This window comes from Haemaphysalis longicornis, unplaced genomic scaffold (assembly GCF_048455015.1).
Source record: "Haemaphysalis longicornis isolate Haplotype H1 unplaced genomic scaffold, Haemaphysalis longicornis Haplotype H1 scaffold_2, whole genome shotgun sequence".
NCBI lineage: Eukaryota > Metazoa > Arthropoda > Arachnida > Ixodida > Ixodidae > Haemaphysalis > Haemaphysalis longicornis.
The window spans coordinates 48,810,290-48,954,468 of record NW_027526295.1 but is presented as its reverse complement, the minus strand read 5'-3'; the positions used below and the strand labels follow the sequence as shown (position 1 = coordinate 48,954,468).

At 48.2% G+C, this 144,179-nt stretch overlaps 1 protein-coding gene, 1 long non-coding RNA gene and 1 pseudogene across 2 annotated transcripts; 1 reads left to right on the top strand and 2 right to left on the bottom strand.

Moving 5' to 3' along the window:
- Window positions 1-20,915: 20,915 nt before the first annotated feature.
- Window positions 20,916-25,133, bottom strand: LOC144167094 (uncharacterized). The gene is made up of 3 exons (XR_013321843.1): window positions 24,971-25,133; window positions 23,453-23,533; window positions 20,916-21,013 (listed from the first exon to the last, which is right to left on the bottom strand). It is a non-coding gene; the product is annotated as an uncharacterized LOC144167094 (long non-coding RNA).
- Window positions 25,134-60,073: 34,940 nt separating this feature from the next.
- Window positions 60,074-92,875, top strand: LOC144167947 (uncharacterized). The gene is made up of 2 exons (XM_077697065.1): window positions 60,074-60,328; window positions 92,251-92,875. Exons 1-2 carry the CDS (start codon window positions 60,074-60,076, stop codon window positions 92,785-92,787), a joined length of 792 nt encoding a protein of 263 aa, XP_077553191.1. The 3' UTR covers window positions 92,788-92,875.
- An 11,861-nt stretch (window positions 92,876-104,736) lies between these two features.
- LOC144167945 (uncharacterized) lies at window positions 104,737-118,610 on the bottom strand (annotated as a pseudogene).
- Between the last annotated feature and the right edge of the window lie 25,569 nt (window positions 118,611-144,179).

The following is a 144,179-nucleotide window of genomic DNA, read 5'->3' as shown; positions in this document are numbered from 1 at the left end:
CAACATGTTGTCGCGGCCAAACGGCGCCTGTGTTCACCCTTCTGGCTTGTGAGTTCAGACGGTCGGCCATTCGCAGTCCGCTCAGCCGGCCCGCCGTGTGGATGCGCTCTGCTTAGGATCGGACCGCGGCGGACCGTGACGTCTCATCACGTGACCGATTGGACGGCGGACTCGGTCCGTTGTGTGTTCGGGACGCAGGGAAAGGCGTCAGGGTGGCGCGTCGCTTCTTTATTTCTCTCCAGGGATGCTATCACGGTGCCAGGAAAGGAACTGAGGGCAACAGGCAATGGGATGCCTCTCATTGGTCGATGGCGTGGGTTAACCGAGGTCAGCAAAACAAACAAACAAAAAAGCGGATTTTTTGCCGCCTTGTGCCACCGGTTGCACACTCTTTCTTTGTACTTTCACGCTCGCGCTCCCGGTGCCGGCGCGCCAACGAGGCGGCTCAGCGAAGAGGGAAAAAAAAATCGCCCTTCAGATGCATTTCTGACTCCGTGCTCTGGTGTTTATTTTTTTTTCTTAGTTTCATGACGTACAGTTCCCGTAATAGCTCGAAAGCGCGGCAACGTTTAGTCGTTGTGTGCTCCATTGTACATATAAATAATGCACTGTCGACGCCCGTAGCGTCAGAAAGCGCACGGCTGTTAGCCAAGCTTGTATGGCTACGGTTCCGTGTATAATTCATGTCTGTAAATAAGAACTCCCGAGACTCCATGTGTCTTCGAAGCGCGCGGGGTTGTAGCCTGAGACTTTCACTTTCATATCACTTTCGTATTTATGTCTGGGTTCAAATATCCCTGTTTTATTTTTGTTGAACAAAGCTGATAAATAGGAAGCATGGTACCAGCTTTAGTAGCGAGGGAATATTTTGCCAATATGAAGCCCTCGATTAACGATTCTTTTAACTTTTGGCCGAGCGGCTGAATGGCGGGGCAGTTGGCCAGTTGTAGAGAGGGCACATTATGTACATAAAGCTATTTAACGGTGACCCCAGTAGCTCCCATGTATACAGCGGGGCGTGATATTAAGTTGCAATAATAAATTATCTTTATGACAGACACAGACAGACAGACTGACAGGCCAACATTGTCCCGCTCAAGTGGCCAAAGAAAGGCTATCGTCTTTAAAACCAGCTGGAAAGAGACGCTGCCGCCACTGTTCCGCATTCAGCGAACATTGCGCAACCGTACCCCTCGCAAGCGCCGCCAGCCCGCAATGTAACAGATAAACAGAAAGACGAAAACCGGCTACCGCGCGAAAAGCCAAAGAGGGAAGTCCCGCCGCGAGAAAGGGACAGGACAGGGGCGCTACGCGTCGTTGTGTCTATTTCCGTTAACAGCACGGCCAAAACCCCCACGGGTCTGACCTTAATCAATAATTTTTGTGTGCGTGTGTGTGCGGTTAACCAGAGCGCCCGACACAAATTTGCTGCACCTGGCGACACGCCGACGGTGGGCCAGATTCGCGCCTCGGTCAAACAGCTCGCGGCAGACGTGCCGCGACTTGGCGGCACACAGCGCCGCCGAGTCTACTCTCCTTTTCCCATCGAGACGGCCGCACCAAATCATGCCTGGGACGACCGGCCCGAAAAAGACATGCAGCAAGTAGACCCTGGAGACGGCGCCGCTGAGTAGCCTTCCCTTTCTTGTCGTGGCTCGGCTGACGCAATTCCTTCGCTTTCAAACTGCGGCCAGTGATAGTCCTGATTGGAAAGATTCGAACTGCACGCGGCTGCGGCGGCACCCCGGGGGATAAAACCAGCCCTGAAGCAACGGCTGTGCAGCGGCATTTCATTGGAGGCATTTCACTGACACCAATTTTCGGCGTTAATATTATTGCACAGTTCACTTCCTTCACTCAACAGAATACCCTGGGTGAAATATGAGCGGCCTGCGACGCGAAGAATATAATTTAATTGGATCTCATTTATTGCGCCGACGGAGCAGCGCGCGGAGCGGCACTCAGCAAATGGACATCAGCGTGACATCATCCAAGGAGAGCCAAAAGAAGTGACGCGGCAGCGCTCGTCAAAAGCTCGTGACGTCACTTCATGCGCGCGGCCCCACGAGCGGCGAGCGGGCGCAACACCCTCTCAAGCGGGCTCCGGTGACGTCCGCACAAAGCGGTGAGGTCAGGCAGGGAGTCTGTCATATGCGCCGTTCGGGATGAAAGCGCGGGAATTTGAAACAAACGATTTTCAGGCCGTTCAATGTAATTAACTATCGCGCGCTGAAGTATTTGAAGTGCTGTTTCAGGTTCGCCAGGCCATTAAGCATCGATAAAAGCAATCAAAGTGTAACATAAAATTTTCGTGTCAGTGCTCCTTTAAGCGACAATCCCAGCGTCTGGCGTTGGCGTTCACACTTCAAAACGATTCCTTCACGAGGCCTTCCACAGTGCGAGCTTAAACTCGACACTAGCTGCTAGCGAGGGGTGTGCGCCCGCCTGTAAACAGTAGTGAAGGGTAGGGGAATAACAACCACCGAAATTCATCATCATCGTCAGCGTCGTCATTACACGGTGGCATAAACGAGAAGCGGCGAATGGGGTTGCCACTCGAAAGTAAAGCCATTCGAAAGCAAAACGCTCCTCCAGCGGCAAGATGCCAGAGCTCTGCAACAAAATATGTGAGGCTAAACAAGGCGTCTCACGCGTTCAACTGGATATTATGATGTCCGATTTACAACTCACAAACGTACTTAGGTGTACCCGGATATTTTATTTCCATTGCTGGGGCAAATTCCACCGCCGCGGTTGCACGGTGGGGCTGTATGCTCACTTGTAAATGGCACTACACGAGACCATATTACTAGCGAACCTGAGCAAAATGTTTCAAAACGGGAACCTAATAAAACCATATGAGCGCACGTACATCAGCCAAATTGTCGCTTCAATACACAGCGAAATGGTGCGGACAATTTCGGTGAGACAAACGTTACAAGCCACGTAGTCGGTTTGACGCGAGTTACGTAAACTAACTGCGACTGTTGAAATGAGCGGTTCGGTTCACAAAACGACTACACAGCGCGACATGCGTCTACGGAAACTTCTGAAAACCGAAAAAGAGGGATTTCAGTACGCCTAATGCGTCCATTGTTAGCAGCCTCCACCACCTCTCCCCTAAAACAACTGGAAGGGAGCACGCGCAATGAAGCCGCCATGCGTTCACAGGCCGCGTCAACAAAAATAACTGCGGCAGTCAACAAGTGCCGTAGAAGAGCAACTGCGGCCGCGTTTCCCGCCGGGCCCTCACCCCCTCGTTTTTCCCTCTTCACCGTGACCCCTTTGCAAGCGACCGCCGCGAAACGCTTACAGCGCCAAACATGGACCGGGAAAGGGGGGAGGTGCAGTTTTCGTTGTCTAATTTTGACATCCTTGACAGTTAAGCTGCACAGCGGCACTGCTAATGTTTGCGACTCGTACACGCGCGTCCAAACTTGAGCTCATGATAAAACTTGTTTGCAGTACTGTACTCACGAGTGCACATAATCAAGAGTGCAAGCGCTCGCAAAACCAGTATTCATGAGTATTGTACTCATGAGTACTGTGTACTCATGAGTACTATGTACTCATGAGTACTGTGTATTCATGAGTACTGTGTACTCATGAATACTGTGTACTCATGAGTACTATGTACTCATGAGTACTATGTACTCATGAGTACTGTGTACTCATGAGTAATGTGTACTCATGAGTACTCATACTCATTAGTACTCAAACTCGTGAGTACTCGTACTCATGAATGCTGTACTCATGAGTACTCATACTCATGAGTAGTGTACTCATGAGTACTGTACTCTCGAGTAGTTGACTTACCCCTGTACTCACTCGTCATCATACTTTTTTTTTCTGGGTGTGTACTCACTCATCATCGTACTCACTCGTGAGTTTGAGTACAAATGAGTACAAATGAGTGTACTCACGAGTGAGTACGCCGACCTATGGCCACTTTACTCATTGCACCCTTCATTTGTTTGCAATCTGACCGGCCTTGTCGTGTGCCATGTTCTCTTTCTGTGGCTATGGCTAAGCCTCTTGATTCGGGTGGAGGCTGCACCACCTAGCCACTTTTATTATTTGATGAGGTAGGAATACGCAGATGCTAATTCGAAATTTCAGCAGTGAAAATGTTGCAGACAATAGAAACCATTTTGCTATTACTTTTGCGCCCTATTTCACTGAATATACCGTTTTGGGGACGTAGCGCCACATTTTTAAGTTTTTTGGAATTCCGCGAAAACACTTTAATTCCGCGATTTTTCGCGGAATTGCGGAATCGCGGAAAGCTAGGGGCTCTACATATGAGCCAGCTGATCATTGCAAGGATTAGAAACAATACATTAACGGGAATCAATGACGTGTAGTCATGTTTCTTGTAAGCCTCAATGTTTCTGCCGTCTATAAAATCCGGATGTTCAAAGTGGGAACACGTGAAGAAAGTAGCAAACAAGAGAAAAATGTCTGCCTCGATGTCATGAGGGCGGGTATTCAAACTTCCAGTGCGTCATTAGTCTCTGCAGCCTTGCTTGCCGTCAGTCCTCCCAGATGGCGCTACCATAGCCGTGGCCGTTCTGCGCCATTGCTTTGACCGTGTTTGGTCCCGGCCTGCTTTTGTTACAGTAGAAAGTAATCGTTTCGTGAAACATGGACTTTGCTCAACAAACAGGGTCACGTAAGAAAAAGTCGTTTACACCAATCAGCCAGTGTCGTGTAAGAGGGCTCCAAAGTGGCGGTCTTCTGTGCAGCTAAAATGAGCATAGTGCGCCCAGTACCAACAGCAGTGCGCATGCGTACTTCTTTGTTTACATGTACTATTCTCGTACCTTTCATGCTTTACCCCGCCATTCTTACTGCTGCAAAATGAATATGCCTTACATTAGAGCGCAAACAGCTCCTTTGCCAAGCTTATAAGTGCTGCCTAATTTGCATTTGCTTTTGCAGGCCTCGGCCAATCGCAGAACTGGCACATATGACATCATCGGTTCTGTTGTGGTAAATGAGCTGGCGGGTCGCATGGCCATTCCCCTTTTTTCCTAATTGGGTAGCTTGCTTGAGCGAAGTGTGCGTTAAGTGTGGCGTCAGTATGATTCTAACGAGGAAATCTTTCGAATGAACCAAACTTGTGTTTTGTCCGCATGGCCTCTTTAAATAAGGGGTCAAAAAGACCAAATACAAGCTCGGCTAAATAAATAGACTGCCTCGCCCCGATAACAATGACGCCAATTCTGTTCCAAACTTGAAAGGAATAGTAATCGAGATACAATTAGAGAAGTGAGATGAAGTGGCAGCTCCTCGGCCACTTCCCAGCCATTTCCCCAAGACGTCACCCAATCTGGTTTGTACGACTGGCGGCCACCAACCAAGGAATGCCAAGGAATGCAACTGGGAGACTGAAGTGGGGACTCTAGCGTCCTTTCATCACGTCACTTGAACGAATGAACGAATACTAGTTGCTAACACACTGATGAGTGCTTGCATGCTGGCCCTCATTACGTCCCTGTAGCGCAGAATGTGATAGTTTTTCAATGTTTCTCGTGTGTTCCACTGAAAGAGCACACTGGTCTTCAAAACTTTTTTTTTTGCTATCCACTTATTTTGATCAAGCTACATGGGCTTGTTCAGTTTTTTTAGCTAGATGTCCAGTTAGTTTTGATGTGATGTAATTAGTGTACGAGTTAATTAAAAACCTTCCATAATTGTTCCTGAGAACTTTACACAAAAACTGTTCGACATGAGATTACCTGCCAATCATGAATAGACACCAGAAATTGAGGAGAATGAATTGTTTGAAGCAGTTATTTTTTGTTTGTTTTGCAATCCCATACAAGTTTACATACATTCCAACTTTTACGTTTGAAGTACTCCTGCTAACCAATTAAAAATAACACTAACTAAACAACTACTGAAACACAAAATTCAAAATCTGCCTCCCTTATTGGATGGTTTCAACAATCAGCTTCACAGTGCAAAAGAAATTATCTTCCTAGCTGCTTTAGATGCCAAGATGTGCCTCTCGAGAATTTCCTATCACTGCGATACCACTTGTGGGAAGTGGGGAACTACGAAAAAATTGTTAATTTTCTCGTTGAAATTGGGCCTCTATGGTTTTTATAAGTACCTGGACGAAATTTTCAGAGTAAGAATTGTGCAAATCAAGAGAAAAGAAGTGATACCTAAAAAATGCTTTTTTGTGCTGCAATTTTTCCGTCCAAAAGACCCATGTGCCCCCTTAATTAAAAAAAAAAAAAGTCTGCCATAGCTGGAGTGAGTTTCCAAAGGCTAGTTCTTTCAAGCTGTGTGATGTTGTACCTTGTTTACACGGCCCCCTTAATTAAGGGAAAAGCTTTTAGTCTTTTGTGACGAAACACAATCCGTGAGCACATTGCTGTACGCGATGGCTCATGGCTGTGTACCGCTGTGCAAGTGCAGCAGTTGGATGGCAAAGGGAATTTCCTTTCAGCAGTTACCCGTCACTTTGGTACGTGGGCAGTGGCGAAAAAAGAAGATATATCTCGAAGATGACCACATCTCTCACTGAGGCATAGACGGGGTGGGGCTGTGACACCACACTTTGCCATTTGTTCAGCTTGCAGCCACCCCAAAAAGCTGTTACAAGTGTGGCTCACATGCTTCTGAAAGAGCCACACGCATTAAAGAAGCTCACAATTCTAATGCTACTTTCACTAATGAAAAAAAACCTCTGCTTTCATGCAAAAATGACAAGGCTCCACACCCGAAATGGCCTGGTTGGGGCTGCTAGTAAACAAATTCCCGAGGCCCTTCTTGACCAACTTTGCAGGTGGACCGACAGAGTTTCCCGCAAAATGAAAATTTGTGTAAACACAAAGCCGAAGAAGAGACATTGCGAAAGTTTTACTAAACGGAAATTCTCAGATATAATATGTGCTAGTTGAGCAGATGGGTATAATAGCGGTGCAGTTTATTTGCGCACATTTGTGTTTGCATGGCTAAGCGCTGGAACTGAACCGACCAGTACGTTCTAGGTACCGTACCAATCGGTACTGAATGGCACGACTGCTACGTTTCACGCCAGCAGTCGCCGCTCACACTTTGAGCCAAGCAGAGCTGGTGAACGTGAGGTTTGAATTTCCCGCACTTTGATGGCACACGCCATCCCTAACCACCTACTTCGCAGCATGCTGAATCCTGTAGGAGCTGGCTAGCTGGCTGCGTAGGACGGTTGTTATCCATAAGGGTGATCGTTCGAAGAAACAAAGCTTGGTAACATGCACTCTCGCCAACTACGTAAACAGAATGAACAGGTATGGTTAAGAAATGGGTGGAAGAAAAAAAAAAGCTGTATTCTTCAGTGTTAGGCTGGCGAAAAACACTGGGCATGTATTATGGTTTGCGTACAATCGGTTATTTCAAACCTCGTTATAACGAAATTGAAGGGGCGCCGCGATTTGCTCGTTATAGCCAATATTTCGCTATAGCCGTAGCCGACATTCACTGCAAATATTATGCATTGTAGTTACCTAAAACAAAAAGCGGGCGAAATAGCATCTTGCTGCACGGCGATAGTTAGTAAAGTAAACACATTCCGGAGGTAAAAAGGAAAAGTCACGAACCTACTTTATTGCAGTTCAAAACTCGTATTTCAAACAGACTTGTCTATGAAGAAGTCCGTAATTGGACATTGATAATTGAACTGTGAGGGGTGACGCGGGCCAGCGAGGGCCCGAGACACGACCAAGGCACTCGAAGGCAGAAAACTAGCTTTATTAGCGAGGCAAGACGCCTCGAGGAGCCTCTCAAGCTACTACCGCCGGCCGCGCGCCGCACACTCGCTCCCCTCGGCTTCGTGCTCGCTTTCGATGTGGCCGGCAGGTGTTGCCGTAGTCTGTGCGCTTGCGGCGCTGGCTTCTGATGTGTCGGGCAGGTGTCGCTAGTAGTTGGTGCGCTGGCTCACAGAACATTGATGCACCTTCCCGATGCGAGCGATGGCTCCCTCAGCTGCGGCCGCTACGTTCACGCCATCTTTGCCGCCCTCGTGCGCGCCGAAGTAGCGACGCAGTACATCCACCGCATCTAGTCCCTCCGACGCCGTCCTTAGCGCTTCTTTTCAAGCCATGTGCAACAGCGCTGAGGATGGACTCTCGGTTGCTCACGATGGTAGACAGCGTACTCGTCCACACGTCAAAGTCTCTTGCCACCTTACCACGGAGTGCACCTTACCTTCCTTCGTGCCCGATGCGACGGCTTTTATCATAGCCGTCTTCTGTTCAAGAGTGATAGTCTTTCGCTTTTGCTTCCTGCCTGTCGCACTGGCATTGTCGGAATCACGCCGGCAGTACGATAAAAGATAAGGCTGAAGACTGCCAAAACCCACGCACACACAACTACGCAGCGACGTCGGTGATACGAACAAGAGAAGGGAACGGGAGGAGAGGAAGGCGACGCAACCGCGCGCGCCGTGTGCATTGGGGTTCTTCTCGGGCTCACCGCGGATAGTCCGCGGATTCCCCGAAGCCATAGGGATACGTGGGAAAATCGAACGTCGGACTGCTTCTCGGGGAGCCCGCGGTGAGTCCGACACTGTAAATCGAAGGGCCCCATTGTCTGCATGGCGTGCGCAGCGAGAGGAGGGTGGGGGCTTTGCGGGCGCAGCGTACGCACGGTGCACCAGCCAGCTTCGCGCGCGTGGCGGGAGTTTTGAACTGCTAATACAGTTGCCGCGTCACACACTGTCTCAAATCCGCGTTGCGCACTGTTGTAAAATTAGCTCAAAATTTGATTTCTCAACGAAATTTGTTCTTTATATCCCGTAACGGGGAAATTTTACCTCGTTAAAACGAGGTTTTAAATACATTGGTTTCTATGGGGACTTTCAAGGGGAATTACGATTTGCTCGTTATATCCATTATTTCGTTATAGCCCGTCTCATTATAACGAGGTTTAACTGTAATTATTCCAGCACATCTCTATTTTTTTTTAGGTGTAAGGCTTTGGAACAGAGTAGGGCATGTATTATGAATAACTGCATAATCAGTTATTTCAGGTATTTGATTGAGTACTTGCCTATTTGGCATTTGCTTCAAGCACGACATCGCAGGCGTCACAATGTTCACTCCGCGCCTAATCTTTCAGATTCTGACGTGCTGCTTATCGCCCGGTCCGTGCCCTTTCCTGCACCTCCCCACTGAGCCCGCAACCCTGGGCCTTCGCGAGGCAGGTGACTGCCTCGCCGGATGGCCCGCGGACCTTCGGACACCCTCAAGAAACCCAGAACCAGCCTGGATTCCACTCCTGGCCTGGCAACCCCTGCACTCAACGACGTCGTCGACTCAGCACTTCGAGAAAAGGCTACATAAGGCGCCCCCATCGGACAGCCACTCGGGGCACGACATCGCAGGCGTCACAATGTTCACTCTGCGCCTAATCTTTCAGATTCTGACGTGCTGCTTATCGCCCGGTCTGTGCCCTTTCCTGCACCTCCCCACTGAGCCCGCAACCCTGGGCCTTCGCGAGGCAGGTGACTGCCTCGCCGGATGGCCCGCGGACCTTCGGACACCCTCAAGAAACCCAGAACCAGCCTGGATTCCACTCCTGGCCTGGCAACCCCTGCACTCAACGACGTCATCGACTCAGCACTTCGAGAAAAGGCTACATAAGGCGCCCCCATCGGACAGCCACTCGGGGCACGACATCGCAGGCGTCACAATGTTCACTCCGCGCCTAATCTTTCAGATTCTGACGTGCTGCTTATCGCCCGGTCCGTGCCCTTTCCTGCACCTCCCCACTCAGCCCGCAACCCTGGGCCTTCGCGAGGCAGGTGACTGCCTCGCCGGATGGCCCGCGGACCTTCGGACACGCTCAAGAAACCCAGAACCAGCCTGGATTCCACTCCTGGCCTGGCAACCCCTGCACTCAACGACGTCATCGACTCAGCACTTCGAGAAAAGGCTACATAAGGCGCCCCCATCGGACAGCCACTCGGGGCACGACATCGCAGGCGTCACAATGTTCACTCCGCGCCTAATCTTTCAGATTCTGACGTGCTGCTTATCGCCCGGTCCGTGCCCTTTCCTGCACCTCCCCACTCAGCCCGCAACCCTGGGCCTTCGCGAGGCAGGTGACTGCCTCGCCGGATGGCCCGCGGACCTTCGGACACGCTCAAGAAACCCAGAACCAGCCTGGATTCCACTCCTGGCCTGGCAACCCCTGCACTCAACGACGTCATCGACTCAGCACTTCGAGAAAAGGCTACATAAGGCGCCCCCATCGGACAGCCACTCGGGGCACGACATCGCAGGCGTCACAATGTTCACTCCGCGCCTAATCTTTCAGATTCTGACGTGCTGCTTATCGCCCGGTCCGTGCCCTTTCCTGCACCTCCCCACTCAGCCCGCAACCCTGGGCCTTCGCGAGGCAGGTGACTGCCTCGCCGGATGGCCCGCGGACCTTCGGACACCCTCAAGAAACCCAGAACCAGCCTGGATTCCACTCCTGGCCTGGCAACCCCTGCACTCAACGACGTCATCGACTCAGCACTTCGAGAAAAGGCTACATAAGGCGCCCCCATCGGACAGCCACTCGGGGCACGACATCGCAGGCGTCACAATGTTCACTCCGCGCCTAATCTTTCAGATTCTGACGTGCTGCTTATCGCCCGGTCCGTGCCCTTTCTTGCACCTCCCCACTGAGCCCGCAACCCTGGGCCTTCGCGAGGCAGGTGACTGCCTCGCCGGATGGCCCGCGGACCTTCGGACACCCTCAAGAAACCCAGAACCAGCCTGGATTCCACTCCTGGCCTGGCAACCCCTGCACTCAACGACGTCATCGACTCAGCACTTCGAGAAAAGGCTACATAAGGCGCCCCCATCGGACAGCCACTCGGGGCACGACATCGCAGGCGTCACAATGTTCACTCCGCGCCTAATCTTTCAGATTCTGACGTGCTGCTTATCGCCCGGTCCGTGCCCTTTCTTGCACCTCCCCACTGAGCCCGCAACCCTGGGCCTTCGCGAGGCAGGTGACTGCCTCGCCGGATGGCCCACGGACCTTCGGACACCCTCAAGAAACCCAGAACCAGCCTGGATTCCACTCCTGGCCTGGCAACCCCTGCACTCAACGACGTCATCGACTCAGCACTTCGAGAAAAGGCTACATAAGGCGCACCCATCGGACAGCCACTCGGGGCACGACATCGCAGGCGTCACAATGTTCACTCCGCGTCTAATCTTTCAGATTCTGACGTGCTGCTTATCGCCCGGTCCGTGCCCTTTCCTGCACCTCCCCACTGAGCCCGCAACCCTGGGCCTTCGCGAGGCAGGTGACTGCCTCGCCGTATGGCCCGCGGACCTTCGGACACGCTCAAGAAACCCAGAACCAGCCTGGATTCCACTCCTGGCCTGGCAACCCCTGCACTCAACGACGTCATCGACTCAGCACTTTGAGAAAAGGCTACATAAGGCGCCCCCATCGGACAGCCACTCGGGGCACGACATCGCAGGCGTCACAATGTTCACTCCGCGCCTAATCTTTCAGATTCTGACGTGCTGCTTATCGCCCGGTCCGTGCCGTTTCCTGCACCTCCCCACTCAGCCCGCAACCCTGGGCCTTCGCGAGGCAGGTGACTGCCTCGCCGGATGGCCCGCGGACCTTCGGACACCCTCAAGAAACCCAGAACCAGCCTGGATTCCACTCCTGGCCTGGCAACCCCTGCACTCAACGACGTCATCGACTCAGCACTTCGAGAAAAGGCTACATAAGGCGCACCCATCGGACAGCCACTCGGGGCACGACATCGCAGGCGTCACAATGTTCACTCCGCGCCTAATCTTTCAGGTTAGTTACCTCCGCCATGCAACCGAGTACCGGTGCAACAACCGTTTTCTTGTCGCGGTGTCGTGCCCCTACGACCCTGATTTGTGCCGTGCTATTCGCCTGTGTAAGAGTACTGTTGCCTTTGCCTACGGCACGCTGTGTCACCTGTTATTGATTATTTCCGGCGATGTTGAGCAAAACCCCGCTCCCACAAAAGAAATTCTGGCAGCCATAAACAAACTGGAGCAAAGCCAAATTAGTATTCGTACCGAGCTAAATGAGCTAAAAAACACCCAACTTGCACACAGCAAAATGCTCACAGAGATTAATAACCGACTAGCTGCACTTGAAATCACGTACCCAAAAACCAATTCTGATCCAGTTGTGAGCGAGGCAAATCAAATCAAGCATGATATCGAGGTCCTGAAAGCTGTTAATAACGATACAAACAACCGCATGCGCAGGAACAATCTACTCTTTCTTGGCCTCGATGACACAGAAAAAGAAACATGGGAGGAATCTGAAACAAAAAATATGAAACTATGCTCCGAAACTTTGAAACTACAACTGGACACAAACGCCATCGAACGCGCGCACCGCTTAGGCAAATTTGGGAACGACAAAAAGAGGCCTATCATAGTAAAACTAACCCATTTCAAAACCAAAGAGAGTATTCTTGCTTGCGGCCGTAAACTAATAGGAACCGACTATGCTATAAGAGAAGATTTCGCTCCGGCTACTCGCCAGGCGCGCTCTAAGTTAATACAATTTGTACGCCCGCAGAAATGTGCCTTCAAACTTTCGTTAGACAAACTGCATGTTGGTAACAAGACATATTACTACGATGCTGCAACTGATACGGTTCTAGAGTGCGCGAATAGTTCCACATTTGCACCTACTCCTCCCGACGCACGTGAGAGTAGCCAATCAGATGCCAAATGACGCAGTTTAAATAACCAGTGCCGTCCAAAAAATCACCCGTCCTTCATTTTTCAATGCCAACATTGGTTTCACAAGCATCAGAAGTGTTGTTCCCAAAAGATATCACTTACACGGTTTCATCACAGACATCGACGCAGACATAATCCTTTTCACAGAAACTTGGCTAACAAACGACATTGAAGACTCCGAAGTTTTGCCTTGTAACCCGAACTTCACGCTATACCGTAATGACCGCAAGGATAGAAGAGGAGGAGGCGTTCTTGTCGCAATCAATAACAACCTCTCGTCTTCACTCATCTGCCATGATCCTAACCTAGAACTAACATGGGTCTGTGTACATAACTGTTCGGTGAAATCAGTGTTTGGTATTTGCTACAGACCGCCAGACAGTCATCCAGTATTTTGTGATTACCTGCGCAGTTCTCTTATAAACATAAAAGATAAATTTCCTGACGCATCTATATTTCTTTTCGGTGATTTCAACTATCCTCATATCAATTGGACTCTTCTTTCAGCGCCTAATCAATCGTTTTTAAGCGAATCCAAACAATTTCTGGAATTGGTACTTGATTTCAACCTCTATCAAGCAATAACCACACCCACTCGAGGAGATAACAGACTAGATCTGTTGCTGACCAGTTCCCCTGATGACGTATCGAGTGTCACAGTCATCCCCGGAATTAGCGACCACAATCTTCTTCATATATCCCTCTCAATTCCACTGAAAAAAAAGCACCCACAATCAAGACAATAACTGACTACAACAGGGGAAATTTTGAGTTAATTAACGAGGAACTTGCTCGCTTTTACGAGAACTTTGAAAAATCTTACAGAACGCGCTCTGTTAATTCAAATTGGGAACTTTATAGTGCGTTACTGAGCTTAAAAAATAAATATATTCCTACAATAATTGTGAAGTCCGACTCCAATAACCCATGGTTTAATAAAAACCTAAAATTAGGGATGGGCGAATATTCGGTATTGTCGAATATTCGATCGAATAGCTCTCTATTCGTTATTCGCTTCGATCCGAATGCAGGTATTCGATATTTTCGAATTATTCGATGCTCCCGAATGGGCAGCTAAAAGCCAAGCTTTTCGGCCAAGCTTTCCGAGAGTTACCCCAGGCTTGGCTCAAGACCCACTGACGCGGACATTTCTATTATCAGTGCCGGCACTGCCGAGTTGCTGCCTTGCCTAGAGGTTCGACGAAGCTATCGGCCGCCAGCACACTTTAGGTTAAAAAAAAAAGGCAGCACTGAAACGACACCGCTCTGAACATAGCGGCACCAAGCCAGCAGACTTGTACAGGCCGCCATTTTGAATAGGTATGCCGCCATTTTGAATAGGCTCGCACAGTGCGGCAGTACGCCGCACTAAGCGAGCCTATTCAAAATGGCGGCCAGCCACTTGCGCTTTGCTTGGCTACGGCCGAGGATACTAGTGGCTACAATACTTCTTTTTTTAGCGGAGCTTCTAGGCGGCGCTTAACTCTGCGAGTTTCTAGGCGGCGCTTAAACTTGTGAATGAGCAGCCGGCGGAAACTGCTGCACCTAGAGCATGTGGTGCAACAGGCATTTCTTCATGAAAACTTGTGAATACAGCAAAGGAAAGCTGTGTGTAAGATTTTGCAATAAATGTTCAACTGGTAATAGTTTTACACAATGCTGTGTCTACGTGAGTTCTAATTATTAGAAAAAATTGTGTACATTAGTCAGGTCACAAGTTGCTCATTTGTCTTTGTGATTTGCAATGTGTACTATTCGAACTATTCGATTCGAAATTATTCGATCAAATCACTATTCGCTTCGAATTCGCTTCGAACCTCAAAATCTATATTCGCCCATCCCTACCTAAAATCATTGCTCAAACGAAAAAAACGTCTCTATAGAATAGCGAAAAGCAAGAATAGCCCAGAAGCATGGAACCGTCACCGCATGTGTGAAATTGAATACAAAAAGGCAGTTATTGCAGCCAAGGATAAATTTTTTTCTGCCGACCTGATTACAATCCTTCAATCAAACCCAAATAAATTCTGGCGCGTAATTTCTGCAAAGCCGCAAACTAGCCATATAAATCTTGTTAACTCTGATGATGAACCGATAAGCCCCGAGGAAACAGCTGCCGCTCTAAATAACTTCTTCACATCTGTGTTTAACATACCCAATACCTCCGCTGTTGCACCTATACCGGACTTCTCTTCTCAGACCATGCCTGAAATACAAGTACACCTCGATGGCGTATGCAAGCTAATCCACTCCCTTAAAATATCATCCTCGGCTGGCTGCGATGACATCAATTCAAAATTACTTAAAAACACTATAGCAATATCTAGCAAATTTTTGTACCTTATATTTAACAGGGGTGAGACAGCTGAACCAGACTTGGGAGCAGTTTTTTGGAGCAGCGAAATCTCAATTTTGGAGCAGAAGAACCTTGATTTGGAGCAGAATGATGACATTTATTACGTCACCTTAGGAGCCTAAACATCAAATTTTTGGAAAACTCGGGGGGGGGGGGGGGGAGTGCACTTTTTAATGGGTTTTGAACGTACATAACACTGAAACAGCCTTTCAATGAAGTTTTTTCTACTAGAGTATCACAAGCCACGAACTGCACTACCTTTTTACAAGCCATTTATAAATTCTTAGGCTCTATGCATAGATAACATGGAGTGCCGATGAAAACATCAAATCGAAAAACTAAGCAATCGTAAGGCATTTTCATTATGTGAATGCTGAAATTATTGCTTTTGTAATCCCAGACTCGGCTTTACACACAATTGTAGAGGCAAGGCAAAAGTTGCGCAAAGCGTGGTGACGATCTTCGCGCCCCACCATCCCTCCCATTTCAATCCCCAAGGTGCGCATTCACTGCGATTGCAATTTGAATAACGTTGGTATGTTTAGCCACCTCCCTCTTGGCATTAAAGTTCACTTCAGATAAATAAACCATTATTACAAGCGTGCAATAATAGCCCGTCCCGCTATCGGCCACTGCTTGAACATTTTGCGGCGATGTAGCCTGCGCCGCCACTTCTGAAGTGTCGATCGTCTCATTTCCGCCACGCGCAAGCTCGCTGTCAAAGGCAGCAATAACTCAGCGTTTTATTATAACACCGCAATGAGTCCGAAATTTCACTTCAAGCACGCAACGCGCCTCTCACTCGAGGCCGAAACATGGTGAATTCACAGGCCCCACGTTGTTTTTGATGAACTCCCGTTCTTCGAGTCACGCAACTTCCCTCAACAGATCAAACGATTAAATGAAAACCCAGCCACCCCCATAACCAAAACAACAGTAGAAATCGGCGAAGAGCACTCTGCCTGAACCACGAGCAACTGTTTTCACCACACCAAGATGGCGGCACCCAGTAATGTCGTTCTGGAGATACGGCGTCTTTTCTCGGCTGAGTACACATGCGTATTTTTTCTACAGGACTTTGCAATTGTTTTCCACGGGAAATTATGCCGTCAGTAAGCATTTTTCCCCACTGAAACTGGCGGGAGCGTTAAAATCCTTGGCTCTCAGACTGTTTTGGAGCAGTTTGGCGCAATTTTTGCAATTTTCAAGCTTTTGGAGCAGCCTGGCGCAGGAAAGCAGATTTGTATCAAAAGTGTGCAATATGCGCAGCTGTCTCACCCCTGATTTAACCAATCTTTAAACGCAGGAACCTTGCCAGATGATTGGAAGAAAGCTAAAATAGTCCCAATTTTTAAAGCGGGAAGGCGCGAAAGCCCTGCGAATTACCGCCCGATTAGCTTAACCAGTGTTCCATCTAAAATCCTAGAGCATATCATAGCATCAAATCTTATGGCCTACCTAGAATCAGTTTTTTCTACCCTTTACAACACGGTTTTCGAAAATATCTTTCCTGCGAAACTCAACTAGCTGAATTCACATATGACCTACTGCGGCAAATGGACGATCACATTCAAATTGATGCAATAATCTTATATTTCTCCAAGGCCTTTGATCGCGTATCCCACAACCACCTGCTCACCGAATTAGCCGCTCTTGGTATCCCCCCAAACCTTATAAAATGGCTCGAACATTTCTTAACTGGACGCGTGCAGTTTACCTTTGCTAACAATTTCCAATCAACCTTTACCAGTGTCACTTCTGGTGTACCCCAAGGTGCCGGCTTATCGCCTTTATTATTTCTTATTTACGTAAATGACCTTCCCAGTAACATAAAAACACAGCTGCGCCTGTTCGCAGATGACTGCGTTCTTTATAACTCCCTTCATTCTTCAAACGACGCAATCACCCTACAACATGACCTTGACACCACCACTTCATGGTGCGAAAAATGGCATATGCCTCTAAACCTCACTAAATGCAAAGTTCTGTCCTTTATGCGTAAACACAATACCACACACGAAACCTACTGCATTAACTCTGTTCCAATTGACCGCACGTGCACTCACAAATATCTAGGAGTTCATCTGACGTCATCGCTGTCTTGGGTGAAACATATTGAAACCATTCGTTCAGAAGCTTCGCGCACATTAGGCTACTTACGACGTAACTTGCGATCTGCATCTCCTGACATAAAGAAACTCGCATATCTAACATACGTGCGACCAAAACTCGAGTACGCATCATCCATCTGGCATCCCTCACAAGCTTATCTCGCCGATGATTTGGAAGCCGTTCAAAACCGCGCAGCTCGTTTCATTACGTCACAATATTCAAGACACATCAGCGTAACCGCACTAAAACAAACTTTGTCACTCGCATCGCTCGCTTCACGTCGCATAACTTCTCGTGTCTGCCTCCTTCACACTTTCTTTTACTTCAGCAGATCGGGACATCCTCTCCTAAAATGCCCATTAAGAACATCATCTCGCCTGTCCCATACGCACCCTCTGATGACCATAAAATGCCGGACGGTGGCGATGAGCAGCTCATTTTTCCCCCATGCCATAACAGTTTGGAATGCGCTACCAGATAACATTGTTACTTGCAGAGACCACAAAATATTTCGTGATAAACTAACCCGTTTTCAAAATACAAATGATACGTCCTAACAGCACATTTACCTCTCGCATTTATAGTTGTGTCTTTACTGTGCTCGCAGAATTTATCGCCTATAAAGTATTTTCATGTTTTGCTATGCGTGTTCTTTTCGTTTTTTCTTTTTTTATTTCTTGTAATCAGTGTGTACCTTCATTTTGTTGCCTTGCTATGAAACTTCCAACTTCGATGTACGCCCCCCCCTTATGTAATGCCTTCGGGCCCTTAAGGTTGAATAAATGAAATGAAATGAAATGAAATTTCCCACCAAGTAGTCCACCTCCAACTTGTCGGGTTTCTCGAACAGTAAAATTGAAGCTTTCACAGTTCAAAGTCTTTTATTTGTACAAATAAGACCACGAATCACAAATAACATTATACAGTTTACCTTGCTCGAAGGCATGCACATCCTCTACTTTCTCCTCAAGGCTGAGACATTACGGAGGCTTTTTTGCACGACATCGCAGCTATGCGGAGAAGCCAAATGAGCCAAAAGAGAAATATATTCAAAATAATAAACCCTTTTGCAAAAGTGTCCCACAACTTGAAAGCGTGATATACCTTGGGCTCCAGTGTTGACTCTGCTGAACAGATCCATTCTATTATTAAATCTTCCCTCTCCTTTTTCAGCTCAGCCAGCTCAGTTGAACTGGCACAGTGTTTGTTCACTGATGGAGCATTTTTAAGTGCGAATGCACTTTATAAGCGACCCTGAATTCCGGCGACCGCCGTCCTTCCACATAGCAACAGCTGCGGGTGCGCGCGCTCCTCGTCTTCCTTGGCAACGGGGGGAGATGGGCGCGCGCTGCCTGGCCGCTGACATGGCACGTACCCACGTGGGGGATTGGCCAGGAATCTCCTCGTCTTCCTTGGCAACGGGGGGAGATGGGCGCGCGCTGCCTGGCCACTGACATGGCACATACCCACGTGGGGGATTGGCCAGGAATCAGGCGTGAGAAGGGCTAATGCACCCGCTTAAAGGAGTACTGACACGAAATTTCAAAGCTGAGATCCGCTCTAGCAATCAAGTACAACGACAACACAAATAGGTGTCTGTGAATAAATGCATCTTTCTTTCCTTGTAGTTGTGTGTGTGTGTGTGTGTGATCTCTCTTTCGCGAACATTACCGAACCGCGCAAATTCAACTCGTGCATTCGCACTTTCACATTCTTCCCCTCGGGGAAATGCGGGGAAATTTTTTATTGAAGGAAAGCTCCGTTCAGTCCATGCGGAAGCATTGGCGTACATTCTGCATGGTGGCACTGGTGCCAGCGATTCCCTACGAGGACACAGAGTGTGTCCCTGTCATTTTTCGTTCTCACTGTAGGGCCCAGATAGCAGCTTACCCCGAACTAGCCACCATGCTTTAAAAAACCACACCGTCTTCCAGAGATGCTTGCCCGTCCAGAACGGCTGGGGCGAGTCAGTGAGGACGGACTGGCAGTCCAAAGGGAAGCCTCGATGATTGCCAGTCAGCACCAACACAGATCACGACGCGAGCCTCTTGGTGCATCCATGCTCACAGCTAGCAATTTAGAGGAAATGCCAGACCCCTGGGTCGCCTTGCTCAAACAAACAGCTTACTGGTAGCCTTATCGGCAGTCAAGTCTAGTTTACAGACTACGATAAGTCTGTGTGTTAGATTCACACTAGTGCGCTTCCCCAAAAGTGCAGAGGCTAGGCTTAAGAGCAGTCTTTATGAAGACTATAGGGACAACATGTAACTAGCTGTGCATGGAAGGTGCCTCTAGGGAAGAGCAGGGAATGCGTTGCAGAACTGCCTGTTGGTGTCGCCATCGTCCGCCAAGCGTTTGTTTCTAAGCATGATCGAAACAGTTCAGGAAACATGGCTCATCAGGCCATTTATTTGGGCCTTGTCGCGAATTTGTTAGAATAATTCACCACCCTTGATAGGCCACCTCAACAACAGGCCCACAGATGCTGTTGTGAGTCATAAAGATTGCCTGCTATGTGGCGTCCGCCTGAGAAACCCGCTGGACTGACAGTAAAAGGAGCTGCAGTGTGTGTACAATTACTCTAGAGGAGGCCAGAATGACGGTTTGCTGTCGGAGCAAAATCTCGCGACGTTGCAAACTCATTGGGCTTTCTGTCTCGCCGTGAATTAGACAGTTGTGAACAGGCTTCGGGTCATCGTCACAGACTTGGACGCGATGAGCACTCCAGCCGCTGGCTGCCAGCTTCGTTACAACGTGGTTGCAAGCACCCACTCTTTCTAACCTACTGGCAGAAATACTACACCACAAATTCCATCGACTGCACCACTGCACCCACGACATGCATAAAGCGTGGGACAGCATGTAATTCCCACTGCCAGGTTGGCAGCTGTTGATATCACGCCTGCTTGTACGAGCACACCCCCCTCAGTGGTCAAGCAAACTGCACAACTAGAGCACAAACCCAAACAGCTGAGTGACATAACCGCCACCCTCGAGAACAGCGAAGGATCCTTTCTCATCGAAAATGCGATTCCATTTAACGCTCACGGGCGGAGGGATTTTGGACTCAACTTTTCGCTGTAATGTATACTTTCGTTATCACAGCAAGCTCCATTCTGAATGCGTAATTGTTGTTCCTAAGTTAATGAGCGTGGTTTTATGACAAACTTTTGCTCCGTCCTTTCCGTGCACCCTTTTTGACGCTGCTGCACTGATGGCTGATGCAATCTCCCACTCCCTCCAGCACAGTGCGCCCCTTTCGGAAAGGAGTGGAGGGCCAACTCTCCCATGCCGCACGCAGCGGAGACTTCAAGTCATCATAAGCATGGATCGTAGGTCTGCGAACCAGACTGCTCAGGGCTTGCTACTTTGGAGTCTTAGCGCATTCTTAAGAGTCTCATTTGCTGTCTTATATGTTTCCGGAAAGCGTCTAGTAGTCGCCTAGGAAAGGTTCGACCGCGAAACAGTCTGACCACAAGATGAGACTCTCACCCAGTCGGTCTTATTGGGCTTGGAGCAAGCAGGCCCTGGTCTTTTCTCACGCGACTTGACAGCTTCTTCCAAAGCTAGAGCAACAGTTAGAATGTCATTTTCTTTTTATCGTTTTGTTCTTCCATCTCGTCCTTACAAATAAAAGGAATCGTCACTGATCCATGCAAAAGCAGCTCTACAGAAGAGGCAAAAGACAAAGGACGGCTGTTCCCTCACCAGGCCTGGAAGAAGAGGGAGGAGAGGTTGCAGGAACTCCCTGGGCCGTGGACAAAGTGCTCCAGCAGGCCTGCCTTCTCCCGCGACAGTTCTCCTCCTGCATCACATTGTAGTAGTCCGTGGACCACAATCAACCCGACCACACAGTTGCACTGAGCAGGGCTTTACTTTTACAACGCTTTGGAGATTAAGTGCAAGTGTGGCAAAGTTGGAAGAGCTTCCTTGAAGACCTAGTACCGTATTTGCACGATTGTAGGTCAACCCTTCTTTCAAGTTTGACAATCCAGTGTTTGGGGGTCGACTTAGAATCGAAATCAAACTTCGCGCCGCTTGTAACCGCAAGAGAAATGAGAAACCAGGGGTGCTATGAGCTGGGGAAAGTGTAACACCCTCGTTTCCGTGGTTATTGTCGAAGCGTAGCGTGTTAATTTACCATTGCATACATTCTGGTGACAATAAAGGTGATGCCGACTTCGAAAGTTGGCGTTTCCGCTCTGTGCCCTTAGTCCACCGTACCTAGAGCGGCTAACCTTCCACCAGCGCATTCAGAATTGTGCTGAACATGATATGATTGTTCCAACGTCAGCACCGTGCATTGATTAAAGGGATTCAGTAATACTCATTTTGCTTATCAGAGACAAACAAAACGCTTCTTAAATGCGAGCAACGTACTCACAATTCAAAGGAAATCGCAAGCGGCCGCTTCTTTCAGCCACCAGATTGTTTTTTTTTTTTATATCGCGCAGCAGTGGCCACTGCCGATAGCTTCGATGGTTGTCATCTCGCAGTGAATTTGTTCTCCTGATTGGCAATATAGTTTCCCACTCAACCCACAATCCATGGTTATTCCGTGTGCTTATACAAAAGCTCTTATTTTTTAACGTCTACTGCGCGCTCCACGAGCGCACGGCTCTTGTGAGAGCATCAATCATTGATGGAAGAGCCGCCATATGGGGGGTATTAGTAGTTGAGGAAAGAGCTTCTCTTTGTGATACAATTTTCTAGGCAGCCGCATTGCCCCGTGCTTGCGTCACTTCCGTGTTGTGCTGAATCCTCCCGTCTGTCATGACTGCCCTGGGCCCAAAGAACTCTTTCGGCGCTCATTCACAGCAGCGTTCAAACGAGCTGCTTTCTATGCTCACTTTTTTTTTTTTTATTAGATGCATTTTGGGGGGAAGGGGGGGGGGGGGGGGGTCAACCCACATTCGAGTTGACTTACAATCGTGTAAATACGGCACCAGTCGATGTGAAATCACGGAGCGAAGAGCAACACCTTTGGCAAAGCAGAGGACGTACCAATCTTTGCCCATCTTCATCACAACTGCTGTGCTTCAAGGGGGGACGTGGGTCTCAAAACAACTTCGTTTAATTTTTAAGTAAGCTCTGTAAAACTTGTCAGCAAGCTCTCTGCTTTTTTCCCACTGGTTTCAGATATGCCATTATTTGTTGAGCCAATCAATTAGTCCCCGAGATAATTAAGGATAATTAGCCATTTTTGCAGGAACAACAGACAAAACAGTGTTGGTCATAAAACTGCAATTTTTATAGTTTCGAATACTATGAACCCTGGTGAACGCAATAAGACAAGCAGCTTTTTGATGCACCACTTAGAACTAATTTTACAGCTCATTAAACTTTGGTGGCACCAGTGGCAGGGAACCATTTCCAGTGCCCATTTCAAACCCCAAAGTTTAATGAGGTGTAAAATTAGTTTCAAGCAATGCATCAAAAAGCTGCTTGTCTTATTGCATTCACCAGGGTTCGTAGTATTCGAAGCTATAAAAATTACAGTTTTATGTTTTGTCTACTGTTTGACCAAAGATGGCTAACTATTTCTAATTACCTTCAGAACTAATTGACCAATCGAAAGAAATAATGGCATATTTTAAATCAGTGGGAGGAAAGCTGCAAGGCTGACCAGTTTCATAAAATTTACTCGAAAATTAAAACAATTTGTTTTGCCCCCCCCCCCCCCCCCCCCTTAAAGGAGCCATGAAGACAAATTACAGCATCCTTCAGTTTGAAAGAGCCAGCCATTGGTCACTCCCTCAGCTCAATGAGAGCCTTGCAAGACGCTTTGTTAACTCAAAAAAAGCAAAAAATATTCAAAACCTTTCGTAGTCTACGCCACAGCAATACGCAGGAGTGACGAAATACAGGCCCACTCCAAAGCCACAGTTATCATTCAGTGTGTTCACTGCCTGCTGGCATCCCAGTGATACGGTCAAACACACTGGAGGCCCCACTGCAATCGCCCATTCACGCTTCTTGGTGGTGGTGGTTTTGGTGTGGGCAGCCACCAGTCCCAGAAACAGGATTCCATCCCACCGTAGAGAACTCACCCGCAAGCTGCTAGGGAGTCGCCACTGCTTTGCATGTATTCCTTAACACGTCAATTACTCGTCTGAAGTGTGCAGTAGAAACTGGTACCACTGTTATCGAGACAAGGCGGTCCTTTTAACGAGCCAACCTTGCATTTTGTCTTCATGGCCACTTTGGGTACACAGGTGGCTCCATTGCAGAGGGCACCACTCACCGGCAAAGCTTCCCACCAGGAAGCACGCGGCCCCTGGCAGACAGAGAACGCGTCCTGGTTGCAGTACCCTTCCACCACGGGCTGCACAGAGCAGTCACCGTCATTTGTGAGAGCGCAGACAACCAAACGTTGCTGCCAGGAAAAAAGCATGCCGGACGCTTCTCAATGCACAACGTGTTCAGGCCTCGCAATTTGAAGCCTCGGCGCATGCGTACACGTGCAGCTGGAGGTGGTGACAGAAGCAAAGCACGGCAGTTCCTTGCTATCGGTCAATACTACCGACTGTCCTCAGCATCTCGAAAGGAGACGTTTCAGCAAAATGGCCCAAAAAGTATCACACTTTCCCGTCAGGCAAAAAACGGTGTCTAGAAAGGCAGCACAAAAGACCCAGCAACCAGTTCCTAAGCTACCACAGCCAATAAGGATGTGACCGCAATGTCGGGATGCACGATGCGTGCCTGCAGTTTGAGGCGACCACAAAGCACAGAGAGCAGAAGTCAGCGCTGACCTAGTTCATAGCACCTTGGCCAGCCCTTCTTGTGGCTCAGTGGAATGAGGACAGAGTGCAGTTACGCGTGGGATGTTGCACACTTCATCAGAAGACGCTGCATCCAAGGCAATTTCAAGGAACTTCCAGGGCTGCCTGCCTTTACCCCTATCGCACACTGCACTGACCTGAAATGACCAATGCAGTTTCGGAGAAGGATTGAAACGTAAATCAATGAATCGCACTGAAACACGTGATCGATCGATCAATCCATCAATCGATCAATCAATCAATCAATCAATCAATCAATCAATCAATCACTCTTGTTTGACAACTGCATTTCATACAGGTGATGCACTCGAATGCAGCGCAAACACACCTCCATACCAGGATTCTGTTCGTGCTTATGTTAGACTGCAGTGACTGTTTAAACACAATGAAGAAAACACATTCACAAGACAAGTGGCAACTACCAACCGATTTGTTCGCACAAAGTACTGATGATTATAAGAAGGTGGGGTTGGGAGTGGAAAGACCACATCTAAATAAATTTTTGCTCCCACGTATCATTCGTTATGCCATGTTGTTTTCAATATGCTTTGTCTCTCCCTGGAACAATCCAATACAGGGTGCACTGATGCAATCATCAGCTTCACTGCAAACGTAGTAAGCTTTGGTAATCTCTCTCTTCATGCTCTCTGTGCTGTCTGCCAACAGGCACACATTATCAAACCGAAGGACACATCTGCATTGTTGGCAGTGGTCCACGAGCACTCTGTGTGCTTGCGATCGCTCGCATGCATGGCAGTGATTTCTTGATCTTCCATTTTACCATACGTGCTGGCCCCCATCTAAGCACTGCTGAACAGCTTTCTATGCCCGAGCAGAGTGGTGAAGCTACCGGCCCAAGTGAAGGGCACGAATCTGCACCCCTAAGTACTCTGCCGACTCCAGGGAGCACACAGGCCTCAAGCACGCACGTCTTCACAGTAGAGCAATTCTGGAAATGTGACACCTTGTCTTCTAAACACCTGGGGCCGAAGGGTTGCCTGATCCCCAGGGCCTTTTCAGCTGGAGGCGCCTCAGGGGGTCGAGGGGTCCACTCGCCGAGGGCAACAAGGGTTGCAAGGGGCAGGGCAGCCCCTGGTGGCCAGGGGGGGTGAGGTCATGTTGGCCTGGCACAATGGCACCTCTGCAGGTCCTCGTACTTGAACTGCACACACCGAGGCGAAGGGTCAAGGGTCACGACCCGCAGCACTCCTTCCTGTGCACCGACTGGAGGAAGTGATCCAGTGGAACAGGATGTTCAAATTTTGGGGGTTGGACGCACTGAAAAGCGGCCGCTACAGCCGGGATCGAACCCTCATTCTTGGACTCTGCGGCCAGCACTAAGCAATGGTGCTGGGTCCACTGAAACCAAAGGCACAACTGCACGCACAAGGCAATAGAGATGACCTTCCCTCGACCCCTGGAACAAGGGGGACTTCCTGTTCACCTGCTTCTCTCACTTGTCCCTTTAGGTCACCTCATTACACGTAGAGGGGTTTGTTTTAGCTGCTCTGGTGCCAGGTATATGCCAGACGCTCACAGGAACAACCGAAAAAAAAAAAAAAAACAGTCGTGTAAATACTAGGAATTTTGAAGAGATGACGGATAGTGCATGCTACCCGACTCAATACGAAGCAACGTTTCAGCAGTTAAAGTATTTCATTTGATGTTTGTTGTTTTTTCATCACTCATAATTTACAAGTATTCCAGAAACAAAAGTTGATTTTGCTGCGCGGCAAGCGTATTTTTAAAGGGACACTGAAGTGTAGTAGCAAGTTGCCTTACATCGGTACATTAAATTGTTCTGAATACAAATATCGCACTCACCGCAGCATCAGTCGCTTATTGACATAGAAAATGCCAAAAGCCTGAAAACAGGTGTAGACTTTCCCGCACTGCACCTTGTGACATTGCAAAATGCGAAGGGACATTTGGGATCGGTGGAGCTCGCTTATTAAGCGTTGTCTGGAACAGGCACGAACGTCCGATGGTCGGGTGCTTTTGAAGACGCACGAACCACAGCAAGCACACACAGCAAAATATGATGCCACAGCCCAGGCGGCAGTCTGCGTTTCAGTCTGTGTTTCGATTTCATGGAACCGTTTCGCTTTGTGTGCAAGCGCAGTCAAAATATGCATGCACGTGAGCGAACGCTGGGGACCACTGCACCTACTGACCGACCACTAGCGCATGTATGCATGAAACGGCCAGCGTCAGAAAAAGGACCAGAGATTAGATGAATGTGAAATTGTTCGTCCAACAGCGAACGTAGTTTCCCCAACTGCTCCCAGGTGGCACCACATCCTGGACGGTCATGTGGAAATCTTTGCCGACATCTCCACTCTCCCGCCAATGAAGAGCGGGAACTTGGTGGCCACTTTTGCTATATGCCGCCACCAGAGTGTCGGAACGAAGTGTTTTTCGTTTCGTTCTTTGTTTCCTTCCATACAGAAAAGTTCCGTTTCATTTTAGTTCCGGAACGAAAAATATAACGGTTCGTAATGGTTCATAACGGTTTGTGTTTGCACGGAAAAAAAAATGAGAACAAAATTTAAAAAGAAAAACAAAAAGCGATGTTTATTGATTTTTTGTAACAACTAAAGTGGTTAAAGAGCACTCACAACTGCGAAGCACTTCTTCAGACACATCTTATGGCACTCAACATTACCTCAGTAGCTGAACGTCCTCAAGTGTCACAACTGCACACAAAAATTCAGGCACTTTTTCAGACCCATCTTATTGCACTGAACACGACCTCAGAAGCTGCACGTCCTCAAATGTCACTCACAAGTGCACACAAAAACTGAAGCACTTCTTCAGACACATCTTATGGCACTGAATATGATCTCAGAAGCACCTCAAGTGTGCTTGGTGAAAGGTGAGACCTCTGGTCAGATAAAATAAAACTTTAGCGACGAGAATGCCCGCTCCACGCTGGCTTCGGTGGCTGGAACACCAAGGGCTACCTGCGCTAGGGTTGCCGTTCTCTGCGCTCTTCCCAAAATGCCAATACATTTGCAGTTCTCGGAAGGCGCGGTTCCTCTTCTAGCCTCTCATTCAATCAACCTCAAAGCATCTGCACAACAGCGCACGTACTCGAACGCACTTTGTACTTGAACCGAAAACCGAAACATTTTTTTTCAGTTTCACTCCGGAATGAAATTATAAATAGCGTTTCGTTTTCGTGTTCATTCCGGCCAAAAATATTGTTTTTTTCGTTTTTCGTTTCCGGTTTTCAATTCGTTCCAACACCCTGGCTGCCATGCCAAGATGGCAATAAACAGACCCTTCAGGGTGGGCTGCTATGAAAGCGAAAACCATTGAAGACAGGCTTTCAGGAAAATGGCACAGATCGAGTACTAATAGCAGACTCAGCTGACCCTGGCCGCTTTGTGATGACCTCGGAAACGTCACGACAAAAATGGAAGGGCAATGGCACAGAGAAGTGCCAGCTCTAATTATTTCTTTCTCAGCAAACAAGGCATCGTTGGTTGTCAGAAACAAAAGCTGAGAGGGCTATGCAACACGTGATCTTTCAGCTGAAACAAAAAGTTACTCAGCCGTTAGTGCCTCTTTAATTAGCTTTGCCGTATGCACCACACCCGTCAGTTCACTTTTCCGCATGGCACCACAGCTATGCAGGAAAGCTTACCACACATGAGCCTTTCACAGACCACGCACGTGTGCATTACCTAAGGCACGTAACACGCTGTTTGCGCATGGAATTTGTAACAAAAAAGAAAGTTTAATTTCAATTTGTAGCCTAAGTGAAATGCCACAAATCAGTGCCCGTTCACTGTGCTTGCAACAGGATATCAGCTGCCCCGCAATGCCCAGCAAGTGCCCTCCTTTTTTACGACAACATCCGCACAGTTTTTTATTCCACTGCTCTGCCATCTTGTCACAAGGTTCTTTTTCTGAGTGACATTTCACCAGCGAGGTTATTGTTTAATCAGCGAAGGTGTTCAGTCAACTGAGTACAATTTCCACTTTGGTGGAACCAGTACGGCTAAATTCGACGCCCAGTACTGGCATCTTGAGAAAGTCTTTTATTTTCCGATTCTGTCTTAATAGGTATCCACATGTGCCTGCAATCATGGCAAGAAAAAAAAAGAATCTCCCCGAGATCTTACAACTGCAACATACGACACCCAAGCAGGGCCACTCACCAAAAGCTGCTCATTGCAGGAGTACTTCCAGAGCGGTGTCACCACCATGGCCAACCTGCAACAACACGGGCGCAACAATGTCAGGGCACAGAACACACTGACCGGCACAACTTCCCAGGCCGTCCGCACAACGGCTGGGGAGAACGTTGGTGTCACCCCAACCAATTTCATTGTTACTCTTTGCTTAAGATGGCCACTTTGATAAGATAGGCCAGCCAGTGTCTTTTTGAACGAGTGTCAAGGCCTAATCGGGGTCACATAGAAATCCTCACATGCCTCCCGTTCCTACACCACACAGCATGCACGAACAGTCACGCGTTCAATTGTTTGCATGCCACTGTTGTGTTATGATAGTACGTACGTTCCTGATCATTTGGACACATAACCAGGAATGCCCCAAGGTTCAACTTTCGGACTTACATTAGTAATACTCCATGCTGAACCCAGTCACCATTTCGGATGGGCCCTTTCAAAAATGACTGCACGGTGTTTATAATCCCAAATGAGACCTGCAATGCTATTAGTTCTTTACGTGCATTACCTAATGCATGGGGTGCAAGACTAAAAGGGTCTAAAACCAAGTGCATCACATTTACCCAAAAAGAAACACATATTGAGTTTTACGCAAACTTCAGCAACATAAGCTTGCAGAATAGTACTATCCAGCTAAAGTAGCGTGCTGCCGAACTTTCAGCTAACCCATATTTCACTAGGTTAGTTGGAAAGCCCTGTGCAAAGCTGTTGTTGGGCCAGCACTGATATCAGTCTTCTGTTTACAGCCATTCAAATAAATTGCCAGGCAGTGCTGTGAATTCGTAAAACTTTAGACTTGTCCGTAAACAGTTCGCAAAAACTGAGTTTTCTCAGAAAATGCGCTCATGTCGAGAAATAAGTTTTTTTGGGGGGGCTATATGTATGTGTTCTTGTTTGCTTGCTTTTAAGTCAGAAGGTTAATTTTCCACGCATCATGCACTTGACTGCTCTCTCAGGAACCTGCCAGCTCAAATTTGTTTAAACTGAGTCAATTATGCTGCCCATGTTGTTTCATGTAAGCCCACCTGTAAGCACATACGGAGGGTCCACGAAAAGCACCCAGGGATACATGAGGGGCCTGAGGAGCCTGTGTTAGAAACCCTTGAAAAGAACCCTTGCACTAGGCCAAGAGGGGGCAGGGTAGCGACCTGGCTACTTCTTTATGCGTTCATAATTTTCAAGTTTATTAGAAATGGCCTGGAAACATCAGCGGAGCATGTCAAAACCCTGCAGTATGTGGCCGACACCCAGAGCAATATCCTACCTGGCTCGAGCTTTTCCTGAAAACATTTTATTCGTTTCGACTCTGCTGTTGACGGCGCTTAACGTTTGTCCCCTTGCTCTAACGACGCTGCCAATGGTAGCCGTTACTCAGTTCCAAGATATTAGGTTAAGATTTTTTTTTTACTCATTTTACAACTCCGCACCATCTGATATAGGATTCGCGAGGCCTCTTTTATTCGTCATTTCGGAATGCTCAAAACTGCCCGAAAGCAGTTCTGTATTTTATTTCGCCGTGGAATTTCTATCGCGAGAGGAGTTTTGGGCGGCCAAGGAACTCCTCAAAACTGACAGGCACATAAGACCAGTAGAAAGCGCTGATATTTGATTACACCCCTAATAAAACCACTTTTTCGAGTGTTAAGGAGCGCGTCTGGGCCTCGTCGATGCCCAGCGCGCTCTGTGTCTCACTTGTCGTATTTGCTGTCGTCATCGAAGCGGCACTTTTGGCGCAGCTACAGACGGCGGGCCTCGGCCTTCTCTCGCTCGTCGTCGGCTGTTCGGAGCGGCTGGGCCTGCTTGGCGGGCGGTTCGCGGGGAGGCACCGAGGCGGCAGGGGTCCTCGATCACGGGAAAAAAGCACCTCAGCGCGTGCGAGCGCATCGTCGCACTGGCGCTCACCTTCGGGGTGCTGCGCGAAGCCAGCGCACGGTCGTCCACGCGTGCGTCCTTACGAACGAACAATGCGATGATTTGAACATGCCTTGCTCGTTCAAGGGGCTCATACAAACCAGAGACAGCACATTACCTAGGGTGGTATTCTAGGGACGACAACATCAATGTTGTACCAGTTGCACTCCTGATACCAAGCACAACATCCGAAAACGCGCCAAGAAAGCACATGGACAGCTGGTTGATGATGATAATGAAATAAACTTTGTGGTCGGCTATGCGTACACATTATTTCACACAAACAATAAAGTAGTCATCTCTGCAATTTACCATCTGACAGTCCGCGGACTTCCAGAGAAGCAACGTTACTAGTAACGTTGCAGAGAAGGGCCCTAACCAACGCTAAAATACTTAATTTTTGTAGAAATAACATTAGCTCGCAGAACGTCCATAGCGCTACAGTTAATTGCAACGTTTTTTTTTATCTAATAACGTTAGCTCATAGAAAGATTTTTTTTTTCGAACCACCTCGACATCTCTATGACCTCGACCCTCCGTTGTGAAATCGCTGAGGGGCGCTGCAACTCGCGCGTGTGTCGTCTGCTCGAGAGCTGCGGCGAAGCAGACGACGAGCAGACGACGAGAAGCCGTTGTGAGAAGGCGATGCCTTGCATTGCGTTTCGTTCGTTTTCGACGCTTATGTTTATGAGTACCTATGGTATCCTGCCACTGGGAGATGTGATTTAATATTTCCGTATGTTTAAATAAAAAACTCAAGATAGAATAACAGAGACTTTCCATCCTGTGTTCGTTCCATGCAACTTACTGCTAGCGTGATGCAGAGCTCTTTGATGTAAGTAGCTGTGAACGTGATGGCCAAAATAAATCCTCGCCGGTTTACAAAAGGTGTCACTGAACTGACTGCGCGCTTGCAGAATGCTCCTAGTTATCGATATTGCTTTTCCTCTTAATTTGCCATCTGTGTATCCTTTTCTCAACAAGGTATTTCCAAAGGCCGCAACTCACAGCGTATACTAGTAATCGCCCTTCCGTCTAGATTGAAGTCAATATTTAAGGTCTTGTCGAATGGCGACAATAACGTCCAGCAAGCAAACAGAAAAGTAGTCATGGGAAATCACTACAACTTATACGGTACGCTAAATACCAAGGCCACGCTAAGCAGTGGATGCCTGTTATTTATTTATTTATTTATTTATTTATTTATTTATTTATTTATTTAGCGGCGAAGAAGGCAGTCAACAAAGTAACGTGCACAGTGGAATGTCGACGAATCGAAAGCCCGCGGCGTTTGTTTGTCACGCGCTTATCTGTTGGTGTCTCGTTGCTGGAAACAAAACACTGTCGACGAAGCCAAAACAGTCTATGAAAGGGACCGAAAAGCGTATCACGTTTTCCCTCTCAAGCTTTCCGATACAGCGTACGAAAGAACAAGGATACGAGCTCTTCACATGGAAGCCAAGATAAGATAACCGAGCGCGGCGACCTCCTAGCAACAAATATCAGTAAACAAATAAGAATATCGTTCGCGGCAGTATGCGCATAAAATGTGCTAACTCGCTCAAAAGTGTTCAGCATAGCCGAAGGCGCAAAGCACCTTATATGGGGGGGGGGAGGGGGAGGTGGGGGGCGGGGGGAATTTAGCAGAGCCGGCGCTGCTAGCACCCGAGAGGGGACAAGAATCCGAACCCGGGCAATGAGGGTTCTCGTTTTTCAAGGGGTCTTGACCCTTATTTATTGCCCTAAATAGTATTATTTTTTATTGCCAAATATAAAGTTTTATATCATCCGTCAAATAATTGTTTGGCGTGATTTAAAAACTTATAAGTGTTGCTCCCTGCAACAGGAGTTCTCTGGGGAACGCCTGTGCTCCATACATTTTTTCCATCGCAAAAGGGACCCTCACTCTCCTTTGGTTTTTTCCCCGCATGACACCCTTACCTTCTAGTAAAGACAGGGCCGGCACCAAAGTAGTCTAAGAACGTTGGCCGGCACAGTCAAGGCGGTTTTCAGTGTTGCCAAGAGAAGAAATCGCCCGCTAAACGTTTATGTGAATACCAGCTATAAGGGGTTGACAGGTGGCGTGCGTGTTCTTGTACGGGAAGACACCAGCCAAAACATCACTCCGAAAGCCATTCTACGTGCACGTGCAAAGGACGCAAAAACAGAACTCCACGAGCCGTTCAAGACGGGGCACAAAACATTAGCTCTAATTGCGAAAAATTTCCGTTCTACTCCGAATTGCCTGCTCACGTTACACTTGGAAACAGAGGCATACACAGCTTGGTTGTAAAAATAATAGAAAGCTCATCAAATGAAAATGAAAAGAAATCATTAAAAAAATGGCTCCAATCCACGCTGTGAAGGTGGTTGGAATACAAAGCTTTAAACGACACCCACAACAATTGCCCATGCGACATCACTTCAACTCACACACGTAGCTCTACAAACAGTAAAACCAGACATTCTGCCAGCCGTTACCTGGAATTCGCGGGGGCGGCGTCCCGAACGCAGCAGCAGCGTCGGCCACGGCCGGGCTAGAGCGGCGGACGCCGCCGCTGTAGCCCGGCCGTGAGTCGGGGGAAAGAAAACGGAGAGGGGCGTCTTTCGAAGGGTGGAACAGAGGAACCTAGCCATTCTGAATTGCTAGCATGGGGCTACACCACTGCGCGACACAAGCGCGGACACTGAAACAATTCGGCATATGTGAGCTTCGCGATTCCAATTTCTACTGATTTATACTAGTTAATTTAGTAATTTTGATAATTGTGAGAAAGCTGAGGGAACTTTTATATAACCACTATTTATAAGGACCAGTTGCTACTTTCGCCTTTTCTAAAACCTCTTAAATCCCAACCGAATTGGTAATCACCAAATTAGAAAAAGGAACCCCATTCGTGGCAAGCAGTGCGCAAAAGGTAGCGTTTCTCTAGCGGCCAGATGTCTGTGTGTGGTCTCTACATTTTGTTTTCCCGCCCTGCAAACCAATCATTAACGTATGTTTGCCGTACGACCACTTAATTCCGTCGGGTGCGGGTTACCCAGGAGGTGCTGTCGTGCAAGATAATCAAGCCTTGCGAAGGCACCGCGCAATTGACGCGAAGCTGCACTAAAATAGGCCCAAAACAACCGCGGCTAAAGCAGACGACGCAGTCGCACGGCCGCCGCCTGCGAGCAGGCACTCCCAAGCGGGAAACGCTGCATGGGTAAATTCGCGGCGCAATCTCTAGTGTGCTCCGAGGGTGGTACTGGGTGGTACTCGGCGTCTCGGCGTCGGAGGTTATAGCGGCCGGCATCCACCAGCTGCTGGTCCGTTGTACGAACTCGAGCGAGCTGGTGGGCCTCGTCCGCACGCTGAAGGTATCCTTGGACGTCGCGGTTGAGGTCGTCGTCTTCTAGATGCGGAAGCATGGCGTCAAGCATCGTAGTCGGCAGTCTTCCGTACACAAGCTCGAACGGTGTCACTTGCGTAGTTTTCTGGACAGCCGTGTTGTACGTAAACGTGACAGATGGGAGCACTTCGTCCCAGGTCTTATAGCGCCTTCCATTGGGCGAGCAGGAGCACTTCTAACTGCACTCAAAGTGCTCTCGCGAGGTCTGGCGTCTCCCAGTGGTCGGGCAGGAGCAGGGGCGTTGTGTTTCATTGGTCGAAGAGGAGCACTTTTTTGGCGCCGAGAACAGCCGAGAGCAGCTCTCGGTACTCCGTCGCCAGCGGCGGAGTAACAGGGAACGCCGAGGAAGTCACATGACCTCTTTTACGTCACTTCTGGTTTTATCCCCGGGGTGGCGGAGGAAAAATGGCGGAATCTAGCAGCCACGATAGTCGTTCAGTGCGTACGGCAGCAGGTAAGCGCCGCCGTCTGGTCGAGGAATTGCTGCTACTTTAACACTCGTCGCCTACTTTATCATTCGTCACCGTGAGGAAGGCAGACACAAAACCACCGGCACGTATCTGGCAAAACTGGCGCGGAATAACTGCGTGCGGACAACGCGAGCGCGCGAAATGCTCCGGGAAACAAGCGCGGGAACAGTTTGGTCACATGACCCTTGACGCCGCGCCCTCCCTCTCTTTTATCTGCTCCCGGAGCAGCGCGAATGTTTCATTCGCGGAACGAAAGCACAGGTCCCCGTTACTCCGGTGTGCTGCTCTGGCTGCTCGCTGCATATGCTCCTGTTCGCCCAATGGATTGAACGTACATGGACAGCATATCCGCAATCGTCTTCTTCAAATGTTCCGTTAGTCCGTTCGTTTGGGGGTGGTGCGCCGTCGTTCTTTGGTGATCCGTGTGGCTGTAGCGTAAGATTCCTTGCATCAGCTCCGCAGTAAATGCCGTTCCATGGTCCGTGATTAGGACTTCAGGGGTGCCGTGTCGCAGCACAACTTGGTTTATGAAGAACTTCGCGACTTCTTGTGCAGTCCCCCTCGGAAGAGCGGCGGTCTCTGCGTAGCGCGTCATGCAGTCTGTCGCTACGACGATCTGCTCTCAGATCGTGACATAGGAAACGGCTTTACAAGGTCCATTTCAATCTGCTGGAAGGGCCTCGATGGGACGGCGATCGGCTGCAGAAGTCCGGCGGGTCTCGTCGGCGGCGTTTTTCGTCGCTGCCAGTCACGGCAGCTCCGGACGTAGTGGGTGACGTCGGATGTGAGGCGGGGCCAATAGTACTTCGCCTTGATTTTTCCAATTGTGCGAGCTGTGCCAAGATGTCCGGAAGACGGGTCGTCGTGGCACGCTTCCGATATTTCGTCGACGATCTGCCGGGATGACAAGAAGATAATTCGTTCTCGTTCCGGGGCTGAAATTCTTCTTCACGAGGACAGAGTTTTTGAGGCTGAATGCAGGTAAGTTGCGTTTGAAGGTTCTGGCACGGCGACGTTGCGTCCTTCGAGGTAGTCGATCATGATGCGCAGGTCGGGGTTGGCACACTGCTGGGTGGCTAGGTCGCTCTCTGTCCCGACTCCGAAGAACGCACTGTCTTTATACGAGTCTTGTGGTGGTGGGTCGACGGGAGTGCGCGACAGGCAATCGACGTTGGGGTGTTTCCTGCCGGATTTATAGACGATTGTAACGTCGAACTCTTGCAGGCGCAAGCTCCACCGCCCAAGACGCCCAGAGGGGCCCTTCAAATTGGCGAGCCAACACAGCGCATGGTGGTCTGTCACAACCTTCAATGGTCTACTATACACGTATGGGCGAAATTTTTAAATTGCCCATATAATAGCGAGACACTCTTTCTCGGAGGCTGAGTAGTTTTTTTTCCTCCTTCGACCGACCACGGCTGGCATAGGCGATTACTTTCTCGCAACTGCTTTGCTTTTGGACGAGGGCGGCACCCAAGGCTACACCACTGGCGTCCGTGTGCATTTCCGTTTCGGCGTTTTCGTTGAAATGAGCGAGCACGGGCGGGTTTTGCAGGCGTTGTTGCAGCTCGCAGAATGGTTTTAAATAGACGATAGTCTTTCTGGGGCTACTTAAACCCAGAAATTTTTGTATGTCTGTATGTATGTATGTATGTTTGTGTTTATTGGCGCAAGGGTAACTAGGACCAAAGAGCGCCAAAACTATATTAAGTGGTCCGTCAATAGTCAGGTTTGAGCTTAAAATATGTATGAAATGAGTATGATATATCCTAAAATACTGTATATATGGGTGTAGAGGGCCCGTAGACTAAAAAATGGAGATGTTCATAATGGCGGATGAAAGGGATTATGAATGGAACGCGACTGTAGCTCGAGCCGAAGAGCACGCTACGGCAGCGGGCCCCTCGTGCGAACAATGAAAACATGAAGGCTTTGCTCAATGCTTGTAGGCTCTGAGGTCACGCACTGTACGAAATGAGCTTTAAAAACTTCACATCTGCAAAATAACTTAAAAGGGACTTGTTTTTGAACATAGGTTCATCTCCTAAGAACAGTGAGGGGTGTAGCGGAATGTTGAAAGTATAGATTTTAGGGAAATGCCGTTTTCTGGCCTCATTGCAGGATGCGCACTCAATTAACACATGGAGGACGGAGAGCCGGTCCCCACACTTATCACAAACCGGTGGGGGTGTGCCATTTAAAAGGTATGCGTGCGTAGCGTAAGTGTGGCCGATGCGTAGTCTGCAAATCGATACTTCAATGAATCTGTTTTGTTTTTCTGTTGTGTATCTTCCTAGGTGGGGTTTTATTGAGTGGAGCTTTTTTTTTTTTGAAAGTGAAAGTTTATTTTATAAAAAGAATATATACATAATATTATACAGACAAGGGTCCCATAGTCGACAGACTGTAAGGGGACCCTTGATGATGAATACACAAACAAATGTTTGAAAGCAGCAAATGGGCGTATCATCTCATCATAATAGTAAAAAGACAAGTGAAGTTAATCTATAATCTACATGCACTGAACAGTAAGCCTAATATATATAAACAAAAAGTTATACAATGTGAAGTAACGTAAAAGAAATAACGGCACAAGCAAACAGGAATGTAACTCATAAATACGAACAAAAGCAGGATTGTAATTAAACCAGAAGAAACTCTCTAAGATTGTTTTTAAAGCATGTAATAGAAGACGACGATTTAACCGCAACAGGCAAATTATTCCACAATGTGATAGCTGCGAAACAAGATGTTTTCTTACCGTAATTAGTTCGAACAGGTGGTAACAAGAAATTATTATTACTTGAAAATCTGGTGAAGGTTTTGCTTCGTAAACTAACAAGATCAATGAAATCATAAGAATGGTAAGAGTGCAATAATTTGTAAAAAAATACTCCCAGGTTATAGTGAAATACTGCATTAATTGATAGTATGTTATTCTGACGTAGAAGGCCTGAAGCAGAAGAACGACATGAACTGAACGTTATAATCCGAATACACTGATTTTTAATATGTTGAACCGATGAAACGTGTGAAGATTACGCGTTGCCCCATGAAACAATGCCATAATGGAAATGACTGAACAAAAGCAAAATATAAAGACAACAAAGCATGATGAGGAAAAAAGCGCCGAGCTTTGATCAAAGCACGTATGCCAAAAGCTGTTTTTTGCTTAAGATTGGAAAAGTGCGATTTATATGTAAGGTTAGGGTCGAGATGAATGCCAAGGAATGTAACGCGGTCACATGGTGCAATTAAATGAGGCCCAAGTTTTAGTTCAGGAAAAATAGTGATAGTTTTCTGATGGGACCTGAATACCATAAATTTAGTTTTTTCCGGGTTAATAATTAGGTAATTGTCACGGCACCAGTTTATAACGTTGTTAAGCACTGCATTCAAGTTAGAGGTAAGGCAAATTATTGATTTATTAGATAATGATATTGTAGTATCATCCGCATAGAAAACGCAATGAGAGGGATTAATGCAATCGGGAAGGTCGTTAATATATAAAATAAAAAGTAAAGGACCTAAGATTGATCCCTGGGGAACACCTTGATTAAATGTTCTCGTTTCAGAGAAAGTATCAGCAACATATACAGTGTATTTTCTGTTTAGTAAGTAACTTTTCAAAAAGGATAATGCCGGTCCGGTTATGCCATACGTTTCTAGTTTATTAAACAAGATTTCGTGATTAATGGTATCAAATGCTTTAGTAAAGTCTAAAAAAACAGACCCCACAAAATTTCCAGAGTCAATAGATTTCTTAATAAAGTCAGTTAACGAAAGCAAAGCTAGGTTAGTGGAACGTCCAGACCGAAAACCGAATTGACAAGGGTTTAGTATATTAAACTTAGTTAGGTAGCTATTAAGACGTTTGGAAAACAGCTGTTCAATTAGTTTACTCAGACAGGAGAGAATGGAAATGGGGCGGTAGTTAGATAGTAATAATCGATCACCTTTTTTGAAAATGGGTATCACTTTTGCTTTTTTTAAAGAAGATGGGAACGTTCCAGACCTAAATACAAGATTTATGGTATGGGTAAGTGTATTTACGATTAAATCGACAACTAACTTCAAATGACGAATAGAAATGTTATCTAGGCCTGGGCTCCTGTTTTTTAGTGTACCAAGCGTAGACCGGACTTCTTCTGGTGTAACCGGGAATAAAAAGAAAGATTGGCTAGCACGGCGCATACCATGTTGCGCATTCACAGACTGAAGGGTGTTATTGTAGACAGAGGAAAAATAATCGCAAAAAGCATCGGCAATGTCAGTAGGTTTATTTAGGTTTGCTCCATTGTAGGTAATTTTTTGTATTGAGGCATTAACTGTAGTCGTGTTAAGAAAGGTATTAAATAGATTCCATTGTTTTTTTGGGTTATTTTCGTGTTTAGCAAATTCATTCACATAATAACGTTTTTTTTGCCTGTTTTAAAAGAATGTTTAAGAGCGAGCAGTATTTTTTGTAACGCTTAGATAAATTGGAATTAAAGGGCTGCCTTTTGGTTTTCTTGTAGAGATTATCTTTCTTTCGCATGCTTTCTAAAAGTCCATTAGTAATCCAAGGATTATTCGGGTAGCTGAATCGTTTTTTACATTTAACAGTAGTAGTGCTAGATGACACAGCTCTTAAAAACGCCGAAGAAAAGTGCTGCAGTGCTAGTTCTGCATCATCCATAGAGTTAATGGTACGCCAGTCAGTCGCCCTGATAGCTTCTATAAATTTTACCGAATCAAATACGGATGTGAAATTAGAACTGCATTTTTCAGGTACGTCCGCGTCAAAAATAAGCAAAATAGGAAAATGATCGGTGATATCTGAGTCAAGAACGGCTGGAAAAGGTTGGGGTGATAGGTTAGATAGTGCATGGTCTAATAAAGTGCAGGGAGCATTGCGCACGCATCTGGTGGGTGAATGTATCAGTGATTCGAATCCAAACCCAGTAAAGCAATCCGTGTAAGCTGTAGACGAGTTAGATTCGGTGTCAAGTAAGTTAATGTTTATGTCACCAACTAACAGAACGTCCTTATTTTCGAATGCTAGCTGGTTAACAATAGTATCAAGGTTAAGCAGGAATTCAGTGAGAGAGGACGAAGGGGAACGATAGATGCAACCAATGACGAACTTTTTATTGTTATGGGGAAGTAGTGACCTATCCGTTTCTATCCACACCGATTCGCAATGATTAGTAGTGAAGGACAGATCATGTCTACGTGTGTACGAGATATTAGGCGATATGAAAACTGCTGTTCCTCCATGGCTATCTGAAGCTCGATGACAATACTCTGATTGATATGATGGAAAACTGTGCATATTGCTGTCAGAATCAGAAAGCCAAGTTTCTGATATGCATATGAACGAGAAAGAATGGTTCAGTGAAGCTATGAAACTATTGATTGTGTCGAGGTTCTTCTTTAGGCTTCGTGCATTAAAATGGATTAAAGACCGCTTGTTGTTAGAAAGACGGTTTTTTGCATCATCGGGTGACAGCAAAGCCATTGGTTGCAGTTTGCCAGCAGTAGCTAAAAAAGCTACAAGCCTGAGGATTATGAGAAAACCCTCAAGTCCCTCTCTGTGTCAATGCGAAAGACCTTGCTGTCCTCGGTTTTTCGGGCCTTTATGCGACAGTTGTCCGTCCATAGGAATTGCCAGTGGTGCTCTTTCCTAAGAGATAGGGCCTTGGAAAAAAGCTTCTTGTTTTCAAAAGTCAGATGCTCGTTAACGAAGACAGGCACATCGGTGTTTCCAGAAAAACCAATGTTGCTAGTGCACAGCCTTGCCTTGCGCGCCTTCCGGAGGAAGTCATTCTTTTTTTCACGCGAGCAAAAACGAACGATTATGTTTTTTTCATTCTTATTTTTCGACATTGTTGGGACGCGATGCACGACGTCAATGTCCGTTACCTCAACAGGGCACTCAATGGCGTTTGCCATGGTCTGTAAGATCTCATGGCAGTTTTCACCTTCCGTCACAGGAACGCCCTTGATCTCAATGTTGTTCAGTCTCGAGTATGTTCTAGTTCGCCCACCCTTTTCTCGAGAGCAGCGTTGCGTGCCGAAAGCTCGTTATTTGACGCAATCAGCTCCGCCTGTTTCGCCTTCATCAAGTCATATTCCGTACTTAGGAAGTCAACAGTCTCAGATAGCTTAACGTGTTCGCCGAGTCCCAGGTTTTCTAACTTCGTCTTAAACTTTTCGGCAAGCGCATCTAGCATACCCTCTAGCTTATCATCAAGCAACGCCTCAAGGGACGCAATCTTCTGAGCTAGCTCAGCATTAGTAGGCATTGCACCACCAAAAAATGAGCACCAAAACGCCACAAACGCTGGGCAGCAACAGTCGCGGCAAAACAATAACCAACAGTTGGAATTTTTACGCAACCAACCTGCAAAATAGGGCAGATGCGACTTAGGAAGCGTGTCTCGTCGCCGCCACTGCTGCTGCCAAATGAAGCCGGGTTGCCGTGGGTGCTCCTTTAAGACTCCGCTTGGGGGTGACGAGAGCCGCGCAGGTGCAGCAGGCTGCAGGCAGCGCAGGCTCAGAGGGTCTGTTAAGCCAACGCTCAGACGCACACGTGCAGGGCAGCGGCGCAGGCGCACGTGGATTTGACCACGTAGGCAGGTGATGCAGCAGGAACCCGAAGATGGTAACCGGCAAACAGGCTGCAAAATAGGGCAGATGCGACTTAGGAAGCGTGTCTCGTCGCCGCCACTGCTGCTGCCAAAAAAAACCTATCTTCTTCCTAGGTGGGGTTTTATTGAGTGGAGCTTGTTTTCTGTGTGTGTGTCCCACGTGTCCTGCCAGCGTTTACGGATTCCCCTTCGGATCACTGGCTTCAGATCGAGGTAAGGGATTTCCGCGACGTCAACACAACTATGGAGGGCCGCCAAAGTGGCGTTCTGGTCGGCAATTTCATTGCCTAGAATGCCACTGTGTCCAGGGATCCAGCAAACAAGTATTTTTAGTTGTAATTTATGAGCAGTCACGAGAGCTTTAAAAAGGTGATTGAGGACAACATTTTTTGTAGGTTTAAAGGAACCTAGTGCCGTAACGACACTTAAGGAGTCTGTGTAGATAACTGATTCTTGTATTTTGTTCTGTGTAATGTGCTCCACTGTGATTAAAATACCATAAGCTTCTGCTGTAAAGATACTGGTATTTTTGTTCAAGGTCCTCGTGCTGGCGAAATCCTGGCCATGTGCAGCACACGACACAGCGGAAGCACACTTCGAGGCATCCGTGTAAAATGAGGTGTATGGATATGTGTGTTGTAGTTGTAAAAAATGCTGGAAGATCAGCTCACGAGGTGCACGGCGCTTATCAATGCGTTTAAAGGATGTGTCGCAACGAATCGTTGACATTTCCCAAGGCGGGACTTCGTCGGCGATGGAAGTCTTCATGCCCTCATCGAAAGACACCACTATTTCCTCTGCAAGGCCTTTGACACGTAAGGATAAAGGGGCAAGGGTCGAAGGGCGCGCTAAATACAAATGGGCAGATGAGACGTCATTCAGAAATGAACTGCACGGGTGATTCTTCACAGACATTGTCCTAGTAGCATAGAGCAGTGCTGTATAAGCACGCTGGTGCTCTAGGCACCAGTGGTCACATTCTACATAGAGACTTTGAATTGGACTTGTCCTGAAGGCTCCCGAGGCAAGGCGAAGGCCCAAATGTAGCACTGGGTCCAACATTTTTAGGGCAGTTTTAGATGCAGACCCGTATGTTATGCTTCCGTAGTCTATACGGGACCTAACTAAACTGATAAAGAGGCTTAAAAGGCAATCTTTATTAGCACCGTAAGACTGATGCGACAAAACTTTTAAAATGTTTATGGTGTTTAGGCATTTCTGTTTGAGTGTTTTTATGTACCGTATGAATATTAGCTTTTCGTCAAGTATAACACCTAAAAACTTGTGTTCTTTTTTGACGGGAATCCGTTCTCTGTTCAGCGTAATGTCAGGTTCCGGATGGATTCCACGCTGTCTTGTGAATAAAACACATGTACTTTTCTGAGGATTCAGTTTAAAACCATTTTCCTCTGTCCATTTCCGGAGCCTGTTTACACCTAACTGTATTTGCCTTTCACAGATGGACAGGTTGGAAGACCTAAAGCTAATATGAACATCATCAACATACAGTGAGTAGGAGATTGTGGGTGGCAAGGATTTTCCAAGCGAATTCATTTTAACTACAAATAGAGTACAGCTTAATACTCCACCTTGGGGAACACCATTTTCTTGTATGTACGTTCTGGATACAACTGTCCCTATTCTTACCCTAAACATTCGCTGTGACAAATAACTCTCAATAGTGTTTAACATACGCCCAGACACACCGAAAGCCTTGAGATCAAGCAGTATGCCGTGGCGCCAAGTTGTGTCATATGCTTTTTCGATGTCAAAGAAAACAGAAAGACAGTGCTGTTTGTGGATGAAAGCATCTTTGACATATGACTCGAAGGCTACCAGTTGGTCAATTGTGCTTCGACCTGATCAAAAACCCGCCTGACAACTGTCCAGGATGCCGTTATATTCAAGAAAATACATTAGCCTCTTATTTACCATTTTTTCAAAAAGCTTTCCCAAGCAACTTGTTAAAGCTATTGGTCGGTAACTGGCAGGTAGTGAGGCATCTTTCCCTTCTTTCAGTACGACAACTACAACAGCTTCACTCCAAGCGCTCGGAAAGTATCCTGCCGCCCAAATTTTATTGAAAAAGTGCAAAAGTGTTTGGAGAGTTTCTGTGTGTAGATGTTGTATCATTGCATATGATATCCTATCTGCCCCTGGTGCTGAAGCCTTACATGTTCCTAGGGCAACCAAAAGCTCTGTTGAAGAAAAATCCGAGTTGTGTGGTTCATCGGATGTTCTGTTATCTCTAATCGGTTTTTTCTCCATGGATGATTTGTGTCGTAAAAAAGTATTCGTGTAGTGAGTAGAACTCGAAATATATTGAAAGTGTTTTGCAAGTGCGTTGGCCTGGTCCTCCAGGGTGTCGCCCGCACTGCTAACCAAGGGTAGGCTGTGTGTTTTTTGTCCATTAAGCTTTTTAATTCTATTCCATACTTTGCCTGTATCTGTGTATGAATTGATAGAAGTCACAAAAGAGCGCCAGCTCTCCCTTTTGGCTTGCTGGCGAATGCGCCTTCCTTGTGCTTTCGCGCGTTTGAAGGAACTTAGGTTTTCAGAAGTGGGATACCTGCGGAGGACACCCCGTGCCTTATTTTGCGCCTTCCGTGCATGCCGACACTCGTCATTCCACCACGGCCTCCTAGCGTTAGGTGTGGCACCAGGTGTTTGTGGAATTGAGCACTCAGCGGCATGAAGTATATGGGCCGTAATCAGTTCACAGGCTTCATCAATGCCCAAATGGCTTAAATATGTGTATGAAAGCTGAGATAGTTGTTTAAATTTCAGCCAATCTGCAGCAGATTCCCTAAACCTTTTATAGGAGTTGAAGCTGTTAGGGATTTTGTCAATGCTTTTCAGGATGACTGGGAAGTGGTCGCTCCCATAAGGATCATTGTCAACTCCCCATTCAACAGATGGAAAGAGGACAGAAGAGCCGATTGCCAGGTCTATGTGTGAGTATGTGTTGTGTGTAGTGTTGTAGTATGTCGGCTGTTTTTTATTGAGTAGGCAAGCTCCGGAAGAAAATAAAAACTTTTCTAGCAAGCAGCCCCGGGCATCTGTCCGTTGAGACCCCCAGAGTTCACTGTGAGCATTAAAGTCGCCTACCAATAAGAAGGGTTCCGGGAGCTCATCTATGAGGGACTCGAATTCTGAGCTCGATAGACGGTAATCCGGGGGAACGTATAAAGAGCAAACTGTTATTAACCTATTAAAGAGGATTGCTCGGACTGCCACAGCTTCGAGGGCAGTGAGCAACTGAAGAGGTGAGCAGGGGACAGACTTTTGCAAGACAATCGCTACACCACCAGAGGAGTGAGTGTAGCAGTCCCTGTCTCTCCTGAATACCGAGTATTGTTTGAGAAAGTTGGTTTGTGTAGGTTTTAAGTGTGTTTCTTGTAGGCATGGGATATTTGGATGGTGCTTATTAAGGATTTCGTAGACATCATCGAGGTTTCTAATTAATCCCCTACAGTTCCATTGGATAATGCTTTGAACTGCCATAAAAGGTTAGAAGAAAGGTGCTGAGCATAGGTTTTGTTTAGATGGAGATCCCTATGTCACTGAGCCCGAATCAGGGCCAGTGACTCGGGGAGCTTGTGATTTTTTGCCGCGGCCAAAACTACCGCGCTGGTCTTTAGATGACTGCGATGCAGGCCGGGATGGCGTGACATCCATGTCCTCGTCCGGGTTTTGGGGCATTGACGGGAGGGAGGTTTTACGGCGCCCATCCCGCAACGCGTTTGATGGGATGGCAGAAGATTCAGCCACCACCTTTTTTGATGTGTTGGACATGGCTGCAGAAGAGGCGCCTCCTGTACCCACATCCATTGCCACCGCAGTTTCGGCGGTCGGGGTCTGTCGAGGAGCGACAGCAACGCCACTCCCAGAGCAATTCTGGTCAGGTGCAACGCCTGCGGGCACTGCTGGCGATGCACGAGTTGTTTGGCCTGCCAGGGGCAGCGCCTCGAGGGGTGGGTGCGCCACCAAGTCAGTTTCACTATACTGAGTGGCCGCAGAAACCAGACGCCGCCCCACCCCCCGGCGGGCAGCGCTGGCGTAGCTCCCTGAAGGAAGCAGAGCATAACGCTTACGGGCTTCTGGAAATGAAAGATTTTGCGTCACTTTTAGGTTGATGATTTCTTTTTCTTTCTTAAACTCCTGGCAAGAGCGAGAGTATGCTCCATGGGGTCCTCCACAGTTGCTGCACTTTAGTTGTGTGCTTTTGCAGTCGTCAGCATAATGGTCCTGCTCAGAGCACTTTGCACACGTTTGTTTTCCTCGGCACGAATTGCTGCCGTGCCCATACCTCTGGCAGATGAAACAACGTCGCGGGTTTGGTATGTATACTCTGGTCTTACAGCACAGAAACCCTGCGTTTACGTACTCTGGCAAAGTGCATCGATCAAAGGTCAGTATTATGTGCTTCGTCTTAATTTCGTTTCCGTTCCGTCTAATGGTGATGCGTCGCACAGCGGTTACCCCCTGCTCGCGCAAACCTTCCAGCAGGTCAAAGTCTGTTTCGTTGATCAGTTCTGATTCGGAGATGACACCCTGGCAGCTGTTAAGGGTACGGTGGGGAGTTACTGTGATCTCAAGGTCGGCTAGCTTGGTTTGCTTCAAAAGAGTGTTGGACTGCTCTCTACACTTGACTTCGATCATCAGGTCTCCAGAACTGAGCTTTTTCGCTTCATAGTTTTTTCCTATCAAACCTTCAATGAATTTTGCAACCAAAAATACAGATTTGCTGGTAACGGGAGTAGGTTTATCAGCTGACTGCATCATTAGGAAGCGTGGGAAGTTGTCAGGGTTGTTGAAGGCGAGGTTAGAAATCGGTTTGAAAAGTTCTTCGGTGCGGCCTCGTTTCGGAGGCCGATCAGTTCGTTTGGGTGGAATGGAGAAGGAAGCCATAAACTATGGAATGAATTCGGTGGCAAGGCCAGTCACCCACCACGGAGCCCAACAAGGGAACGTGGCTTTGCAGCGCACGCTAACTGTACGTTGCCACTATAACCCTATGCTCGGGATCTAGGTTGAAGCCTTCGCACAAGGTTAACCCTCGCCGCCTGGGGAAAACGGAGAAATGAAGAAAAGAGAAGATGACAGGACAGGGTTAGGAAGGACAATAGGAAAGCAAAAGAATGGAGAGGAGGACAGGAAAAGGCGACTGGCTGATTCCCCCCAGGTCGGGTCAGACTGGGGGCACCGTCTACGGGAAGCGGGGGCCGAAGTGGTGTGTTGCCTCTGCCAGGGGGCCATAAAGGTCCAAAACAACCCTGGCTTTGGCTCAACCACCAGGATGCCCTTTTCCCCGGACACGGCAAAGCCACGCACAGCCAAGGGCGTGGGTGGGTCCAACCCACATGGGCTCGGGGTCCGCGGTGTCGCCACTACCGTCACCTTGAATAGACAAGGCGCCCCTGTGGGCTGTCTGTCTGTCTGTCTGTCTGTCTGTCTGTCTCTCAGTGACTCGATTCAGCCGCCCGGCCAATGTAAAACAACGCCTACGCAATCTATACCTGTAAAAAGAAGTGCCCGACTGACTGACTGACTGACTCTTCAACGCCCAGCCAAAACTGTTAGATCTAGAGACTTCAAATTTCGCGAGTTTATTTGCGTTATGGAGTAGGTGCTCACTAAGGCGGGTTTTTCAGAAATTGCACTCCTAATCGAGGAAAATGGTGAAATTGTGGTTTCGCGAATTCGTCATTTTCTCGGTCGCCCTTTCACACATCGAAGCGCTTTTTGGTGATATATGTAGCGCTTAAGAATATCTAAAAAGTAGTTTTGCATTTCGCCCTACCCTACACTAGCGAGGTGATTCCGCATTCCGGAAATACAATGATGTTTCTAAGGATTCTTAAATAAATCTTTCACCGATTCAGTTATCGAACTGATTTTTGCTAGCATATGTTACTCATACAAATGCGTAGAACCGTTTTTAAGGATTTCACCCTGCGACGCCGTCAAAAGGGCCAAATTGTTTTTTACAAACGACACGGATGATGAGCCAAAAAGGCCTAACAGATTATGTACACGTCTCGCCAAACTGCTCTTTCAAACGGCTACAGATTTCAAGGGCACAGTCTGATTACGGTGTTGCAGGTCAATATTTCTGAAAATTTTAAAAATTCCAACATGGAGAGAGTAAAAAGCGGTAAAATAGTTTTTCAGATAATAATTTTTTTACCGGCCGCCATTTAAGATATCGAACTGGTTTTTGTTGAAATAGGCCACTTACTAACGTATCTAAACACCGTTTTACATTTTTCAATGACACCCTCCCAATAGAGGCAAGCAGGATTTCGGGAAAACACTGTGTTTTTACACATTCGTGAATGACGACACAGCCAGTTGATATATCCCATTCGTTTTTTTCTTGAAAATGCTGCCCATTTAATTGCCCAAAAACTATTTCCAGGATTTTGTCCTAACATGCGGATAAGAAGGCCAGCGAGATTTTTAATCTGCATCCTTTTGGACGTAAAATTCAGTTGAGTTTTCCCGCGGCTCCGTGGAGGCTTTGACTACCTACATAAACGAGTGTTGGGAGAAGGGAGTGGTGCCACGGGCCTGGAAAGAAGCAGAAATTCGTCTCCTTCCAAAACCAGGCAAAACACCTTGCACGGATAATCTTCGCCCCATCTCCCTCACTTCGTGCATCGGAAAGCTTATGGAACACGTCGTTCTTAACCGTGTACAAAGGTTTCTTGAAACGACGGACCAGATGCCTCACTCGATGTTCGGGTTCCGCCCGCACCTCTCAGCTTAGGACGTACTACTGCAGCTGAAGAAGGACATATTTGAGGCAGCCAGTCGCACCACACCCAAAGCGATCCTGGCTTAAACTTGAAGGGTGCGTTCGACAATGTAACGCACGAAGCAATCCTCACAAATCTTGGCAACCTGGGTTGCGGGGAAAAGACGTACTCATTCATCAAGAATTTTCTGTCTGATAGGACTGCGATCATTAAGATTGGCGACATCCAGTCGTCTCCCATAAAGTGTGGCAGTCGTGGTACACCACAAGGGGCAGTGCTATCGCCTCTACTTTTCAACATAGCCATGATAGGCCTTCCCCGACAATTAGAGAAAATCCCCAACATTAAGCATGCCCTGTATGTGGACGATGTAACGATCGGGATTGCCAAAGGCTCTCCCGGCGTTATGCAAGACAGCCTACAAACGGCAGCGGACGTCGTCCGCACCTACGCCAGCCGATGTGGTTTAACTTGTGCCCCGCAGAAGTCGGAACTTATAATAGTACAAAAATGCCGCAGGGACGTTTCAGACATCAAAATTTGGCTCGATGGCGTACTCATCAAACCGAAACCCTCAATTAAGATATTAGGGATGACGTACCAGGAAAACTGCAAAAACACCCTGCTTCTCAACAGGCTCCAAAAAACCACGGCTCAAATTGTTCGGATGCTGCGTAGGGTGGCGAACAGGAGCCATGGACTAAAATAAAACGACATGGTCCGTCTTGTGCAGGCCTTCGTCGTCTCCAGAATCGTTTACGTGGCTCCTTATGCGGTTTTGGGGACATCGGAGCGCGAAAAGCTAGACGTCCTTCTTAGAAAGGCATATAAACAAGCCCTGGCACTTCCTCCAAGCACCTCTACGGTACGACTCACGGCTTTGGGACTGCACAACACCATCGAAGAGCTCATGGAGGCCCACCTAACGGCGCAGAAAGTAAGACTCGGAGCAAGCCCAACGGGTAGGGAAACGCTAGCTACGCTTGGTTACACGGCGCCGCACATCACGGAAGACGAAGTGGACATCCCGCCTGAACTAAGGACCAGAATTCTTGTCCGTCCAATACTCCGGAACATGGCCCCTCAACATCATGAGGGAAGACGCCTAGCAAGAGCAACTTCGCTAGAAAAAATTGGCCACGTATCTGCTCCTTTCGTTGCAAATGACGTCAAAAGACGATAGTCTTTATCAAATTTTGCGAAGTAAATGCCTCCGCTTTACCGCTCACCTCTCATGTTGTTCCTCTTGCGTCGCGCTCCTCCCAAGGTAAAGACGCCAAATGTTTGCTTTAATCATTTTAAATTTTGCGCGCTCCACTGCTCCAAACCGGGTGTGTCGATGCGAACGCTGCGTACGGCGAGAGAGAGAGAAAATGACCTTTATTAATAAATCCTGCGAGGGGGGCGGGATTCACCACGCAGGGCTTCACCGCCCCCGCCTACCCTGGGCCTCAAGGGGTACCCAGGCCTTGGCTTCGGCTACTAGGGAGCGCTCCCCCAGCAGGAGGGTCTCCCGTTCGCTTCTGCCGGCCCAGGGCTTCCTCGAGCCGCTGGATCGCGTATAGTTGGTCGCCCTCATCCGTCGAGCGGATGCACTTCTCGATGTCCGGTGGTAGCGGGCCGGGGCCCCGCACACCCCGCACAGGTTCGTCACAGTTCCAAAGTATGTGGGCCAGGGTGGCCAGTTCCACCCCGCACACACAGCACACACCGTCGCCGGGAATGTCCGAGCACATGTGCCGGGCCAGTGCCGGCGTCAACACTGTCCCGACTTGTAGCTGTCTGAAGAGCACGCCCTCGTGCCTCCCCAGCCCCGATGAGGGCCGGGAAGCTCGCGGCGTCCCTCCTTGTACCACGCCAGTATCTCACTGTAGCCGGCTAGGGGCTCCATGTTGTCTTCCGTCCGCAGGGCCCGCAGGGCTTGGGCACGGGGGGGCGTCGCGCGGTGCACGATTTCTCGCGCGACGGCGTCCGCGCCCTCGTTGCGGTTGGGCGTACCGCCGGGGAGGGCTCCGACGTGGGCCGGGAACCACTTCAGCGTTGTTACGGTCTCCTTTCCTCTCGGGAGGATTCTCGCAGCCGGTCTTCCGACGCGACCGCGGCTGTAGCCTGCCACGGCGGCTCGGGAGTCGCTGAGTATTGTAGTCATCTCTGGGCAGTTTCTTAGCGCCAGCGCTATGGCTGCCTCTTCTGCCTGTTCGCTCGTGGTCGCCCGGACGCTGCCGGCTGCCACCATCTCCCCGTCGGACGCCCTGACCGCCACGATTGCGTAGCGTCCCGGCTTACCGCCGTACGCCGCCGCGTCGACGTAGGCCGCCCGCTGGTCTTCCTTGTGCGCCTCCGCCAGGGCTCTCGCCCTCGCGAGTCTTCTCTCTTCGTTTCGTTCCGGATGCACGTTCCGCGGGAGCGGCGGCACCCTCAGTGATCTTGCTAGCTCTGCGGGCAGGTCCTCGCGATCTTCCCCGGTCGTCGTTGGACTCGCCCCGACGCTCTGCAGTATCATTCTTCCCGTCGCGGTCGTTCCGAGGCGGGCAATCTGCGCCGCCCGTTGGGCCTCCCCGATTTCCTCCAGGGAGTTATGTATGCCCAACTTTGCCAGGGCCGCGTTACTGGTACATTGCAGCAGTCCCAGCGCCGCCTTGTAGGAGCTCCTGATCGCCGCATTGATCTTGTCTCTTTCGTGTCTCCGCCACGCGTGGAAGGCTCCTACGTACGCGACGTGGCTCAGCACAAACGACTGCAGGAGGCGTAGGAGGTTTGCCTCCCGCATGCCGCTGTGCTTCGTGGATACCTGTTTGACGAGACGGGTGGCCACCCCAATCTTCGTCAGGAGCCGTTCCAGGGCCGTGTGATTGTCGCCCCCAGAGTCTAGGTGCATACCCAAGACTCTGAGGCCCTTAACGTGCGGGACTTCTGTACCGTCTGTTGTTCGAAGCACGACTTTCTCGGCCTCCCCTCCGACGGATTTTCTCCAGTATCCGGTCGGTGGCAGGATCAGGAGCTCGGACTTTTGTGGCGAGCAGCGCAGTCCCGTGCCCCGGAGGCAGTCTTCGACCGTGGCGATTGCCTCTTGTAACGAGTCCTCCATGTGCCCGACGGTTCCCCCCGTCGTCCATATCGTGATGTCGTCCGCATATATCGTGTGACGGATCTGCTGCATTTGCGACAGTCTCTCCGCCACGGGGATCATCACTGCGTTGAACAGGAACGGGGAGATTACCGCTCCTTGCGGGGTTCCGACGCTGCCCAGCTTGCGTTCGTCTAGGGTCAGGTGCCCGATCTGCAGGTTAGCCGTCCAGCCCGACAGAAAGGCTCTGATGTAATCGTACGAGCGCTTTCCCAGCCCGAGTTTCTCGATCTGTTGCAGTATCGCCGAGTGCTTCACATTGTCGAAGGCACTCTTTAGATCCAAGCCCAGGACCGCCCTCACATCGGTCTTGTGGGGGGTCTCGAGCAGATCGTGTTGGAGGAGCAGCATCGCGTCTTGCGTGCTCAGCCGGGCCCGGAAGCCCAGCATGGACGGTGGGTACGCGCCGCTTCTCTCCATGTGCGGTTGCCATCTGTTGTTCAACACGTGCTCCAGTACTTTCCCCACGCACGACGTTAGGGAGATCGGGCGTAGGTTCTCGAGTCCCGGAGCTTTGTTGGGCTTGGGTATAAGTATCGTTTTGGCGTGCTTCCATTGTTTGGGTAGCTCGCCTCTCCGCCAGCACTCGTTATAGTAGCCGGTCAGGGCCGTGATGGCTCCGTCACTCAAGTTTCTCAGGGCTTTGTTGCCGATCCCGTCGGGGCCGGCGGCCGACCTGCAGTTCAGCTCCTGTACCGCTCGGCGTACTTCCCACTCTTCTATGTCGGCGTCGAGCGCGGGGTTGTCGGGTCCGCCGTACTCGGGGTGCCGTGCTTGCTCGCCTTCGGGTAGGTATTGGTCGTTGAGGCGTTTCTTTACCTCATCCTCCCCGTGATTCTTGATGGCCACGTGCAGGATCTGCGCGAGTCTGTGCTGCTGGTAAGACTTGCTCGCCGTTTCGTCCCGCAGGCGCCGAAGCAGTTTCCACGTCTTGCCCGCGTGCAGCTGGCCGTCCGCTTCGTTACACACGGCGTGCCACTGCTGCTCGCAAAGCTTCCGGCTGTGGCGCTCGATTTCCCTGCCCAGCTGCGCGATTTTCTTTCGTAGCGCCCTGCTGTGCCTTCTCTGTTTCCACCTGCGCTGCAGAGATTGCCTCGCCTCCATCAGATGCGCGAGTCGGGAGTCCATGTTGGGTATCGACTCGTCGATCTCGATCTCGGTGCTCACACGCTCGACCGCGCTCGCTAGCCCTTCGGTCCACTTTCCTATGTCATCGATGACCGCCGGAGTTTCCTGCCGCCGGAAAGCCTCCCAGTCGGTGATCTTGTGCTTTCGCTTCGGTTCTTCACCCGCGTTGACCCGCAGGGGGATCTCCACTTCTATGATCTGGTGGTCGCTTCCCAGGTTCAACCCCGTGTTTCTCCAGCGGACGTCCCTCGCCTCCGGGAGATAGACGAAGGCGAGGTCCGGCGTGGTGTCCCTGGCCGTAGAGGTGCCGATTCGCGACGGCTGCTGCGGGTCCGAGATCAGCTCGAATTCCGCCGCCTCTGCCTCTTCGAGCAGGTTCCGTCCCTTGGCTGTCGTGCGGGGGTAGCCCAGCTCCTTGTGTGCCGAATTGAAGTCGCCCGCGACCAGCGCCAGCTTGCTTCCGATCTTCTTACGCGTCTTTTGAAAGAGGCTTCGGAACCTCTGGTTTCGGTGTTGTGGGTTACTGTAAGCGTTCACCAGGAAGATGGATTCTTGTTTCCTCCTGCCGATCACCACTTCGGTCGCACACAGCTCCAGCGCCGTGTCGCAGTCCAGGAACTTGTCCAGCTCGACGAGGGTTATGCCCCTGCGAACGAAGGTGCACACCCCCTGAGCCGCTCCCTTGGTGCTGCTCTGGGCGCTGGGTGGCACGGCTTGCACGTTGTAGCCCTGCAACTTCGGAGTTTGTTCCATATGCGTTTCCTGAATCATGATAACGTCCGGTGGCGTTGCCATTGAACGGATGTGTTGTTGCAGTACCGCTTTCCGACACCGGAAACCGTTGGCGTTCCAGTGCCAGATCTTCAACTTGGTGTTATTCTTGTCCATGATCGTTGACCATAGATCTCGTAGATCTGCGGTTGCCTTGGCTGAAAGCCCTTAGTTCCTCTCTCAGGAACTGGACAATGAAATCCTTCATTTCCTCGAATCGCGTTTCCATGCGCTCTTCGAATCTCGCAAATTCCTCTTTCATCTCCTGCTCCAGCCTGCCAATGCGGGCCTTGGTTGTGGCGCCCAGCCTATCGACCCGGTTGGACAGCTCCTCTATTTTCTGATCTTGCTTGTTTAGTCGCTTCTCGATCTTGCGGAATCTCGCACCGCAGTTCAGTTCACCTTGCGAGGCCGGTGCGGTAACCGACACCACCGATGCCGTTTCCTCCTCGCCTCCTTCGTTCATGGTCTCCTCTTCTCCATTCTCGGGTTCCACCTCGGAGATTTTCCTCGCCTTCTTCTGGCGGCTCGCGTCCTCCTCTCCTTGGGTCGCGCTCGTCGCAGCCACCGCCGCTGGCGTCAGCGTGGCCGGTCTTGGCGTCGATCCAAGTCGCCATTCCTCCGGCCTCTGCTGCGTGCTGAGTCTTGCGATCAGCTTCTGCTGTTGTTCGATCGTTGCTTGCAGCTGCCTTATCGTGCTCTCCAGCAGCTCCATTCTCGTTTCCGCGGGCGTCTTGCTCGCTTTCCTGGCCGGCGTCGCCGAGCGTTTCCGCCCCTTGGCAACCTCGGACCAGGCCACTTTGTTGTCACGTGATGAGCTGCGCGCGCCTTCGCGCCGCCCCTTCCGGCTTCCCGAGCGCCCGCGACTGGCGGAACGCTCTTCCCTCGAAGAGGAGCGGCCGCGACTCGCGGAACGCCCCCTTTCCTTCTCTTCGGGGAATTGTTTTCGCGTCGGTAGTTCCGGGAGTTCGTCTTTCCTGGAGAACCTGACTTTACCCTCGTTCGCCGCCGGCTTCCACGCCGCCATCTTGCGCTCGTGCTCCTTCTTCCTGACTTGGTAGGGGGTCTTGAATTTGTTGGGGCAGTTTCCCGTGCCCGTGGGATGCGGGCCTCCGCACAGTTTGCATCGGGGTTTGCACTCCTGCTTGTGCTCTGCACCCGGGTTCGCCTTGCCGCACGCAAAGCATACCGCCACGTACGGTCTCGGGCATACGTCTTTCCGGTGCCCCAACTGACCGCACGTTTTACAGACCTCTTTGTGCTGGCGGTAAATCCTGCACTTGATCATTGCACCGCAATACTTCACGTAAGGCGGGACTTTGTCCCCCTTGAACAGTACGATCACCGAGAATGAATTCCCAATTCGGTGCGCTTCGAGCGCCGTGCCGTTGTATATGTTGACGATTTTCGTCCGGATCATCTCCGGCGATTCGCTCAGCGGAATGCCGCCGATCACTCCTTTCACAGTATTTTCGGGTGCCGCGGCGTACGCGAACACTTCGTAGTCCTGATCTCCGATTCGGAGACTGCGGATGGCCGCGTAGCGACTCACCCGATCCCCGCTCGGGGTGCTGATCACGATAAAATTCTGGGCCACGTTAGGGCAAATCGTGTCCTCGTGCATCACCTCGGGACCGATTCCCGCCGCATTTGCGATCGCCTGTGCCATTACCGGCATCATCGTTTTGCCCACGATCAGACCCCCGCGAGGTCTAACCACAACGGTGCATTCGCCACGTGGCACGCTCGGCATGCGCGCTGCCCGAGCAAACTGTGCGTTAACTTTCTTAATCACTTGTGCCCGAGTTGGCTGGGTTGCCTTCTTACCGGGCTTGGTCGTCGGCGCTTGCTGCGGAGCGCCGGCGATGGTCGTACGCTTCTTGCCGCGCTGGGTAGCCACCACCCAGCCGGCGACGCTCTCTGAAGTCCTACTTCAACGTTTATAGAACCGCGTTTCCCTACTTCACGTGCGTTGCAAGCAGAACGTGAAAACTATCTAGTGGAACCTTGCGTAACTGTTGCCGGTTGATTTCTTAAAATGGCGCCAGAAGCTATAGTGGCGCGGGCGACAGCAGGCGATGGCGGAGTGAATTCTTTTTCTGCAGTTGATGAAGTATTTAATTTCGCAAATGTCAAGCAAGTTTGAATTTTTATAAAGGAACACTGCAAATATCACTTCTGTAATGATTTGTTGTCTCATATTTGCGTAATGTCTTGTTCTTCTTCAACAATGTTGACAAGTATGAATATTACAGCGGACCAAGACGGGTAGATTTAGCTGTGACTATATAAGACTATTGCGCAGGCATTCTTTTGCTTTGGCCGGGTGGCTGAATCGAGTCACAGACCGACAGACGGACAGACATACAGGCAGACCAAAATTTCTGGGTTTAAGTAGCCCAAGAAAGACTATCGTCTTTAAAACAGTACGGAGGACAAGACTACGTCGTATATACAGACGCGGCGGAATACGCGAGGTACGGGATAAGATAGGCGGCCGTTACCTCCACAACCGACCTCCTTTCCAGTCTGACGCTTCGGTCGTCGAACACCCAGCATGCTGAAGAGACGGCTATCGCCCTTGCCCTCTCCCAGACAAAGGCCAGCGTAATTATTACGGACAGCAAAGCCGCCTGCCGAGCATACCAAGCAGGTAGGGTTTCAAAACAAGCGCTTCGGGTTCTGCTTCAACGGCCACCGCAGAAGCCGGTCACAATCATTTGGACCCCGGCCCACTCTGCTCTTCTCGGCAACCAGACGGCACAGGTCCTGGCCCGAGAACTCGCCTACCGGGCACCGCAAGAAGAGTCGGAGCGAACCTGGCAACCGCTCCTCACATACGCCGACATCACCCAACATTATCGACTAACGAGACAACTCTATCCCCCAGTCACCGATCAGGCCACGAAAGAACAGGAAGTCATCCTGAAACAACTACATACTAATACCTATCCCCACCCAACACGACTACACGCCATCCACTCTACTCTTTACGACACCCTATGTAGTCACTGCCAAGCACCAGGCACGCTGTATTATATTGTCTGGGAATGTCAACTGAACCCAGATCTTCCCCCCATTTCCAACCCCTCACGCGAGCAGTGGGAGAGTACGCTGGCCAGCTCTTCTCCTGAAACGCAGCTTTTGCTAGCAGAAAGGGCGAAGACAGCCGGTCGTACCAAAGGAGTCTTGGACTGAAGACCCCGACCACAAATATGCTCACTTCAACTGTGATTAAAGTTTCTCTCTCTCTCTCTCTCTCTCGCGGTCGCTCAGCGGTCGCCATCTGTTGACAGCTTCGGCAACTACGCGTCTCCCGTAGGAGCAGGTGTCATATATCATAAATGTAAAAGAGATGTACCGATAAAAAGGAGGAAGCCACCAGGGGGCCAACCGATGCAGTCGTGCTTCACGTCGGCTCCAGCAAATACCGGTCCTCTGACGCGCCAAGTGCATTCAAGGCCAACGAAACTGGTACCAATCGACAGAGATTCTCCACGCGATCACCGGGAGACCGAATTTTTCCCAGGCAAGCCATTAATTTTCATTTTACGACCCCGGGAAGTTTCGAAGCGGCGGCGGCCACGGTAACCCTAAATCAAGGGTTAGCCGGCCAGCGGCGGTTACGTAATGGCTTCCTCTTCTACGAGGGAGACGGCGTCTCCGGTGGAGGATTTTGCGGCTTCTGGCCCCGGCATTAGTCAGATGCAAGTAGAAGTGGAGGGAGAAGAAATTACAACCGAGGATTTTCAAGAAGGCCCCGGCTGGACGCAAGTGGTACGAAAACCTAAGATCCAAGGCAAGGAGGCTGCGCGGCAGGCGTCACCAGAGCGGCAATCTCGGCCTCGAGAAAGGAACCAGTACGCCAAGAGAGTCATCGCCTCCACGGCAAGGGCGTCTAAAATGCCGAATGTGTTACCAAGCGAGGACATCAAAATTGTCGTCAGGCCTCGGGGAGGCCTAAACATTGCCAAGCCGCAGGCGACCGTGGCGACGGCCATTCGCGCGGCAGCGAGGGTTTCAAGGGAAGACGGCGCGGCAGACACGTTTTGCCCGAATGTACACCAGAACATCGTGGTGGTGAGCACCCCAGACGAGGGACGAGCCCGGGCCTACGCCAGAATTCAGTCCATCCGCATTGGAGATCGCGTACATGAGGTAGGAGCATACCAAACTACGCCAGACGGCACGGTGAGGGGAATATTACCAGGAGTTCCAGTGGAGGACACGCCGGCAGAAATCCACCGGAACATCGTCCACCCGCGCAACCCGCTGGCTCGTGGAGCGCAACGCATTGGCAATACGACAACGGTGATCGTGGCCTTTGAGGGGCTGAAGGTGCCCAATTATGTGTGCTATGAAACGGTACTCCTCCGGTGCAGCCTGTACCGCAAGCACATTGACGTGTGCAGACAGTGTGGTAGGGTCGGACACAGGAGGGACGTATGCCCCAATCCCAGTGCTAAAGTGTGCTTCGACTGCGGCGTTAACAACCCGACCGAGGGGCACGACTGTAAGGTCAACTGCAGGATCTGCGGGGGGCCACACCCAACAGGCGATCGCGACTGCAAGCATCGGTACAAGGTACCTTACGTGGTGACCCGGGCGGCAGTGGGAAAGGAAGATGGAGGAGCAGCGTGCAAGACGGCAGCTGCCGAACCCAGACGAGTTCCCGGAACTGAGGACGCCAGTGGAGAGAGCAACAACAGCTGCTACCGAGCGGAGCACATCACGTTCCAGGAAGAACAGCAGGGGCCGAAGCGCGAGTCGCCAGCGCGGCAGATCCAAGTCAGGAGAGCGCGTAAGCTGGGCGGACGCCACCAAAGCAGGAATTTGGAAGAGGGGTCCATCACTGCAGCAGAGCCCAGGGCCGAGCGGGGTCAAGAAAGGCGACAAGAGGGACGAGGAGATGGAGCTACTCAAGAAGAACGTAGTCATGCTTACCAGAGCAAACGAGTTACTCAACAGAAAAGTAGCGGAGCTCGTGGCAGCGCTGGACAAGTCCAACAAGGAAGTGATGGCGCTCAAGCTGGGTCTACCGGGACGACCCACGCCGACACAACAGTTGGCGGAGGAGCGGCAATGCGAGCGGCGACAACAGCAGCCGCCGCATAAACAGGCGGAGCGGGCGCAAACCCCGGCTGCCGCAGCCCCTCAGGCTATGGAAGAGGAGACTGTGGAAGACGAGACGACGACCGTGGCGGCGGGACCGGTGCCCAAGAAGAGAGCCACCGAAAGCCTCAAAGAGCGGAGAATCAACAAGAAACTCAACAGAATGGAAGAGCAACACAACTTGACAATCAGTGCAGTCAACGAACACTTTGCGAACATTGACACCGCTCTACAACAAATCATGGCGGCGCTGCAGGCGTCAGGAGTACAAGTACCAAGCCAGCAACACCACCCACCGCAAGCATGGATAGAGCAGCAACAACATCAGCTACAGCAGTAGGGACCACGCGAGGCCTCCTAGTCTGGCAGTGGAATTGTAACGGCTTCGTCAGAAAGAAGGCAGTCCTGCAGCAACACCTGGAACAGGCAACCGTGAGGCCCGACGTCATCTTACTGCAGGATACCCTTACCGAAGAGGTCAAGCTCCCAGGCTACAAGGCGAGCGTCAGCCCTCCGAGCCTGCGGGACACTACCGGCAGCACCGGCAGAGGGGCCTGCACCCTGGTGAGAAAGGGCATCACTTTCCTAGAGCACGAGGTACTCGGCGTGAAGAGCCTGATTGAGCACACTTTCGTCGAGGTGGTAACCGGGAAGAAAAGTAGGAAGGAAAGCACATTCATACTAAACGTCTATAGCAGCCCGGCACACAGGAAACAGAAATTCAAGGCTCTGCTCCACAAGGCTAACCGCATCGCCGGCCCGAGCAACAGACTGGTCGTATGCGGAGACTTTAACGCGTCGAACCAGGCCTGGGGTTATAGCAGGACACTGGTCAAGGGCCGGGACCTCCTGCAGGACGCGACCGACCTTGGGCTGACCCTGATCACCGACCCGGCGGGCCCCACGCGGATCGGCAACTCGGTCACCCGAGACACGACGACGGACCTCGCGTTCGTTCGGAGCGGCGGCAGCGACAATGCGGAAACGGGGGACTTTGGCTGGCGGAACACGGGGCACGAGCTGGGCAGCGATCACTACATCGTGGAGATCGCCGTCCCGCTCAGCAGCGGCGACACGGCCACCAACTCCAGAAACTGCGTCAGGGCGCACAAAATCACCGACTGGAACGCCTTCCGAGGGTCCCTACCGGGCGAGACGGTGGTGATCGAGGACATCGAGGAGTGGACGGCGGGGCTCATGGAGCGGGCCGCAGCAGCGACCAGAGAGATTGAGACGGATGCCAGTATCGAGCGAGTGGACAACCGACTGGCCCACCTCATCGAGGCCAAGAAAGCCCTCCTGACGAGGTGGAAAGCCCAGCGCACCAACAGGAAGCTCCGCAAGAAGATCGCGGAGCTAAACCGAGTAATCGAGGCCCACTGCACAACACTGTGCGCCCAGCGATGGCACGAGATCTGCAGCGCGGCGGACGGGCAGATGCACTGCGGCAGGACGTGGACCCTGCTGCGACACCTCCTGGACGAAACCAGGACCAAGTCGCACCAGCGAGAGCGGCTAACCAGGATCATGCACGCAGCGGTCACGGAATGCGAGGAGGACGAGGTGAGAAGGCGCCTGGACGCCAAATACCTGCCGGCCACCCCGACGGTGCATCACCCGGACTACCAGGGTGCGGCCAACTCGAACCTGGACAGAGACATTGAGGTATGCGAGGTCCGAGCAGCCCTGCATGACCTCAATACCAGATCGGCGGCAGGACCAGATCGAGTGACGAACAAGGTGCTGAAGAATCTCGGCGAGTCAGCGATCGCGAGCCTGACGGACTACTACAACCGTTGCTGGCGGGCTGGGACTCTTCCCCGGCAGTGGAAAGCGGCCAAAACCATCCTGATCCCCAAGCCGGGCAAGCCGCCAGACATTGGAAACCTCCGGCCCATCTCGCTCACGTCCTGCGTGGGCAAGGTGCTGGAGCACGTCCTGATGAACAGGTGGCAGCGGTACCTGGAGGAGTCGGGGCTCTACCCGGATACGGTCATCGGCTTCAGGAGCAAGCTAGGCACCCAGGACGCTATGATCCAGCTCAAGAGCGAAATTTTGGACGACAACACCAGGACGAGGGACAACCGTGCCGTGCTCGGCCTGGACCTGCAGAGCGCCTTTGATAAGGTGACACACTCTGCGATCCTGGCGCAGGTGTCGAGGCTGAACATGGGTGAGCGATCATACAGATACATCAGAGATTTTCTGTCGGGTCGCATGGTTGAAATACACGCTGTCGACCTTGAGCTACCGGAGAAGAAGCTTGGCAGCGTGGGGACCCCGCAAGGGTCGGTCATTTCGCCGCTGCTGTTTAATCTAGTGATGATCGGAGTGGCTGAACGGCTCTTGCGCGTCAGCGGGGTCAGGCACACCATCTACGCCGACGATATCACGCTCTGGGTAAAGGGAGGCAGCGACGCCCACATTGAAGACACGCTACAGGCGGCGGTGGACGCCATCGAGGAGCAACTGGACGGCTCGGGGCTGGTGTGTTCACCGAGCAAGTCGGAGTTGCTAGTGGTGCCACCGAAGGGAGTGAGAAAGAAGAAGCGAGACTCGAGAAGGGACAGCGAGAAAATCATGATACGAACGAGCGGCGGCCAGGTGATCCCGCACGTCGAAAAGATCCGGGTGCTGGGCATGCTCCTAGAGCGAGGCAGAGGCAATGGCGAAACCATCAACCGCCTAACGGCCAAAGTCAACACGGCCATACGCCTCATAAAGAGGGTATCGAGCAGAAGGGCCGAAGGCATGAAGGAGGCCAGCCTAACGCGGCTGGTCCAGTCCTTTGCCGTGAGCCATATTGCCTATGTGGCGGCCTTCCACAATTGGAAGGTACACGAGCGCAACAGGATCAACGCGCTCATACGAAGGGCCTACAAGGCCGCACTCGGGCTTTTCGACTGTGCAAACACGGAGAAGCTCCTGTCATTGGGGGTGCACAACACTCTCGAGGAGATTGCAGAAGCCCAGAGACGGCCCAGCTGGAGCGGCTCTCGGGCACGAGAACCGGCCGGCAGGTGCTCCGTAACCTAGGTTTGGAGCTGGGGAAAGCGGACGAGGAGATTGCGGAAGGAGCGGAGGTACCAGAGTGTGTGCGGAGACACGTGCAAGTGTGCCCGATACCGAAGAACGTAAATCCTCAGTACAACAGGGAGCGGAGGGCGGCAAGGGCCAGGGCCTTGATCGACCTCCACGCCAGAGACAGCGGTGCCGTATATGTGGACGCGGCGGAATATCAGGACAGGAGGGGAGCTTTCGCCGCGGCGGTGGTCAGTGCGGTCACCGGCGAGACGAAGGCGGCGGCGAGCGTGTGGACACGGTCGGCGCATCAGGCCGAGGAGGTAGCCATCGCCCTGGCCCTCGCCCACCCCGGATGCACGACCGTGCTGAGCGATTCCAGGACCGCGGTGCGGAACTACGCCAGAGGCAGTGTGTGTGTGGCAGCAGCGCGGGTGTTGCGCGCGGTGAACCCAACGAACAGAGCCGTGACTATCAAGTGGTTCCCGGCCCACATGGGAAGGGACGTGTCAGCCCGAGGCAACGCAAACCACAACGAGACGGCCAACGAGGCGGCGCGAGGTCTCACATACCGCCCCGCCCAACCGGCCGACTCGACGAAGGAGTGGTGGTGCGAAGCCAAAGACAGGATGACGGAGTATAGTGAAGTGTTGAACTGGTATAGACTAGGGCGCAGGACTATGCCCCTGCCTCTCCCGGGCCTGACCCGAAGCGAGGCGGTGACGTTCCGGCAATTGCAGACTGGGTCGCTACCCCCGCCGGTGCTCGTGAAACACGTGCACGTGTGCTCTAGCGTATATGTGAGTGACTCGTGTCGCGTGTGTGAATCGGAAAGGGCTACTGCGGCCCACATTTTGTGGGACTGTGCAGAAAATCCGAGGGAGGCACGGACAGTGACGACGATCCCGCCGTGGCTTGCGGCCGCTGCGGGAAGCGACCAACGGGAACAACAGACACGGGCCGTCCAGTGGATTTCGGCTGCCCTCGAAAAGCAGCGCCCGAGCGAAAGCGCCAGGTGCTCGCTACCACCCCAGCACAGGGGCAGGCGCGGGTGCCAGAAGGCGGGAGTAGTGAGGGCTGCTCGCTGAGTAAAGGACACCACGCCGAGATGATGTGTGGCCGCATCGCGATTACCCTCCCCACGTGGGGCTAGGATAGTCGTCCGCCGGATGATCGAATAAAGTCTTCTCACTCACTCACTCACTACCGATAAAAAGCGCAATGGTTAGCCCTCGGCATCTGTAGCATCGTTTATATCTTCTGAGATAGCACTTCCTACGACGAAGAATACCCCTCACCCAGCTGGCCTCCAGCATGTGTTTCCAGTGCAATCTCCTGCCGTATTCAAGTTGTGTTTGCAACGTGGCCCTCTTCCTCACATCATATTAAGAGTGCAAGAGGGATTTATACACACCCCCCCAACCCCCCCCCCCCACACCCCCTCAAGAGGATTCCTACACCCCCCCAAAAAAGATTCCACATGAGCACCCCGCCCCCATGCCCTCTGTCTAGACAGAGGAAAGGGGAGGGCAGAGTTCGCTTTTTTCAAAATGTGAAGGAGACCTAGTTTAACTACGCAATGGCTCTTCGCGTTTTATTTCTAAACCCTATATTTCCCTAGTTTTGTACTAGCCATATGAATGAAGAAGGTTAAAGGCAAAACACGACAGTTTTATGCATTTCTCCTTGGACTGCATGTGAGAGTGTTGGCAGCTAAACGCCTACTTCCTTCAGTGGTGACTAGCCTTTTAAAGGCTGCAAATTAAGGTAAAAAAATGGCTGCGGCTTCGCTCGGCTAGGCCCGGTTATGCTGACATAACCAGCTCGGTAGAGTCGGCACAGATGGACCAGCGCCCTCACTCCTTCCTTCCATCGCACAACGGCTGAACTGAAGCTCGGGCCCTGCCGCAGTGAGAAACTGCGAGGTGGCAGAAAGAGTGGCGCCGTCTCTTATAACGCACGTTCTTGCAACGTTATAGAGGACCATGAAGGACAGCTCCACACAAGAGATTGCGTCTTCAGAAGGACACTCGTGCGGGCGCAAACAAAAGTCAAATAAGTGATTTACACTACTGATGCAAGCCTTCTTTGCGTGATTAAGTAGTGCTGAGAAATAAGCAACTACAAATACAGATAAATGTGTTTTTGTGGGCTCACAACTCAAGCTCCTTGCGCTTAAAATAAAAAAATGCGTTGTTTTGGAGGTGATAACAGAAATAAGATATCACCACAGGGCAAAAATGCAGGAAAAACAGCATGGGTCGGAGGCAACCACTATAAGCGGTGAGGGTGCTGCACTATCTCTTAATGGCTCCTATAACGGCGACGCAGCCGCTGAAATGGCCGCATTGGGCCCGTCCTTTTCTTCGAAATCGCTCAAGTGAGCTCGAGTCATTTGAATAGGTCGTTTAACAGGTGAGCTCAAGTCATTCAACATTATCCAGTTTCACTGTCTGAAGCCAGACAAACACCATAATTACGCCATTTTGTTGCATAAATGTTATTACATGGTAAAATGCCCTGCGAGGTTTTATGAAGCTTAATGGGGATTTCAAAGTGCCTGTTCTTTCTTGACAGCGCTGAGCCACTGTACTTGCTCACAGTTCTTCTGGAGGAGCCGATAATACCCACTCAATTTTCCAGCATGGTGGCTGATAGCCTAACAGGTCACATAGCTGGTTGTAGCAGCTAATCGCAGCTAATCGACAACTCATAGTGTCGCTAGGGCTGGGTCAGTTGGTGTCAATTAAAAACTTTATTTCGATTAGTCGGCTTCCTTTTATTGATGAGTTACCCATTAATCGGGTGTGTTCATTTCGAGGCATAGGGCCTGAAAAGATTAAGGGTTAAGTTTTTCTTTGATTTTTGTTTTCATTGTCATGCTGTCGATGCTTCTGAATACAGATCATTTTAGGCTATCAATAATAATTCATCCAGTTGCGGAGGCAAACAAGCTTGTTGACATTTTCCGGCCGCAAAGAGGTTCTTTGCTTGTTATAGCTACCCTTGGAAGTACTTTCTCCTCTGAGAGAGAGAGAGAGAGAGAGAGAGAGAGAGAGAGAGAGAGAGAGAGAGAGAGAGAGAGAGAGAGAGAAAGAGAGAGAGAGAGAGAAAGAGAAAACGACTTTATTGAATGTTCCTGCGGAGCCGAAAAGCTGAGATACGCTTTCCGATAACAGCGGTGGACAGTGGAGACGCACACATGTTTAGGCGTCACTGTGAGCTTCTTTGGAGCTTTCCGTGTAGCGTGTTTTTGCACCTAATGAATTGTCTGTCGATGGTCGGAAGCTTGGGCGAAGTAGGGCAGGAAAACAGCGCGAAAAGACGCAAACACACTGAGAGTAAGAAGGACGCAAATACAGCCCTGACTCAAAGGAGAAAAGATACAGCGCTGACTCAGAGGAGAAAATTTTTTTTTCTCCTCTGAGTCAGCGCTGTATTTGTGTCCTTCTTACTCTCAGTGTGTTTGGTCTTTTCGCGCTGTTTTCCCGCCCAACTTCGCCCAAGCTTCCGACCATCGACAGACAATTCATTAGGTGCATAAACACGTGACACGCAAAGCTCCAAAGAAGCTCACAGTGACGCCTAAACATGTGTGCGTCTCCACTGTCCAGCGCTGCTATCGAAAGCGTATCTCAGCTTTTCGGTTGGAGACGAGGTTCGACGCAGGCGGTCTCGTTTGAGAAACACCTTGGGGGCGAGGGTTCGGTCAGCACACAATGGGGCCGAACAATCTGCTTACGGACCTTGAGAGTGCGCAAACAGCCGCCGGCGCCGACCGCTTTTTCGGGTGTGGGCTGTGCAATGCGGGAGCATGTGGTTTCTCTATGGAGGACGAACCCCCGAAAAGCATTTCCTGCTCGGAGCTTGAGTGGCGTGCACAGCACGGAGTCCCCCTTCGGCGGCCAAATACGATTTAGACAAAAGCAACGCGGCAGTCGAGGGTGACGGCCGCTAATAGGAGGGGAAAAGTGGTACGTGAAACGTAAAACAGCAGATAACAATAACAAAAACAACAAAAAAAAACGCCGCTTCAAACGCACCGTTTTAAAGGCGGCAGGCCTATCTCTCTTGGCTCACTAGACTTCAATTAATTGCCTGATTAAAAAGTACTCGCGAGTCCGCGACTAAAGCATTAATTGATTACTCGGGAGCTTAATCGACCAATCGCCCACCCTTAGTTTTGGCATATAATGATACACAGAGAATAACAGCTTTTTTTCATCCGCATGAAGCTTCTGACAGTACTTGTATGACAATGTGATACATCTGACCATGATCAAAACTGAAACAAATTTTCTCTCCATTTATAATGGCAGAATCTGGTCAATATTCCGTCAGAGCCGAATTTTATCCTTTAAAACAACGTGCTCAACAGAAGTCAAGTTCTGGCGTGCATTTATTTTACATTTACATGTATTTACATTAACCTGCCTTATTGTCTGTTTCACAAAAATTCTGACACAGGCTACACCTATTCTGTTTTATCACTCACGACTGGTGATGCCGCAAGAAAATTGAATAAGGCAATTGTATTCGTTTTTCTTGCTTTGGCGTTTTCTTTTTTAATAATAGAACTTAATAAGAATGGCATATTTCTATTCAGTGTGTCATTTGCTTGAGCATGAAGCAGGAGTGGCTAACGGAAGGTTAGCGGCAACCAAGGAGTTTTAGATGCAAACACTCCAAGGTTGGCAACTGTTTAGTTACCTTAAATACGGGCCAAGATGTACATGCTGTTCAGTCGGCTGAATGCGATCTTTTGCTCCAGTGTCCAGATCTTTCACGCTACGGAAGTTCCTTCTTGACGCAATTTTTTCTTATGCTCTCTTCAATAATCAGCACAAAGCACGTGCTCCTCACTACTCTTGGGCTATTGGAACTTCTGGGGCTCGTCGATGTGCGTGAATCGCCGAAGGTGATGATCACGCAGAAACTGTTCTGATCTGGGGCGTTTTTTTCAAGCTGCCTCCTTTTATCGCTCACGGCGGCTAAGTTCATGGGTATATGTTCTGTTGGATACATTTTATTTTGCTGAGAATCATGAGATTATATTGTTCTAAAACTAGGCAGGAAGTTCAACCGCCGTCCGTCAGTACCTATTTATTTCCGCCGGAAGACTTCCGCCGATGCTACAAGTTAGCCTCAGCTCGTGCATAGTCTATGCTCCCCGGTGGCTACCGAGAGGCCCGGTGTATATGCGAGTGGGCCTACACAACGCGCACAGAAAAACAGTGAGCAGTGCATGAAGAGACGCATCCAGAAGAGCGAGTGCGCTAGCTTGAACGATCCACTTCGGGTGCCTTTCTACAACCTGTTAAAACGCAGCGTACTTTAGTCACGCTTAATTTCAACAAAGCCGCTCACTGCAATGTTTGCTTAAGGATTTTCTTATTGTAACGACCAGTTATTGACCTACATTGCGTTCATAAGCTTCTTACAAACCACTTGATTACGTCACCGCAATACTGCTAACAAGGCCATATTTGGCGCTTTGTTGCTGCAAAAAAAAATTGCGAAATGTTTTTGATGAAGATGATGGAGAGCAACCTTAGCTTTATTTTGTGAAAATTTGAAAAAAAAATCGAAGATAGTTATTTTTAATTGGCTTTAAAAATGAACCAAAATGCGTTACCTAGCTGCAGTAGACTGCTTTTTTAAAATTGAAGTCTTGACCACATAAACTAAAATTGGCCCGAAGATCGAACAAGAACCGAGGAATAACTCTAAAAAATTTGAACTACCTAGTTTTTTTAGATGCAGAGGGAAAAGAAAAAAAACCCACATTTGGCCATTTTTCAAAAAAAAATTTCTAATTCAAAAATTTTTATTAAAAAAACATTCGCTCCACACGCCAAACACGAATATACGTTAAATCATTTGAGAGTGTGCAAAGCCTTCATATCGAAATAACTAGGGCGCGAGCTGCGGTAGGTTTTGTTTTGCAGTGGTAGAAGTTTCAAATTTTCCGCTAGCCGCTCAATGCGCCAGTTACCCGAGCCGACATTTTTTTTAGGAAAGGAAAGTTTTTTGCACTGACCATCTCTTGTGAAAAAAAAAAAACCGTCGAAGTTGTTCGCCTCCCAGAATGTAAAAAATGACATGTGTGCGCGCACCCATGCACGCACAAGAACACGAAGGGAGAAGCAGAACTGAAACCACATGTGAGCGCCGAAATGCACGTGCGGAAGAAAAGCTGGATGCCTTGAAGCAAGGACAAAGGCGGAGGAGAAAAATCGGTACTAGATGAGCGCATCAACTGGCGAAGCGTGCGTGCAACGCCGAACGTACGAGCGCGTGCGTGAAAAAAAAAAAAGGCATCAAAATTTAACGGAACCAGCAGAAAAAAAAAAGCACGCGACGTCACACGTGACGTAAGTTTAGTGGCCACGTGATGTCTTTTGCTCTTGCACTTCTTCGGCGTAGTGCAGAGATGCATTTATAAGTGCGGCGTGGCCTCCTTGTGCTCGAGCTGTGCCTTCCTCATACGAGCATCGGCTACTATGAGGAGGAGCTCTTATGAGCAGGAACTCTTCCAGCCACCCCTCACTGTCCCGCAAGCGACAAGCGGAATCCCTGAAGCTGACAAGTTTTTTTCCTAATGTGTCCAAGGTAAGCGCTCCACTTTGCCATCAATCCCAGTGGTGTTGTTTGGGCGTAAGGTCTTGCTCGTGAATGAAAATCTAGGTTCATGTTTGATCTTCTTTTCCACATCTAAGTCAACGTACGTACGCTCGATGCGCGGACTACGAGCACTACTCATATTTTTGTTTATATAATTTACAATGTGCCACATTGCTTTTGTTGTATTTATACTTCGGATGAGTGGACAAAACATTCTGGTTCTTAATCTAGAGACGAAGCAAAGAATAATTCAAGCGTTCCGTGCTTTAGCGCTCAGAGAATTGTCACACGCAAACCTTAGGGCCCACTCGTGCACTGTGAGAAGACAGACGGTCAGTGTGTATATCCAGTCGGGGACTTAATTTTGCAGACCACGCGAGCGCGTGGCAAAAGCCTCCGATGCGCGCTCTGGAGGCCCGGCGCCTGTTGTCGAGACCAGCGCGGCGCGCATGCGCGTCCTGTTTTACTCGCGGGCACGCCGATTTTCTCGCTTCCTGCAGCGGAGCTGCAATGGTCACTCAAGCACCGCATAGCGACGCCTTTGTAGCATTGCTTTCTTCCCGATGGCACATTTAGGCCTAACGTGACGATTTCGAGGGCTTTGGCGCAAGTGCTCCTCGCGTCCTGATAAACACTTGCGCGGAATGCTTTATTTGTTTGTTTGTGGCTTTATCGCTGATAGCCGATGAGACCTTGCGAACGGCGTCGCCGAATGAAGCGCGTACGAAGCAGTCTTACGGTACCGTGCTACCGACGACAAAATGCCAGCTATATGAAAAGCGAACCTTTATACACCTTGTTTATTTTGTAATTTGGCCACTGAACATAGATTTTAGCTCACTCTCCGCTGCTCATAAAGTAGGCGCTATGCAAGTTTTATAAAAGCAATTATTTCGGTGTTGTTGCTGCCTAGTTAATTACATCAAAATGATAAAAATACGTGCTCACATAAATTGTCTGTTCACTCTGCCCATCGCATTCGTAAAAATGGAACCTCGGGTTCCCATTGAATGCTGCAAAATTATTCGCTACCTTTGAGAAGCCGTTTTTCAAAGGGAACTTTGCCGGCTTACTAATAGACCAAGACATTCTGTTATCCCAGGAATTCTTGCTTACTGGGATGAATTGCTCCAAGGCCAGAACAGTTATTCAAGGTCGGCTTGCATTGAATCATTATGAGGTATTAACGCGCCGATACTACACAGGCGATTAGGCACGCCGTAGTAGAAAGCTCCGGATTAATTTTGATTACCTGGGGATATTTAACAAGCGCCGAAATCCCGAACACACGTGACCATTTTCGCTTTTCGCCACCATTAGAAAAGGGCCACCTTGCAGATGCCCAGCGGACGGAAGGACAAGGTCAACAACGAAACCGGAGGACAAGCTGATTGTTTTTCAGTGGTTGAGCACCCGTTCATTAGTGACAAAAACATTCGGAAGGCCCTAAGTAGCGATCAGTATTACGGCGAAAAGTAGCGAATAATGTTATGCCATTCTTCGATGGGAACCACGATGGGAGGTGTCGTTTTGAATAATGCCGACGCGCAGAACGAACAGACAATTAAAATGAGTACGTCTTTCAATCATTTTTAAGTAAGGAAGCAGACATTAAAAATAAAACAGCATTTCTTTTATAAAACTTGCAAATCGCCAACTTTATGGACAGCGGAGAGTGAGCTGAAATATATGTTCAGTGGCCAAATTACAAAATAAACAAGGTGAATAACGGTTCGCTATTCATATAGCCGGCATTTCGTCGTCGGTAGCGCGGTACCGTGAGACTGTGCTTCATACGCGCTTCATTCGGGGACGCTGTTCGCAAGCCGCTAGTCTCATCGTCTATCAATAATAAAGCACCAAACAAGCAAATAAAGCAATCAGCGCAAGTGTTTGTCAGGACGCGAGGAGCACTTGCGTCAAAGCCCTCGCAATCGTCACGTTAGGCGCCAAATGTGCCATCGGGAAGAAAGGAATGCTACAAAGGCGTCGCTATGCGGTGCTTGAGTGACCCTTGCAGCACCGCTGCAGGAAGCGAGAAAATCGTCGTGCCTGCGAGTAAAACAGGACGGGCATGCGCGCCGCGCAGGTCTCGACAACAGGCGCCGGGCCTCCAGAGCGCGCATCGGTGGCTTTTGCCACGCGCTCGCGTGGTCTGCAAAATTAAGTCCCCGACTGTACATCAATTTTGCGGAACGGTGAGCATAGAATATTTGTTCATGAACTGGGCAAAGAAATAATCTACTTCAGAGTTTTTATGCTTCCATGGAAGTATGAAATTTGCGAGTTGCTCTGTATGAACATTTTCTTGGATAGACGAACGTTGCTAAAGTTGACCGAGGCGCATGGGCAGGTAACATGGGAGGGGGGTCCACCTTGTCGCGTTGTAAACATTTTACAGTTCGACAAAAAAAAAATCTGGACATTACAATAATCAGGTAATGATATAAAAATTTTAAGCAAATTTCAAGCCACCCTTTGTCCATCTGATCAGGAATCACCCCATATAAACCACGATTAATCGACACCCACGCAATTACGGCGAGTGTCGCTGTTCCTAATTATAAAAACAGTGCGAGGGACAAACGCTATGAGGAGCGTACCACCCTCATCAGCGCCATAACAATGGCGCTCACCTAATCGGGACTGTCGGTGCGACCAGGTCGAAAAGCGTATCTATGTTATTTTTCATTATTGCTATGAATATTACTAAAATATCTTTATCTTTTCTTTTTAACCAACTTACTTGAATAATCAATCAATGAACTTATTAAGGTGTGCCGAATAATCGGTTTAAAATTTCTTAACGGACGCCCAGCCCTATCTGTTTGATTCCATAAGAAAAGGTTTATAGACTTTCTCACGACCGCAATCAGTATGTTGGGAGCCTTGCACGCTCTATAGAGACTCAATACGGGGTCCAATAAATTGAGTGCTTTGTTTTCGCAATGAAGAGTTTATTGAGTTCATGACAACCACAGTCGATAAACCTTGAGCTTTAACTGACATTTTATTAGCAATATGGAAACACAACAGGGAGTTTATAAAAACTCAACGTTCATTTTCGAGAGCGATGGTAGCATTTTGTTAAAGGAACCGGAAATATCGGAATTATTTGTTAGTGTTAAGTCTATAATGTTGGCGATGCTCGATGCGTGAGCGTAGGATTAGCAATAAGTTGAGATAGTGAAAAATAAAGAAATAATTATAGAAAAAAACGCATGAGTTCACTTTATACTAGAGAAACCAGTTTAAACTAGAGAAATAATGTGTCCAGATATGATCAGAATAGAGATAGAGAAACGTGTACGTATTTCATACGGATCTCGATTAAATTGGAAAGAAAATAAACTATTCATATTGGGAAGACAGTAGATGACACCAATGAATACATCGATTGATAAGTATATTATAGAAATTCATACACATTCGAGGGAGGAACTAACCGTTACTGGCATTGTTACCAAATCAACTTTTATAAACAAGAGTGAACGATTTCCTGTAAGGTTTGCTCTATAGCATCAAAAGATTGAAACCCGTTTCGCTGACAAAAATAGTGTTATGTGGAATAATATCAGAGCCGTGTTTTTATTTCTGATGCTAATTAGGCCGAGCACATACACTGATATAGCCTAATGAGACATATTATTACTCTTAAAAGGATGATCAGCCAGCACTGACTGCAACCGGACCATCACCGTGCACAGCACGCACACCCGAAGACGGTTCACCTGACAGAGAAGATGAAAGCGCAACGCCAACATATCCACGAGGCACGAGCACGTGTCATAATTCTGATTTGGAGCCCCAAGAAAAGTCATCAGACTACAAGCTCTCCGGACGCGGTAAGGAAGACCCACCAAAATGCTCTTCTCACAGTAAATTTCCCTGAATTGAGCGGACTACAGAGGGGTACAAGTGCAAGGAATGTAGCGTGGCATTCAAGAAAGGCCCATGGGTGACCATGCTGATTTCGCTGGCGTCTTCAAAAAAGCTAGGCGACAAGGTCTCCAAACATGCAAAAACTAACCAACACAAAACGGCTCTTGAAGCATCGCAGTGCCTATCGGGAGACACTGTAGAATCAATTCTAATAACCCAGTCACAAAAACAAGCCAAGCAGAATACTGGCTGCACGAAGAACCTCATGAAGCTCGCCTACTATCTCTTAAAATCGGAAATTCCACGCACGACTTCTAACTGGCCTGACTTGGTCGCAACAGCGGCATCTGTGGATGGATCTCGTGATTTTTTGAGAACATTGGCTACAAAGCCCCAGAACGCCCATTTCCTGTCATCATCTTCAATTACAGGATTGCTGGATGCCTTCGGAGAAGCCGTATCAGCGCACATAGCAAGCAAACTTAGCGAAGATCAGCCGTACTCTGTATGTGCGGATGAAGGCACGGCCGTGAACGGGTGTGCGGTTCTCAGCACTTTCATTCGACACATTAGAGCTTGTCACGAAAGTTTCCAAATGGAAGAGACATTTATTTCAGCCGTATCCCTTGAGACGACGAAAGCTGAAGACATAACCAGTACGCTCATTGGCAAGTTAAGAAAAGCGGCTTGAAGCCAGAAAACATCTCCGCTGTCTCTTTTGATGGGGGTGCGAATTTCAGCGGAAACGTGAGCGGCGTGCGAGCGCGACTCAAAGAATATGCACCTGATTTGCTTTTCGTGCACTGCCGAAGCCACCTCCTCCAGCTTGCTCTCGTGCATAGTTGCAGGCAGACGCCCCCTATAATAAGAGTACTGAGTGCGCCAAATAAATTGTACAGTACCTTTAGGGGAAGCCACAAGTGACTGACGATTTTGAAGAACGTTCAACTAGCGATGGAAGGGTTGTCTCATAAGCTTGTTCAGCCTGGAGAAACACGATGGCTTTCTTATGAGGGCGGTGTGAAAGTAGTGGTTGAGCACTACTCTTCTATTTGTAGCGCATTAGAGCTCGTATACACGGACGCCGGAGACTATTCTTCTGGCGCCGGGGGACTCCTTCTCTTGTTCCGAAAGAAGTCCACCGGTTTTCATATTGGTCTTATTGTCTCGACTTCTAGGGCCTCTTGCTCGTCTGAGCAAGTGCTTGCAATCCTCGAAGGGTAACCTAAGAGAGGCCTTGAAATTGGTGCGTGCAGTAATGTCATTCCTTGGAGAAATCCGTGTAAAAGATTTAAGGATGGAGGCTCAGAAGCTTGCCGAAGAAATTCAAGAAAACCAACTCCGAATGGATGATGACGAAACCATCACCGACGCGGATCTTCTAAAAATTGAATGAAGTTACCAGACTAAAATCCTGGAGAACATGCGTGCAAGGTTTTGCGACCAGTTTCAAGAGTTGGCATTATTCCACGACATCTTTCATGCAAAGCAGGAAACTCCTGATTTTAGGCGTGTCTCTCAACTGTACGGAACATCAGAACAGGACATGGTAACCGAATATTCAATTTACAGACGATATCCCGGAGAACTGGCCTCGCAGCAAGCGCTATTAAGGCTTGCGTGCGAGGTCGAGAGGAAGACAATGTTCCCTGCTTTGGCATCAGCTGCAACGAGAATACTGCTTCTTCCCGTGGGAACGGCTGCCGTCGAACGAAGCTTTTCAACCATGAACAGAATCGTAACATCAGATAGATGTCGCATGACACCGTCCCATGTTGACGCGCTGATGAAGATTTCTATTGAAGGTCCAATTAAGTATCCCTAGTATTAGGAACGCAACAGACGAAGAAAGGGGGGATACTTGAACTTTCTAGACAGTGCGTACATTATGTGGGCCAAGAAACCGCGGAAGTCACTGTGAACGGTGAAGGTGACGCGGTGTAACTATACAGTTTGTGTGCTCCAATTTAATTTCTTTAACCTTAATATTTTGTGAATGTGGCAACTACTGTTGACCTATTAGTTACAGTGTACATACATTTTTTGTTCATTGTTACATTTTGCCTGTGTTGCTTCAATATATTGGCTCCATTTCTCTGGTGCTTATTTTTTTCTTGTGCCATATGATATTGCACTAAGTTTGAAAACGTGTGAACTTTGTTCCATCAAGACCTGTAGATAAAAAACTTGCCTCACCTTGTTCTGTATATAAAGAAAGAATAAACAAGAATAAACTTTGTGCTACCAAATGAAAATTATACCGTTCCTTACGTTCTTGAAATTTTCAAACGTGGTGACAGCATGCTATGGGTTTTTAAACGTAGTATTGCATGATTCATCCTCCGAAACGAGGCCCACATTTTGACCCTCTATGCAGCCTTCCTTCGTGCCTTCCTGTCGCGACCTTCACCGTACACAGCCAAATAAACCAACATATCGAGGCTAACCCAAATATAGGGGCTTACGTAGTAATTATGACTTAAAGGATACAGAAAATTGACGCTTACAATATAAAAAAAACAGCACAGAAACGAGCTTTCAAACTAACAGAGGAAGATTCTGGTTTGTACGCTGGCAATGTAAACGCCAACTGAAGTTCCTACTTTGTCTGCAATATCCGATCTGATTGCTTCAACACAGGGCAGTTATACATTTTTTTTGGAGAGTACTGGACTGGATGCCAGATCTTAGGCCAACCATAGTGCTGCACGATTATTGTGTATACGCGTCACTTCCGTATTTTAATCGTCATGTACAGCTCATCACTTCCCCCCATTTTCCCCCCGTGTAAGCTGCGAGCCAGAGCACACCAGACCGACCTCTTTCTCTCATCCAATAAATTATCTTTACTTAACTCTGCAATATGCTTGCTTAACAGTTATTTAGTGTACTTCTCGTAATTGGTAGCTTTTCCGTCACCATTACTCTACAAAAAAAACGTTAAGCCTTAATCAAATAAAACAACCCGGTAAGCGCAAACCCTTTATACACACACCCATTCGCATACTATATATATATATATTGTAATGAAGAAGAGAGGTCCGGGTCAAGGGATTAAAGTTCAGGCCGAAATTCAAGCTGAAGCAGTGCAATCCCCACGGACAATCCCCACGCATCAAGTGCGCAGCATACGCAGCGTGATCGAGTTCAGTTCTGGCTGCCCCTGCTTCTTCGGCTCCTCGAGCTCCTTCGGTCTCCGTCGCTTGAGCCCCTCGGTTCCTTGGCTGTCTAAATAAACCCCACTACATTTTGGTGGAGTGTGCGGGTTCGAGCTCGGCTCCCATCACCCTGGAACTTCGAAATCGGCGGCTTCCAACCCCAACCATGCCCGGTAACTACAACACCACTCAACCGCAGCCGACGCCCTCGCCTGTGATCTGCTCTGGCGCGCTCCGGGAACGGGATCCTGCCAAGTTCACCGGCACTGGCGACTATGACGCTGACGAGTGGCTTTCGTCATACGAGCGCGTCAGCAACTACAGCAGATGGGAAGACCCGATGAAACTCAACAACGTGAGTTTTTCCCTCGAGAAGGTCGCAGAGCTCTGGTACAACAACAACAAGACCGACATTCATACCTGGACGGACTTCAAAACGCGCGTTTTAGAAGCGTTTGATCGCCCTGCCGTGCGTAAAATTCTCGCCGAACAGCGCCTTCGTGGACGAGCCCAGCAGCTGGGAGAAAATTTCACCAGCTACATCGAAGACGTCGTGGACTTGTGTAGGCGGGTCGACCCCGCAATGACTGACGCCGAGAAGATCCGGCACATCTTGAAAGGCATCGACGATGGTGCTTTTCAGATGCTCATTGCGAAAGATCCGACCACGGTGACTCAAGTTATAAGTCTATGCCAGAGCTATGACGAGCTGCGCAGGCGCCGGGTCGTGGCCCGTCAATCTTTGGGACCAGTGAATACCGTGTCGGGCCTCGCTCTCCCTTCGGAAAGCCCGTCCCTTTGGGCAAAAATACAAGCTTTTGTGCGAGAAGAGGTGGCGCGCCAAATATCTTGCGTGCCCCACGTTCAGGAGACGTCATCATCTCTGGCTCCTGCTCTTCAAACTGTTATTAAGGAGCAAATCGCCGAAGCGCTTCCGACGCCTGAACTTTCTGCTGAAGACGCCGCACCGCTCACTTACGCTCAATTAGCGGCCCGAGCTCCACGCCAGTTCCCCGCAATTCGTCGTCTGGGGCAAACGTTTTCTCCGCCCCCTTCTCAGATGACGCCGCCAGTCACCACGCCTTGGCGAACACCTGACAACCGGCCTATCTGCTTCGCCTGCCGCATGCCGGGCCATGTTGCACGTTATTGCCGCCGTATGCCACTGTCTCGTCCCGACGCACTTCGTGCACGTGCCTACTCACCCCATCCCATGTCGATGTATGAGCCGCCGCCGCTTCGTCGTGGCGCACATCCTGGTCCAACTCCTGATCAGTTTCCGCCCAATCGTGCCGTTGACGCCAGCCGCCGTTCACAGTCACCACGCCGCCGCTCACTGTCGCCCATGCGTCGCCGCCCCGAAGATGTCCAAGAGGGAAACTAACGTGCGCAGTTCACGAGGCACGAACTGCGCATCCATCGAAATGTACAAGACCTCGATCGCCCCCAAGAAATGTCATCGACGTAACAATTGACGGTATACGCACAGTCGCCCTCGTAGATACAGGAGCCGCTATTTCTGTCATAAGTGAAAAACTTTGTCGCTTATTGAAAGAAGTTACCACACCCCTCACAGGCCTTTCGCTTCGTACCGCAAGCGCTGAACAAATCGAACCTTATGCGACGTGTACAGCGCGTGTAATTATTCAGGACGCCATTTACCCCATTGAGCTCGTCGTCCTGGCCTCGTGTTCCCACGACATTATCCTGGGCTGGGATTTCCTGTCTCGCCATATCACGCGATCGTCGATTGTGCCCGTGCCGAGGTCGAGTTATCTGCTCAATATGATGAGACTTTGTGCGATGTTTCCGGTTCGTCCTCTTCCAGCGACAAAATCATCATCTCCGAAGACGCTCATATTCCGCCGTACAGCTCTATTCTTGTACCTCTGTCTTGCTACTCTATCTCCGACGACACGGTTCTGTTTACTCCTTCCGAAGTATTCCTCCGCCGGAAAAACCTACCCCTTCCTTTCGCCGTTTTGGAGCTCCAGTCTGGCGGCACGTCAATGTGGATTACGAATCCGACCCCCTGCCCTTTGAGTTTGCTGTGCGGCGAATCCCTCGGCAATATTGAACCCATAGCCTCCATTCTCTGCTTCGACGATGCCGAATTCAGTACATCTGCCCTGGACATCAACGCTCTCACCACTCCGTCCTGCCATGTCCAACCGCTACCGGCCGACGCTTTCGCCTCTTCGTTAGACAGAAGCTTGACCTTAACGCAGCGAACACAATTGCTCGCACTGCTAAGCGCCTTCCATTCGTCCTTTGACTCGAACCAAACTGCCTTGGGCCGTACGTCAACTGTCGCCCATCACATCGACACTGGCGGACAGCCACCTTTGCGCCAGCGTCCGTATCGCGTATCACCGTCTGAACGCCGCGTCATTGGTGAGCAAGTGGAAGACATGCTTCGGCGAGGTGTCATCCGACCGTCGCAAAGCCCGTGGTCATCGCCGGTAGTTCTCGTCACTAAAAAAGACGGCTCCATACGTTTTTGCGTTGACTATCGGAGGCTTAACAAGGTGACCCGCAAAGATGTCTACCCTTTGCCCCGCATTGACGATGCCCTTGACTGCTTGCACGGTGCGGAATTTTTCTCTTCATTAGATTTGCGATCCGGTTATTGGCAGGTTCCGATGGCCGAATCTGACCGACCGAAAACAGCCTTTGTTACTCCTGACGGCTTATATGAGTTTAATGTAATGCCATTTGGCCTTTGCAACGCGCCCGCAACGTTTGAACGGATGATGGACAACATCTTAAGAGGTCTCAAGTGGAACACGTGTCTCTGTTATTTAGACGATGTTGTCGTGTTTTCTCCAGATTTCGAGACACACCTCATCCGGCTCCAACAAATTCTGACCTGCCTGACGGCCGCTGGACTACAGCTAAACTTGAAAACATGTCGTTTCGGGGCCCGAAAATTGACAATCTTAGGCCATGTGGTGTCCAAGGAGGGTGTTCTACCTGACCCGAACAAGCTGCAGGCAGTCGCGGAGTTTCCCAAGCCGACGTCACTCAAGGCCCTCCGCAGCTTCATTGGCCTCTGCTCCTATTTCCGCCGGTTTGTCCGAAATTTCGCTTCCATCATAGCGCCCCTAACAAGACTACTCGGCAGCGACAATGGAATAACTTCGTGGTCGCCAGACTGTGACGAGGCTTTTTCTACTTTACGGCGCTTGCTGACATCACCACCCATTTTGCGCCACTACGACCCCAGCGCCCCAACCGAAGTGCACACGGACGCCAGTGGTGTCGGCCTCGGTGCTGTTCTCGCACAGCGGAAGTCTGGCTACCCGGAATACGTCGTTGCATATGCCATCCGGACCCTCACGAAAGCGGAGTCCAATTATTCCGTAACGGAAAAAGAGTGCTTGGCCATTGTTTGGGCCTTGGGAAAATTCCGGCCTTACTTATACGGCCGCGCATTCGACGTTGTTACCGACCACCACGCCCTATGTTGGTCGTCGTCTCTCAAAGACCCCACGGGACGGCTTGCACGTTGGGCCCTACGTATTCAAGAATACGACATTCGCGTCGTTTATAGATCAGGGCGCAAACACTCTGACGCCGATGCCCTATCTCGCTCGCCTCTGCCAGATACGACGACGTGCCCCGATTCACCGGAGTCCATCGTCTCTGCGCTCACGCTTACTGACCGGACCCTTCACCAGCAACAAGACCCTTGGGTCTCTTCTATTATAAAGTACCTTACCGCCCCGACGGCCACCTCCCAACCTCGAGCACTACGACGGCAAGCAGCTCATTTTGCTGTGCGGGAGGGTCTTCTATACCGTCGCAATTATATGACCGACGGAAGGAAATGGCTGCTCGTAATACCACGCCATCTACGAGCCGAAATATGTGCAGCTTTCCACGCTGACCCCCAATCCGCCCACGCTGGCGTCTTGAAAACTTACACTAGGCTTCGTCAGCGGTATTACTGGAAGGGAATGTATAGTTTTGTGCGCAAGTACATCCGTGGCTGTGAGGCCTGCCAACGACGCAAGCAACCACATCCAAAGCCTGAAGCAGACTTGCAACCTCTACCGTGCCCTTCACGCCCCTTTGACCGGGTTGGAATTGACCTTTACGGACCTTTACCATTCACGTCTTCTGGGAACAGGGGGATTATCGTCGCCGTAGACCACCTTACGCGCTACGCGGAAACGTCCGCGCTTCCCAGCGCTACGGCACGCGACGTCGCCCTGTTCCTTCTTCATCACTTCATCCTACGTCATGGTTCCCCCAAGGAGCTTCTGAGCGACAGAGGACGAGTATTTCTATCCGAAGTCCTGGAAGCTCTCCTCAGTGAGTGCAAGATCGTTCACCGGACGTGTACTGCCTACCACCCGCAGACAAATGGTTTGACGGAACGATTCAATCGCATGCTTGGTGACATGCTTGCTATGTACATAGCTTCCGACCACTCTAACTGGGACGTGGTGCTTCCATTCGTGACTTTCGCGTATAATACCGCAACGCAAACCACCACCGGGTTTTCTCCCTTTTTCCTTCTTTACGGACGCGAGCCCTCATGCACCATGGACGCCATCCTCCCATACAGCCCCGATGCCTCGGAAGGCAAGCCCGTCTCCGAGATAGCGAGACACGCTGAAGAAAGTCGCCAGTTAGCTCGTGCCTTCACGTCCAGTGAACAAAGTCGCCAAAAGTACCAACATGACCTTGGTGGGTCATCTCCGCCCTCTTTCCCCCCTGGATCTCTTGTTTGGCTATGGATACCGCTCACAACGCCTGGCCTGTCTTCGAAGTTCCTCGCCAAATATCATGGCCCATATCGCATCATAGAGCGCGCATCACCGGTAAACTACGTCGTCGAGCCGCTCACAGCATCTGACGACCTTCGTCGCCGTGGCCGCGAGACTGTCCACGCCAACCGTTTGAAGCCCTACCACGAGCCCATCGTCTCGCCCTCGCCATGAAGTCGCCAGGATGGCTCCTTGTCACCCGGGGGTGATTGTAGCGAAGAAGAGAGGTCCGGGTCAAGGGATTAAAGTTCAGGCCTAAATTCAAGCTGAAGCAGGGCAATCCCCACGGACAATCCCCACACATCAAGTGCGCAGCATACGCAGCGTGATCGAGTTCAGTTCTGGCTGCCCCTGCTTCTTCGGCTCCTCGAGCTCCTTCGGTCTCCGTCGCTTGAGCCCCTCGGTTCCTTGGCTGTCTAAATAAACCCCACTACAATATATATATATATATATATATATATATATATATATATATATATATATATATATATATATATATATATATATATATATATATATATATATATATATACCCGAGAAACTGGTACGGAAACAGCCCCGCCGGTAGCGTAGTGGTTATCGCACCAGACCGGTATTCTGGAGGTCATGGGAACCTCCCCTTTGCTTTCCGAGGTTTTCTTGACTGCCAACCCTTATTAACTGTCTTATATATATATATATATATATATATATATATATATATATATATATATATATATATATATATATATATATTTATATATATATATATAACCACACGGTCCACACCCCTCCACATTTTGGTAACACCCCCCCCCCCACCCAAATCGAAATTCTGGATAAATCCCTGAAGCAAACCAAGCTCCTGCTTCTTCCATCCATTTTTCTCAACCTTGAGCTGTGGGAGGACCTGGTGACTCACAGCAATCTGGATGTCCAGACAATACTTCCTCCAGAGCGAAGGCTCCCCACTCATCACATGGCTTTCTGAAATTGGGAACCACTTCCACTTCGCCGGCTCAATAAAACTTTTTTTCACTTACGGACTTCCTCGCTCGAGCGCGCCACCTTGGTGCAATTTGTTTAGCGAGAGTTGGAGTAAAACACGAGTGCCAGTCGTTTCACATTACCACGACGCGCCTGCAGTTGGAGCCCATGTACTGACAGCAGGCAGGCGCTCCCGAGTGGGTACTATTTCCAAATTAAGTAGCCTAATATGGCGACTAACAAATAAACGAACTTGTGTTATACCCATTGCTGTCCTTAATATAATGGCCCACCCGGGCAGCGCCGGGTACTACCGCTAGTATTCTTATATAGTCACAGTAAATCTACCCGTCTAAGTCCGGCGTAATGTTCATACTTGTCAACAGTGTTGAAGAAGAACAAGACATTACGCAAATATAAGACAACTAATTATACAGAAGTGATATTTGAAGTGTTCCTTTATAAAATACATACATGCTTGATTTCTGCGAAATTAAATACTTCATCAACTGCAGAAAAAAAATCACTCCGCGTAGCCTGTTGTCACCCGCGCCACTATAGCTTCTAGCGCCATTCTAAGAAATCAACCGGCAACAGTTCCGATAGGTTCCACTAGATAGGTTCCACGTTCTGTTTGCAACGCACGTGAAGTAGGAAAACGCGGTTCCATAAACGTTGAAGTAGGGCGCCTCGATTCACGCGCGTCTTCGCCGTACGGCAGCGTTGGCATAGAGACATCCCGGCCTGGAGCAGTGGAACGCGGTAAATTTAAAACGATTTAAGCAAACGTTTGGCATCTTTACCTTAGGAGGAGCGCGGTGCAAGAGGAACAACATGAGAGGTGGGAACGCGAAGGGAGGTATTTACTTGGCAAAAGTCGGTAAATACTATCGTCTTTTGTCGACATTTGCAAAGAAAGGAGCAGATACGCAGCCATTTTTTTTTCGTGGGAGTTTTCCCAGCTGAAAGGGGTGCAATCCTTCGTCAAGCGCGCGAGTGGCTCTGCAATGCGTGCGAAGTTTGCGCCTAAGCGCCGGTAGTATGCGCACAGTCCGAGAAATCTTCGCATGGCCTTCTTGTCTTTGGGTCTTGGGAAATTCGCTATGGCTGAAGTTTTTGCCGGTTCAGGCAGGACTCCTGCTGCGTTGACGACGTGGCCCAAAAACTTGAGCTCCTCGTACGCGAAACTGCACTTTTCAGGCTTCAGCGTTAACCCCGACGTACGAACGGCCTCGAGTACAGACTCCAACCTTGCAAGGTGTTCGTCGAAAGTCCGGGCGAATACCACAGCGTCGTCGAGGTTACTGAGGCAGGTGTACCACTTCAGGCCAGCTAGCACCGTATCCATGACTCTTTGAAACGTTGCTGGTGCCGTGCACAACCCAAAGGGCATCACCTTGAACTCGTATAGGCCGTCCGGGGTTATAAATGCAGTCTTCTCTCGGTCTCTCTCGTCCACTTCAATTTGCCAGTAGCCGGTCTCTAGAGGAGGAGGAGAAAACTTAAAAAAAAACACTTTAGTGCGCAGTGCGCAGTCGACCTGTTCGGACGTGTTTTTCTGGTGCTCCGACAACAGCGTTTTTCTACAGTGAAGGACAGCGAAACGGCAGAGACAGCGGAGGACAACCGAAGCTGAGTATTTACCTGCACGGTTTCTTTCTCGCTGTGTCGGGGTTTCAGCTGAGATGACGCGTAGAAAGCTGGTACAGTGTGGTAGCTGTCCGCGGCACGTAGACGCAGAGGAGTTTCAGCGGGATGGCGGCGAGGCAGATGAAGGGGCAGGTACGTGTCGGTTATGCGTAGTGGTGTCGCGGCTAGAACGCGTAGAAGCGGATAACTCGGGGTTAGCTAAGCGGGTTGCAGAACTGGAGGCAGCGCTAAGTAAGGAACGCGATGAACGGAGGGCCGTTGAGGGAAAGTTAGAAGCAGCTGAGAGGAAGCTAGAAAGGAGCGTCATTTCGCCAACAAATGACGACCACCTCGGCCCATGCAGCGCAGCGGAGGCATGCGCCGAGGTGACACCGGGGATGGAAGCAACAATAGGCAACAGCTACTCCCACGTGCTGCGAAATAGAACAGCAAAACCAGTCGATAACCCGGGTACCAGTAACGAGCGGCACGTGGCAGATGATAGCGTGGTAATCATTGCGGGTGACTCTAACATGAAGAGGAGCAGCGCTGCCATAGTGGAAAGGGTAATGGGGGATAAGCGTGTAAAAGTGGGGTGTTTCCCAGGTCAAACGATGCAGACGGTGATGACTGCAGCGAAGGGGCAGCTGGCCTTGTCTAGTAAAGCTAGAAACCTTGTGGTGATTGCCGCGGGGCTTAACGATGTTCTAAAGGGAGAGGAGGGAAAACTTGGCCAGGAGATAGTGAAGGGGGTAAAGGACCTGCGGGCGACGGCCCCAAATGTGCGCATTGCAGTCTGCACCGTGCCGGAGGTGATGAAGCAGGGCGTGCACACCGAACGGGTAGTACTCGCTGCTAACAGCGAGATCGTGAGGTGCGGCAGGGAACTTGGTCTTGAAGTGATAGACGTGAACAGGGTAGTGGGCAGCATCGGACATAGGCAAGCTTTTCAGTGGGACGGGATTCACTTCAGCCCCAGGCTAGGAAACAAGGTGGGGTGGCGCTTAGGTGGGAGAGCGGTAGCTTTTTTAGGGGGCCCCGCGCAGCTAAGGAAGGCAAACTAGGAGACGAAGGGGAAGCAAGAGACACTTGCACACTCAACGATGGGAGGCAGCCAGGCCTAGAGCTAAACGGAGAACCTACGGACGTAACTGAGAGCGTTAACATAAGCCATTTAAGTGGAAACAATGGAGCAAACAATTCTGAAAAAGACAAAAACAGTCCCCGTAAGCGGAAAGGGAAAAACAAGTGCAATAAATATTTAATCAGCTACATAAATATGCAGGGAGGCAGAAAGCCAGATAAGTGGGTGGAAATTCAAAAGCAACTTGAACGGGAAGGAATAGACGTGTACGCTTTAGCCGAGACTCACCTCCGGGACCTAGAAGCCCCACCTATCATAGACAATTATGTCTGGGAAGGTTGCAACAGGACCACAGGAATGAAGAAAGGGGGAGGTGTTGGCATGCTCATTAAACAAGGGACCGACTGGCAGAGAGTGCATGGAAGTTGTAAAGAGCATCTATGGGTTAGAGGCACCATAGAGGGGAAAAATACATGGTTAGGAGTGGTGTATCTGTGGACCGGAAGTAGTGCTAGGGAGGAAAATGAGGAAATGGTAAACTGTTTGCGAAGAGATATAAACGATTTCAAAGATTCGGGCGAAATAATCGTAGTTGGAGATATGAATGCCCATATAGAAGGTTTGGATGGATACACAGACCACAACGGTTCTCTAGTGATAGATCTATGCCAGGAAAATCGGCTTGTAATAGTAAACACGGAAAGCAAGTGTGACGGACAAATAACGTGGGAAAGCGGTAACAGACAGTCGAGCATAGACTACAGTTTAGTATCCGAGACAGTATACGGAAGGCTGCGGGAAATGAGGATAGATGAAAATGGAACAGACAGCTTAGGAAGCGACCACAAGCGGTTTAGCTTGCACTTTGGAGGAGCAACCCGGACGAATGCAGAAATAGGTACAATAGGAGGAAATGATTTGAATAAGGAGCAGTTAAAGATCATCGCTGATAGATTGGAAGATGAAATCAATAAATACCCAGGCAAAAATTGGGATTACGACGAAATGATTGCGTTCATAAAGGGTAAGATGAATGAAGCAAAGGAACGAAACCGATGGAACGGGAAGAGAAAGCCGAGAAGCTGGTGGAATAAGGAAATAAAAGAGGCTATTGACCAGCGAAGGAAGGCGTCGAGAGAACATAGAGAAGCAAAAAGAACTGGTATGGAACCGGAGGTAGTGAAGGAAAAGTGGGATGTCTACCGTGGGAAAAAACTAGAAGTGCAGAAAATGGTGCAAGCAAAGATCAAGCAGAAAAGCGAACAATGGATGGCAGAAATACGGAAGAAGGACAAAAGCGCATCCAAGAAGTTTTGGAACCATGTAAAATCACTAAGCTCAAAAAACGATAACCATCAAAAATTCCTGATTGATGAGGAGGGGGAACATTTAGAAGGAGAGCACGCGTTGGCGCATATTCATCGAGTGATTAGTGAGAAGTTTAGGACAATAGTGTTAGAGAAACCTGCACCGATAACATCAGTGCCACAAAAGACTGCGGAAAGGGAAATAAGTTTGACAACCTTGATTGGAAAAAGCAGAGCAAAAGGTTTCCCCACAGACAGCAGTGGGCCCGGACGGAATACCAATGCAACTGATAAACCTACTTGGACCTAAAAGTAAGGAATCGTTTATGAGGGCAATAGATAAGTTGATAGAAACCAAACAAATACCAGAGGACTGGTTAGAAAGTAGGATGAATTTAATATATAAAGGTAGAGGAGACAAAGCCAGTATTGATTCATACAGACCCCTCACAGTAACGTCAGTGGTGTATAGATTCGTAATGCAGGCGATAAAATCAGAAATTCAAGCATGGATGGAAGAAAATGAAATACTTGGGGAACTGCAGAATGGATTTAGACAAGACAGGCGACTGGATGACAATCTGTTCGTGATAACGCAATGCATTGAAATTGCGAAAGCACAGAATAGACCACTATGGATTACGTTCTTGGACATAAAAGGGGCATATGACAACGTAAACAGAGAACGGCTGTGGAGAATGCTGAAACTCCAGGGATTAGATGACGAGTTAGTACAGTTCCTTATAGCAATCTATAAAGACAATAGAGTGCACCTTACTTGGGAAGGACAGAAATGCGCCCAGCAGGTCAACATCCATCGGGGACTGAAACAGGGATGCCCTTTGAGCCCAATACTGTTCATGCTTTACATGGCAGGGTTAGAAAAAAAACTGGAAGAAAGTCAAGTAGGGTTTAGCCTAACCCATATGCTGCAAGGCGAAGGGGTACAACAGCATATTCCGGGAATGTTATACGCAGACGACATTGTTCTTTTAGCTGATAACCAAACCGATATGCAGCGGCTAATAAATATTTGCGGCCAGGAAGCCACTGACCTCGGGTTAAATTTCAGTGCAGAAAAATCAGGAATAATGGTTTTCAATGACGCTACCACCGACGTAGTGTCTATCCAGCAAGGCGAATTACCTAGAGTGAAGGAATATAAATATTTGGGAGTGTGGATAAACGAAGGGGATAACTACTTAAGTACTCACGAGGAGCAACTTAAGGTTAAGGGAAAGCGAAACGCAGCTATAATGAAGCATAGAGCTCTGTGGGGGTATAACAAATATGAAGTAGTAAGAGGAATGTGGAAAGGAGTAATGGTTCCAGGCCTCACGTTTGCGAATGCTGTACTCTGCTTAAAATCAGACGTTCTATCAGGCCTTGAAGTAAACCAGAGAACGGTAGGACGTTTGGCCTTAGGCGCGCATGGAAAAACAACTAACGAAGCAGTTCAGGGAGATATGGGCTGGGCGTCGTTTGAAGTTAGAGAAGCTCAAAGTAAAATATGCTTTGAGATGAGGATGAGGGCAATGGATCAACGAAGGTGGGCAGCTAAGGTTTTTAGGTACCTATACTTGAAAAGCGTGGACACGCAGTGGTTAAGGAAGACTAGACGGTTAACGATGAAATACGGAAAGAACAGTGGGGAATCCAAAACAGCCAAGGTAACCAAAAAAGAGGCAAGGCAGATTGAAACGAATAAATGGAGGGAAAAAATGGAAGCTAAAACGTCGTTAGAGATGTACAGGGCTGAGAAGATGAACATCAGAAAGGAAAATTTCTACGATAATTCCCAGGGCAGTGCTTTGCTTTTTGAGGCTAAAGCAGGGTGCCTGCGAACTAAGAGTTTTGTGGGGAAGTATTCACAAAATGATGGGGTATGTGTGGTCTGCGGAAAAGAAACAGAAACTATGCGGCACATAGTGTTAGAATGTGAGGGTATCCATCCAAATCTACATGAAGGGAATATTGGGCTTTCAGAAGCCCTAGGATTTAAGGGTATCAGTGAGGAAGTTAACTTCAAGGCTGTCGAGGGGACGAAAAGAAGATTAGAATGCTGGTGGATGAAAAGCCGAGAGGGGAATATTGCCTAGGACAGTTACCACCTGTAACAGGGAAAAGAAAGTATTTCGGGCCTAATAAGCCTTAGGGCCTGCCATAAGCAGCGCTAGTATTAAACCAAGAGTGTAAAACATGGTTATATTAGTCCTTTTTGGTAAGATGACACGTCATCACCCCGCTTCAAAGGGGAAACCAATAGGCATCATCATCATCATCACCAGCAAGTGGTCAGAGAAGCGTGGTGACCACCGGCCTAATGCTGGTAGCGACTTCGGTGGCTCTTTTGACCAGGACTTCTTGTGTAGCCCGGTCGGAGCTACCCAACGCCTCACTCCACTGCTCGCTGCTCGTGATTAGAGGGAGGGGTCTTGGGGGCACTGCCATACGGAATGACTTAGTGAGGCATGCTCCCCACACAGGGGGCATGCTGACAAAGTGAATTCTGTCGGATGGATGTGGTGGAAGCGAGCTCTGCTTGGGAAGGTTTCCGTTTGCAAGAGCCGCCAAATACGCGCTTAGCTTATCGTAAGGGATGTATGAGGCGGGGAAAATTGTCGACGTGAGAGGCGGTAGTGCTCTGTTATGTCATTAAATGTGATCAGTCGGTCTCTGGCGGAGCGCGCCCCGTGGTGAGGAACGATACTCACGCCGGCTCGGTGTGTGAGTTCGCGAGCCATAGCGTGTGTAGTTTCATCCCCCTCCATGACAGTGCGGGCTGGGGTCCATATGAGCTCCACTGAGTCCTCTGGTGGATTTGTTTGAGAATTTTGAGCGCCGTGGGAGAGATATGTCCCCGCGCAAAATTTTGAACGGCCGTTTTCGAATCTGTGATTATAATTACCGGATGTGGCCTATGTGTGTGGGCTAAGGCAACTGCCGCCTCTTCCGCCACAGTAGGGGAGGTGTTTATGACTGTGAGGGTGTTGAGTGGAGCAGTGCTTTTTTGACCGGTGATCGCTATAGCGTATGCCCCGTGATGCCTATAGTCTGCTGCACCAGAGTATACTACTTCCGAAATATTTCTGAGCTGCCTGGCGAGAGACCGGGCTCTTGCTTTGCGTCGTGCCGAATTATGAATAGGAAGCATGTGCCTAGGTAGAGGCTTTACGATTATTTGCTGAATTATATCAGCAGGGATAGGTAATGACTCCTGAGTCTGCTGCGAGACCACAATGTTTTGCTGCGAGAGAATCTGCGGTCCCGGTCGAGTGAGCTCTAAGCGTGTTCTCTGAGAGCACAGTTGAGCTTCAATGAGCTCTTCAGCGGTATTATATACTCCAAGTTTGTTAAGCTTGTCGGTGGACGCGTTGGGGGGAAGTTGAAAGGCAGCCCTGTATGATTTCCTAATGAGGCCATTAATTTTATCCAGTTCCGTTTTACTGGCTCTAATGTAAGGTAAAGTGTAGAAAAGTCGGCTAATAAAGAAGGCTTGGATAAGCCGAAGTCGGTCACTTTCGTCCATCCCACGATTTCGATTTGTGATCCTTTTGAGGAGAGCAATGAGCTGGTCCACGTGGGAGCTCAGCTGCTTAATGACTTCCGAGTTAGACCTGTTCTGCTCCATGGTAAGGCCCAAGACTTTAATTTTAGGGACCTGCGGGACTGTGCGGCCCTGCTGCTGGATGGTGATTTGGGGTGCCGTAGCCGTTCTTTTCTTTGCTGGAAGCACCAGTAACTCGGATTTGGTAGGTGAGAACCTAAGGCCAGGCATGCCTGTTGTAATACCACATCTGCTCTTGCTTGGAGGGTGCTCTTAATGTGTCCATCGCTTCCCCCAGCCACCCATAGGGTGACATCGTCCGCGTATGTACCAAAACGGAGATGCGTGATCCGCCTTAGTGCATGGGCGACCGGCAGGAGTGCCAAGTTGAAGACAAGGGGGGAAATGACCGCCCCTTGAGGAGTGCCCCTACTAGCCAAGTCGTACGGTCCACCCTCGTTTTGGCCCATTCGGATAGTACCGGCGCAGCCCGTTGGCTTTTCGATGGCTGTATAATGTCGTCGCCGAGCATGTCGTCGACTTGAGTCCGGATGGCTTCCCGCTCGTGTGGAGAGACGCGGTACGCTGACTGTCGGGTCGGTCATGCTCCATCTTCGGTTATTATTCGGTGCTTTGCTAGAGGTGTCTGACGTAGTTTCGACTTCGACGAAAAACACTCTCTGTAGCGAAGCAGCAAATCCAATAATTTCTGCCGTTCTTCTTGTGGTAATGCCGGATTCACGTCGCAGGGATTCGAAAGCTTGAAGGTATCTTCGGGTGCGCTTTCAAAGTTGGCAACCGCGATCACGTCACTTGCTTCTTGCGTTTCTTCGAGGAACGCAATTCCAGCGCCTCTGTTGAAATGCTGGTACTCGTCGGTGAAATTAGTGACCAAAACTTGGGATTGGCGTTGCTTAAAGCGCGCAATGCTTCTGCGACGGAGACACCGCGGTCGAGGAGCAACCTTTGGTCACTCCCTACGATAGGGTCGGCGTCAGGAACAGCATCTTCATAGTAGAAAGTGATCATCAAGCTTGCGCGGGGTGGCAGGGTGACATGATCATCGGCGATCCTTACAGCAGCGCGGTGTTCCGTGTTCGGTTCCGGCGTCATGGAGTGATCGGAGGAAAAAGTTATGGACTTGGCCTGATCAATTATTGCACCGTTATCCGTCAAAAATTCCTCTCCAAGAATCGCGTCACGGGAGCAGTTAGGTAAAATTACGAACGCCGCAGGGTACGTTGTGCCGTTTATGGTGACGCGCGATGTACTTGGCGTCGCGAAATCGCCACCTGCTGGGCGAATGTGCGGACCGTCCTATCTGGTCATGACTTTCTTCAGCTTAGACGTAAATGGTCCGCTCATGACTGAGTAGTCTGCTCCCGTGTATATGAGGGCGACTACTTCAAAGCCGTCGACGGACAGTTGAACCTCGGAAGCTGCCTACTTATAATTCCAGGTGCGTCGTGGCGTCGTATCTCGGCTTGTGCGCGTTGACGGTCGGGCACTGTGCGTCGTGGTCTTCGTCGTATTCTCATCAGCAGGTTCAGTCATGTCGGGTAAGCGTCGCGCCGTTTTGCTGTCGTCATGTTCGGGAGTCACGTCAGTAGTAGATCGGGTCGTCGGGGCATGTCGTGAATCATGGTCTTCAGCGAGGCACTGCGTCGTTGGAGGGTTTTCGTTTTTCCGCCGTTGTGCAACTTCACCTCCAGAAGTTTCTGCCTTTAGTTTTCTCTGCGTGGGCTGGGGGACCTTCCACGCATGAAGTCAGCCTTCCTACAGCGGCTCGGCGATTGGTATGGCTAGGGGACGGCGAACGGTTTAAACGGGCTCGGCCACGGCTGGTCTGAGATCGGTAGCCGCCGATCTCACGTGGCCGTTGCCCAGGGAGAGGGCGAGGTGGGTCGACGGAGAAATCACGCAGTCCGAGACTCTTGTATGGGCAACGACGATAGATGTGGTAGACCTTTCCGCAGTGTTAGCACAGCGGACGATTATCGGCGGTTCGCCAAATGTCGGTCTTCCAGGACGTCTGGTTTTGGGCTGCGGACGGCGGCTACAGTGGGGTCGGAGGCGACAGTGGACGGCGGTACGGCGGAGCTTCTTGACGACGGGTTGGAGCGGGGCGGGGTCGACGAACAGCCGCAGAGTAGGTCATAGCTTGTGGCTGGCGGTTGGCTTCGGACGGAATAGAAGTTCCCAAAGCGTGTTGGATTTCTTCCCAGATCCCGCCAGTGAGGGAAGCCTCTTGAGACTGTGGCGTCGTCGGGAAAAGTTTCGCAGCTCCTCCCTCACCACTGCACGAATCGTATCGCGTAGTGTGTCGGAGTTAATACCACCGCCACCAGTCGTCTCCGAAACCAGCGCATTTATTGGGCGGTCGTACTGCCTCGTCAGGCGATCGGAATAGCGCGGCGTCTGCTCTGCAGGCTTTTATCTTTCGGCGTGAGTGTTTCTCGAACCATCGATTTACATCTATACTCGGGGACAACTTTCTGTGGCAATGGAGAGAAAGCTACGGGATGGGGGGCGAAGTGGCCGGCCGAACCACGACATTGCGCTGCGCAGTTGGAAGTAGTTCTACAAACATTATTCAATGCGGATAACCTATGCAATTAAAAAATATATATATTTATTTTTTTTCTAGCGTTGCTTTGACAATGCGAATAAATGGCCAGAATATAATCGCCAGTAAGCGTTACTTTTTTTAAATTTTCGGTTTTGTTGGTTGCGGAAATTAGCACTGGTGGCACGACGGTTCTCTTAAAAAAATGGCGTCTTCATCGACTGCAGCTACTTTTCCGTCCGATAGCCCGCCAGTCAATTCGCCTCAAAGGATTTTCAAAAAGCTTGTAGGGACGCAGCCCCTACGAGCGCCCGCGCACGGTGATTACGGTGAAGTGCTCGCGTCGAACAGCGATAGTGGCGTCAGTGCGTCATGAGCCCATGCGCGCGTGTGTGATGAACAGTGAGACGGGACAAATACGTGTAGTGCGCATACAACCCGGAACATGCGCACAACCAACGGAGTGGCGTAAAAGCGGCGCTCACAGGAGATCCGGGGGGGAGTGCGCACCGGGGCACACGCGAGAGTGGCTGCTACCGCGGGCTGCGGACGGGACCGACGGGCGGCCAGCCACAGCAATGACGCCCGGATAGCGAGGAGCTATAGTGCCTAGAATTTCTAGGCACTATACAGGAGCAACCAGCGTCCGCGGCGGACGCTCTTTACCCGTCGTCGGCCCAAGTGACTGGAGACGTCGTCGTGAGTGTACGGCACCACGCTGTAACTTTCTGGACAAGCAGGGCGTCAACCGCCGCAGTGTTTTCTTTACGCGGTTTCCGTGATTGCTTGCTGTACTCTTTTTATATTGCTCTCAACTTGCTTTGTTTGTTTTTTCCTACCTTGGTTTTCCCGGAATAAACCGGTGATTTGTTCTCATGCGGATCGGCGTTACTTCGTCGGGCGGGTTGGGGCTCGCGAACCCTTTAAGCTCGAAGGGGGATCCTTCAAGCTTCACAACCAAAAGCTGTCAAACCAGACGAAACACTTCCGGCGTGACTGACCTTAACAGCGTAATTGAAGAAGTAAAGGGAACTTTTGTCAAAAAAACACTTCCGGTGTGACTGACCTTAACAGCGTAATTGAAGAAGTAAAGGGAACTTTTGTCTCTCAATCCAAAGGATTAAATTTCACTCTAGAAAAGCCGCGAGGAACGGTAATTCAATTCCTGGATTTAGAACTAGAAATTGCTCCTGATCACATCTGTTACATGTACAACCCAAGTACAAAAAAGTGCCTTCTTCCCTTTGACAGTGCCCATTCAAAGTTAGTCAAGAGGGGGGTTGCGACAACCTGTCTTCAAGCTGCACTCGTTAAGTCGTGTCAGCATAAAATCGACGTCAGCTTTAAAAATCAGACTACGCGCTTAAAAAACGCTGGGTATCCTGCAGCTTTTACCAAAAATGTTTGTGAAAGCCTCCTTCAAAAGGTGAAAGGAAAGAAAAAAGAGCGTGCTCAGTTGGAAAGTAACACAACGCACGTTATTCCTTATTTTCACCGCATTTCGCATAACGTGAAGGAGGCTGCGGCGAGATATAAAGTGAACGTGTTGTTTTCCGCCCCGTGCAAACTGGAAAGACTGTGTCCAATGATGGAAAAGAAAGAAACCAAGCGCGGTTGCACAAAGAAACATGAAAAACGTTACACTGATTGCGTGCGCAATGTTGTGTACGAGATACCACTGCGCTGCGGTTTTTCATATATCGGACAGACAGGCCGATGCTTTAATGATAGGGCACGTGAGCACCAACTTGCTGTATGTAGCAATCTAAGTGGTCACATGAACGAACATTGTAAAAGATGCGGGTTTGAGCCACTACTAGATAATACCAAGTTCCTCAAACGAGCCTCTGATAAAACAGAGAGAGAGATTATCGAAGCATTTTACATAAAGCGGGTAAAAAATGCATTAGCACACCATCATTGTCACTGTACGATAAAGAGATAAAATTTTTACAAGGTGTCCTTTAACCAGTTCCCTCCACTATCAAATGTGCTTTTCTTTTTACTTCTTCATGGTTTTAAGTTTCGTATGTGTTTTTTTGAGATATAAGCATGCTTGGACGCTCTGAAATAAACAGTTGGAAGTCAGCGCCCGTCTACGTCGTTTGTGTCTCTCGTCTTTCGTCATGTCAGTTCGCGCTGTTGAAGTTTCTAGATCATGAACCAACTAAATCGCACCAGAGTCTTGTCAGACCAAGCAAGTTGTCTGCAACATGTACGCCCTAGTGAGACTGAAGCAACCAGGACTCTCCGTCGTTTCCGCATTTCGTTCGGTTAGCCAGCTTACCGGCGTAAGCGAGCGTACGGTCGCACGGCTCAAGAATGAGGTTTTGCGTGGCACCCTGAAGTCCCCAAAGCGCAAAAGGCTTCGTTTGTCGACTGGGAAACCGCCTGCAGTTACAGGACAGACAAGAGTACAGCGGTACGACAGCTTCACCCTTGCTGCTCTCCGACGGAAAGTGCATCAGTACTTCATTCGCAACGAGGCTCCAACTGCAAAAAAGATCCTCAGCGATGTGACCAGCGACCCCGACATGGGGCTGCCGAAGCTGAGTGTCAGAACAATGCGTCAGCTTCTGAATGACATTGGATTTGCTTTTCGGAAGCGAAAACGTAACTCTGCGCTTCTGGAAAGGGATGACATCATCGTGTGGCGGCGGAAATATCTGCGGACCCTTCGAGAAATGCGAAAGCAGAAACGGTACGTGGTTTCGATTTGGCGGACGGATAGATAAACGTCAATTCCTGCGATTAATATAAAAATTTCGTATATAACATTATTTGACAGTTGAAATGTAACAAGCAAAAATAACGATGGAAGTTCTCGTAGAGCCAAATATTTTATTGCTGAGAGGTACTTATCAACACCGCTCCACATGCATACTGGCGTTCACTTTATATTTTTCATGGAGTTTTTCTGCCTCTTGTTCGTATTTTGCATGCTACTCTGGTTCAGCAAGTGAAGGGACAAGTATGCATCGACATGTTATAATAATGTATGGATAGCACTCAGTGAGTGGATTTCGTTAGCCATGTGGGTGGTGTATGTTCTGCGAACATTTTTTATTTTGGTGTTTTGCGGCGCCACCAAAAACTAAACATGCCTGCCTGCGTAGTAGAATGATGTTAGGTGCAAGCAATAAGTGCCTTCTCTGTCTTTACTAACCCTTCTCCCCAAAGAAAAACTGACGCGTATTCCCTTCATTTTCGCAGGACTATATACTACCTCGACGAGACTTGGGTCAATGCTGGGCACAACAAGGTCACGGTGTGGGAGGACACCACTGTGTCATCCCGTGAACATGCCTTTCGCAAGGGTCTAACTACTGGGCTTCGTGCACCAACAGGCAAAGGTGGTCGGCTCATCGTCCTTCATGCTGGAAGTGAGAAGGGCTTTGTGGACGGGGCATGTCTCATTTTCCGTGCGTCAAAGAGTGCTTCCACTGACTACCACAGTGAAATGGATGGCCCACGCTTTGAGAAATGGTTCGCAGAACAACTTCTACCCAACATTGAGCCACGCAGTGTTATTATCATGAACAATGCTCCGTACCACAGTGTTCGGACCGAAAAGCTGCCCTCGACGTCGTGGCGCAAGGCCGACATTCAGTCTTGGTTGACTTCAAAAATGATCCCGTGGCTTGATGACCAGTTGAAACCCGAGCTCCTTCGGCTGGTTAATGAAAACAAACACAAGTTTTTTGGATACCGGATTGAAGCCCTGGCCAGAGTTGCTGGTCATTGTTCGGCTTCCTCCTTACCACTGTGAATTCAACCCTATTGAAATGGTGTGGAGCCAGGTTAAGGGGTATATTGCTGCCAACAACACTTCATTCACTCTCGCTGAAGTTGAACAACTACTCAACGAAGCCATCGCCCTCGTGACTCGCGAAAACTGGGTCCGGGACTGCGCTCATGTGGAGCGTCTTGAGAAAGAGGCCTGGGAGAGGGATGGTGCAATCGACACCAGAATCGACAACGTCGGGATTCCGCTAGGTTCCGACTCCAGCAACTCTAGTGACTGCACTGACAGCGAAATGAGCGGCGTAGAGGAACTGTGATGAAACCGGTGTGCGCTGACTTATGTGGCGCTGGTCGTGTGTGGCGAGTGACAAGGTGCTTTGTTTACGATTCTGGTGACCGGAAGCTTGGAAGTACGCTCGGTTGGTGCTGCTTTTGTGTGGCAACTTACAGAGCCCCCTGCTTAACTTTCCGATGCCCAGTAGCTTGGAAGTACGCTTTGTAGGTTATGTGGTGCTGGCCTTGTGTGGCATGTGACGAGGTACTTTGTTTTCCTTCCTGTTGATTAAGGCGGATTTCTGGGCAAGTTGGTATTCCATTGCAAGACCGTTCAAAGCGCAAAACGTAAAACGAGGGACGACGATAGGCACAGGGACACGCGCTGACCCTGTGCCTATTGTCGTCCCTCGTTTTACGTTTTGCGCTTTGAACGGCCTTTCTGTTGGCCAGAAGCTTGGAAGTACGCTCTGTTGGTGTATGTGGTGCTGCTTGTGTGCAACAACTTACAGGACACCTTGTTTGCTTTTCTGATGCCCTGCAACTTAGGAGGTAGCTGCTCATACAGTGCTAAATTTGTGCAGCACCAGGCAATCATTTGGAGTGCTTGTTGCTTGTTGTCAGTATGCGAATTATTCTTCAGGTGGTCGGTTGTGGGTGGCAGCTAAGATGCACTTGCTGTACCTTTGTCATGCATAAAATGAAACCTGACGACGAACGCTGGTAGCAAGCAGTGAGGAGTGGCACGTCACATATCCTGTTTCACTCAGAAGAAATGCAATTGGAAAATTTGATTACAACCCAAGAGGTTGTAAACAGCCTCTGCAAACAGCAGTTACCTGTGCATGAAATGACAAGACTGGAAGAATTATTTTACAAGAACTGCGAGATGGTAGTGACATCCAGAAATGCATTGTTGAGTTGTCTATCATTTGTAATCATTTCGGTCATCTGAAAAAAAATATACTACCATCAGTTGCACATTGTAAGTGAGGTAATCATTTGTACTCACTTGCTCATATTTTGTTTGTCTTTTCGACTACAGAGGGTAGATTGCTGAAGTAAAAGACCATGTCCGGCTCAAATAATTTCTTTTAAATGCGTATTTACAGGGTTAAATGGCGAGGAGTAATACGAATCGTCAATGCCTCACTTACAAATGTCGAACGCTGTGGGTTTCCTTGCTAACAGCCTTAGCTTTTGTAAAACTACAACATTCCCGAGGCCCTGGGATATGAGGTCGAACACCTGAAAGGTAACGGCACGCTCTCATGAAACAGAATTTACAGAAATGTTTACTGCCATGGGGATGGGCAGTGTCACTTTGTCATGTCTGTGGTGCAATGTCTTGTACATCTATGTTGTTTTCACATTTATCATGAAGAAATTACTGTACATTGTACTCAGTGACTGTGAATAACTGCTAACAGAGCCAGAAATGTTTGTTTCGAAATACGTGGCTGCGTGCCTTTGAGTGCTCAAGTGGGCTTGAATATGTGCTTGAAAGATGGGGCCATGGTTTTAAAGGTTTACTCCTGTGACTGGCGTTCGTGTGCATGTTTGTGGTTGTGTGACTACTTGGAGTGGCTTCCAGATTTTGTCCAGCTGATTATGCAGGAAATAAATAAATGAAACAAAACAGATTCTTTCTTCTGCTTCAATTTTTCACGTAGCACATATTATTCCTGCTGACTAATGCTCACGGTGTACCGATGTCAAACGGTTTGCAATTGGCGGTAGCAGCACTGAGTGTCGGAGTGTTTCTGCTGGTTGTGGAATTGTGTGTGCAACTCCTGGCCACAGCCACAAAATTGTACATTTTTGCGAAATTTTGGAGCACTTTAGCGATGGTGGGGTGTCACGTCGCCGCCAAATGAAAATTCGTGAATTGGACGGGCTGGACCATCACTGGTGAACCCACGTGCTGGGCTTGGGAACAAGTAAGAGCACGGTGAGGCCAACATGAAATTTACAGCCATGAATACCAGTCAGCTATTTTTTAATGTAGAGCCAGCCATGCTCCCACAACATTGATGTAAATGTCAAAGAAATGAGGCTGTTGCAGCCTATTGGAATGTTGATGAAGAGTTAGCAGCTACACTCAGTCAACGCGAATTCTGTTGCCTGGTTTGGAAGCCAATTGAAATTCTGCTGACAGGCCCAGTTGCGGTGTTCTGGATAGGGTGATTTTTTCGGCAAGTGACCAAAGAAGTATGCGAGTGACCACACATTAAAAATGGAAAGGGGTGGCTTAACCACCAATCTGAGAACGGCTCGATATATTGGCGTTTGGCAAAGTTAGCTGATGCAATGTACTTGACGATGTCAGTGACCACATTACTGGCAAAATGTTCAGTGACCAATTCTTTTTAAACTTTACGACCAGCGCTAACTGTGCAGGTGTTTAGACAGCGTTACGTTTTTCATCCGTCCAAGTGCTGACACGCCTTTACGCTGTAAATAGGCAACTCAGCCAGTGAAGTATGACTGCTATCCTAAGATATGAAACCTGCGCCACATAGTATAGCGAGACTCGCCCGAAAGCCCGCTGTTCATCAAAGATATTGGAATAGGATGGCGTGGCGATTGAGCGCAAGATTCATGGGTCTGCAGCGCGAGCTTCCCCTATACGCTTTCCGAGTTGCGGGTCGCCGAAACTTCTTGGGGCCTGCCTAACTCAGCGCGATCCAAATGGGATTTCGCTTGGCGCCGTAGTGTGCGCGTGCTGCCCTAACGGTATAGCGAGCCTGCGCTATGTAAGCACGCTACACGTGCCCGTTGTGCTGTCCAGTTTTCGGCTAAAGAAGAGTTTAAATATCAGTGCCTGCCCTCAAAACTACAGCGCTGACAAAATTGACGGCGTTTCTGGGCGGTTCAGAGTTCGACGGTACCGTCGACGCTATAATATATAAAGTCGGTCCGAGTTCTCCAGTGAATGCGTTGGCTTTTGCTTAGAATCAAATGAAAAGTAGACAAGGACACGCCAATATGCCTGCATAATTGGCGATTGCGGTTCAGCGCACTCAACCAAAGAGGTCATGCGAAGAAACGAACTGTAGCAAATGCGTATGCGTCACGCCGAAACCGAAACCGAAACTAGTGTATTGGGAACTACTTTGGCGCAGTAAGACAAAGCAGTTCCCCCCCCCCCCCCCCCAGAGTAGCTTTGTCTCCATTTCCACAGAAAGTTGTCCCCGAGTATAGGACATTGTAGACCACAACGATTATTCGAGACTGGTGACGTTAGGGCGAAACGCTCTCCGTATCAGAATGAGATACCCGTGCGGCATAAAAATAAGGAATGCAACACGCGCCTGGCTTGGGACGCAGATAACACAGCCGGTCGGGGCCGGGCAGTAAAAACAAAACATAAACAAACAAACCGAATGCCTAGTTCGCGGCACTATCTTCCCGGAAAGAAACACTCGTACCAACCACCACGCAAGCAAACATTTCTCCGCTTCCTCTTCTATGTCGTTTTCCGCTCCGAGCTCACTGCGCGATAAAATAGAAGATATGGGGCCAACTCTTGTCTTTATAGTGGGCAGAAACTGAGAGGAGTGTTGCTCAGGATACGTCGTCGCCGAACGTCATGCAGTACAACGGTGTAAGTAAATTCCACTTCTCATTATTGTTATTACGTCACCTGAACTATGTAGTCGCGTAAGCAAAAGTCTTCCCAGTTGTAGCGAAAATCCGCCGTGTAAATATTGAGAAAGCCGTATTTTTAAGGGCTTTATGAGGCGCATATAGTATGACTACATTCTTTCGGATTCACAACCTATCAGCTACATAACCGCATCGGTGATATCTCTGTGTAAAATATACTATTTGCGGTTGTAGTTTTACATTGTATAATACATTCTGCACAAAAACAATGTTTCTTGTGCACAGAGCCAAGTATTCACGTTTCGAACGGTGCTACGTCAATTCCTCACACGTTTAAAGGTGGGTTGACCTAAAAGACACTGTAGTGTTGGTGTCATTCAAATCACTCCGAAATATAGGAATGGGAGAAATAATTCACGTTTACAAACGAGATCAATGCTCAATAATTTTGTTAGAGCCTTGAAAATCCTGTATGAGATTGGTGATCTTACAGATATTGCTTTAAATCATGTACTTTACTATGTGGAACTTCACAAGAAAGTGCAGTACTCCAATAATACTAGAGTTCAGTGTACGAGTTGAATCTTGGGAACAAACGTGCATATACTGGGCCAATCTGTTGCGTAGCAAAGAACGGCAAGTTTCTACACCCCAAGTACCCATGGTTGTTTGCTAAAGGTTGAAATATTGAAGAAAAGTGCAGGTCTAGAGAAACAGAGGGCTGCGCTTTGAACAAACGCGTTTAAGCAAAATCTCAGTCAAATGTAGTGAAATTGGTAATCACTTTCATGCAAAACAAAATCACCGCTTTATTTTTTGCGATTGAAACGCGCAGTGCTTCGACATCTGGCGAGGGAGAAATCCCACCCGTTTTCATTTTATTCAGGACTCGTGACGTTAAAAACATTGGTTATTTGATATCTGCATTTGTAACTGTTCCAGATTGCCATACGTTGGAAGACGCATGCGTTCTTTCTGTGGATCTGGGTATGTTCAACCGAAGGAATCTCGGCCTGTCTGCCCTGCCAGCAAACTACGAACCTGACGACACTCCCCCGTAAATTCAAGAACTGCAACTTGAGCTTCGATGAAAACGGCCATCTACACGCTCTATGTCACATTCATGTCAAGCCCCCTATTCGCAACGGGTCTGATCCTGCTAATACCGATATAATGACAATGGAGCAACTACTGGTTTCAGAAGATGCCGTTCGCCCTGTGTCTCAAGGATGTGCTCCAGTCTCCCTGTCTCTCCGACGGGTGCGATTAAAGAAATGGGACGACTTTCATGACCATTTAGATAGTAGCTACGATCACATCGAGATGGAAAAATGTAGAAACCAGGGACTGCTTCTTTGGTATTCAATGCAGCTATCTATGCGGCAGATGACATTTGACGTGACATTCGGCAAGCCCCCGCCGGTAGCTGTCGCCATGTGTGACAGCAAGCGGGTCAACCGAAGCGGCATTTTCAGCGTTTACAGCGTTGCTGACCCGTTACTCTACGCATTCCCGCGCCCGGAACATTGTCGTGCTCCCGCAAATACCACCATGCCCTGGAACATTTCCTTCTTCTCCACCGATGCAGTTATTACGTACGATGAGACATGGAAAGAAATCCCCACGAATATTTTGGAGTTTGTCGCGGTCACACCTATTAGGCATTTTGCGTTCTACAGATGTAATTTCCACAAAATCTCCTTCAACGATATTCCTCCCATGAAGAGTATTCAGAATCTTGAATTTTTACAATCTCCTATTAAGACCGTTCATCCGGAGGCGTTTGACCACATTACGTCGGTTAAGAAAATTTCGCTGACAGGCACAAAGCTCCCCGGTATACCAGAAGCAATATTTTCTTTGAAAACACTGGCATGTGTAAACATGTCTGACACAAATGTTCCTCCTGGAGTGGAGTTTAACTTTGGGCCCAGCAGCCGTAATAGAAAGAGCAGTGCTGAACAATTAATCACAAGTGGCAGCAAGGTGACACTGTTACGTGATCGTGACCTATGTGGCTTCCCGAATTTGCATGAGCTACATATGGACCGGTGCGGCCTGAAGAATCTACTAGGCTCCCCATTTATATGCCTGAAAAAACTGCAGGTTCTTTCTTTGCAGGCAAACAAAATACCAGAGCTCAATGAAGGGACGCTGGCAGGTTTGACAGGATTATTAGTGTTGAAGCTGAACCGCAACCGCCTGACGGTCTTTCCTGGCACAAATATGCTCATACAGTTGGTGTCCTTGCGAGTGCTTGACATATCCTTCAACAGCATACAACAACTACGTGTGGACAAACCTCTCAACAGTTCCTTAGATGAGCTTTTCGCCCAGCACAACGGGATAAAGAAGTGGACACCGCCAACCTTTTCTAGGATGACTAAACTAAAAATGTTGGATCTCAGCCATAATGAGCTCGCATGGCTGGACAACGAAATGTTTCTCGACCTGAACGGCACAAACAACGTCAGCCTCAGCTACAATCCCTGGGATTGCTACAGTTGCTACCTCAGCAACCTTCACAACTTTCTTGACAAACACCAAGTGCAGTGCGCGGAGTGCATGGCCTGCAAGGTTCCAGAGGAACAAGAGGGATACCCCGTTCGGAGCGTTGCATATAGAGAGGAAGAGTGCGTAGGTGTGGACTATTATCGCGTGTACGTTGTTCCGGGGATACTTTGTATCATCGTTTCCGCCACGCTTGTTTATGGCGCTTACAAATCCCGCTGGTACTTCGTATATATATCTTTGTACCTTAAAGTTGGCATCAAAGGCTACAGGAGGCAAGTGAACGTGGGGAATTACGCATGGGACGCTTTCGCATCCTACCATGCCTCTGACTCGGATTGGGTTCACGACGTTCTGCTGCCCAAACTCGAATCGCCTCTCCTCAAGTTCCGACTTTGCGTTGCCGAGAGGGACTTCATTCCGGGTACTCCCATCACCGAGAATATATGCCGAGCCATTTCGCAGAGCCGCGTCTCCCTCTTCGTGCTGAGCCCTGAATTCTGCCGAAGCCGCTGGTGCATGTTTGAACTGAGCCTCGCGCAACACAGGTTGTCTGACAGCGAACGTCAGGACGGATTGATCTTCATCAAAAAGGAGCATATCCCCGAATGTGAAATGAGCGACATGCTGCTGTTTCTCACAGAATCGAGAACCTACATAGAAGTGCCCCCCTCAAATGCAACTGAGAGGCGGAATAACCTTTTCTGGTTGCAACTCCAAGCGGCTTTGCAGCGATAGAATTCTAACAGAAGCTGGGATTTTAACAATAAATAGATAAAAGGTATGCAAATTTGTCTTTGTTCATGTGATTAGAAATTCCCCTAAAGTCTTGTTTGTACCCATAATACCGTTACGCGCTCAGTTTATTTTATAGCCCCGTATTTTATGATATGTTTGGTTCATTTGCATGCAAAACATATGAACAATTTGGCAGTGTCGCCTCAGTCATACTATTCCAATTTCACTCCCGTTTCAATTTCACCATGCAATCCTCTTACGTTCTACAGAACCGAGGAGGTTCTGGATTATATAAGCCGTGTGAAACGCGAAGCCAACTTTTGGCGCTTGTATTCGCAAGGAAACCGGCCCGCGGAAAAAAGAATTCTTGTAAATTCGCTCCCTCTATTCAGTTCATTTTTTTTAAGGGAGCTAGTTTTCGGCACTATACTCGGTTACAACTCAAGAACGGCACCACCTCATGTAGTGTATCACTCCGCTAAAGTGCCGGACCCGTGACGTCAGTGCTCGTGCGTTTTGCAAGGGGTTTGCTATGAATGCGTGATATCGTCTGCCTTGTCTCACGCAGTTTGTTTGTTGTCACTGGAGTCGTTTGTAAGCATATTAAGTCCAAAAAATCACGGGAACGGCTCACGCAATGTTCAAAATATTCCCAGTAACGCCTTACTTGCGCCGCGCGGAGAAACATCCGGCTACGGTGATAAGGCACAGCGGCAACTTCCGGTGCCGTTCTTCAGTTGTCACCGAGTGTATGTTGAGCTGTATCAACCTTGCGCAGTTACGAAGGTCGCATAACTTTGGAGTAATATGGACATACCCTACGTACCTACTGTAGAAATTTAAGCTGGTAATTTCTTTACAACTGAGGTCATTTTAACTGTAAACAACATACAACTGAAAATACTTTATTGAGGCATAGCGTTTTGTGCATGTGTGTTACATATGGTTCACAACCTATTAGTATCCTAACCTTATTTCTGTTGAGCTCGTAGCCTGACACAGCTAAATTACGAATAACCAGAAGGATATTTGGGTTAAGGGCCCATTTTGTCTTCTAGTTTCTTGTGTGGATCTGCAAGAAAGAGAAGTTGAACGTAAGGCTGCCATACGGGGCCATGTATTATGGGTGGAGGCAGGAGGGGATATAGAAAAAAAAACACTAAAGCGAAGCATCGTTAGTCGATTGCCGCAGCATGCCGCTAGTTTTAACCAAACGCAGTGGCGTAACTTGATAGGACGCCGCCCATGGCTAATTTATTTTCGCGCCCCACATATTGATAATGATTGTGATTATTATTATTATTATTATTATTACTATGAGTATTAATATTATTATTATTATTATTGTTCAGGACTGTAATTCTCTTCAGGCTGATATCGTGTCATTCCATCGTTGGTGCACCAAAAACGACTTAATTTTTAACCCCTCAAAAACGAAAGTTGTTTCCTATAGTAGGAAAACTCAACAGCTGCAATACTCCTATAAAATAGCAAGCACTGCACTGCCGAGGGTGACCGAAATTCGGGACTTGGGAGTACTATTTGATTCTTCTCTGACTTTCTCTTCCCACGTTACACAAATTACCGGACGCTCTCTCCGATGTCTGGGTACTGTTTACAGGTATTCTAGAGAGTTTAAAAGTCCTCTTCCTTTCTTAAAGTTGTATTCGGCTCTCTGCTTACCTCTTCTCGAATACGGTTCTGTTGTTTGGAATGGAACTTGCAAGTCCAATAGTGACCGCATCGAAAGGGTTCAAAATAGGTTCCTTTCTATCTTTAGGCACCGTTTCCGTCATGTACAAGAAGACGCAAACGGCAGCATGTCTTGTCTCAAAAGTATTCCTTCCCTTTGGTGTCGACGAATGAGAGCTGACATTATCTTTCTTTATAAACTTCATGGTGATATTTTGTGTGATGACTTGGTTGCACTTATCAATGTCAACTTGCCGAACAAACTTTTCCGAAGATTTCGAACTTTCAGAACAGATGCTTTAAGTAGACGACGCTCGTCCATCTGCAGAATACAATGTGCATATAAGGAATATTCCGATCGTCTTGATTTATTCCAGAGCTCTTTGTCTTTGTTCTCTAATGATTTGAAAACTGTTGTAGCTTAAGTGCCTTTATGTCATTTATGTGCCGTATCTCTGTTCCGTATTTATTTTATGCAAATCATCATCTTGCTTGTTTGTTTTTCACTTTTCCTGATTTTGTGTTGCTTGAATTTCTGTCGGTTTAGGTGTCAGTGCTTGTAACGCTGAACTTCGTTTTTCCATTTTGAAACTTCCTAACATTTTGTTACAAAACCTTTGTTTTATGTGTATAATCTATCTTCGTCATGTTCATTGAGTATTTGCTTGTGTATTTTCAATTTTTCACGTGCCTTCAACGTTTTGCTGGCCGGGTGTCATGGCTTCTAACACTAGGCTTCCTTTTTTTTTGCTGTTTTGCTTTCTGGGATCTCTGTAACTATTTTTACCTTATTGTTTCTTTCATATATATGGTTTTCTGTGTTGTGTTGTCTTGATTTTAGTTTGTTTTTATGAATGCTTGTATATGGTGTACCAGTACCAAGACCCTAGGGTTGTTCCTGGGCACCAAAAATAAAGGTTGATTGATTGATTGATTGATTGATTTGTACTATTATTATTATTATTACATATAAGCTATCTTGATTCACTCCGTTTCCGTGGCACTAAACTTTGTTAACATTTATGTATATTTGAAATTATCTGTGTATGAAGACCACTGGCGTGATGTCACATGCCTTAATGCAAGGCACTGTACTTGTTTTTTGTGTATGTGCGTGTTCGTGTTTTCTGTGGTTGCATGTATAATTCTGGTGTACGACAGTGTGTAATTTTTGTGTGGGTGTGTCAGTATCGATGTCCTTTAATTGCATTACTTGGGAGGTGTGGCGAACTTACATTGCCTGTTTTTTTCTCTTCCTGCGCCAGCACAAAGGCCCTCCGGCTGTTCCTGGGCGCGTTAATAAACGATTGATTGATTTATTGATTATTCTTATTATTATTGTTACAAAGGGAGCGGGCGTGCGGCGTGTGTGGGTGCGTCTTATTCGCGTCGCATCTCCGTGGTCCAGCGTTCTAAACGTCCTAGGCACATCTTTGTGTCAAAACTGTCCCCTTGCACCACCTCGGAGCAACTGACGGAGCACCTGTCGACAGTGCACGTCGTACCCCTGGCTTGCCAGCGGCTGAAAACTAAGTATACCTCGTACTCCTCTTCGTGTGTGACTGTCGACTAGGTCTCCTTCCAGCGTCCGGGTGATCCCTTCTTATGGACCAAGGGCTGTCTTTACAAACGCTTCCGGGGCAAGCTGCATGCCGATATGTTATGTCCCATCGATGTTGAAAATGACGACTAAAAGATGCGAAAGGGTGGTGTGGTGTTTGCGAAGGACGTAAGCACCGGCAGCACCACCGTACGAAAAGCCGTTTATTGTACTTCACACATTGAATATATACATAAAGAACAGACGCACACGCTGGGGGTGAAAGAACATAAAAGTAAACCGAAACTGAATATAACATACTCCCTCCCTTATTGATTAGTTGTTAGTAAGTGTTAGAAACCCCTAGCATGCACTGTACATATTTACACTCTACATACACACTGTTCTAAACACACAGAGAACTAATGCGTCTGATAGTCTTTGAGCCAAGCCGGTGGCCGGCGCTCTCGAGACGGCCGATGGGACGCTGCACCGGCTGCACGGCCGGAGATGCTAGTGAGCTCGTAGAGCTCTGTAGCACGCCAGGAGACCGCGGTTGCGGCCCAGGAGAAGGCGGCTACTGCACGGCAAGCTCCGGAACAGGCAGCTGCGGATCAGGAGCAGGCGACTGCGGTACGGCAGGCTGCAGTACGCCAGTGGGCGGCGGCTGCGACCCGGGAGAGGGCGGCGGCGGCAGGGCAGGCTGCGGCACTCGAACCGGAACCTGCGGCGCAGGTAGCTCCGAACGTTGGTATGGAGGACTCGTCCCCCTCTCGGGAACCCGGGACAGCTTGGAGGCGTTCCATGTGCGGTCATCTGAAAGTCGCAAAGAGGCAGGTTCCCTCTTCTCCAACACTTCAGTTGGCGAGGAAAAGGAGCGATCCCCCTTGAAGCGAACGGACGGCTTCTTGATTCGAACGAAATCACCCACAGCTATCTTCGGTTTCTTAGCAGCTCTCCTCCGGTCAGTGTACTCCTTGCTGCTTTGTTGTTGAAGCCGGACCCTTTGGCGCAGTCGCGCCAGTTCCTTTGCTGGGTCTTTTGCAAAAGCTGGTGCCGAAAACCCCACAACATCCAATCTGGTTCGGGGCATTCGTCCATGCAGCAGAACTGCTGGGGCAACCCCAGTGGTAGCCTGTGGAGTACAGCGGTAAATAGAGAGGTAGTCCGTGACTGATTGTCGGATAGGTCGCCTTTCGAGGAGTGAAACTTGGATGAAGTTCTTCAAAGTTCGATTGAACCTCTCGACTTGCCCATTCGCCTGGGGGTAGTATACAGACGAATGCGACAGCTTGATGGCTCTGTTTTGAAGAAAGGTGATAAATTCACGTGAAGTGAACTGCGGCCCATTGTCGCAAACAATTTTCTCCGGGTATCCTTCACGGGCAAAAACACTGGTTAAGAAGTCTTTGACGGTGCTTGTGGCAACTTCGCTGCAAAAATATATCTCTGGCCATTTGGAATGGTAATCGACCAGCGTTATAGCAAATCGGCTATTGTGAGGTGCATGTTCCAATGGGCCAACAATGTCTAGGCCCAGTTTCTGCCACGGCCTTTCAGGCCATTCAATAGGCTGCAATGGCGCTGGCGATGTTTTGGCGGACTTATCTGCCTCCAGGCAGATGTGACACTTTTTCACGGCAGATTCAACTTGATTGTCCATTCGTGGCCACCAGAATAGCTCACGAAGTCGCGCCTTTGTGCGCGTGATGCCCGGATGTGTCTCGTGGGCGACGGCGATGAACTGAGCGGTGAGCGAGGACGGAACAACGAGTCGCTCTGCGCTCAGTAGAAGGTCATCAACAACCGAAAGTTCTTCGGCACAGAGTAGAAAGGTTTCGCCTCCTCTGGTACGGACTTTTGTAGTGGCCAAGAACAGGGACTCCGGAACTATTTTGGGAGTGGGGGGGCAAGTACTGCCGTATTTTTCATCATCAGCAGCATCAGCTTGTCTACGCCCACTGCAGGGCAAACGCTTCTCCCATAGCTCTCCAAATAACCCTGTCCTGTGCTAACTGCGACCAATTTATACCCGCAAGCTTCTTGATCTCGTATGTCGGCTTTGTACGTTGTTTTATTTTTATTTCTCATATTTGGCCATTTGATATATTTTTATTTTATTAATTAATTAATTGATATAATTTTATTGACCTCTATTATTTTTTGTTTAAATTTATTCGCTGTTATTTCACATGTTTGTATCCTCCTTTATTCTGCATTGGTATACACTAAAAATAGTTTCAGAAGTAAGGAATGCTTGCGCAGACTGCGCGAATGATGAAACGGGTTCGAAAGCTGGAAAAACATGTTTTTTAATATTTCAGCATTCGCTCCTGCAGTTAAGTAAATTTGAACGGGCGAAACTCCAGAAATGTTACGATAAACAAGAAAGTAGACACTACAGTTACAAAGCTATTAGAGCTGATAGACGAGCTTCATGGCTGGCACGGGAGGGACAGGGCAGGGGAGGCTCTCAAAGTCGGCCGAAGGTTGAGGTTCGTTCTGCCGTTCTAAACACGAACTCTCTCATAATGGCGTCCAATTGCAGTTCCGCAGCTCTCTTCTTGTGCACGTGGAGCAGAAGTAGGTGTGTCAGCCTCCTCTGCGTCTTCGATTGCGTAAAAATGTTTTTACCCGCCTAAGAGCACTGAAAGATCGCTCTCCTGAAGCAGCTGAAGCAGGCACAGAAAACACGAGTTGCAGGTACCGGACAACCCGGTAAATCATCTCTCGCAGATCTGCAGACTTACCCTGCAGTGTCTGTAGAATGCGTTCTCTTGCGGCCGGACCCTCGTCACGCAGGAGCGCTGGGAGAAGCACGAGTTGCGCTGAAAGCCTACTGATGTCAAAAGCTGCAGCGTGTACTCCTAAAAGATCCTTTAGGTCGTCTGCCTCGAAGTATCGACCTTTAGCAGCGTCGGCGAAAATGCGCTCGAGGCCAATCAGCTACTCCATGCCAGGCTGTTCGAATCGCCGTCGGATCTCGTTGGTAATACGATCGATAGCGGCAAAAAACTATTTTCTCTGTGACGACTTGGTGTGAAGCGCTGCAGGCTCCTGAGGCTTGTCTGTGAACTGAAGCCTTCTGGGCGGCTGCGAAACTCCAGGCACACTACGTTCCTTTAGACCTAACTCTCTTGCCCTTCAGTTTGTGCGCTGCCATAGGACGTCAAATGATGCGTCAGACCATAACTTTGCCAAGCGGTCACAAAGGGCTTCTGCTGCTTCTGCTGGGCATCTTTTATTGCGTGCTTATTCCGCAAAAACCTCCATGAATTTTGCCCGCGCTCGACTCACTTCCAGCTAAAGTACCCATATGCAGGATACATTGACCCATCACTGTTTTTCCGCCTGGGAGAGCTAATTGGCCACTTATTGTAGCAGTCTGCCGCTGCTTGTGCTTCACGCAGTGGTGCATAGAGAGGGGAAGATTACCTGTCCCCTTTGGAGACTATATCACAGAGCTCTTCAGCAATCAATGACAAGCGTCCCTCTCTTCCCCGCCTCAAATTACTCCAGTGCTTCCTTGCTTCCCCCTCCAAAGCGTGACGCGCCAATTTTCTCCGCTGAGATGAAGCCTTGCGTTTCCCTTCCCGGCATATCCAGTGGCACGTAGCATCGCCGAGGTGTGGTATTAGAGAGGGCATTCGTCGTGGTTGGGGGATTAGTTCCGCGGGCCTGTCTTCGCCATGCCCGCGCCTCCTCGCCCTTCCGCGCGCGCAGGCGCAGACGGGTCTAGGTCAGTACGGGCACAAAATATTACAAGAAGCGGGAAAAAGCGAAATGACGCCCAGGCAAGCCCATCTCCCGACGACCTCCCCGCGTCTGCCTTACGTGTACGCCGAAGCGGCAAGCAAGACGATATCCCGAATTCCCAAAAAGGAAGGCCTTCTTGTAGCCCACAAAACCATAAGAAAAAGCGCGAGGGGTTATTTGCGAAATTCCTTTGGGCGGTGCCCATGGGCGTCCGGAAGAGGGGGCAAGGGGGGGCAACTGCCCCCCCTTGGAGATTCGGATATTTTTATGCACTACAAAAAAGCTGCACAGCTTGGTTGGCCCATAATTAAAAAAACTTTGCCCTGAAGGGCGGAAGAGAAGAGAGAACGACGCCGACGTTATCTCCTTTGTTCCGCCCTTTAGCCCAAAGTTTTTTTAAATATGCACGTGTACCAAGTTGCCCAGCAATCCATGCTACTCAAATGATTAGTACACTCAGGTCCTGCGTATCGGCATGGAACGCCCTTCAGGACTGCGGTCAACATTGCACTTTAGATGGTGGGACTCTTCGATTTACAGTCTCGGACTCGCCACCGACTCCCTGAGAAGCAGTCCGGCATTAGATTTTCCCATGCATACCTATGGCTTCGGGGAATCCTCGGACTACCCGCGGACTCTCCACGGTGAGTCCGAGACTGTAAATCTAAGAGCCCCACTGACTGACATTGCCGGTCATGTGACGGCAGTGAAACAGACTGCCTGTGCTGGCTATTTAAGATAGCGAACAATTCTGAAACGCTTGACTTTTTTTTTTCTCTTAGCTCTAGATTTATGCAGTCTTAGCGCAAGAACATCAGTTTTCGGACAAATTTGCAGCTATATCTAGCTTAAAATCTTCACCGCTACAAGAGTGTAACATCCTCCCGGGCCACGGAGGAGAACCTTTTCTTTCCTCCATGTCCCGTCCCGACCCATCACCTTGTACACCCTTTCCTTCGAAATTGCGAAATGTCGGCACAACCCAAGCCCCGAAACAAAACCTGTAAATCAGCCCCTCAAAACGCTTGTACGCCTTTATTGCATTGAAAGTGAGGGAGGCCACTAGTATCTTTATTGTGTGAGCCATTTCAACAGACTTCCTCACACATGCCATCCCGCAATTTGCCCAGAAAAACTCGAGGGGTCTGCAGCTGCTATTCAAAGAACATTGACGGAGTGCAGTTGTATGTATGTGAACGTATTTTGCTGTGTGCTGGCGATCAGTTGGCGTAAGTCAAGAACCCTCACGCAGCGAGGCTGGCCACTGTCTTTACAAAGTGACAGTAACTTTTCGCATTTTCTTTATTAACTCTATTTCTTTGTTCGGTAATAAAATCCAATGTATATTCTCCAAGTCTGGTTCTAATTCGCTGTTTGTAATTTTTGTAACCACAAATAGCGCCCTTTTGGTGCTATCCAACCGTACACACGCCCCCCCCCCCCCGCTAAAGGATGCCCCCCCTTGCAAAAAGTTCTGCGGACGCCCTTGGCGGTGCCATACCATTTACAGCGGTGAAACGCAAAACTTCGCGGAATGACTCCGCCGACACACAATGACGTCCTGATGTCAAGCAGCGCAGCCCATTAGCTTAACACTGCGAAACATAAGACCACCGCATATACCTCGGAAGGGCGCAGGTGACTGACACCGAGAGAAATTATTTCGAGGCATTCTCCTCGAGCCAAGTCGGGGAAAGCTGAATAGTAGTTTTCTTGGTGCTTCCCCCTCCAAGGCCCCGCACGACCTTCGGTGCGCCATGGGGAGAAAAAAAGTTAAAAAGAAACATTTTCTGTATAACTGCCGTTCATGGCCAAATTTAGTCAGTTCTGATAAAGGGAACCTATGAAGCTTCGAAGAGGTATTTGGTTGGAGTATATTTATTTGTTTTCATGTATGTTGTGACCAGTGTTGTACGGAACGGCATTACAAGGAACGGCGTTCCTGGAACTAGTTCCTTTTTGGAGGAATGGAGGAACGCCACCGTTCCATTAAGGGTCGGTGGAACTGTAACGGTAACTCGTTACGTTTTCGAAGGAACGGCAGTAACGGCGTTCCTGCCGTTACATCGCTAGGATTTGGCTGTTTTTGATGCCAAGGCTCGAGTACAAAAATCCACAAAGCGCTACTGCGTTTCTCTTCTTATAAGATGGTCAGTTTGCCCGCCCTTCAGTCGTACGTGCTTCCTCGAAGGTCAAAGGCAGAAGAATAAAGACGCAGTGGGCCGCAGCTTGTCCTTGCTTTCATGCTGGTTGCTTACGCGGCGTTCGACGGGTGACTAGCTTAGCCGCGAGAATGCTTTTCACCCTTCATCGTTTGTCTGGGGAGGCCAGAATGCGCGTCTGGCCGATAGAATTGTTCCCTGGCGGGGAAAGAATAGAGAGTTTTAGCAGTCCGTCCGTTCTGTCGTATGCGTTGTTACTGGGTTGACCGGGACCCGGCTGGGCACTTGGGCATTCGTCGCGGTAGGGGGATTAGTTCCGCGGGCCTGCCTTCGCCATGTCCGTGCCTCCGCACCCTTCCTACTCGCCCTTCCGCGCGCTCAGGAGCAGACTGGTCCCGGCCAAACAGGTAACAACGTAGCCAACGAAACGGGCGGACAGCTAAACGGGATCCGGACATTTCGGTGTCGGACATTTCGGTCCAGGACGCTTCGGTGTGGACATTTTTGTGCACGGACATTTTGGTGCACGACGTCTTGGCCGAGACATTTTGAGTGAGGGGATGTCCCAGGCATTCTTTGAACATTTTAGCGTTACTATTGTAATTTCGGGACTTGATATGATTTTATGTTCGAGACTTGTGCTTGCGCCGCCGTTCGTGGAAACGAACGCTAAACCCTGGCGGAGCATTGCCACGTGAAACCCAATTTCTGTAGCAGATGGTAAAAATTAACGTGGTTAATTTGGATCTGTTCAACCATTTTTTGTTATTTTAACATTCATGTGAACAACCCTAATACTTTAGGTGTTACCAAAGCGCTTTCCTTTAACTTCACCCAACGGTGCACGACGCTGCTGCTTTTAGTCTATTCCTCTCCCCCCACCCCCAGCAAAACTTCCGCGAAAAAACAACAGGAAAACGAGGTCGATTAGGCGCTTGTGCATTTCGTTTTAATTATTCTCTCAATCAATCTCGCCTTCGTTGCATTCGGTGTCAGTTCTACTTAAAACTACCAAACCAACGATCGCACTTACGGTGGCGTTACTTAGGGGAGGGGAAAGCTGAGCCCCGCCGGCAATCATCCCCCTAAGTAGAGAGAGAGGGGTGTCACTTGTGCTTCACCATTGCGTCGACAGGACTTCGAAAACTTGAAGACGACTGTTGCCGCTCTCGTCACACTAGCCTATTCATTTTTTTTCTCCTTATAATGGTAGGAAGCGATGTATATCTGGGGTGTCCATGATATGCGGGACTTGATGAGTTAATTCCCAAGGGGGTGACTGAAGGCGCAGAAAGAGCGATTCCTGAAGTGGGGGCGCCATCGATATGACCGCGACGCGCGGAAGGGCGTAGCCAGCAAACGATAGTGGCCATTGTGTTCTCAGCGGCTTTTTGGGTGGCTTTTTGTGTCACATTATAGAGGTTTCGTGCGCCCACGGTGAAGGTAAACTTTTTCTCTGTTTTAAACGCGAAGTGTGCTATGTCATTGTTCTGAATGTATCACCCAATTCCTGCAAAAGCCTCCACTAAGAGGCTAGCAGTATGTTCTAAATGAAAAGTACAAAATCACTGCGGTGACGCTTCGGAGTTCGGAGACCTTGAACTCTACCACGCCAGTAGGATTTTCAGGGGAAACCGAAAATAATATGGCTGAAAAAGAAATCTGGTCGACATTCGAGCGTACAGGCAGAATGTGGGAGGAGGGGGGGGGGACGCTAGAACAAAGAATTAAAATGTGGTAAATGTAGGCTTGTAAACATTAAACGAAGATTGGTTGTCCCGAACACAATGGGTGGAATTTGTATGCACAACCGATACGCGCTTAATCAGCATTTAGGTCATTAGAACCTGCGGCTGTTTTCCAAAAGGCCCGTTTTTCCTCCCCGACAATATCCTAGACCAGTGTTCGCGAATTCATTTTAGCAAGGCAGCCCAGCCTACGCAACACTCTTAATAAGGTTTTCTTCATTCTGGGGGGCTAGCTAATGTTTGTTACTTTTTGGATATTGAGAGTGTGCATGTAATTTATGTAATTTGAGGGTGTGTAATTTTAAAAAATACAAAACAGGCGGTAGACCATCGTAAACACGGGTAATTATCTTAGCTAAAAAAGAGCGAATATAAATTAACAACCTGTCATAAATGAAAAAAAAAAAGAAAACGTGTGCTAAAGAATTCAATCGGCGGCATAACAGGTGTCCCCAGGAAGAGGTATTAAACAAGAATATATAAATGTATTATTTCTAAAAATACCTGGCAAAGATCGAACATGGCATCAATCAAAAAAATAAATTCACTGCTCCTGATTGTTGTCCATAAGCCAAGTTAAGCGGAAATAATAATATAACGGCTGTCACACACAGGCAAGCACCGCATAATTTGGTCGCCGAAATGTCCGTACACCGAAATGTTCGTACACAGAAATGTGCGTGCACCGAAACGCCCGTACACCGATATGTCCGTACACTGATATGTCCGTACACCGAAATTTCCGCACCCAAATATCCTGCACCGAAATGTCCTCGAGACGGGTGGAGTTTGTCCGGTGCTCACTGAAAAAATTCGCCTAGGAGCGTTTTTTTGATTATCTTTATCTCCAGATAATTTGCTGCCGGTGGTGTTAATATTCGTATAATATACGTAGTTCGATGTAAGTTTTAAATGTCCCACTTAATTTCGACCCGGGATTATCCTACACTATATTTTAATTTAAAAACCTAATTGTAACGTTAATGTAACGAAACGTTCCAATTTTCGAAGTGGAACTGGAACGCGTTCCTTTCGCAATAAAGGAACTTGTAACGGGAACTCGTTTCAAAATTGGCAAGGAACGAGGAACGAGCTTTCGTTCCTATTTTGGAGGAACGTGTACAACACTGGTTGTGACCCGACCACACATTGAATTCCTTGGATTTCGTGAATTCCTTGTACAGAAAACTGCAGTTTTCTGTACAAGGAATTCACCTTACAAAAGAAAACGCATGGCTTTGGCGTCCCTTGCGCTGAGCGTGGTTGGGGCTGAGCTGGCCCGAGGGGGCCATCGCCTGGGGCTGCACCCCTCCGCAATTATTTTGATTGGTGTGCTTCGTTATTTGTACGCCCATGCATATGATAGGAGTTTAGACGCGAATTTCCCTAATGGTCGCACGCTTGAAGCAACAACGTCAGTTCGAAGGGTATGCGACTTTGTTCACAGGTGATCTGCCGGGCTGTTGGGTCCGACCGGTTTTCCTTGCCAGGAAACGGGAAGGGGTCAACTGGACAGCAGTAAGTATAAACTTCCTTTTATGCATCCAATTCTGCCTTGCATGAGTATATTCTCGCCTACATTTTGCACTTGCTTTGCCCGGCAAAAACTCCCATGATTTTGGAAATGGCACTGTCTTATTGCATTAAAACAGCTTCGGGGTATGAAGAACTGGGACATTAAAAATACTGCATATTGCTTTCCTTCAGAAAGGGTGATTGGTATTTATATTTCTAACGGCTGTCATGTACAACGTAGTTCCTTAGTGGTGCGCATTCGAAAAGAACAAGGCATGGCAAATTTCTAGATTGACTTTGGTTGGGAACAAATGGTATTGCGTTTGTTACATCTTGCTTGCCTGGGAACGGTCACAACTTCCTGTTCAGACAGCATGAGCACACTGTTACTGTTCTTACTTTTGGTAAAACAGCTCCAGGGGCTGGCAGGATTAAATTTAATGTAAACATATACACGAAGAGACACACAAAACGCTTGTTTTTATGTACAATTAGATAACGAAGAAAGGGCTCAAAAAGAATACTACTTACAGAAAGTGGGAAAGAGAAGTCTTCAGACATCTACAGGCCGATTTCGCTCACTAGCTGTTTGTGCAGGGTCATAGAGTGAATACTAAACCGGCGCTTTGTGAATGCATTTGAAGTTCACACAACGTCCCGGCAAAATCATTGAACGGCGGAATTAATTACCTGTTTTTCTCGGAGACTATAGCCCACTTTCTTTGTTCCTGGTACATGTGAAGGTGCATCCAATGACGAAGTTCACTTTTTAAACTTCTACCGAGGTAAACAGGTAAAACGTTTCCCATCCAGTCGTCGCCTGCGTCGACGCATTATGCAAACATCCCCCTCGCGAGGGGCACGATCAAATGCATAGCATTTCCGCGGGGTGCGCGCCTGCAAGTCGTATGGATTACGTATTGGTTGTTGTTGTTGTAATTGTTGTCTTCCAGCGTAGACATTGTCGATGAAGTCGATGGTGAAACGTGAAACGTGCCGTGAACCCCCTGCCGCGGCTATGACGCAACGTGGAGCGGCTATGACGCAACACAATCCAACACAATCCACTTTAATCCAATCCAAATCCAAACCAATCCAAGCCAATCCAATCGAATCCAATCCAATGCCCCTCGCGAGAGAGTGTTATAGCGCCGAAATCGCGCCACCACACGAACGCGTGATATTGACGTCACGATCACGCCACAGATGTTAGCAACCGGAGAGCGCACGAACGACATATGTGGTTTAAGCGCGAACCGACCGCGGCGAGAGAGCGCGATGCGAGCGCCCCCACCTGTTCTTGCGCGCGAACCGAACGCGGCGAGAGAGGGTGTTGCGAGCGCAGAGAAGGCGAGGAGGACGCGGGGGAGAGGGCGCACCTGTGGCCGACGGTTGAATGAGTCAAGGATATGAGGCCCGTTCGTAACCATCTACTCTGTGTCGGCTTTGTGGCGCAGTGGTTAGAGCGACGTGCACCTTGCGTTCCGCCCGCAGAGTCGTGGGATCGAAACCTGGCGCCGGTAAGTATTATTTCTTTATATAGTGTAGGGGGAGCGATGCGGACTACGAGCGATGCGGACTACGGACGCCAACGCGGGTGACATCGTGAGTTACTGAAATGCTCTGCATTTAAAAACTTGGCCGGCGACTATGCAGACCTATTCTGATTCTGCATTATGAAAGGCAGTGCATTTTACGATGCCGCACATTTCTCCCACCCTCCAGACAGATCTTTTTTCCTTACTTGTCAGATGCGGCTCATGCGGGAGGGCGACCATGCTTTTTTGTTTTTCAAGTTTTACAGGACGACACCGGTGGTCTTTGACTTACAGCTGTCGTTTGTGAAGAACGACCTTACGCGGCAGTACGCAGTGCGAGAGCCTCTGGAGCCTGGGGAGAGACTTGCAAAGCTCGCAAAGAGAGACTGTTGGGAAGTATTAGACCACACAACCGCCAGTTTGAACACTTAACTATAGGTTTTGTGAAAAATTTGATTTCAGAGAAAGTGGTCGAAAAGGGGGGGGGGGGGGCTGCCCCTGTGCAAAAATGTTGGGGGGGCGACCGCCCCCCCCCTACCCCCCTGGTTCCGGAGTCCCTGGCCAAGAACCAAGCACGAACGACTTGACCGTTGGCAGACAGCCATCGTTGAGGACGGCTTCCTTGAATTCTTCCTTCGTTACGCAAGCCGGCTCGACCAACGACACAATTTCTTCTTCCTTGGCCAGCTCTGCCTCCGTCGTAGGAGCTGGCAGCCGAGAAAGAGCATCTGCCACCGTGTTGGTAGACCCCTTGCGGTACTCGACAGAGAAATTGTAACATAAGAGTCGTGCACTCCAGCGTGCAATTCGGAGTGGCCTTCTTCCACGTCCTTGCGGGGACAGCAACGATTCCAACGCCTGATGGTCCGTTCGAATCTTGAAATGGCGACCCCAAAAGTAGGTGTGCCATCGTTCGCACGCCCAAATGCATGCCAATGCTTCGCGTTCGCCGACGGAGTACTTTCTTTCCGCTGATGACAAGGTACGAGACGCGAAAGCAACTGTGCGGAGCTCGTGGCCATTTTGCTGCTGCAGGACGGCTCCCAGCCCACAGTCGGAAGCGTCGGTCGACACGATGACTGGAAGTGTGGGATCGAAAATGTGTAGAACTGTACTTGAAGACAGCATTTCCTTGACCCTCCGAAAACTGTCGTCTGCCTCGGATGACCATATGAATGGCTCATTCTTGCGAAGCAGGACGCGCATAGGCTCGACCACCTGGGCCAAGCGTGGAACGAACTTGGAATAGTATTCTACCAGACCCAGGAATGAACGGAGGGCGGCAACGTGTGTTGGCACTGGGGCTGCGGCGCTTGGCCCAGGTGGTCGAGCCTATGCGCGCCCTGCTTCGCAAGAATGAGCCATTCATATGGTCAGCCGAGGCAGACGGCAGTTTTCGGAGGGTCAAGGAAAAAGTAGGAAAAGGGAGTATGTTATATTCAGTTTCGGTTTACTTTTATGTTCTTTCACCCCCAGGAGGCGCGTCTGTTGGCACGGGAGTGTTAACTACCGAGTCAACTTTCTCTGGAAGCGGAGAGATGCCTTGCGCCGTGACCTTATGACCTAAGAAAGAAAGTTCTGGAACATCGAAGAGGCATTTGTCGTTCAATTTCAGGCCTGCGTCCTTGACTTTCTGCAAGACCGTTGTTAGGTTGGAAAGATGTTCTTCTGCAGTTTTGCCAAAGACTATCACATCATCAATGTAGAACAACACACCAGGGCAGCCATCAAGAATTATGGCCATCATCTTCTGAAATGCCGCTGGCGCAGAAGCTAACCCAAAACAAACTTTTGAACGGAAAAAGCCCTTCATGTGTGATGAAGGCTGTCAGGTCCGTGCTGTCAGGGTGCAAAAGAGCCTGATGGTAGGCAGAAGCCAAGTCAAGTTTTGAGAAGAGCGTCGCGCCTACCAAGGCATGAAGAAGTTCCTCTGTATGAGGCAACGGGAAGCTGTCTGTCACAATAGCCTTGTTAGGCTCCCGAAGATCAACACAAATCCTGATGCTGCCATCTTTCTTGTCAACGACAACAATGGGCGAAACCCATTCAGAAGCCTCGATACGTTCGATGATGTCAAGGCTCAACAACCTGTGAAGTTCATTCGATACTGGTTCCCGAAGTGAATATGGAAGACGGCGAAGCTTTGAAGATACCGGTTGCACGCATTGGCGAATCTTGACACGATGCGTGAACCGCTTAGCAAGGCCCAACTCAGGGCTGAAAAGTGAACCGAAGTCGTGTGCTAAGGCTGGCGGAAGGTTTGCTTGCCTGGGTTGCTCTATTGACTGCGTTGGAATGCGACAAAATGTCGGGTCATTGACACGCGGCGGCGGGGCAACGGACGTGTGCAGGCACTCGAGAGTGGAGCCCTGAATTCGAAGATTTAAGGCCTTAATGCCGTCAAGGCCAATCAGACAGGTTCCTTGGCGAACGATGTAGAAAAGAAGTGGTGCAGAGCGCCCTTTAAATTGAACGTCTGCCTGGAAACAGCCTAGCACGGAAATTGGACGCTTAGAATAGTCAAGTAAGGTCACGTGCGGAGCTGGTTGGAGCAAACCGCTTTGAAAATGTCGGCGAAATTCTTGCTCTAAAAGAATAGAAACAGACGAGCCCGAGTCAACAAGGAATGCCAACCTGACATCCGCTACGCGCACTTGTATGTAAATTACGCTGCGAGCGGGATGCCGCACAGTCAACACATGCTCAGAACTTTCATCTGTCAAAGCATCGTCATCAAATCCAACTTCACAAACCCTGCCTTGCATCTGTCGCTTGCGGTTGCATACTTTCTGAAAGTGGCCCTTGATACCGCAAAATGAACACTTCTTTCCCTGCGCTGGGCACTGAGATGCTGATGCGCGGTGATTCCGCGAGCCGCAACGGAAACAGTGCGGTGAAACGGACCGGCTATCTCTGTCTCGCCGAGGGGGGCGGGGCCCCTGCGGCGCACGTGAACCGCTCCCGCTTGGAAAGTTCTGCTGGAAATGCGCTTGTGGCTGTGAATTGAATTTTCGAGAAGAAAGCGAATACTGGGGACGACGCCGCACAGAAACAGGCTCGACTGAAGCAGAAAATTCCTTCAGTCCTTCAGCTGCTTGCTCAAACTGAAGAGCGATTCGCACTGCGCTCTCGAACGAAAGGGAGGAACCCTCGAGCAGCAACCGTTCACGTACGCGATCGGAAGCAACGCCGGCAACAAATCGGTCCCGCAGAGCATCATCTTGTGAAGCGAACGAACAATGCGAACCGAGCTCCCGCAAAGCAGCAACAAAGTCATGAACGGACTCGCCTGCGTGCTGGCTGCGGCGGTGGAACCGATGACGCTCGACGACGACGTTGCACGACGTCGAAAACTGCTGCCCTAAGGCGATGAGTGCGGACTCGTACTCGTCAGTAGCGGGTGCGGGAGGCTTCTCTTGTTTCTCTTGTACTGCCGGTGCTGCGGCGCTTGACCCTGCAGGCAAAGTCCGGTAAATACGCTGCCCTTCCGCCCCCAAACAATGCAGAAGAATGGCCTTGCGTCGCACTGGAGGGAACTCAGCTGCTCCGGACGCTAGAAGGTAGACTGAAAGTCTGCTGCCACTCCTCCCATGGAAGTAACGGACGGCCGGGCGCCGGAAGGAACGGCGGCGGCGGAGCAAGGCCGGAGAAACTCATCCCATCCTCGTCGCCAATGTGGTGTTTGCGAAGGACGTAAGCACCGGCAGCACCACCGTACGAAAAGCCGTTCATTATACTTCACACATTGAATATATACATAAAGAACAGACGCGCCCCCTGGGGGTGAAAGAACATAAAAGTAAACCGAAACTGAATATAACAGGTGGACATCTATTATCCGAATAGGTACGCGCGGCCTTCGCACCAAAGCGACTGAATTCTTTTCAAATACGATTTCTTCAAATTTTTCGATTATTGTTATTTCTGAAACTTGGTTGTCTGATGACATTAGCTCTTAGGATCATTTTCCAAAAAATTAACAGGTTTTCTGTAAAGATAGAGACTTTTCTAGGGTGAAACAAAAGGGAGAGGGGGGAGGTGTTGGATGCGGTCGATAGCGCTTTTCAATCTATGCGGCTTCATGAACTTGAGGGCGACAGCGAGTCTGTCTGGCTGGACATTTGTCTGACTGGCGGTGAGAAGCTTTTACTAGGGGCGTTTTACATTCCACCTGATTTTCCTATATCGTCGCTTAAAAAGCTCCTTACATCTGTAGAAAAAGTTTTCTCATCGCACCTGGATCACCGGCATATTATTCTGGGCGACTTCAATACACCGGTTGTACAATGGGAACACCTTAACCATCAACACAACAATTATTACGTAAAGCAAAGCTCCAGCATGATTTTAGACTTTGTAGGCTTCCCATCCTTGGTGCAACTTAATAATATCAAAAACAGCTCTCAAAATATCTTGGATTTTTGCTTTTCAGACATTCAAACCCGACAAGCATCATCCTTAGTTTCTGCTCCCGTCTCAATTCAGCGTTGCAGGGCTACACTGAAGAATAATGAATTCCCTCCCTACTGTTATGCCCATAGTGATTACATTGGATTGTATACCTTTTTTTCTTCGTTCGATTGGTTGGAAATTCAAGAACTCCCTGATTGCGATGCACAAGTCGAGCGGTTCACTGAAATAGTCAAAAGCGGCACGAATCACTTTATACCTAAGTGCAAACCGTGCCGTTCAAAACACGCTTTTTGGTTCTCTAATGAACTTCATACAACCCTTAAGTTACAAGACCGCTGTCATAGAAAATATAAGAAAACCGGGCTTGATAACTGGAAAGAGGGCTTCCGCTCTTACCGTAAAACGTGTAAAAGTCTTTATGAGCGGTACCAGCGCTCTCATTTCGATTCTGTGGAGAGCAGCGTTAATTCCCAGCCTGAAACATCCTGGAAATATATTTAATCCCGTAACAATAACTCATATGAGCAAATCCGTCTAGTTGATTCATCTGGGGAAGAAGTTCGTGATGTTTCCAACCATTTTGCGCAGCAATTGAACTTTAAAGGCGGACTTCTGGGCAAGTTGGTATTCCATTGCAAAAACCGTTCGAAGCGCAAAACATAAACGAGGAACGACGAGAGAGCAGAGAGACAAGCGCTACTTCCAACTAAGATTTATTAGGAAAAGAAGGCATATATATACACAGAAATTATGCGCACACCGATACATTTTTGAGGTCATACCGCACACACCCAAGACACGCCTGATAAAATCGAAATAACGATAAAATCGCCCACGAGATTCCTGAACGTGAGAGCATTAGGTTTTTGGATCTCCGGCTTCGGTTTTCTTACAATCGTGTGTGCTGGGAATACGAGCCACGATCAATGAAGCCGCTGCTTCCCACTATTCGGGCCACTCAAAACTCGTAAAACGTGGCATCGCAAACCTTTGCCTGAAAAATGCGCTTAACAAATCCTGCTTTCACAAGTGCGAGCGCAGTCAGTTGGCGCAAGTGAATCGTCCAGGCAAGGCGGGATACCCACTGGCGCTTGTTACCTCTGTGGCAAATAAGTTCCTGGGAGACGCCAAACGTTCCCTCAGAAACGAACCGCTTTAGGTTGACGTGAGGGACCAGGCCAGGGGGAAAACCGCAGTTGTCACGTACATACATCACCTTTCCCATAGGCTCAAGCAGATGGGTGCCCGCAGCATTGTGAAGGTAGTTTTTTCCGCTCCTGAAAAGCTTTCACAGCTTTGTAAAGAAACTTCTTTAGGACACAAGCGAAAAATGACCTGCAAGGTCAAACACAAGAACAAGTTCGTTGCGTGTACCGAAAATGTGGGGCATGTAATTCCCCTCTTTTGTGGTCGCAAATACGTAGGCCAGACATCCCGCTGTTTAAATGATCGACTGCGGGAGCACAAATGGAATGTAGAGCGTGGAAAGACGGGGCACCTTAGTGCGCACTGCCGAGATTGTAAAAATAGTAAACCTGCCTTCAATCAGACTATAACAATAGCAAGACATCACAACCAGTTAACAAGAGAACTTATCGAAGCTTCTGAAATGGCCCGCCTCGGAGGGGGTGCATGCGTGAGCAAGCCATCTCTGACTCTATCACAAAAGGAACTTTCGTATCTGGACACACGAATCTGAATACGCGTGTCGCACAAGCTGCTGTCGAACAAATAGTTTTTCGCTTTCGTTATTTTGTGTTATCGTTGTTATTATCGTTATTTCGATTTTATCACGCGTCTCTTGGGTGTGTGCGGCGTGACCTCAAGAATGTAAAGGTGTGCGCATGATTTGTGTGTAGATATATGCCTTCTTTTCCTGATAAATCTTAGTTGGAAGTAGCGCTTGTCACTGTGCTCTCTCGTCGTCCCTCGTTTGTGTTTTGCGCTTCAAACGGTTTTTGCAGTAATTTAGTACTACATATTGCCAGCGCGATGATAGTGAAATAAACGTAATGTTTAATAATGTACAGGGTTCTAGCTTAGTACAATTGGACGAGCAGTTGGTACTTCAGAGTCTAAGGCGCATGAAACCGTCGCTGTCGTGTGGCCTTGACGGAATACCTCCCGCAATTTTAAAACCATTCAGCAGAATTTTTGTTCCTGTTTTCACTGGGGTATTCAACCACTGTCTAAAAACGACACATTTCCTCGCAAGTGGAAAATTCCTCGAGTGCGCCTAATTTTCAAGCCAGGCACCAAATCTGATGCAAAAAACTATAGAGCAGTTTCTCTCCTTTGTGCTGCCTCCAAGCTTTTTGAGGCAGCACTGCACAAGATATTATCAAGTTCTGTACAGCAGTTTCTTGCACGTAAACAGCATGGTTTTATTTCAGGAAGGTCGGCAACAACTTAACTCGCTTGCTTCATAGAGAAGGCCTCCGCTGCACTTTCCGAGCAAGGCCAGTTGGATGTTGTCTACTGTGACCTGAACAAGGCATTTGATGTTGTCTACCACGCGTTGTTACTTGATAAGCTTTTGCAGTCAGGCATTGATACACCACTCGTGGCATTGCTGGGTTGTTATCTAAGCAATCGGTTCAGTTTCATTAGCGTTAATGGGCAGACGTCCTCTATGTATAAATCAACAAGCAGTGTGCCCGAAGGATCCGTGTTGGGCCCTCTCTTGTTCTCCATTTTTGTGAATGATGTGCCAGTCGCAATTAAAAGGTCTTATTTTCTTCTCTATGCTGACGACATCAAAATATCAAGACGTATAAAGTCCATCGACGACTGTGATTCCCTGCAGCAAGATATAATCTCATTTGCTAACTTGTGCGCAGATAACAGACAAAATCTTAATCCGGTGAAAGCAAAGGTCTTGTCTTATACCAGAAAAACGAACCCCATTGTCTGTCGCTACAGTATTGATGACGATTTTCTGTCTAGAGTCGACGGGATCAAAGACCTCGGACTGCTCTTCGACAGCATCTTAACTTTCTCGCCTCATGTCACTCAACTGCCGTGGTGGGCGCTCCGCTCGCTTGGTGCTGTATGGAGGTTTTCACGAGACTTCTAGCCTCCTCATTTGTTCCTAAAACTTTTTATGGCACTTTGTATTCGTGAACTTGAATATGCCTCTGTCATTTGGAATGGAACCTGCATATCTAATTGCCAACGTGTAGAGCGTGTACAGACCAAATGTTTGTCAATATTTATGCATCGTTTTTCCTTTGAGCCTCTCCCGATAATTGTCTCTTTAAGTTACCGGCGAACACTCTCAGACCTTTTTTTCTTATACAAACTGCTTCATGGTACAATTTCATGCCCGGAACTGCTTGCAGCAATCGGTTTTTTGGGTTACGAAAACAATCTACATGGCTTAACCAACCTTTCCACACAGCTGCACAACTTAGCAGATGTTCTCCTATTGATAGACTCCTCTGGATAGACTCCTCTTGATATTTTTTGCCGTCCCCTGGGGGGGGGGGGGGGTTGGCCGGGCTGTTAGCCGTGGCGCGCTAACTTCATTTCGACAGTACTCGCGTTCTTCAGTTATTTTCCTCATGTGTGCGTTGTTTTCACAGAGTTTGTTCTCATTTGTCTATGATGTTGGTGCTGCGGGCGTAATCGTTGTATGTACTATGACACACTTCTGTAGTGAACTCTTGATACATATTTTTAAGTGGCCCCGGCAGGGCACAGTAACAAATGTTTCTATAACTTATCACTTTCTCTGAATAGTTACAAATATTTCCTATACTTTGTTTCATACATTTTTGTGTAACTGATGCTTCATCCTATTGCTATGGTCATTGTACGATGTGTTTTTGCAATGTACCATAATTTAGTCTCTGTTATTCGTGTAATGTAGTTTCGGTACCACTTTTAATTTTATTCTCTGTAGTATTCCAGTTTATTGTTCTTAACTCACCCACCTTTTTTCCTGGCTGGTTAAGTGTCAGCCGCTGATGTATTTCAATGCGGTTTTTTCCCCCTCTCAGTGCGCCAGCACAAAGGGTTCGGCTGTTCCTGGGCACTTTAATAAAGGTTGATTGATTGATTGATCGATTGATTATTATTGACGCTACCACGATTAATCTCGAGGCGGAATCAAGCGGACCTTCTTTACCTGTTCAAAATTATTCACGGCTCAGTGTCTTGTGTAGTGCTGCTACAACATGTTCAACTTTACCGCAACTTTATCGCTGATGCCTGCGGCGAGTTCCTTAAAGCTTGGGACGGCGCACAGCCTGACCAGTGGGCATGGAAGGGCGACCACGATGAGACGCTTACACGCATTCTTCTTCGTAATACAGGTTAGTGGCCATTACCAACTGAAATGCACTTGTTTTAAGTCTGATGATGTCTTTGTAGTCGTGCTTCCATGCCCCGAAGCCTTGTTAGAACCGTTTTGTTCTCTGTTCTTGCTTTTGTGTGGGGATGTTGAGAGCAACCCCGGTCCCGATGATGTACTTCACGAGGTCCTAAAAACCGTTCAAGTTATGAATGAGCGTTCTATCAGAATGGAAAGTGTCCAAAGCACAATGGCGGATTCTATTGCAGAATTAAAAGAACAACAAAGTACGGTTTTCGATGCGATATCCGACATGAAAATAAGACTAGAGAACGTGGAAGCTCAGACAGCTATGCTAGAAAAGTAGCAATCCGATCTTCGCGAAGTGGCACTCTGATCCGAAGTTCGCGAAAGTGTCAGCTGTATCGAAAAAGACACGCACAGCCTCCGGACACGGCTAGATGACGCAGAAGACCGCTCTCGCCGCGACAACCTCATTTTTCATGGCGTACCGGATGTTGCCAAGGAATCCGCCGAAGAATCAGAAGAAAAAATCTTATCACTGTTTAAAAACACCCTAAAACTAAACATACCAGAAGACAGAATATCACGCGCCCACAGAATCGGTCAATTCACATCGGAAAAATGTCGACCAATCATTGTCAAATTTTCCACTTCAAAGACGAAGGAACTTGTTCTGTCTAAACGTGCACCTCTTAAGGATAGTGACGTTGCCATGAACGAAGATTTTTGCTTGGCAACCCGAAATGCGAGAAAAAAATTGACTGAATATGGCAAAGAGCAAAATGTTTCTTTTAAACTTCGGCATAACAAACTTGTCATGAACGGCAAACGATACGGGTACAGTCCAGATAATGACTCTGTTTATGAAATAGGCCCTGCTGGTCCAACCCTTCGCTCTGGCCACGTACTCGAGGCAAATGACTAGGGAAACGAGAGGGGTGGTGCTTGCGTTTTCAAACAACAGTTTCTTTCAATCCTTTACACTAACATTCGCAGTTTATTCCGCAAAAGAGACGATCTAAGTGCAATAATTAATGACTGTAGCGCCGATATAATCGCTTTAACGGAGACTTGGTTGACGAGTAAAATATATAATACAGAGTTGTTTAGCTGTAAGGATAGGTATTTGATTTATCGCAGTGATCGATGCGATAGAACTGGTGGTGGTGTGTTGCTAGCTGTTAAAGAATGTTATGAATGTTTCCGTATTCCCATCTCTTCTGAACTCGAAGCAATGTGGTGCTGTGTGAAAGTGAATTTTGAGAAAATGATTATAGGTGTTATTTATCGCTCACCCTCAACTGATTCATCATTTAATGATGCTTTGCACGACTTAATAAACGCTATCACGGTTCGATACCCCGGAATAGGAATTCTTTTGATGGGTGACTTTAACTTTGCTAACATTGTATGGTCCGCATCATGTCCGCTTTCTGATCCTTTTTCTTCCGAGGCTAGCAATTTCATCACTGTTTGTTCGGACTTCGGCTTGTCGCAGCTTGTTATCAACCCTACACGTGTTACACAGAATTCGTCCTCCCTTCTAGGCCTAATACTTACGTCATCACCTGATATCGTTTCAACCATAACGCACTTGCCTGGTATAAGTGACCATGATGTACTGCAATTTTCGCTTATTTTCCCCCGTTCGGTATCACAAAAAGGTTTCAAAAAGATTAGAGATTATAGCAAAGCTAACTATTCAGCGATAAACAGTGAACTGGCCGGTTTTCTTGACATATTTTTGCCTGATCACCTCGAACGTTCAATTGAAGTTAACTGGAACATGTTTAAAAACAAAATAAACGAGCTAATTAATCGGCACGTTCCTCTCAGACGCGTATTTAATAACAAAAAGGCACCCTGGTTCAACCGAAATTTGTTACGTCTCTCTAACAAAAAGAAACGGCTTTTCCGGAAGACAAAGCATTCATGCAATGCCGCACACCGGTTAGCCTACAAGGCAGCTGGGGCAGCCTATTCACTTGCCTTAAAAGTAGCTAAATCGACCTTTTATAAAACCACACTACCGAATATTCTTAAAACAAACCCTAAGCGTTTTTGGACAATTGTTAAAGGCGAAGAGACTAACAGAATTTCTTTGGCTACATCTTCAGGTTAATTTATTCCAAGCAGCTTATGTTCTGAATTGCTCAATAACACGTTTGCCCATTCATTCTCGTCGCCCATAAACACCGACATTCGTCCCGAGCTGGAGCCTAGAAATCATTTTCAAATGGATCCAATAGTTGTTTCCTATGCTGGACTTAAAGCAATAATTGATAATTTAAAGCTAACTTCGTCTTGCGGAATTGACGGAATTAACAACAAGTTTTTGAAATATACGAGTGCAAATTGTTCCATAATTTTACAATGCTTATTTTCTCAATCCTATGATTCTGGTACTTTGCCCAAAGACTGGAAAACTGGAAAAATAGTACCTCTTTACAAATCCGGTGATGCTAATAACCCATCAAATTACAGACCGATAACTTTAACCTCTGTTCCAAGCAAAATAATGGAACACGTCATTTTTTCACATCTGGTAAAATTTCTGGAAGAAAATTGTTTCTTTTCCTTAAATCAGCACGGATTCCGCAAAGGTTTCTCCTGTGAGATACAGCTCCTAAAACTTACTAATGACTTACATGTTTGCCTCGACTCTGGTTATTCGGTTGATTGTATATTTCTCGATTTTGCCAAGGCTTTCGATAAAGTTAACCACTTACTCCTCCTGTACAAAATGAGCGCGCTAAATATTGACCCCACACTCCTTAATTGGGTACGCCACTTTCTCACATCACGCGTCCAATTCGTTACGGCAAATGACATTGACTCACCTCTAATTCCAGTTGATTCTGGCGTTACCCAAGGGTCTGTCTTGGGTCCGTTATTGTTTTTAATTTACGTTAATGACCTGCCTCACAACATATCCTCTCAAATATGCCTCTTGGCTGACGACTGCGTGATCTACCGTAAAGTTTCAAATGATACCGACACCTTATCCATCCAAGCAGACCTCAACAACATTTCCCAGTGGTGTCGCGTATGGAAAATGGACCTCAATACTAACAAGTGTAAATCCATGCGTGTTTCCCGCACTAACTTGGAGTGCGCAAGGTATTACCTCAACAACAATTGCCTAGAATCAGTCAAATCTTACCGTTACCTGGGCGTCCACATTACTAACACCCTTTCATGGAAACCACATGTAGAATACATAACGGCCAAGGCTAATCGCACTTTAGGATACCTCAAAAGAAATTTTTACTTAGCTCCGTTATAATTAAAATTACTGCTGTTCACCACGTACGTTAGTCCGCAGTTAGAGTATGCATCTTCAATATGGGATCCAGGCCATGCTACACTAACACACGCAGTCGAAGCCATACAAAACCGTTCAGCTCGTTTCATCTTGGCTAACTATCATCGTACAGCTAGCGTAACTGTCATGAAGGCGACTTTACATCTTCCATTGCTTGCTACCCGCCGGAAGCAGTCTTGAATTCTCCTCTTCCACAAAATATTCTATCAAAATCCTTCTTTGCGTTCCCTTTGGATTGAACCTGCACGATTCATATCATCTCGACGCGATCATTTACAAAAGGTCAACGTGCCTCGCTGTAACACGTCAGCATACCAACAGTCCTTCTTTCCCAGAACCAGCAATGAGTGGAATTGTCTACCAGCCGCCCTAACAAGCATAGCCGACGCCATACTATTCAAAAATGCATTGTCAAACCTTGTTTAGTTGTTTCATGTATCATGCACTTCTATGTTTCTTATTTATTTTCTCTCTTGCTGTCGATATTTTTAAATGTTGCATCAGCTTCCTTGTATACTTTTGTATATATTTATTGTATCCTTGCCCCTCCCCTCTGCAATGTACTTCAATGTACCCTGAGGGTATTATCAATAAATAAATAAATAAATAAACTCTATGTGCCGCAGAAATTTACCAGGAAACACGATGTTTTTCCTAATCCGAACTGTCTGCGTGGCTTGTGCCCTCTGTTACTAATGCAGTGTTTGTACAGCCGGTACTCTGAATACTTAGATATGTTTAATAATTCCCCGACTCTCTTTCGCAAGTATGTCCGCGAGCTTGTTATGCCATAACTTTTCGCTTTTTTATTCTTGTCCTCATGATGCACAGGCCAACTTTTATGCTGTTGCTTCGGCGTGAAGCGCTAACAGCGCAAACCTTTGTCCTTCTTTCTTTTTGTTTTTTATGCTCTCTTATCTTTTAATGTATAGATTCCTTTTATGCTGTTTAGATAGAGTGGAGGCCATTTGAAATCACTTGGTTTTTATACGGCGTACACTATTCCATCTGCATATTTCTCTTGCCAGTTTATTAGCATGCGCAACAACCATTCGCGTGAATTGCCCTATTGCTCTACGCACTACCATTTCTATATATTGAAAGGGGGTTTATTTTCTAGTAGACGCAGATGGTCTCAGAGGTCCATAACTGCGGAGGGAGCCAACAAACGATCACACCCAAAGCTGCACCGACCGAGCTTCTTTTTCGTTCACACGTGAGGCTGTGTCTGCCAGCAACATTGCGATGGCTGATGGCACCTAGGCAATACAAGGGATTGTACGCAGTTCCTAATTAATACAGCCCGTGTTCCCTAATTACAATATATACGTATGTGTCTGTTTGTCAAAGAGTGTAATTTTTGTTCAGTGCAAGAAACGATATTTTCTCTTTTGTGTGTGTGAGATGTGCACATCTTGCGTCACCTGCTTCCTTTTGTTTTTGTTTTTTTCTTGTGCGCCAGCTCAAAGGCCCCCGTCTGTTTCTCGGCACACTCATAAACATTGATTGACTGATTATTATTGTTGAGCGGCTGCGCCGGGAGCGCCGGGACAACGCGACGAAGGCTGAAGCTCACGCCGATGTCGTGAAGACCCTGCGGCAGGAGGTGCGTGCACTGCGCACAGATTTGACTCGGTTGAGGGGCGCCCCTCCTTCCTCCTCTCGGCTAGCCGTGTTCCCGCCGCTTCCAACCGCGTCGTCCGCGGAAACAATACCCCCCACTCCGCTGTCGCAGAGCGCTTCGCCTGCCGCATCGCCTCTCTCGGCCGATCCCAGCTCGAAGGTGGTTTCTTCGAAATCCCATCGCTTGGACCATCTGCCCCTGCACCTACCCCTGCAGCAACGCACTCCCAAGAACTCCGTACCGCGTCCCCTGGCTGTTGGTGTATCTGAGGGATCTGGTCTTGTGGCTGTCAGCCGTCGCAAGCCCCCAAAAGCTGTGTTTGTAACAAAACTGGTTTCGTCTACAACTTCAGCTCACGTTTTCGAGCACCTGTCCGGTGTGGGGGCCGCCCCGATTGTGTGCAAACGTTTAAAGACGAGGCATGACTCTTACGCCTCTTTCTACGTCGCTGTGGACGACACTTGTTTTGAGCGGCTCAAAGACCCTGCGCTGTGGCCTCGGCACTGTCTTTTCAAGCCCTTCCGTGGTGAATTGCATAAAAAAATGATTCATGCAGAGCAGCAACGACTTGATGATGATGGCAGGTAATAGTAGCTTGGATTGCTTTTATCAGAACGTCCGTGGACTTCGCACAAAGTCAGCTGAATTTTTCTCAAGTGTCGTTTCTTCTTGCTGGCCTATAATTATTCTGACAGAAACTTGGTTGTGCCCGGACATAAGTTCCAATACCTTGTTCCCTCCGCATTACCAAGTTTTCCGGCATGACCGTGACCCGTTGCACGATAAACAATGGGGCGGTGGTGTGCTTATTGCCCTACATGACTCCATCAAGTGTAAACGCCGCCTTGACCTTGAATTAGAGAGTGAGTGTATTTGGTTAGAGGTGTTTTGTGATCGGGGTGAACGGCTCTTAGTGGGTACATACTACATTTCCCCCGAGACACATGCCAGTGAGTTCAGAAATATCCTTAACACAATCGAAACTACAGTAATATCTCACAGTGATCACCATTTCCTTGTCACTGGGGACTTTAACGCACCGGGGATTTCTTGGGAGACTCAGCGGGTCAGTCAGGCGTCTCATCCAATATCTCCGAAGTGTGACTTTCTATTTGATTTTATTTCCTTTACTTCCTTGCAGCAGTGCAACCTCATTAGGAATTCATGTGGGAACGTCTTAGATTTGTGTCTGACTAGCTTAAAAGCTGTCGACGTCTAGCGCAGTAATACTAACCTTGTAAAACCGGACACGTTTCATCCGTCATTACATATTTCATTGCATAACGTATCTCTCCTTCATTACAGTCCCCCTGTTTGCACACCAGGAAGCAGTAGTTACGACTTTGCTCGTGGTGACTACATTGGTTTATTTCACTTTCTTAGTAACATTGACTGGTCACCAATAGCTAACCTCAACGACGTAGATGAACAGACCGATTTTTTTACTGAAGTTGTTCACGATGGCTTGAGGAGCTTTGTTCCCCGAAAATTTGAAAAGAAAGGCAATTTTTCGCGTTGGTTTTCTGCTGAACTTAAGCGAGCTTTGGGGAGGAAAAATCGAGCGCACAAGCAAGCTAAGAAAACGGGGCAGGAAAGGTGGCAGAATGAGTTTCGTCAACTCAGATCTCTTTGTAAATGTCTGGTTAGGCGCGATAGTCGAATTACATGGCCGCGGTTGAGGCTGATGCAACACGCAATGCAAAAGCTTCCTGGGGCCACGTCCGTTCTCAAACATGTAAAAATTCACCTGGGAACATTAACCTCATCGATGAACGAGGAGAGAGCATATCGGACGTTGCCAATGCCTTTGCGCGACAATTCCGTTCCACTTATGGCAACAACAGTGCAGCTTGCACCCCTCAACAATCTCTAGGTTACTGCAAAAACTCAGAAGTGTTGGTTTCGGAAAGTCTCGTTTTGAAAGCTCTGAAACAATTGAAATCGTCATTTTCATGCGGCCCTGACGGCATTCCTTCTGCCTTACTGAAAGCGTTTGGTGATATCCTAGTTCCAGTATTGACGTGTATATTTCAAACTTCTCTCAAGCCTGGCAAGTTCCCCGCTCGATGGAAGAATGCAAGGGTTGTTCCTGTATTTAAGACAGGTTCAAAATTGGACCCCACGAAGTACCGACCGATATCTATTCTATGTGCTGCTTCTAAATTGTTTGAGTCAATACTGCATAAACTACTCACATTTAGTATAAATACCACATTAATACCTGAACAGCATGGTTTTTTCGCGGGCCGATCGACCACTACCAATCTCGTCAACTTCATGCTGCATGCTTCAGAAGCTGTGCAAGGGAGAGGTCAACTTGATGTAGTCTACTTTGATTTAAGCAAGGCTTTTGATTTCGTCTGCCACGAGCTCTTAGCCAAAAAACTATCTGAGCTTGATATAAAACCATCCCTGATATCTCTTATATGCAATTATCTATGTGATAGGTCATGTTTCGTGCATGTAAATGGACAGTCTTCTCTTTCCTATGAGGTCACCAGTGGTGTCCCTCAGGGCTCAGTTCTCGGGCCACTTCTCTTCTCAATCTTTATAAATGATGTCGCGACAATATTTAATGATTGTAATGTTCTTTTATATGCCGATGATGTAAAACTATTTAAATCTGTTTCCAACTCTGCCAGCTGTTTCGCTCTCCAGAGAGCAATCTTGTCCTTCTCGCATTGGTGCTCATGCAACAAACTCCTCATTAATACATCTAAAACTAAGGTAATGACATACACAAGAAAGACTGACAACATCTTGTTTCCCTATAACATCAACGGTGAATTACTTCCACGTGTGGTAGAGGTTAATGACCTAGGCGTCACTGTCGACAGTAAACTGAGCTTCTCTCCACATATTTAGGTAATTACTCGTAGAGCTCTTCGATCGCTTGGCGTTGTCTGTCGCGTGTCCAAGGAGTTCAAGGAGCCGCTTTCTCTTCTCAAGCTCTACACAACTATATGTCGTCCTCAGCTTGAATATGCAACTATTGTCTGGAACAGCACGAGCAAAACAAACCGTAAGCTTGTAGAAAGGGTCCAAAATAAGTTCATATCTATCTTCAACCATCGCTTTGGCGATAGTAGTAATTATAACCCTGGATCGCCCTCTTCATTGACGCTATCATGCTTAACTTCCAGGCGGAACAAGGCTGATATTCTCTTCCTCTTTAAAATTATGCACGGCATAGTGTCTTGTGGTGAGCTGCTACAACATGTTCGTCTTTATGTGCTGCAAAAGTGGACCAGGAAACATGATACCTTTTGCAACCCCAATTGTCTGCGTGTCTTGTGCCCTGTGTTCCGATTGCAATGCACGTACAATCGGTACTCGGATTACCTTGATATATTTAATGATTGCCCTACTCTGTTTCACAAACATGTCTGTGAGTTTGTATTGGCGTAACTGCCAACTTCTCTTATTCTGCATTTGTCTTTTATTCTTGAGTTCATGCACTTAAATGACTTTCATTCCGTAACTTCAACATAAGCTATCCTTTCGTTTTTTTTGTTTGTATTTTGTATTTGAGAGATGTGTACATTATGTTTCGTGTGTTTCTGTTTCCGTGCGCCAGCACAAAGGCCCCCCCGGCTATTCCTGGGCACACAAATAAATGATTGATTGATTGATTATTATTATTAATATTATTATTGTTCCTGGGCACCAAAAATAAAGGTTGATTGATTGATTGATTATCATTATTATTATTATTATTATTATTATTATTATTATTATTATTATTATTATTATTATTATTATCGGTTTGCGATAACGGCCATTTGAATGTTTTGGGCAAGCGAATGAGCGATTACTTGATTCGTAATTGGTACAGCACATCCATGCATCGCACAATACACTAGATGTCCGCAAGGTTAGAAAAACCGCAGTGTGTAGAGTTACGTCGGACAAAAGCTAAAATTAAAATGAATGGCGTTGGAGTCGTATCGATGTGCCCACGTGCCTACACAAGCAAATTACCACAACCTTCACCGGGAGGTATCCACGCCGCTGTGTCTGGATACAGCACGTGCTTATTCTGTGCCCAACGTAGCACACTTTATAACATAGAGTGCTTAAACGGATTGCCTCGAAAGCGCGTCCTCCATATTTCATATTTGCCGCGCTTTCGAGGCGCTTTTTCAAAAAAAGTGCTACGAGTTGTGCCGCGCCTCCGCCAGACGGCGCCACGGGTCCCGCGACCGAGAGAAGACACAGTGAAACATCCCCCTCGCGAGGGGCACGATCAAATGCAGAGCATTTTCGGAGGCGCACGACGTGAAGTAGTTTGCGTTACGTTAATGTTGTTGCACTTGTGGCAACTGCTGACGAGAAAGCGCTCGTCAGCAGTAATTTGAATGAGTCAACGATATAAGGCGCGTTCGTAGCGTCCCATTCTGTGTCGTCTTTGTGGCGCAGTGGGTAGAGCACCATGTACATTGCGTTCTGCCCGCAGGGTCGAGGGATCGAAACCGGGCGCCGGATAGTATTTTTTTTATATAGTAGGGAGGGGTGCGGTGCGGACTACGGACGTCAAAGCAGGTGACATCGTGAGTTACTGGAATGCTCTGCATTTAAAACTAACGTTATGTCCTACGGAACTGTATGATATTATTTAGAGTTACGTCCGATGGCCCCAAAAATTTGAAAATAAATTTACAACCGACAGAACTTTCAGCCAGTGTGTTGAGTTATGTCCTACGAACCAAAAATTGAAAGTGAAAATTATGTGCGGCAGAACTTTATGCCAGTGTTTTAAGTTACCTCCGGCGTAACAACCTGTAAATGAAATTGAAGTTTCGTCTGACGTTACCGCAGTAAAAAGTTAAGTCCGAAATGAAAATTAAACCGACGTTTGACGTGAGTAAGCACTGAAAAACTTTTACAGCTGTCGGTACTAAATACCACGAGGTTCAATGAAATCTACGCAACATTATTGCAAGGGTCCGTTGTACGATAGGTGACGTCAAATTGGCAAACAACAAGAAAGTTGCTGATATACGGCCTCATCAAATTGGTAAAGAATAATTGAGGCGCTTACGTCGGTTATTTGTGTCATCGTAGATATATAGGGTGAGATTTGAGGACTAGTTTTTCATGCAATAATTACAAAAAATTCCCATTTGGTTGAACGGTTTGGAGCGTGTTACTTGGAGCTGTACAATGAAGGGATGTGCGTTAGAATTACACCTGGGTCGTTGGAGTTGTCTAAAAAATTTTATACGAATGCACGTATACTTGTTTTCATATCCAACACACGAAATGAAAGGAGAAGTCGGGAATTACAAAATAGAACCTCTTGTCAAGGGCAATGGAGTTCGATTTCATAGCGTCTGCAGCTCGTGCCGAGAACAAAGTTTATATGGGCCAAGAGGCTTTTACAAATACACTTAATAATTGATGATGGTTAGAGAAGGGAATGCCTTGGTACTATCTTATTCTTACCAGGAAAGAAGAAATCTCAAGAAATTTAATTATTATAGCTGGCTGACTGACGAAAAATGTATTTTATGAAAGCGGCAACTATTATGGGCAGACTGGGTGGTTGTTACACCATATTTAATTGTGGTGCGTGCAGTCGCTTTATATGCAGATGTTAGCAAAATGATATCCATTGAAGTATAAAGCTGAAATGTTGTCTTGAAAGAAATGGTTCGCTCGCATTTCTTGTCCGGGAATTAAGAACATCCCAAGCTTTATTTTTTGCGTTCATAGAGTTCCATACTGAAATACGCATATAAGTACCAAACTATATATTGGCGTACACGCTCTACAGAAAATAAATAGGTGGGCACACGGTAAATGGTAACACACCAAATAAACTTTATATTAAAATGCAGAGTTATGTGGTGATATCTTGATTTGTTTCTCTACTCGTCGGCAAGCCTGATGCTCATTTCTAGAGGAAACTGCTACAAGGCTGTCTGCCCCGGCTGGTGCTAACACGATGCGACGGGTGATGAAGAGAAGTCAGGGGCGCTGCCGCCCGTCACTGTTGTACGGAACGGCGTTCCTGGAACTAGTTCCTTTTGGGATGAACGGAGGCACGCTACCGTTCCACTAAGGTACGGTGGGGCAGTAATTGTAACTCGTTAGGCGTACGAAGCAACAGCGAGGGAACAACGGCGTTCTTTCTGTAAACATGCCATAGCTATAGGATTTGGCTGCTCTTGACGTCAAGGCTTCAGGGCGCTAAAGCTAGTACAAAAAGCAACAGACCGCTGCTGTGTTTCTTTTCCTTTAGGCTGCCAGCATTTCCCGCCCTTTCGCGGAAAGCGCTTCCTCAAAGGTCTAAGGCAGAAGAATAACCCTCACCGGGCCGCACCTGTCCGCAGGCTGCACTTGGTGCGCATGGCCTTGTCGCAACGGCGGGTGCAGACGCCAATGAAACACAAGCATTGGTGCCCCTTTAAAGCGCGTCGTAGGAATATAGGTATGTGAAAAACGAATGCCAGATGGCGGCTGGGAAAGACTGCGGTGAGTTCAGGACTGCCTGCGGTCTTAGCAATCGAAGGTTAGTTACCTAGAAGATGACCTGGCAGAAACAGTTAAAAAAGGTCGCTATCGCGTCCAGTGCATATAGAGCAATCGATACAAGTATGGTGTGTTTTGTGAAATCAAATCAATTCAATATGAAAGGCCCGGATGTCCTCCTCTGTCATTATTTACTTTAAAACGTGTCCGCACGCGACACTGTATGGACAAGGGGCGGCGCGAAAGCATTGGGCAGGTGTGTACGACCACTTTGTCGGCATGTTCATCTGCGCGTCTCGGAGTTACAAGCCGCGCAGCGCGCTCCGCACACGGCATTGAAGTGGCACGCACGTATGCGGCGCGTTATATACAGTTAGGATTGGCGAACACTTGAGGCGCAAAAAACTACTTCCGCTTGCCTGTCACTTGAATATATTGCGTTTTTTTCGTGAGTTCTCTGTTATATTTTTTATGACTAGGCAACACAACAGGGAGCTGGGTAGGCTTCAAGCTTGTCCCGTGACGGTCCCTCCTATAGCTTCCTTCTCCCATGCCGGCATAGGAAGTTGCAGTTAGACATGTCTGGAGTAGGTCGGGTGCTCCCTCAAAAATGTCGTGTGGGAGCGTTGATTTTGGTTCTTTTTATCGCCAGATAATCTGCTTCCAGCGGTGTTCATATTCGTATAATATACGTAGTTTGATGCGAGTTTTGAATTGCTCACTTTAAACTTCCTCGGCATTATCCGACACTATATTTTAATAAACAAAAATCAAATATAAAGTTAATGTAGCGACAAGTTTCAATGTGTGAATTATAAATGGAACGCGTTGCTTTCGCAATGAACTTGGAACAAGAACTCGTTTCGGGACGCAACAATATCATAAGGCAACCTTTCTAGTGCGAGAACATCCAGAAAACAACATCAACAATACATGCAGCCAATTTTGCGACATAACATAAACCAAAAGTTACTCATAAGAGAGTATCAAACAGCTTACCAAAAGTAAACGAGTTTTGTGAGGCCACAATGCGAAACCGTGCAAATGTATACATTTCGCTATGCACAGCAGTATTATTTACAAAAATATAGAAAAACTTAAAAATCTCAGCCATATCATATAAACAAGAATATAAGCAGCTTAAATTGGTGTAGTACAAATATACTCAGGTCAATAATCTTTTAACGCATTCCTTAGACGCACGTATCAATAGTATTAAGTCTATCTTACAGTTCATATGCGCCTCGCTTCATTTGGTACTCAATGGACAATCGGGCCCCCGGTGCCACTGCAGGAGAGGAGACTTGCTGGCTCACCCGTGCTGCAGCTGTTTGTGAGCAAGACAATATGTCCTACAACGGCTCTAAGAAGCCACGTAGCACACGGAGCAGCACCCGCGTCGGCACTACGATCACTAAAGACCTTCACGCGGTCACAGTTATTATTATTATTTATAAATAGGGCTGCCCAAATATGGCTATAGCAGGAGAAGGTACACAAAGTACAAATGCAATAGCAGGCAAGTTCCAGTTTGCACATCAAATAGCACAAAAAATAACAAAGAACAAACACGATGCCCAGACTTGGATAGGAGCAAAAGCAGATAAGGTAAAATAACACAAATCGGTAACTAAATTACATATTCATTTGGAGAATTAAGGTGTAATTTGTAGAATTATTGTCACTTTCAAAAATGCTCGGTGAACATAGCTTTTTCGGTGCCTGCAGGACAGGATTTCGGTAGTTCAATATTCATACGTACGGCTTAGTGGATTACAATGAGGTCCCCAAAGGCCTCCCTTAGAGTTTAAAATTTTTGGAATAAGCCTTGCGCTGTAGGAAACGTGAGGCAGTGAGATGAAGATGCATGCGTTACGGCAGCCTTAGCAGCTTATGTTAGGATAATGTTGACCTATCTCTCTAAGAATGGAAAAGGTGAAGCGTGGGTTCATGACGTTGGTGATGAAGTAGCAGGTGCTAAGTGAACAGACAGCTACACCAAGTTTTACGATATCTTCGGCTACATATGAACGTGCTTGCATGTATTACGTCTGCGCGTTATTAATGCGAGGCTTTCTACGCTTGACTTGTGGCCGCGTTGACCCAAAGAACACTGCAGGAGAAAGTTAACTTTTTGTGATGATGATGATGATGTTTGTTGGTGAAGTGAGAGATGGTTGAAACGCGATGCTTCGTCCTATTATTGAGGGTATGTCTTCAAAGCACAACGTTCAATATCAATATCGTCTCACCGAAATTTATTGTAGGAAACCAAACTTACATAATGGGTTTTCATAAAGGCCCATCAAGCGCCCCAAGGAGGAAAAAAAAAACGCTTCCTGTGGCCAGAATGGAACTTTGGTCCCTCGCGTAACGAAGACAAAGTCCACCCAATTTCGCCGTTACGATTCGATCGAAGCAGTTTGGATTTTGGTCAGTGAATTTAATTTAAGTTGCGTGGGAGAAAGCTTCACGTTTTAACCATCTTTCTTTTAGCAAAGGGCGGTCGATTGCTTAGCTACTTTTGCGTTTTTCTGGAATAATTATACGTTAGTGTACAGGGCTGTGGCGAATAAAGGCAGCCCTGTAATACCACTTTTCCATCGGCCAAGTGTGAAAATAGCCGTTGTAAATTCACGTGCGAAAATATGGGATAAAGGAAATACGTTGAACTGAACAAAAACCACAACCGTACCACAGGCTTACCGGCAAAAAAGAAAATGTTAAGTGTGTCTTCCTGAAACAGGCCATGTTACCTCGCTGTGTTCAGACAGAAGGTGAATTCAGATAGTCCATTCGCCCTCTAGCGAAATAATCGAGTGCGGTGTTGCAAAAGCACTTATAGCATGTCAGGAGCCACCCTTTCCGCTTAAGATGCTCTGCCTATTGTTTGGATGCGGCTCGAAGAGCTCCCATTTCCGCTTATTGCCATGGGGCCGCTAAAGCCGTTGCGACTACCTTTTCAGAAATGTTTTTTTTGAGTCATTGTTTCATTCGGACGTTCAGATTAAACTTCAGCCTGTAACGGTAATCATTGTTTCGGCCAGAGATTGTAGCCTGCGATTTTATGAAAGCGGGGATACCATGTTTGCCTAACTGTGAAAACAAGCCCTTCTATGACTATCTTGAGAATTACTATAACAGCTTCAATGTTCGTTCTATTTCTTAAGTTTAGTTCGTCCTATTTTAAGGTGACTCAGGTTACTCTGCATATGTTTTTCCCTCGGTTCTTAGGCCGCACAATTAATTTTATTGTAACCCCAAGTTTTTGTAGCCGCATTGACTAGATGAATAAACACTACATTTATTTTTGTGGGCGCAGATATCAATAAAGCTAGAAATCTACAGCGGCAGTCAGCACTCCACACCCTGATGAACCGCTATCGGTGACGTTTACAACACATTACTCTGTCGCCACTTCTGCACATTGCGAATCGGTGAGGGAAATATCCTGTGCAATCAAAGGCACCCGGACTGGTTCCGCTGCTCTCATCGTCGGCCTTTTCCATGTAGTCATGGTTTTGGGAAGACGCTCAAGAAATTTTACTATGGGTAGTGACGCCCTATATCGGTGACTGCCACCTTATGGCAGATAGTACAAGCATCAAAATTTCAAAGCTATAGAAAAGTGGTGAATATGAGCAGCTTACGTTCCACTTGTCTTTGGAATGGGTCTTGAACAAGGTGGAAAGTTGCCGCTGGCAAAAAAAAAACGCACAACATTAGGGCGATAGGATTTTTAGGCTCATCTTAGAATTTTTTCATCGGTGTTAGCCGCGCGCTGAAAACCATGCTCATTAGGCGCCCATAGAACTGCGCCATCACTGCAAACCGGAAGCTATTGCTGAAGCAGCCAAATACGATGGCTTGCCTGCATCTCTAGTACGGCGTAGCGGCAACTGAAGTGTGGAAAGGAGTGCAGAGATACTACGACGGATGCCAAAGAAAAGACACGCGATTTCAGCAGGCCCCAGGCCGCACCGTGGAGGGAAGTTTGTTGTGCACACCGCTGTTCCTCGCCTTATCTGCAGTTATTATCATTACCGATCCGGCAACTTACCTCATTCCACCAATGTTCCTTTACCACGTGAACTGATGTCTGCTCTAACATTGTGTCAGGTAACTAAAAAGGGGGAAAATCATTACCGCTGGGTTCTCAAAAACCATGAAAGGCCTACATCAGAAATACGAAAAAAAATAAAACACGTACTGAGAAGAAGTAAAACCGAGCATATTATGTCGATTTACACAAAGGTTTGATTTTCTACTATTTGTATTTTACTATATCAATATTAATGACTATACAATCACACTATTGCCCTCCGGACACTCGATAAGCGCGCCTTGAGATCTTTGGGAGGGGCCTTCGTCCTGCAGTGGACACAACCGGGCAGAACATACAGATGCGTCTTTCCCGCACTGCTACCGAAGCAAGCTCCGCCAGGAACATGATGAATGATTCCCACCAGCCACTTCAAAACTCCACCCTACATTTTGGTTGGGTAGAAACGAACAAACTTCCTGTACAGTACCATCGCCCTAGACAATGGTGAGCTTAAAATCCTACTTAATAAATAACAGAGGGCAGGCAGCAGTACCTAAACTGCACTATTCATCACCTACGACATCTAAATAAGAGATCTTGGTAGGAGTCGCTACAAAACTCAGAAGAATATGCAGCGATGACAGACACTACGTAAACGTTGTCGACAAACTGAAGCCTAACCCAGCAACCAAGAGTAACGCGGTCTTCTAGCTGCATCTGACCTAGGAAGGTCCATTCAATCTAACATGGGACGTATCGCTGAAACAACAGTGTTGAAACGAACTCACCGGTCGCAGGCCCTGATAACCATATATTGTTACGCGCTCCCTATTAGAAACACTATTGTCGCGTAGCCAAAGACGACGCAGCTATCTTAAAAAAAAGTTTTTGGACCGAACTAGTGCTCTTGTAACAACTAAAAAAATACACAGGCGGTGAAGCAGCAGTCAACAAAGTGACGTGTGCAGGCCAGTATCAGTGAATCGAATACGGTGACGGCTGTGCCGGAAGAACAGCTTTTGGCGCACTTTTTTCTCGAAAAGTCGAAAAGAGAGTGAGTGACTGTGTGAAAACTTTATTGCATAACAGCCAGTAATCCTAGACGACGGCCAAGAGCCCTTGGGCTCTAGCAGGGCCTTCGGCCAGCTGAATGGCCCAGACTTGATCCACTGGGTTGGAGCTGAGCAGAGACAAAAAAGATTATTCTAGGCATGTGACGTCAGGGCCAAACACTCATCTGTTGGTGTCATTCCTATCATTCCGAACTATAGGTATGGGAGAAATAATTCAGGTTTAAAAATGACATCAAAGCTTATTAATTTTGTTAGGAACTTAAAAATTCTATATGAGAAGGGCTAGCTTACGGATATTGCTGAAAACAGTTAATTCACTATGTCGGACTTCACAACCAGGTGCAGTACTCCAACAATACAAGAGTTCAATGTACAAGTTGGATCTTGGGGAACATGCAAGTACTGGGGCAGTCTGTTGGGTAGCAAAGAAAGGCAAGTTTCCACACGCAAAATACCCATGGTTGTATGCTAACGGTTGAAATATTCAAGAAAATTGCAGGTCTAGAAAACAGAGGGCTGCGCTTTCAACAAATGCGTTTAAGCAAAATCTCAGTTAAATGTAGCAAAATTTGTAATCACATTCATGCAAAACGAAATCACCGCTATTGTTTGCGATTGAAACGCACAGTGCTTTGACATCAGATTAAGAAGAAATAACTGTTGTTTTTATTTTATTCAGTACTCGTGACCTTAAAAACTGAAGTTATTTGATATCTGTATTTCCAACTGTTCCATATTGGCACGCGTTGGAAGACGCATGTGTTCTTTCTGTGGACCCGGGTATGCTCAACCGCAGTAATCTCGGCCAATCCGCCCTGCCAAAAAACCACGAACCTGACGACGCTCTCCTGCGAATTTAACAGCTGCGACCTGAGCTTTGAAAACGGCCATCTTCACGCTCTTTGTCACATTGTTGCCAAGTCCCCTATCATAACAAGTCTGATCCTGCTAATACCGAGATGATGACAACGGAGCAACTACTGGTTTCAGAAGATACCATTCGCACTGTGTCTCATGGCTGTGTCCCAGTCTGCTTGTCTTTCCGACGGGTGGGAAGAAAGAAATGGGATGACTTTTCTGACAATTTAAATAGAAGCTACGGTCACATCGACACGGCGGAGAGGCGTTACTTCGGACCGTTTAGTTTGTATTCACTCCTGATGTACATTCGGAAGATGACACATGACGTAATATTCTATAAGCGCCGGTACCTGTCGCCACGTGTGACAACAGGAGGGTCAACCGAAACGGCATTTTCAGCGTTTACGGTTTTGCTGAGCGGTGCCACGTAATAATGGTCTCGCCTAACATAAGTAATTTCACAGATTTCATCAGGCTCTGGAACAATGCCTTCGTATCTACCGATTCTGTTATTATCACGTTTACAGAGACTGTGAAAGCAATCCCCAAGATGCTTCTCGAGGTTGTCACCTGCACACATATTTGGCATTTCGCATTCTACAGTTGTAAGTTCCGACATATCTCATTCAACGTTATTCCTCACATGAAGAGTATTCAGCATCTTGAATTTCCACAATCTCCTTTTGAGACCATTCATCCGGAGGCGTTTGACCTCATTCCGTCGGTTAAGAAAATTTTTCTGACGAGCACGAATCTCCCCGGTATACTAGAAGCAATATTTTCTTTGAAAACACTGGCATTTGTAAACGTGTCTTACAGAAATGTTCCTCCTGGAGTGGAGTTTAACTTTTGGCCCGGCAGCCGTAACAGAAAGAGCAGTGCTAATAAATTAATCACAAGTGGGAGCATGGTGACACAGTTACGTGATCGTGGCCTATGTGGTTTCCCGAATTTGAATGAGCTACATATGGACGGGTGCGACCTGAAGATTCTACTAGGTTGCCAATTTATATGCCTGAAAAAACTGAAGGTTCTTTCTTTGCAGGCACTCAAAATAACAGAGCTCAATGAAGCGACGCTGGCAGGTTTCCCAAGCTTATTAGTGTTGAACCTGAACCGCAACTGCCTGACTGTCTCAAATGGCATATACTTATTCCGCTGGTGTCCTTGCGATTGCGTGACTTATCGTTCAACAGCACACAACTATGTGGAAAAACCTCGCAACAGTTCCGCAGAAGTGCTTTTCGCCCAGCGCAATGGATTAAAGAAGTGGACGCGAGCAATCTTTTCTAGGATGAGAGGACTAAAATGTTGGATCTTAGGCATAACGAGCTTGCATGGCTGGACAACGAACGAAATGTTTCGCGACCTGAACGGCCAAAAGAACGTGAGCCTCAGCTAAAATCCCCGCGATTGCTTCAGTTGCTACCTCAACAACCTTAACAACTTTCTTGACAATCAACATGTGCAGTGCGTGGAGTGCGTAGCCTGCCATATTGCTGAGGAACAAAGGGGATATCATGTTCGAAGCCTTGCATGGAGAGAGGACGAGTGAAGACCTCTGGACTTTTTTCGTGTGTACGCTGTCCCGGCGGTATAGTATCATGGTTTCCGCCATGCTTGTTAATGGAGCTTACAAATCCGGCGGGTTCTTCATGTATGTGTGTTTGTGCCCTAAAGTTGGTATCAATGGCTACAGGAGGAACAGGAACGTGGAGAATTATGAATGAGACGCTTTCGTAACTTACCATGCCTCTGACTCTGATTGGGTTCACGGCGAGCTGCTCCACAAACTGGAATCACCTCCCCTCAAGTTCCGACTTTGTGTCGCCGAGAGGGACTTCATACCGGGTATTCCAATCAACGAAAACGTATGCCGAGCCATTACGCAGAGTTGCGTCTCCCACTTCGTGTTGAGCCCTGCGTTCTGCCGCAGCCGCTGGTGCATGTTTGAACTGAGCCTCGCTGAACAACGGCTGTCTGGCAGCGAACGTTACGATGGTTTGGTATCCGTCAAAAAGGAGCAAGTCAGGGAATATGAACTGAGCATCATGCTGCTGTTTCACACCAAATCGACAACCTACATAGAAGTTCCCACGTCAAATGCAACTGAGATGCGGAATAACCTTGTCTGGTTGCAGCTCCAAGCGGATCTGTAGCAATATAACTCTAACAGTATCTTATTAATTTTAACTGTAACGAGATGGCAGATATGCAGATGTGTCGGCTTTTATTGTTATTAAAAGTACACTATAGTCGTGGTTGTGGCGTAATATACGGTTAGTACTCGATTTTGTTTAGGGTACTATAGCTTGCCGATAAATTTGGCTAATTTGCATAGATAACGTAGGATCCATTTGACAGTACGCCGGAGTCTTCCTAATCGTATTTCACTCACGTTTGAAATTCACAAATGAATTCCCGTGTGTTCAACACATCCGAGAAGGTTCTACGTTATATGAGTCACCCAAAAAACGAGGGAACTTTTGCCACTTTTTAGCGTTTAAGGAAGCAAACCAGCCTGTTAAAAAAATCTTGTGAAATGGCCCCTTCTATTCAGTTCATGTGATTTATAGGATTTTTTTCGACCGTATGCAAAGCTGTAACTACCCTGCGCAATAACGAAGGTCGCGTCGCGTACCTTTAGAATCGTGAAACACATAACACCCGGAGGTCAAAGGCCACCCGTCAAAGGATCCGCCCTTACGGGCTAACTAGTAATTGACGCTGGTAACGGGTTTGCAAGTGAGGTTATTTTAACCCTAAAAAACACACAGCAGAAAATACCCCACCGAGGCACAGCCTTTTATGAATGTATGTTTCTTATAGTTCGACACCTATCGGTACCCTAACCTTTGTTCTGTTGAATTTGTAGCGAGATGAAGCTAAATCCGAAAGAACCTGAGGGATATTTTAAGTGCCCATTTGTCATCCAGCTACAGTGGGAGTCTGCAAGAGAGATAAATTGAACGTAAGACTCTGATACGCAGCCACTTTTTTTTCGAAGGGGGGGGGGGGCTAAGAAAAGAAAAAAAACATAAGGCTGAGAATTGTTAGTAGGTAACCTCATCACGCTTCTAGTTTTAACGGAACACTAATATGGCCTGCAAATATTGTATAAATATTGCGATTAAATAAAATATACGATTCATGGCTGTGCCATGCGGA

Coding starts and splice junctions, on each gene's coding strand:
- LOC144167947 (XM_077697065.1), top strand. CDS start 60,074: ATGATACGAACGAGCGGCGGCCAGGTGATCCCGCACGTCGAAAAGATC. Junction 60,329..92,250: donor CGGCCTTCCACAATTGGAAG/GTACACGAGCGC, acceptor TGTCAGACCAAG/CAAGTTGTCTGCAACATGTA.